Source organism: Physcomitrium patens, chromosome 2, assembly GCF_059467195.1.
Source record: "Physcomitrium patens ecotype Gransden chromosome 2, ASM5946719v1, whole genome shotgun sequence".
In the NCBI taxonomy this organism is placed as follows: domain Eukaryota; kingdom Viridiplantae; phylum Streptophyta; class Bryopsida; order Funariales; family Funariaceae; genus Physcomitrium; species Physcomitrium patens.
This window is the reverse complement of record NC_143411.1, coordinates 6,128,877-6,273,055: the sequence shown is the minus strand read 5'-3', so window position 1 is coordinate 6,273,055 and position 144,179 is coordinate 6,128,877. Positions and strand designations below refer to the sequence as shown.

Below are 144,179 nucleotides of genomic sequence, written 5' to 3'. Positions count from 1 at the left end.
AAGTGCCCTCTCCTCTCCTTGGCTTTCTGCACTTTTTGTTAGCAACAAATGATGTCCATCCTGCTTTAATGTTTTCATCCTATTTTTGTAACACTCTCTTTGTCATCGATGTTAGCTCTTTTGTACCATGTACACATTTCTTCATCACATCCTGACTCAACTTCGATCGCACATTGCTTTCTGCACTTCTCTTTACACACTATTCACATTTTAATGGAATGCTTAACTTGCTATGTTATCGCTGAGTAGTTGCTGGAATCCTTCTCCAGATGTTATTTTCCCCTTTTCACTGAACACGATCTTCACAACACAAAACTTTTTCTTGCTGTTTTGATTCTTCCTCTCCCCTCGCTAGATCGGTTCACTTTGCCATACATCATTGCTTGAATATTTGGCGTTGCAGTCGTCTTCCTACTCTGCCTTTGTTTTCACCATACACTTCTCCACTAAGTTCAATCGCCTCACCAACACTCCTTGGCCCGCTTACTCAGTGTGATACACTCGACAAAGTACACACCCACCAACAAAATTATCACATACACAGAACACTCATAATACATCAAGGCTAAAAATTCTCAAATACCGTCGAAGCAACAAATATATTTGTATTGGACTACCTGTGGTGCAGAGGCATAGACTCACGGCGTTGCACCTCTCTTTGTAAAGACATGATTGGAGCGATTAGTCGATCCTCATGAGGACCATTAGCAGCAGCTCCTTGCAAAAGTTCGATGGCAGAAGGGATTTGTTGCTGATTAATACGAACATCAACGATAGGTCCTTGCGGATGATCGACTGCAGGAGGGATGGGTTGCTGCCTCCGATGGCCGATGGCAGGGGGATCAGCGCCATAAAAGATCTTATTCACCCACGCCATCGAGCTGGAGATCAACCTTGTGAACGACGACCCCATCATCTACGTCGCCTGGGGCATAGCCTCGTACCTCGCATAGCCCCCTATTGAATAAGTTGAGTATCTGTGCTAGTGCATCCGATAAGGAAGCCAAATTTAGGACGAGAGAGAGCCTTGAGAGTATATTTGCTGGTTGTTCTTCTATGTATATATATATATATAGTTTGAGGAAAAAATGGTGGTGAACCACATTGCTTTGTGGTGCATGAAAGACAGGATTTTTATCTAGTACAATAATGCCTTGATTATTGCAATGTATATTGATTGGTAAAGAAGGGAGATTGGAGAGTATTTTAATGTTTGTATATTGAAGAGGAATAATCTTGTTAGGAGCTAAGTTGATTTTAAGAAATAAATGATAGTGCAATGAGAAAAGAGTAGGTATTCAGATTCAATAGATGATCTTGAAGTTGTTGGTTGGCATTGCTATTCTATATGATAGGATTTTCCTTTGAAAGCAAAGAAATAGCTATCCATGGAGCAAAGAAATAACTATCCACAAGTGGTTAGATAGGTAGTTCAATGCAATAATATAATTTTGGATCAATTGTAAGAGAAAAAGAATTAATTCCAAGACTAGTTCTTGTTGGAAGTAGAGTGAATGTTAGCTTCCATTTATCTATATAAAACTCAAATAAAATTACTTAACTATAGCTCTGCTAATGCATAGTAATACTAAGGGCATTGGTTTTAAATTCAATTCATACATAATGTTTAACAATTAATTGTTTAAGTATTATTAAATGACAACTTTTAGTATCGTCATTTTTAAAGTTTTGTTTTGGATGATGAAGAAATCATTAATGTGCATTAAAAATAAGATAATTGAATTCTATTTTGATAAAAATATAAATTTAGGTGTGATGAGCTCCTTATCAACCAAGTTTGTATGAAAGAGTGTCTAATATTTCATACCATGCTTTTGCAGATTATTTTAGTCCATAAATAGAATTTGAGAGAAGACATACTAGATCTTCTTTGTTGGAGATTATAAATTAAAGAAGCTACTTCATAAATATGTATTTAATCAATTTACTATTTAAAAAAATATTGACATCTACATGAGTTAGTTTCTATCTTTTAGTAGCAACAATGGCTATAATAGTCTATAAAATCAACTACTTGATTACTAAAGCAAATATTTCAAAGAAGTTGATTCTATGTTCTTAATAATCTTCTTGTGCAATTAAGTGTTTTTTTAGTCTAGTAAGAATTGAATTGAATTGAATTGATTGGTTTCCTTTTGAATATCCACTTATAAGATATTGCTTGTATACTTAGGAATAATGAGATTAAATCCTGGATTATTGATTTTTATTTATTTTTATGAATAGAATGTTGTTTTTTTTTTTTTTTTTTTTTTTTTTTTTATAGTAGTATGCCAATCAGGGTGAACTAAGCATTTGGCTAGTGATATATTATCACTCACAGATTCATTTATTTCTATTGTATAAGCATCATTTTTTTTTTTATTATTATTATTAATAAATAGATATGATAATCAAAAAGTTATATGCTAAGATATGGATTAAAAGAAGAAGTATATGAAGATTTCAATATATGGTGCAAATTGGCATGACCATGTACAATCCATTCTATAAGCTTAGAACATAGGTTTTATAGTTTTAGGTCATTTATATTTATAATATATACAAAAATTAGTCAAAACATAATATTTTGTAACCACAATATAAAAATATTCTTATATAAATTACATACTTTATTTTCTAGTATACAATTATTTAAACGTTGATTTATGTATATGTATATATATATGTATATATTTTATAATTTGAAAAGCCTTATGTCTCCTAAACAAAACACTTATTAAAATTTTAAATATATCACTAGAATCACAAGTATTAAAAATAGATGGAGGATTCAACTCAAAACTTAAAAAAGATAGTAAAAAAATATCAACAAAACAAATACAATGTTTCAGACCTTTTATTAAAAAATAAAAAATGAAAAATTATAGAAAATTCTAAATCCATCATTCAATTTATAGATTCTAAAAATAAGAAATAACTTAAATAAAAAATTACAAAGAAATAATTGTTTACAAAGGCAATTAAAAAACCAAAATAGTTAAACCCTCAATATCTATAAATCTAAAATTTAAAGGATTTTTTTATTTTATTTTTTTATTTTTTAATTTCAACTTTAATTTTTTTTAGCACTACCTAAGTTGTTATCTTTAAACCTAGTGACTTTAATTGAATAGTTAATTTACTTACTTAAATATTGTTTTTTGTATTTATTTTAAAATCAAGATTGGTCTTTATTCAAAATCACTTATATATGTCTTATATGTTAGTCATACCAATTGGATTTAATTTCTTTTTATTAAAAGTAAATTATTTATGGTGATATTTGAATTAGTTATTTTTAAATATTTAATAAAATTTTATTTTAGCACTTAAAATCCTTTATATTTGATGATAATTTTTTACATCATGTCTATGCTTATTGTTAAAAATTGTCTGGTTAACTTTGCAAGTTATACCAATCAAGCAAGTTGCATTAAAATTACAAATACTTAACCAAATTTGCATATAATATTATTTTTTTTGAATTAATTTAGAAATTTTATCTTTTTTTTTTTTTTTTTTATTACTTAGACTCTTCTTTGTTTTCTTTTTTTTTTAAAACAAATTCTTCCAACTCTAAAATGATAGAATCACAACAACATATTTTTATTTTTTTATTTACATATTTTTTTTGTAAAAAAATAGCATCCTCCTAATATTTTGTTATTACTTAATATTAGGAGGATGTTTTTGATATAATTATTTTTAGAAAGTTTATTTATTTTATTTTAAGTATTATCTATTATCATGTCTATTACTTAAACATCTAAATATTATATCTTCTTTTAATAATAAATTTAATTCTAAAGCTGGATTTATATTTTTTTTAATCTCTTAGTTTAGAAATTTCTTAAAATATTTCTTGTAGTTTTAGTTCTATCAATTAGATTGATTTAGGTCGCAACAATCATGCAGAATACCTTTTTTGTCTCAATGTAGTTGAAAATTATTCTTCACAAGCTTCATAAAGAACTTTTCTTTTGTTTTCAAAAAAAACAACTTAATATTTTTAGAAACTATAATAAAATATAAAAAAATTCAAGGACATTCATACAACAAGTTATAATTTGGTTAAATGAAGAAAATTAGTATCCTTTTCAATTTAATTTGGATAATATTTCAATAATTATTGATATTAATAATTATTATTTTTTTAATTATTCATTATGAAAAATTCATGTAAATTGAGTATACATTGAAGTTAATTGGTCAAACATGTCTAAAACAATTTCATAGTAAATGTTAAACATAGTTAAGATAATAAATCATCACTCATGTACAAAAATCATTTATAGAATTCTTCAATCTTTCTATTTAATTTTTTCTTTATTTTTCAATAGCAATATATATCTTCTTGTATGTCTTCTTTTCTAGCTTTTGGAAAGTGATATAAAGTACTACTTGAAATAAGAATTTTTATAATTCTTATTTTCTATTTTTTTAATGTAATCCAAAATATATTTATAATCTCTTCTTTATTAGTCTTTTTATTTAAAAAGTATTATTCATGAACATAATGATGAAAAATAAAATATGAAATCATAAACAAAATAAATAATCATTAAACATAAACTTGCACATTAAAAATCTTTTATTAGAATTTTTATAAAATTTCTTGAAAAAAGCTAAAATATGAAATATACTATGTTATAAAGAAACAACCTCTATTCTCTCTACCAAAAGATGGCTTTAAAGACTATCCTAAATTTCCATCTTTTCTCTTAGAACGTTTACAAGAGAAGAAAGAAGACAAAAGATGAAGTGTTCTAAATAGCAAGCAAGTCTCTTATGATGCATTTGTAATTAAGTAAAGATAATATAAGACATAACTATAAACTATGAAAAGAAATGTTTGGATTAGAATTCTCTTTAAATATCTCATAAGATATCACCTTTTCAAGTTTTTTTTATTTTTTTTTATTTTTTATTTTATTAAATTTATCCAAATTTAAATTGATAGGTAGTATGTTAAAACATGTGGAGCATACTTAGGTAAAAAACAAGGCATTGATAATCCATATTTTTTGGTTTAATAATATTAGATGTTTCACATTAGTGTTAAAAAAAACTTAGTATTGTGTGTAATTCATGTTTGGTATTAATGTCCATTTAGAGTACTTTGCAAAATCTTATCTTAGATGTTCTTCATCTGCCTTATTCTCAAGTCAACTATTTTTTAGATTTATCTTTTTCTAGTTTTTCTCTTCCACAAGTTTGTGATGTTTGGGATTTATTGATTAATGGATTTCAGGTATTTTCTATATTTATTAAGATTTTTATGTAAAACTTTTACCAAAGGTGCATTTGTTGTGCTGGATATATTGATTACAACTTTAAAGCATTTTTAAGTGTTTTCTTATTTGATCCGTTCAATACTGTAGGCTTTTCAAGACAATTCTTATTCAATCAAGTATGTCTTCTTTTGTGGTCTACATCTTTCACATCCATCAGTTTTATTTTGTGTTGCAATATACTCCTTGCAAGTCACTTAATTATATATGTTTACTTGTATTAACCTTTATAAGTACTATTCTTTTTAATTTTTTCACCTCTTCTTTTGACAAATTGAGAAGAATATTACTAAAAAAATATTTAGATCCACAATTTTCACATCAACTTTTCTATCTTGTTTTAATGTTTTAGATACAAAATGCATTCTAATATTTTAATTAAGTTACAAGCATATGCTTAGGACATTGCATGCATTGTCCTTAGAATTTATGTTTCATTATATTCACTAAATATTAATATGTAATTGCAAGCTCTTAGTATTAAACAACTGTTACAATTAGATCAAAGTTGATTTTGTGGTACCACACAACCTAATATAAACATGATTGTCAATTAGTCAACTAGTGAAGTCTACCTTCCTTCCTTCCTTCGTAGGATATTTTACCCAAATTAACATAGCTTGCATTTCTGTGACTATCCAAATTGTACTTATGCTACACAAAAGATCTTATTTTGCTTAAGAGAGATTTCTATTGAATGCATTTGGCTACGCGTTGTTCTGTGTCCTCAGTGGTACATGTTTTTACAGTCGAAGTCCTTGCTTGTGCAGTTCAGAAGCCTTCCAGATCAGAAAAACACAAATCTGTGTGCCGCTTACCGCTCACCACATAACGAATGGAGCAAAGTACTTCAAAATAGTTCTCAAATGTTGCTTACCATACTTTCCTAGCGTTTTTTCCAAGTCCCCTGCAAATGTGGTGCTAAAAGCAGGTACGTCACTCGTGTGCAGCATCACCTATCGTGATGACGGAACTGGCTGTTGAAGAAAACAGTTCATGGTATACATGCAAGAGCTGAAAGTGCGTAAAAATCTGTGTATCTATCAATCCCCCAAAAAATATCACTGGGTTGCTGCATCTTAATTAAAGCTCGTTTGAAACGAACTACTCTGTTTAAACTACTGCTTCACGTGTCACCACCGAACATGTCCTCCACGGCTCCTTTCCCTCCAAGCTCTTCCTCAGCAGCTCTTTTCATAACAAGTGCAGCTCTTACAACATTACCTCTGGTTAGAAGTCCGACCTGTGGCATCAATGCAACAAGCACTTCATCACTGATGTAAAACTAAGTGCTCTATACATTCTGCCAACTGGGTTGAACTGAACACATGAGGCAACGGTTTAGTGATCCTATTGAATTTGGATCAACTTATATTTACCAAGACTCCTGAAAATGAGAAAGTCAACCAGAGGTTCAAGAATCCTTAGTCCAGGACAAACCTGAAGAATCTCAAATACACCTATCTGCAAATGAATTGTAAGGTCCAATGCCAATTCCACCTTTTCTAGACATGTCACTCGGAAGTCATGAACTTTACATAGATTCAGAAATCGGGGACTCACCAATTTTCCATCATCACCAACAACTGGCAAGCGCCTAAACTTGGTATCAAGCAAAACCCTGCATTTCACATCGTAATAAAAATATGCTTTAGAAACCTCAGCACCCTCACACGGATTCCATGAAAGCCTACAATGTTATGTAGGCAAAGAAAGGAGCAATCATACCAGTGCCGCATCGCGCGAGAGCCAGCGAACGTACCTTGCTGCATCTTCAAGGTTGGTCTGCTCGCTAACAACAAGCGGTGATGGGGTCATCACATCTCCTACGGTCTTTCCATTAGTTTTAATCAACAGCTTCTGGATCTCCTTAAAAGCCTAAGGAAGCACAATCCTCATGTAAGTTGAATACATTGATCCGAGATCTTTCCTGGTACATTGTATACAATCGGTAAAGCCGTGGTAATATTTGTGAGGAGGTGAATGAAAAAAGGCTTTGCAGAACTAACCTTCCATGTCCTGCCAGCTTCTGGAAATAAGCTAGTTTCAGGTTGTCTTTGTCCTGCCAACCAAAGTATGTCCAGTCAATAAAGCGCTTACTAGAATCTGGGAGGATGCATCCCAGAACATCCATCTGAACAACCGAAGTATAATTTAAACAACAGTAATGTGACCAAAATGACTAGAACCACCCACTAGTTGATCACGTACAGATTTACCATGGCTAGATCGAATGTATCACATCAAACCAGTGTACTTCTGCGAAACTTTAACTGAGTCAGTCTGTTGGAAACCTGATATTGAGTCCAGCGCCAACAAGTCGTAATCGGAGACAACCCCCACCTACGAGCAACAAAATTGAAAAGGATTTAATCGGGACATATACAATTTAATAACAAGCCGTTAACTAAACATGCAAACCAAGATAGTACTACCCATGAAACTCCTTCCACGAATACAAAGACACGAAGACAATAAGCGGGAGTTGATAATTTAGCACCATACTGAAGTCACTCAACCGAACGTTGCAATTTGTACGCGCCAAATAATGCGCAGAAGCAACCTTAATTGATGTTGAGAACTATGCAGATTTAAGAACGAATCTAAAAGTTTGGGAAGCTCAAAAAAAGTGAAAGCTTAGTCACGCCGACGCAACAATCAGGTTGATGGTGTTTCACCGTACCAACGCTCCAAAATCATCAATCACGGGCATGCCAGTGATTCGCTTTTCAACAAGCACTTCCAATGCTGCCCAGAGCGCGTTATGAAAGTGTTAGAAAGGGTTCATACATACGACATCCAAAAGTAGGTAAGAGAACTCCTCACAAGCATAGCATCTTGCAACGTGTGAGATGTCGATTGTTATTTTCTCAATCTATTAAATCTTTGAACATAAGAAAGCATGAAGAACGCTCTGCAAAATAAAAGAGTGACGCTCCATACCTTCATCAATAGTAGTGTTCACTGTTGCACAATACAATTCTGAAACAGGAGTCATGTAATCTCCCACGGTGTATGTTTCTTGCTTTTGCTGCACAGCGTATCAGGTTCTTGGTAAGCAACGTTCTGAACTTTTGACCTGATCCACTCTGATCAAAATCGATAATGCAACAGCGTCACAAACAATAAATCTACCACAGGAAAATAACGTCAACCGCGCTGTATAGTAATCCCAAGGTTTCGAAGTAGCTACCCAACTTGGGATGACACTTAGACCCCAAAACGACCTGCTGCACCTAGAGATCGAGAACGTAACCCTACTTCGAAAGAAATCGTAAAATTTGTTTAGGTAAAAACTAAAGCTAAGTTCTAATGCAAATGCCAAAAACCTGAACAAATGCTTAAAATTATCCATAATTCAAGTAAAATTTTCCAGTGTACAGGGTAGCTCCGGTTAACGACAAAGAAGATAAACATGAGCCTCACTCTAATATGTCCTTGAGCCAAAAGTCGGATATAAGAAGTGTAACAATGTCCTGAGTTTAGACCCATTACTGCGAAATACAGTCTTCTTTCAAGAAAGTAATCAAAAAACGTATGGCAACCTCGTCGGATGGACCTCATTTCTTTGAGTACTAAAAATCATTTTCAACCACCAAAGCACCACCAGGTCCGACGCAAGATTCAGCAAAATTTCGCTCTAAGCATTCCGTGTATGCAGTGAGTTCACATCTAAGAATTTTAAAAAATATAATAATAATCTCGAAGATGGAAAAAAACGCTTTAAATTCCTATCATGTAAAATACCAAACACGAAATCTTGATTATCACCCCCAAACAAGCTGCCTTCGACGGTCAAATTCGTTGTGTCGAAATGAGCTGAAAACAAAAATTAAAATAAAAGAAAATAAGTGTTATCAAGCAACTTCCCAAGAGGGTATGATGTTGTCAACAACAACACACATTCTTGTCATTTGATATCCTACGAATGCAGAGTTCAGCATAAAAATCTTCCGCAAAAATCATGCAAACCGCGAGAGAGGGAGGAAAAAAAAAAAAAAAAAAAAAAGGAAAAAAAAAAAGGAAAAAAAAAAAAGCCACAACTACCTGAAGTACTGAGAGACAGCTTGACGGGAGGCTAGAAATTGACAAACTGACGCAATTACGTAAACCTAAATGCATCATGGCAAGAGAAACCAACGTACAGGAGTAGGGTTTTCCGTCATCGTACTCCGCGGCAACGGAAAGCTAGATCCCCTAGACCATACATGAACCGGCACGGGAACCACCGAAGTGCCTGCCACATTAGATGCGCTCTTCCGGTTCGACACAAGCACCAGCTGCGGTCTCGCGGTCGACGAGGTGCAAGAACCCGCGTCCTTTCGTCCCACAGTAGCTGCCAACCCCACTCCCGTACTCGAGGCCACCAACAAAGCCGCCATTTGTTCTCCTCCGAACAACAAATCCACGAACTCAAACTAACAATTCAGCCACACAACAATATATATATATATATGGTACGAAAAAAATATCAGCTTCTGCGTGCAACAATGAAATCTACAGCAGTGTTGATTGTGAAAAAATCATGTTCTCTCTATCTCTCGCGATAACCACTCGACTACATCGCGGAGCCTAACGACAGCCAACTTGCAAAGGAGCTCTGCTTCATGACAGCCAGTACTCTTGTTTATTTCACCAAGTGGATCGGCTTTTCCTCCTAGATATCTCCAATCCAGGGTATCACAACCTAGGTTTCGTGACGAGGTATCAGGACAAGCCGACTCCTTTCCAATTTGGCCGGGTATGGTATCCCGTCAGGTTCTCTTCCTCCGACTCGAATGGACGAGTTGTCAACCCTTCCTAGCTCTGATCCTTCCCGGTTATCAACCTAATCGTCATTATCGAAATCAAAGTAAAAGCTAAATTATGTCAAAAGCAAAAGGTTCATTCTTAAACTTAATACTGCTACTACTACTCCGTGTTAAACTTGCCTTCTCCACCCATCCTTTACTTTATGGCCATTGATGGATACACAATAGATTTTATACATATCTCAATTCTCTTAAACACAAAAATCCATTATTCATCATGAGTCTCCATTTAGAATTTTTGAAGTAGAAATATATAATCTAACTAATGTGAGAGTGTAGTTTCCAACTTATAGATAGCAATGTGATAGATGGATAGAAATTGGCTACTAAAAATTAATCTTTAGACTAAGCACAAGGAATTCTAAATTTTAAAAATTAATGTTCATTGTAATAGGAAGATCAAACTAGCTCAAAAAAATTCTAATTTGCCTACTTCATTTTGTAATCCATAAGTTAGGATTGATAAATATGATGTGAAGGAAGTTATCTAATATTAAGAATAATCCAAGATAAAATAGAGTATCTTGAATAAGTCAAAAAAAAATTTATTATTGGTCCAATCAAAATTAGAATTCTTTTAAGATGAAGAAAAATACACTCACAGTATTATAAAGATTTTTAAGGTTAAGTCCATATTTTAAAGAATAGAACTATTGGTGAAGAAGAAGAATTCTACTTCTTACTCTCATAATATTTGTTGTCTTGATAAAAGTCATAATAGAATCTTTGCCTCCATCAAATGATAATTTGCTAGGTAGTATTCAACTTTTGGCCAATTATAGGGCTAAGTTTGTAAATTCTAAGAGTAAAAAGCTTCATAGAGTAAATTCTATAATCTTTGAATGTTAAAAAGAGATTAAATTCACAATTAATATATGTCTAAGCTTGTTGACAAAATATTATAACAAGTGATATCAAGCTTTGTTAAGCAAAGACATAACAATGCTTGTCTCATCTTTTGAAATCACTTTCTTATTCTTGTACTTTTCTTTTCTTTAATTTTCATAAGATGAGAAAAAGATGCAGCTAATCTATTATATATCATAGCCAAGAATTATAGGATAAATTAGAATATATGATTAATAAGAATTCAATAAAAGAAGTAGTCTACATTGAATTGGTATGGACTAATCGATTTGCTTAGTTTAGTGAAGACTTCAAAGTGGAAGTAGAAATACATAAAGCTTATGATAGCATGTCTAGATGGTGATGGTAGTATCAAATTGTAACAATAAGAACTAAAGTATTATTTGTTTTTTTATTCCTAACTTTGTAATTATTAAATACTTAGATATTGAAAAGATGGATAGGTGGTCAATAGTCAATGTTGTATTGCTACCAAAGTTTTGGATGATTTGTTCAATTCATGTTTTTAGTGTATGTTATATAGATTTGAATGGTATTTTGACGTTGGAGCAAATTTAAAAGTTAGAAGAAGAAATGAGAGAATAGCAGTGGAACCATAAGGTTGTGTCTTTGAATGGTGGTGTAAAGATTGGAGTATAAAGAGATTAGAAATTTTAGAATTATATTGTTTAAGGATCTATAGAGGTCAAATTAGCATGTTTCTCTAAAGGATTTTAGAACTATCCTTGTTAAGATTATCTAACATTACAATCTTGCATTCAATACACTATTGGCTTACAAAAAATAATGTTACTTGTGTATATCTTTTTTTTCCAAAAAAGATATTGGATGCAAGTATAGTAGTTAAAATAGCCATTTATAACCAAATTCTATTTCTTTCATCTTAAAAACATAAAATTTGATCTTTGGTAAGTCAAGAATTATGAGTGTATATTTTCTTGAATCAAATATGGATATTAAATGAAATCTAATATCCCTTGCAAGTTCTACTTGTGGAGTATTCTTTGCCAAATAGAATAGAAGAAAAGAAGAAAAAAGAAGGCATAGAATTAGATAATAGTACAGTTCAACTAATAATTAATTATTGCAATCAATTGAAAACATTAATTTCACTAAAAAAATGATTGTTTGGTGGATTCAATTCAAGGTCCATCTTTTTTTATAGGAAGAAATTGTTTGACAAATGAAGGTGAGTGGATTTATTTATAATGTGTTGATTGACTTCTAAGATTTACACACTTTTGTTGTACTTTTGTATTATTGGACTTTTTGTATAGTTTGAGATACTTACTAAGAAGCATTGATTTTAAGTGACTTCATTAATAGGAACACTTTTATAGTATACAAATTTTTATATTTTTTATTATATTACAAAAAATAAATTTAAAGATGAACTAAATATAAATCATTGCAGATTCAATGCCCAACTATTTACAATGTAATAATTTGATTGTGAGGCCTAAGCCTTCAAGTATGGTTATTAGATTGAAAGAGATTCATGATAATTTTTTGTAAAAATTATTTGTTAAATTTTTTTTGACTTTATTTTTTTATCAATCAAAAGCACCTTAATTATTCCATGGCTATGGAAAATAGTACATCAATCTCTGAGAGCAATATTTTAAAGTTTAAACCATCAAATCTCTTATATCCTAAATTAAAAGGATGTCATGTATCAAAGATATGAATCAAAATAAGATGAACCTTAAAACACTCTTATATAACTCAAAAAGAATAAATACTCACTTCAAAAATAATATAATATTAAGACTAGAATGACTATTGCCAAAAACAAAAAAAAATATAGATTCTTGAAACTTTCTTTATTCTTGTCATTACCTTTCTTAATAAAATAAGAAAGGTAATGACAAGAATAAAGAAAGTTTCATTCTTGTCTCCATATATACTATCTAATCATGAATTATGTAACAATATTCTATAAAATCTCTCATATGTGTCCAATTATGAGATATATATATCTTAACTTACAAGGTTAATTTCCTATGTTTATGCTACATAATTAGCTTATTCTACAAGCTATCAATAGGTTGTTGTGATGTAAGATAACTAATAGGTAAAAGAGTGAAGAAAATTTTATATTTTAGAAGATCTTATTTCAAAATATTATAACAAATTATCTTAGAAATTTAGATAATAGTCAAAAGATAATAAATTAAAAGTATAAATATTACCTTTTTATAAGATAAACTTTTACTTATTTTATAGGACCATAATTAAGAAAAAATGAGGTAGATTAAAAAAGTAAAGAATACATGCATAAGTAAGAGAGAATTAAGAGTTGATTTTAGCAAAAAATAGCTTAAGAAGAAAAAAATTAATACCCGGAGAGGACTAATTGTCAACTTGGATCAAAATTAGACTCCAAGGCATAAAACTCCACACCTACAATGACTCCAAAGTTTTTTTTTCAAATCAAAGAGTGGAATTTGGAAGAAAACTTTATAATTTTTTTTATAGTATTGGTTTTAATTGATTTGAATTTTTAATGTCTTTATAAGAATTTTACTAAGTTGAAATAGTTATGGATGATTCTAGATTTTGTGAAATAAAATAGAGTTTATAATTTGAGAAATTTTGTGAGTTTTGAAAAAGATCTACATATGAAATTTTGTAGAATTGTGAATATAATTGTACTAAATTTATATTATGAGTTTAAGCATAATCAAAAAATTGAATTAGAGGCTATTAAAATTCAATTAGATTAGGATCTTTGAAATTGGATTTTTAGGTCTAATAAAGTCATCTAAGATTTGCAAATTTTTTTAAATTAGATTGAAGTTATTTTCATCAAAATTAATAGTTTATTTTACTTCTAATACTTATGCAAAATTTAAGAGAAAATTAATGGTTCAATTAAAAATTATTACTACTAAAAAATCAACATTAAGGTCAAAGATAGGGGCCGGAAAATACCCAAGTGGATTATGATGTTTTTTTCTTATTTTGTTAGTTCAATTTTCTTCAAATTTTTTGTGTTTGTTGTTAATTAAGAAATTGAGAAGTATGTAAAATTTTAAGCACGATCAATAGTTTAATCAGTAGATATTAAGGTTTTAAGACTACTTTAGGATTGATAGAAATTGATTAGGTTTTGATTAGGATTTAATTAGAAATTGATTAAGATTTAGAATTTGATTAAGATTTGGTTTAGGATAAAAGATCTAATTAGAGTTGGTTTAGGTTTTAGAATTATTTTAGGATTTTTTTAAGATTCTTGTGGATTTCTTTAGATTTTTTTAGTATTTTTTAAAGATTTTTTTTTTTTTTTCTTATGATTTCTTAAAAAGTTCTTTAGGATTTTTTTCTATATTCTTTTATAAATTATTTGAAAATTTAATTGAATTTTATCAATGTTTGATTATATTTTTAAAGTTTTAATTTTTATTTTTATATGATTCTATTAGAATTGTTAAGAGTTGTTGTTACAAATTTCTTTTACCTTCTAGAATCAAGTGTCCAGTATATTTTCAAGCGAGACTTCACATGATATAATATAAGTAGTGAATCCAACATGAAATTTTGGAGTAGAAGATGCTGGATTTTGTTCATTATTATTTAGATTTAATGGAAAAGAAAGGCAAGAAGGTAGAAGTTGGGATTTTGATTTGAGTTTCAAGTGGATCTACGAATAAAGCTTTTGATGGAACTTTAAGTAGATCTTCAAGGGGAGCTTTAGGTATATTTTCTATTGGAGGACAAGGTATGTACTTGAATCTAAATACAACAAATATATTTTGTACATTCTTATTATTTATGAAACAACAATAGAATAATGATCATAAAGAGGCTTTGGCAACCAAAGCATTACAAGCAGTAGTTAAGCAAAATTGACTAGTTTTATAAGAAGAATATTTCTAAATATTTGAAATGTTATGTAAAAAAAATCGAATTAAATTTTATTTTTGAAAAAGAGATGATTCAATTATTTGAGCTTCTTATAGTATCAAAGGCAAAAAAATATATAAGATCAATTATGGAACAATTTAAAAGTTTATGGGAGATTTTCTTACATGCATTAAAAGATGAATATTTCTTAAAAGATATTGATTGAATTACAAAGAAATAATTCTCAAAATGAATTGAACGGCCTAAGAAGAATTTGCAAGCTATAAAATTATTAAGAGAGTTTGAAAGGCAATATTTTTTATTATTAAAAGTAGAGAAGTTAAGATTCTTATAAAAGAAGATTGAATTATTTCTTTGAATAGCTGATAGAAAATTGCAAGAAAAGTTGGAAGTTCTTCTTGAAGATAAAGAAGAAGATGAAGAATTAACAATAAAATAGAAAGGAGTTGAAGATATTATAGGATTACTTGCAAAAAGGGAAAAGATAAAGAATAGGGTTGATATTCAAAGAATTGTACAAGTACCTAAAACTCAAGTGCCTACTTCAAAATCAACAATACCTATTGTCCAACCTCCAATGATTACATTAAAGAAAGAAGATATGAAACTTGAAAAAATTATACATAGGATGCAAAATTTTCAAATCAAACTTATAAAGCTTAAAGAGAAGATTTCTACAACTAATTTAAGGACTATTTTTAAAGAAGGATATATACAAAGATGTATTTGATCTGATGATATTTTTCATTCTAAAAACAATTGTGGTGAATTCAATGAACTAATGTAATAAGGTATTATTTTTTGAATAGATGGAAAAGTGGCATTAAAAGATATTGGTGATTTTTTTAAATCAAATTTAGTAAATAAGGTATAAAAGTATTAGTTAAAGATTATTTGGCTATATATAGAATTATAGCAATAGAATCTATAAGTAATAGTATTATGGTAGATGACGATAGCAAATAAGATTTTATTGGAAATATTAAACCAAGTAGACTTTGATCTTTTGTAATTTCTACAATGCAAAAGGAGAAGATATTATGGAAAGCATTACTAAAGATTGCTGCTATAATTTGTGGAGTTACAAAATAGAAGAATCTAATAGAAATTATTTAAATACATGTATACATTGATAAGAATCATTATAAGGCTTTGATAGAAGAAAAGAAGAAGCAAGATTTTGAAGATACAAGAAAAGAAAGTACTTCCAAGAGACAAACTCAAAGAAACAAGGCTTGTTACATGGCTTCAAAAGAATTATCAATGAAAGAAGTTTTGGCAATATTGAAGAAAAAATCATAAGTTATAGGAAGCAAAGATAAGTCATTAATATAAAAATTACTATCTAATATTGAAGTAGCAATAGATTTAAAGGACATACTTGAAGAACATGTACTCAATGCTAAGGTTGACTTCACATTGAAGGAGATTTTAGGAATTGCTAAGAAAGAATTTTATAATATTATTATTGAAAGTATTAAATAAAAGAATGAATTAATGGAAGAAGTTGGATTGAATCATGCTATTGATGCATGCATATATGAGGATAAAGAAGATGAATTTGATAATTATTACAAGAAATTCACAAGTAAGAAAAAGAATTATAATTAAAGAATTTGTTTTGATGATCAAAGTAATAAAAAAAATAATACATTATTATACTTGAAAGTATTAGGCTAAGGCAATTACAAAGGCATTGGTGAAGGTTGGAAATATAGACAAACTAGTTGTTGCTTTGATTGACCATGGTTCAAAAATAAATCTTATGTTTAAGAATCATTATAAAAAAAGGAGCTAAAAATTTATTTTAAGCATAGATAGATAATATGGGCAACTAATAATACACAAGGTGAATTGTATGATGCTTGTTTAGATGTAAAAATTTGAATTAGTGATATTGAAATAGAACAAAAAATTTTAATACAAGATGCAACATCTTATCCTCTTATTTTGGAACAACCATATATTATTACTGTATAGATAGAAATAAAGGTACTTAATAATGGTTCAACTTATATGCAAATTTGTAGTGCAGACAAAATAAGGGCAATACAATTTTTAACAATACCTCAAAATTATGAACAAAATTGATATAAATTGAAGGAGGATCTATTGCCACAAATTATTATAAAATTCAAGGATTTTGGGAGATTGAAGAATTGGGTTGTGAAGCTAGCTTTAAGCTTCTTTCACAATAGTAAAGCTTATTTTTATAGGCTTTGAGATAACTTTGTAATTATTGTACAAAGTCAAGATTTGTATTGGTGATTTTGGATTTATGCAATAAAATTAAACTAGTACTAGCAATTGATTGATGAGATGCATATGACATTGTCGGAATAGAAAGAATTTGCCTTAAAAAAATGTTGGACTTTTGGCTTTCATTAATTATTCAATCAAGCCTAAAGATTAAAATAAATTCCAAGTTTATATATAAAATTTTTCCTATAGGGACAATTACACCAATACATAAGCCTTAAGTACCAAAGATTACCAAAAATGTGATAAAAATATTATAAAATCTTATATATCTTTAAGGTGATTTTTTTCCAAACTTCAATAACTTATATTTCATGATTGGACCATCCAAACAAACCAAAAATTTATATGAAGTACTGATATACTTTTGATAACTACTACAACAAATTTTAACTATAAATTTGTTACAAATCTTGAAATATTTCCAAAATCCTAACAGTAGCTTCAAACCCTTGGTTACATACACCTATATACAAATTTCTTTATATCTCACAAATTAAATATTCAAATACTATAAAATTTTTATACATAATTTTTTAACCTAATAATACATATTTTTAGAAATTTTGAGCTAAAAATTCATTTGGAAACTCAAGATATGGCTCCAATCATTACTATCAACAAAATGACTCACTTATTCCCTTTGAATTACATGTATTGTCTTCAACGTTCTATAACTTCTTCATATAGGTTCTAAATATAAGAATTCTTTCATAAAAGATGTAGATCCTAAAATCATCTTTGTAATTATATCTTTTAATCTCTAAAATCTGTTATAAAATTCCTTATATATTCAAAAGAGCAATAATATGTCTTAAAAAGATACCATAACTTCAAATGGCTATAACTTCATCACCTTAATTCCAAATCCTCTAAAATTTATATACAAATTGTAGTGTAAATCCTAAAACTTATAATCCTTGCTTTTGATTCTCAAATGCTTCTTTTGAAGTTGCCAAAACCTTGTTATGGTCGAAGATAGCTTGTTGAATACCTATTGGGCATGGCCTTCAACCAATAAGAATGACAATCTTTACCTTTTGCCTTCATCCATCCATACCTTACTTTTATCCTTCCAAATAAATTTTTTAGAGGTTTGAATCTTTATTTTTGAGCGCCAATCTTCTTCTTAAATTTTTTACTAAATATCTAAATCTAATATAATTTAAATACTATAATTAATATAAATAAACCTCAAAATAAATTTTCTTACATCAACTTTCTTTAGATTAACCTATTAAAGATTCTAATATACATCAGCACTTATAAATATATTATATGTTTTAGTTAATTTTTACATACTATAAATAATTATAATATGACAATATTTATAGTTCAAATTTTGTCAATGTATAGTTGAATAGGTATACTAATTGTTTGTAAACTTTTGTTTTATTCTAATAATGAAATTGAAAGATATTTAGTTATTAGTGTAAAGAGATACCAAAAGTTGGTAATTTAAGGTCAAGTAGGATTTTGGCAATATCTAAAGATGTACTTATTGGAACAATAAAAAATTTGGCGTGATTTTAGAAGACTAACATATTAATTTATATACCAATTTGAAGTTGAAATTAATGGTTGGAGATGGACAAATTATTTCTCAAATTTCATCATCAATCTTCAAGTAAGCGACTAAAGAATATTAGCATGGTTCTTCTACATTTTTTTTCATAATTTGTGAATTGAATTAAATTAAAAAAAAATAGCATATAAAAAATAGATTACTTTATTAATATGAAAAAATTTGTACCAATTAGATAGTTAGATAAAAAATTACAACTAATTGAATTTTGGTGCATAGGATTAGAATTTAGAGAGAAAATTTGAAGTTTCAGAAAAAAAAAAAAAAAAAAAAAAAAAAAAAAAAAAAACAATTAGAATTTATACTTGCTTAAATTAATTTAAAAGAGTGTTTTTGAGTATTTTGTATTGACTTTAGGCCCTTTTGCATTGAAATTCAAATTACTTTCTGCTTAATGGTTGAAACCTATTAGGATTTCTTAGATAATTACAACATACAACTTCATCTTCTATAGTTAGGCGTTTAGTGTATTTTCAAATAAGAAGAAATATAATATAATAATATGTTATATATAGCTAACTGATTGATTAAGTTTCTAACCTATAAACAAGTATAAAATAAAGTTGCATTAATGGAGTTTTTAAGAAGCTTCTCTAAAAGATATTATAAAGTTAATCTACTTTTATAAACTTCTACATAATCATATAGGTAATTATTAGAATAAATATGTATATTTGTGACATTATTCCTCCTTCTAGGAATAAGTTCAACAAAGAGCAGTCATCATAGGTAGAAAAAATCTAACATGCAACAAACTATATTTGCCATATATTTTATTTTTTGTTCTATTTGAAGATGGTTGATAGATCTTCTTAGCCATTGATAATATCAAATACCAAGATAAGAAAGAACCCCTAAAATTTGATCATTTTTGAAGCTTTCATAACTCTCTTCAAATAAAATAATTAAAATTCTATTAAGAATCAATCCTACCTCTAATTAAATTGTTAAATATTGGAAGTCTCTTTCAAAGTTGTAATATCAAATACATTGCATCTTATTATCTATTCAAAGAAAAACATGTCGTTCTTGAAGATCTTCATCTAAATTATGTTATCTTGAAGGTCATGACAATCGTAATGTTCCATCTGATAAGTTAACAAATAATGACTCTTAAGTTGAATGTGCTAGTTGTTGGTTTTCTATCTCTTTAGAGATATAGATACATAAAAACTACAAATAAGAATAGAAGTTAGAATGATGTGTTCTTTAGATCTTATTTCTTTTATAGCAAAGATTTGTAATTTTTCATCTTTATTTAGATAGATATCATCAATAAAAAGCATCAATCTTCATTACTGTATTTGTAAGATTTTTTGCTAGCTCAATTGTACATTCACTAATATCATATTTCTGTATATATATATATATATATATATATATATATATATATATATATATATTCCAACATATTTTGGTACCACTTTAAATCTAAAATTTCTTTTATTTCATGTTTTTAATTATTTTTTATTTTTATAGAAAGAAGTGATATTTGTCTTCTCAAAATATTCATTGTCTCACATGGCTTAAGTAGAAATGTAAGAAATATGGAATGAAGCTTTATAGATTCTAGTAGATGTAATCAATAACCAATATAATGGATTTATTCATAAGTAGAAAATAGTCTAAGCCTATAGTAATCTAATTTAATATAAGAGCAACTAGTGTTGATATTGTGGCAAAGTAAACATACTTTATTACTAACATAGAATTAAGGTTGCTTCTTGGAATAGGCATTTGCATTAGTTATTTCTCATTTTTGAGCTTTTTTTAAATATACCTTCATTGTTGTATGTAATTCAATTAAATAATTTGCCAAATCTTCTATCATAGGATTATCAACTTTTGAGAAGTCAAAAATATTAAATTGTGTATGATAACTATTATTAATAAAAAAATGTTTTTTTTTGTATAGAAAAATGTATCATATTATTATAAAAAAACTTTGCAATAGCAAAAGAGTTGGCTAATAAGCTTGTAGTAGTTCATAGAACACTTTAAATATTGCTCTAAAACTTAGTTTATATACTTTGTTTGTCCATCATCTCAAGGATAAAAGATTGAAAATAGCTTTATATTCATCTTTAAAATCTTAAAAAATATTTTCAAAAATCTTGATATAAATTGAGTCCTTCTATTTGATATAATATCCTTGAACAATCCATGCTAGTAATAAATATTGTTAAAAACAATCTAAGTCGTTTCTTTATATATGATAGATTTTATACATGATGAAAAATATCTCATTTTAATAAAAAAAATCTATTATCATGAATATAGAATCATACAAATCTAAGATTAAAAGATTATGATAAAATCATTAGAAATAAAAGACAATATTTTTTTTGGAATAAGTAATGGCTAAAAAAATCTATAAGATTAATAATGACAAATTTTTGATCTTGAAAAAATATTATATGGTTGTACAAAATTTTTAACTGCCTTCCACAATTGATACCACCATAAATCATTAGATATTAGCTCTAAAGTCTTATTATATCCAAAATATTAAGCTATTGAAAAGTTTTGACTAACTTGAAGAGGATGTAATTATGATTCACCTCTTAGAATATTTAATTATTTATTAAATTATAATAGAGTATTCTTCAACTTGACTTTAGAAATATTATGAAACTTAGAAGTATTATTCCTAATATCATAAATAAGAAAATTAAAGGACATACTCGATTGAACTTTCTTAAAAAAATTTGAATCAGTAATTAATGTTGATTTTATTATTAAAAGATGGAAATACTCTAGCTTCAAGAAAATTATTCTTTATTAATCAAAAGCTAAATCTTCTTTTTTTGAATTAAGATAAAAATATCTAAAAAAAAATCTAATAAATCTTATTATTTTTTGAATCAATGAGTGATTTTGAAATCAAATCTTAATAAAGACATGCTCCAACATGCTTGGAAATGATTCAAAATACATATTGATATGAAGTATTTAAGATTCTTGTAATTCATATATATAATTACTAGACTATTAATATCTTCTAAATAATAACACCACTCTTAAAATGAATCTACAATTGTAAAAAGCTCTTTGTTATGGATCTCATAGTTAATCTTGGTTGTTAAAAATTTCTTAGAATGAAAAGTTATCAAGTAGAGCTTATCATCTATTCCCACTTGAGAAAAAAATTGCATCTATAAAAAAGTCTAATATATTTGTTTCCATAAAAAATACCTCATAGAAGTCGATGTAATATAAAATTAGTATATAAATAAATGTTGACTTCAAGGCTTCAAAAGTTGCTTTAGGTTCTTTGTTCTCATCAAGTTTTTCTTTATAGATCAAGTATGCAACATGAGCCACAACTTGAAAAAAACTTTTTGATGAAGATTTGATAATTATTTGCAAATCTCAAAAAATATTATAAATTTTTAATTATTTTTAGAATCTTTCCATCTATAATAATTTGAACCTCTTTGGAATCTATCATAAAATCTTCATTAGAAATAATATATATTGAAAAGTTAACTTAAATAATATAGAACATACACTTTTTTATTTTAGCATATAATCCTACATCTCTAAATTTTTGAAATACATAACAAATATGAAATTCATATTCTTTTCTATTCTTAAAATAAATTAAAATATTATTTAAATATCAAAAAAAAAATCATCAAGAAATTTATAAAAAAATATAATTTATAAGATGTTGAAAAGCAATTACTACATTTGTGAGTCCAAAAGATATGATATTATATTTAAAATATCCCTATCTAATTTAAAAAGAAAACTTTCATTCATTTCTTTCTTTAATATAGACCAAGTTATATGCTCGTCATAAATCTATTTTTGTATAAATCTTTATTTGATTGAGTTGGTCAAAAAAATCTAAAATCAAAGATAAAAAATACCAATTTTTTATGGTGATGTCACTGATATAGATAGGTATTCTAATAAATATCTATATGATTAGGTAGAACTAGGAAATAATAGATAAAAATAGATTAATTTCATAATAGCTTTTAAAAAAGCTTTCTAAAAGCTTCATAGATGTTGTTTTGACTTTATATAAGTTTATAATTGATTGATAGGTTAGAAACTTGGTCAATAAGTTAACCACATGTTGATAGCTTACGGAACAAGCTAATTATGTGATGAAAATATAGAAAACTTGCCTTATAAGTTAAGATACTTATCTTATAAAGTCAATATGTTTTGGAGGTCCTATAGGACATTGCCACGTAGCTCCTAGTTAAGAGTATATATGGAAGCAAGAATGAAGCCTTCTTCATTCTTGTCAATGACTTTCTAGTCCTTAGTCTTATTTCAAGACTTTCTAATCTTCTTTTTTTTGGCAATAGCCATTCTAATTCAATATTATATCATCTTTGAGTGACTTCCAAGTTCCTTTCAAATAATACAAGAGTGTATCAAGGATTTTCTTTTTTTGAGATTTCTATCCTTGAAAAGTGATCTTGTTGTAGAAGAAACTTATTTTTTGATACATTGTTTTTTTTGACAACCATGTTCCTCATTTTGTAATTTTGATACTTCTTTAGACAATATTGAGTAATGTGCTTAGCTTCTCCATAATATAAGTACAAACCTCCTTGATAATATCAAATCTTTTTCTATTCTATGAAGGATTTAAAATGTATTATATCAATTTGCATTAATTCAAGCCTTAATAAATAAGTTTTTAAAAACTTAAAAGTTATAGTTATTACTTCACTTATTTTTTTTTAGTCAAATATTTGTTCTTGAGCAATATAGACGAGTTAAGTATACTATTCAATATCAATTATCTTATGTAATGGCTTAAATAATAAATTATTTCAAAGAATCTACTTTTAACATTGTTAATAACAAATCTTTGATGTTATATTTCAATTCATACTAAAATTAATTAATAAGATCTTTATCATTTTAGTTTATGTCAGAACATATGATGGTTGGCCATGATCTTTATTGTAAAGATGAAAGTTTGATCTCTGTTATTCTTTTTAAATTACTTTTTTTAGATTTAGCTATAAATATTTTTTAAAAAAAGATTCAAATCATAAAAGAATCATGAATCTTTTTTATCAAATAATACAAACCAAAAGAAGGCACTTCTAAATAGAAGTGCATCTATGAATCCAACTTGAATAAATCCATTGATATATTGGAAAGGATAAAATCTTAAATAGATCTTAATTTATTGCAAAAATCCTTAAAATTTTGATCTTGTTCTATCAAAATTCTTAGGCATACTAATCTTTGTTTCTCTAGTACTTGTAGAAGCAAGACTTTTTGAATTTGATTAAGAGATTAATCTACTTACTTTTTTCAATTGCATAATTTTTTAATATAGAATTTGGATTTTTTTTAAATGTATAGGAATAGTGCTTCCATCATTGACATTGGTGATGTGTGAAATTTCCACTCTAACAATATTGACAAGTTTGTGAAGATTTGAAATATTTATAATTTTTTTCCTTTATCAAGTATAGCATCCATAATTTTTTCTTCTATTTCAAAAAACTTAATAAATCCACAAATAAAATTAGAGTAGAAAAATTTAGAACTTTTAATTTCAAATCAAAATTTCCACAAAAAAAGATGATCCACTTTTTTTTAAAAAAATATGTATTAAAAAATTAAAATATTTGTTTAAAGGTGGATAATTTGTAATGTTTAAAATATAATAATAGAAGTAGAGTAATCCACTCACTTCTAAAACAAGACGAGAATAATGAATTAAGACTCTTATTAAACTATCAAGGACAAGAATCAAAATAAGATAAACCTTAAAATACTCTTATGTAACTCAAGAAGAATAAATATTTACTTTAAAAATAATATAGTATTAAAATTAGAATAGCTATTATAAAATATATATATATATAGAATCTTGAAACTACATTAATTATAAAAAAAAGGTATTGATAAGAATAAAAAATACTTAATTCTTACCTCTATATATACTATTTAATGAAAAACTATATAATAACATTCTATGGGATCTTTCATACATCCTCAAATTGCAAGATACATGTCTTAACTTGCAAGGCAATTTTTCTATATATATGCTACATAGTTAGCTTGTTCTATAAGCTACTAATATGTTTGTGACATGTGGCTAATTTGTTGACCAAGTTCCTAATCTACAAATATGTATAAAGTCAAAGTTATGTCTATGAAGCTTTTGAGAAGCTTTTCTAGAAGATATTATGAAATCAATCTACTTTTACCTACTTCTACTTAATCATATAGGTAATTATTGGAATAAATATATATATTTATGATATCATATTACAAATTAGATTTTTTAAGTGATTTGATAATATTGTATTGGTATTAAATCATGCATATTGATTAAATCTAGGTATACAATAAAGTTAACCACAAGGCTCCATATTAGCTTTTCTATTCTTATTGTACCTTTAAAAGTTGCTTGAAGAGATTTCACATATTTTATTATAAGTATAAAATTAGATATGATAATAATTTTGGATTTTTTAATGCCAAAATCTCAAGAATCTTCTAAAATTATTTTTGGAGTCTTAAATAATCTGTTCATTAGTAGTTTATTTGACATCTCTAAAAAATCTCCAAATTTATGATATTTATCACTCAAAAGCTTACAAAGAATGACATGTGGTATATCTAATATTTCAAATATTTTAACAATAACAAGACCTTCCACTTACATGAATGATACAAAGAAGAAATTTTCTCTAACATGTCTTAAGTAATTCTAAATAAAAATAATCTACAAAAATTTAGCCAATGTATGAAAAGTAATTATATTGGATTTAATAAAATTGAATTATGTAGCACTTATATTTCTTCAATATCTATTCTATAACATAATTTAGTAATTTCCTCTAAACTTAGTTCCACAAAAGCCACCATTATTATATAGTAGAGACAATTCTTCTTTTGTCTTTCTATTTTAATTTGTAGTATTAGCAACAAGATGGTATATGGCAATTGATTTTTATTTTTAAAATATTATTTATTTAAAAAAAAAATCTAATAACTATGACTCAAGCATGGTATACTCTTCTAAATCTTCTTATACCAACTTTGATTCTTACATATATAAAAGCTTCTAGTCTATATTAGAAAAGAATAAGTTCATAAATATTTTTGATGATTAGGCCATAAATCTATCATTTCTTCTAAGATTTTACAAAAGAAAAATAGTTATGCAAATTAAAGTAGAAATAATTTATAAATAGCAAAAATATATTATGATCTTTAGTATTAAGTATTGAGATGGTGGCATTGTCATATTACATGTGTTCTTGCTTGAAAATGCATTGAGCACCTAGTTATAAAAGGTAAATAGGAATACAACAATAATCCTATGAAATCTAATAGAATCTTAAATAAACTTTAAATAAATCTTAATAATTCTAATCAAACTTTGATTAATTCAAAATAAATTCAAAAGAAGTCTCAAACTAATTTCAAAGAAAAATAACAAGAAATTTTAAAGAAACATAAAAATAAAATTTTAAAGAAATATAAATAATCTTAAAAAAATACTAAAAATAAAAAATTTAACGAAATAATAAGAATATTAAATAAATACTAAAAATAGAAATATTAATTGAATCTTAACAAAATTTTAGATCAAATCCTAATTAAAATCCTAATTGAATCTTAATCAAACTTTAAATCAAATCCCAATGAAACCCTAATAAAATCCTAAATCCTAGATAAATCCTAGATAAATCTTAATTAATCTCTAGTCAAGTTCTAAGCCAAATTCCAAGCAAATCCTAATCCTAATCAAACTTGAGACCAAATCCTAAGCCTTAATCAAACCATAGACAAATCCTAAACCAAATCCTATAGCAAAATAGAACGTCAATAATTAATGATCAAACCATTGATATTAATTCAAAATTTTTACACTTCTTAATATCTTAGTTAAAAATAAGAAAAAAAAGATGAAATCAATTGTACTTATCAATTGAAAGAATTGCACAATAATCCAATCAAGTGTTGGATGGCTTTCTACTCCAACCTAAATACTAAACTTTCAACATCAAAATGTCTTTCTTGAATTGTTGAATTTCTCTCAAATTTCACTTAAATATTAGAAATAAAGTCTAGTATTTATATAAAAAAATTCACTTCAATCCAATTGATAGATTGCTAAAGGTCTTAGAAATATTCACTAATCTTTAAACTCCAATTTTTAAAATCTCAATCTACAAAAACCTTCAAGCATTTTGATCTAATTATTTGATTGACCTCAAAATTTGCACACATATTTATAACTAGTTCATCAATGTATTGCTAAATATTCACTTGTATATACACCATAAAACTCAAGAAATCCTCAAATTTATAAACATATTTTTGTTTCTCAAAATCTAAATCAACCAAGAATATTACTAATTTTAAAAATCTCTCAAAAATTCAAAATTAATTCAATTGACATAAAATCAATGCCTAAAAATATTACTTTAAGTTTTCTTTCAAATTCCACTGTCTAATCTACTAAATAACCTCAAAGTAACTATATAGATATGGTTTTATACCTTAGAATTTGATTTTGATCCAAGTTATCAATCGACCCTCTTTGGATATTAATTTTTAATAATTTTATGTAAATTTTATTTTATCCTATTTTAAATTATTTTTTAAATGTATTTGTATTAATTTCTTATCTCATTTACTTTAATTTGGTTCATTTATGCATCTAAAAAATAAATAGAAGTTCCTTCTACAAAAAAATAACATTAAGTCTAAATCTTTTATTACCTTTCTAGTTTTTATTCTTATTTTTCTACTAGATTCTTCTATAATAACATCCATATTTTTATTTTTTTATTATATAATCGTATTATTACATGACAACGTACTTATAATAATAGGATCTTTATTTGAGCATTGGAAGTATATTGTATTCTTTAGACAACCTTTAGTAAGATTGATGAGGCCTTATATTAGAAAACCATCAAAATTATTGAAACATCTAATAAACTTCTTCAAAGTGAAGCAAACTATGAAGGTAGAGAAAGAGTGTCAAACCTATTAATTGATATTTAAGCATGTTGTGGTGAACAATTGTTTATTGTCATATAAAAAATTGACAATATTACTCAATTATCAAATCCATCTATTAATATTGAAACCAATAAAATTTTAGTATGATTGTCAAATTAGACTCTAAAAAATAATTATCTAATAAAAAAAATTATTAAGCAAAGAAGTACATGTTATATAGCACTTTTAGTCTATGTAATCCATGAAATTTGAAGATACTAATAATAATGAATAAATCTTAGAAATTAGAATTTTTTGCATATCTCTTATTAGTTAAAATTTAATCTTATGTACAAGTGGATCATCAATCAAACAAGATTATTATACCTTCTCTAAAAATGAATGGTAATTTTCAAAGAAACTAAGTTAGTTATTAAAAATATAATATTATAGGTACTAATAAGTATATTTGTTTAAAATATATATTATAAATACTAATAAAAATTATGTTTTAGATAAATACACTTATTTATAAATTAAGATTGAAGTATGTATGTCAAAATAAGTGTATAGATTTTTATATTTTAATTTGGCTTTTTTAACAATAAATAGTATAATAGTACTATTTTATTATTATTTATGATGTTTTGATCTTATCATTTGATATTGTATTAATCTATAAAGTTTCAATCCATTATTCTCAAGAGAATCTAGACAATAGTCATCTATGAGATCAAAACTTATGTTAACTAATAGAGAATTTTATATTTATAAATAGTACTAAATCTTACTTACAATGAATTTTGATATAATTTGTTAATATAAATTATATCTCTAATATTCATCTGTAGTTGGAACATAATTAAAGCTATTTAAAAGAAGCTTTTAAGAAAATTAAAGAGAATATATAGACTAAAGATAAAAATCTTTAAAAAAATATACTAAAAAATTAAAAAATAAAAATATTTAGTTATTTATTAAAAAATATTTGAAAAAATAAGATGCATGTTGAAATTCCACATTTTAGAAAATTCATGCATTGAATAATATTTATTTGTTTCTTTTTATTAATTAGATTTTTTAGATTTTTGTTGATTAAATTTTATATGCTAATTAATTTATCTTAATTATCAATTATTGAATCATCAAATGATAAAATTCATCAAATGAATATTATCAAATGATCAAATATTATCAAATATATCATTTGATTCAATATTTGATCATTTGATAATATTTAGTTTTTGATCCATAATATAGTATATTTTTTGCTTAAAAGATTCTTATGTAGAGTCTAAAACTTGAATTGGAACAGGACTAGACTATTTCAAAAATCCAAGATACTTCCTATCTACAAAAACATAAGGCCTCATTACAAAATAGGATAAAATAGACCAAAACAAAATTAAACAAAACTAAACAGAATAAGACATGAAAGACAAAACTGAGCAAATAGAAACAAAATAGAACAAATTTGAACTAAAAGATGTAGAACCAAATAGTCCTAAGAAAAAGGATTCAAAGCCATACTTGACCAAATGCTCCAAAAGACCCTGGCTAGTTTTTTTTATATCTTGTCCTACCACCTTAGACTTTCTAGAATGTTCTTAGATAATATGCCCTACCTAAATAATTGCCTTAATTTTTTTAGAATATTCTATGGTAGGCCCTACCTAAACAACTACTTCAAAATCCTTTCTAGAATATTCTACAATGGATCCTATCTGGTCCACTAATCTAATCTCAATTTTAGAAATTTCTATGGTTCTAATTATCTATATAATTATCTGATCTATATCTTATTACATGAATCTTCTATAATTCAATCTTTATAGTTGATACAATTTATTATTTATCTAAAATTTTTTCCTCAAGCTTTTATAAGATTGTTGTATTCATTCTTTTCATTGTTAATTCTATGTTCTACAAAGGTGAATAATAATAAGCATTAATACAATTATTTTCTAGATTTATTGAATTCTTTGAAGATCCACAAGTTTCTTCTACTTAGGCATAAGAGCTTTAGATAAGGCACACTCTTTAAACATGTATAATTTTGTTCTTTCATTAAAAATATTGTAGAAAATATTGTAATAGTCACTAGGATTTTTTCTTGGCAATTATTTTTACATAATCTTGTACTTTATTTTAAACCATCAAAAATATATTTTCTTATTTAATTTGTAAAATCTAATTTTTCAATAGATCACATCTTTATTTCTCTAAAATTATTAGATGCTTTTGCTAATAAGACATTTATATGCATATTATAGTTCAATTCACTAATACACACACATGTAGAAATTTTCAACAAAAGCCAAACTTTGCATTGTCTCTTAAGAAAAAGATATTTTTGTATTTGTTTCTTATTATTATTTAGGCAAAGATATCATATAATAATCTATTATTTCAAATATATCAAGGAGATATAAATCAATGGAATAAATCAAAGAGGCAAATTGGTCTTTTAATTGGTTGTCCTATTAAGCATATTCTAGGTAAGTTCCATGTATAATATATCAAAATAGTCACTACTAAAAGAAGGTCTTTTAATAAAGTATGCAATGATAAGGCTTTTTTTACTATCTTCTTTAATGATTATGGTGTTTACAATATATTTGTTAATTATGGTGTCTTTTGTGCTACAACTCTAGTCTTACTTATACTTGTAGTTTGAGTTCTCTATGGCTTTGTGACTTAAACTTTGTTAGTTTTTAGGCAAGTATTGATTTATGAGAAACTACCAATTCTATATGAATATTTATATAAAACACATGATTTTTGCTTTCTTATGGTTAAACTTTAGTAGTTCCTTGAACAAAATTAACTACTTTTTTGCTTAATTTCTTTTGCAAATGGCACAAGTTCAACTAGTAGATTTACAAAAGAGGACTGAACTAATTTCAAAAGTGTAATCCAAGCCAACATTTACAAGTATCTGGTCATATTACTCAAAAGGCTGAGAGAGTATTGTAGAAGAGGGCTATGGCCTTGTAAATGCTTCTGCATATAACCAACCGAGGGATTCGTCTATCAGTACAGCGAATGACAATCCTTCCTTGTCTCAGCCAGGTATGAGAAAGGTAGTCTTGGGATTATTAGTGAATTCTAGTGTAGTTCCGATTTTGGTTAATAAGCCATGCTAACGATGCGTGTTGTTTCGATACATGTCTAACTGTCCTTGTGGCTTTACTATTGATTGACCAGATATAGGAGGATTTCCTAGGGAAAATGATGACAAGCAGAAGCCTAGAATATGGTCCAATGGAGATAACTTACACAGGTTAGAGCCCAGTATGAAGCAGTTGAGTGATTGGTTCATGCAGTGTGTGGTCTGTTGAAATTCGGAGCCTATTGGTATCTCCTCTTCTACTCACATGCATGATCATATATCAAATATTGAGCTATTGTGGCGCAACACTGTAATTCAAGCTACGTTCCGTCGAAGATCAGAGCTTCCTTTCTTGCCCGATGCTGCAAGTTTCTTGCTGAACAGGGTATGCATGTTGGTTTAACCATTGGAAGCTGTAAAAGAGCATGTTGATGTACGCCCTTTGACATTAATTACCCATCGTTAGCACATTGAGAACAAGCTAAGTTTTGGATGCTTCGGTTGCAGATGGCGGAATTCTGCAGGAGTGATTACGAACCGTCAGAAATAAATATTCTGCGAACAGAAGGATTAAGCCAAGGTTCTGGCTTAGTTGAAATTGAGATCACCTTAGACGATGACACATGTTCATGGCGACACGTTAATATATGCAGTGGGCTTGATAGATAATGATAACCTTGAATTGTTGGCTTTGAGCTTAGTTTTACATTTACAATGATATGTTATGTTCTGTGTCTAGCAAGGATATCTATTGTTTTGCTTTACAGTAATATAGAATTGGGCTCTAATTTGATGTAGAGTTCCGCTGTTCCTTAGCTATCAACTTATTTTTGCTGCAGGTTCCATGACATACGAGTTGGAGGCGAAGGCATGTCTGACCGCCACAAGTGGTTGGATATGTTTGAGGACGTTCGTGCAGTAGTCTTTTGTGTTGCCTTGAGCGACTACGATTTATTATGGAGCGACAGATTCGGCAACCTTAGCAACGAAATGGTTCAAATACGGGACCTGTTTGAGAGCACACTCTGACGCCCAGGCTTTCAGGATACTCCTTTCGTTTTACTATTGAACAAATATGATGTCTTCGAGAGTAAAATCGAGCAAGGGGTGCCACTTCCAACTTGAACATGGTTCTGTGATTTCCGCCCAGTGGGGGCATCTCGACACTCCGCTCACAGTCAGGCACAGCGGGCATACCTGTACATTGCTCATAAATATTAAGAGCTAGTCAATAGCGTGAATTGTACAGGTCGAAAACTTTTCACATTTCAGCTGAATGCTCTTGATAAGACCACTGTTTCTGAAGCCTTCAATTATGTGAAAGAGATCCTGAAATGGGAAGAGCACAAACCTGCTGGCTGGTGCATAATTCCCGACGATACGTCGTCTTACACTTAAGACATCAGTTCATTCCAGGACACGTAAGTCTAATTCATTCTAAAAGTGAGCATCTGATCTGTTCTTGAGAGCTGTATGCACACCATTTTCAGATCTTCGTCATTGCAAATGTACTTTCCGCATATTCCATAGAGAATGGACTTTGCGTGCATCGACCAACTGATTACCTCCTTGAAAAGGAACTGAATACTGAGAACAACAAGCTGTCATCAGTGGAGGCCTTGATTTTGTTAGCTAACATGGTTTTGATCAAAAATTGTGTTGATGTGGCTTTACAGGCGTCCGCACTACTGATCATGAATTGCATTTAGTGGAGGTGTTCAGTTTGGGGTTAGAAAGCTCTAAAACATGTGTGATTGTAGTTATACAAGTGAACTTACCCCTATCTCGTGAACTAATGCACTCCATTGTAATTGCCTTGGTCATTAGAAATAAGATGACTTCTTCTAACCCACTTGTCCAAAGTTGATCTTTGTTGTAATCTCACCTGTCACCTCTTTATTAACAGGTAAAATTCAGGTAATGTAATTAAGCATATGTTGTCCAATTTTGTTGAATCGTAAGATTTTGGAAAAGGTGGCTTTTGCATTTGTCAATATGTGTACTTAATAAGCATTAATTCCAATTTCAATCTTCTTCCTTAGTTTCCTCAGATTTCCTAATTATAAAAACGATTTAGTCAAATTTGTGCGGATTTAAATATTGATGTCATATATTCATCTGTTACAACTATATAAGTTGACATACATAAATATTAATATGTCTATTGAGATACTATTAATTTTTTATTTTGATGGTAATTATAGAATAGGTAAATAAACTTTGTAGTAAGTTACTGGTTGGTTATTGACAACCTTGAGAATTAGACTGATGGTTAGCCAGTTTAGTTGGTAACAATAGGTTATTAGTGGAATAAATGGTTAAGAATTCAAAGGATCATAACCTTTGGAATCCGCTGGCCAACAAATCATCTTTTTGGTAGGATAAATAGGTTGAAGAAAGAGAGATCGAGAGCCAGGTTGTGAGAGTCGTAAGCCGAGGTAAGCTTGGTGCTACATCTTTATTTTCTTTGCTTTTATTATTTGCTTATGAAGAATTGTGATTGAGAGAAGTATTGTTGAATTGATAGTCGTAGAATAGATTATATGTTGAATCAAGACAGAAGTAGTAAGCCTTGATGTTTTGTAGTTTGATAATTGATTTTTGATAGCCAAAGTACAGTCAATTGTGACACTAATAGACCCAATTCATATAACCAGTCTTTCTCCATGTTCAAATCTACCTCTATTACTTCAATTGATTTGGTATATCGAAGCTTGAATGCAATGAGAAAAATATTTTGGTGGCGCTGCTGAAGAAATGATAATAATATGAAATGTTAGAAATTGAATGTATGTGAAGAATGAAAGATTACAAGTGATAATCATGATAGGAAGGATTATCAAAGAATTAATCGATAAACAAAAGAAAGACAGAAGCGATTACGCATAAGAAATATCCTACAGGAACGACAAAAAGGAATTATAGCTCTAAGTAAAACCAAAGGAAGAAAAATTCAAATTCAAATAGCAAAGAAATCAGTGATAACACCAATGGCTGCGGGAGTGCCAAAAGTACCAATTGCAGTACAAATAGGAGTAATAGAAGACCGAACTACAAGTATGGTACCATTACCTACTTTTAGTGGTTGGTCGGACTCTGATCTCGATCACCATATATCTCAATTCTTAATAGCTTACATGGCTAATAATAGTAGAACTGAAGTTATTTAGTTGAGATGGTTGCTAGCAACTTTAAAAGATACAACTTTTGAATGGTGTATTCGGCAACCATTGGGTAGATTTTCTAATTGGGAGGCCTTGAAAAATACCTTCCTAACCCATTTTAGACCAATTGGATTTGAGGATCGATTTCAAGAAAGTTTTATGAATAGCAGGATGTTTGCGAAGAAATCCGTAGAGTCCTATTATAGCCGGATCGCAGATATACTTCATAAATGGTCAAATAATCAAATGCCAGATGTATTTATATTGTCGATATTAATCAATGGTTTGCATCCACCAGAATTAAAAATGTTTATAAAAGAAGCTCGATCAACTACGATAGAGGCATGGTTGGCACGAGTAAAGGTGTTGTCACGGACACAAAATACAAACTTGAAATCTAACAAGAAGTTCAAGAAGAAGTGGCAGAACTAGATTAAACAGATGAGTACAAGAACAACACCAGAAAGGTGAGCTAGAACTCCAAGAGATGTGTTGTCGAGACTGAAGAACTCTTCAGCCTCGACTCCTATATATACTACTGAATAGGAAGCTTCTCGAGCTACTTCCGCTAACTAGGACGCTTCTCCAACAACTTCTACTAATTAGGAAACTTCTCGAGCAACTTCCTAGAATCTATCAAAATATTCTAGAACCTTCTAAGAGAATCTTTAGGGAATATTCTAAGAATCTTCTAGAACCTTCTAGAGGAATCTTTAGAGAATCTTTAGAGAATTTTCTAGAAGAATATTCGAAGAATCTTCCAATGTATGTCCATGACATCACCTCCTCTTTTAACTTCGAGGTCTTCGAGAAGTAATGTTGTTATCAGTCAATACCAACGCAAGAAAATGAAAATCTGTCGCATTACATCCGCTATGAATTTCAATTGTTGTTCGCGAGGCAAATGATTCATCTGCCCTTGGAGCCAACGGTAGTGACCAACACCTTCAACCTCTGACCAAGCGTGGACTTTTGTGTCTTCATTGTGAAACTGTCCTCCAAACACACCTTCTGGCTGACCGTCGTAGGCAAGCTCGACCTCAAATACAATTACTAGCGATCTGTTGCTCGGTATCCTCCGACGTCGTCGTGAAGCAGGCGGTTCTTCATCTCGCGATCGTCTTCGTGAGGTAGTCGCTTGAGATGACATAACAAGTGTAGTATCTTGACTATCCATGTCCAAAGGCTAAAATGATGAGAGCAAACTATAGTTGCTAACAAAGTTCTACACTATCGAACTATGGGTTTTGGAGGTGCCCTCCCCTCTTTTTATGCTACTTGATGAGCAAGCTTCAGCAAGAAGCTATCGTTGAATCGGCTTAGGTTTATGAGGATATCGTTGATGAAATTCTTGTACCTTTTTTGGTGCATTGGCAAGATTTTCGGCACGCTCCCACGTTCGTTCATTGATGTCGTATCTACTCCAATGCACTAAATACTCCAATTTTTTCCTATTACGCCGTGAATCTAGTATCTTTTCCACCTCGTATTCCTCATGGTTTTCAATTTCGATACTTGGTGGCGGACTTTGTACTCTTTGGAGAAAAGCTGACTCTCGATAAGGTTCCAACAAAGACACATGAAAGACTGGATGTACCTTCATAGTAGCTGGTAACTCCAGATGATATGCCACCGGATTGATCTGCTTCTCGATAACAAATGGCCCTAATCTCCGATAGTCCAATTTGTCACATGGCCGCTTGGTCTTGATATTCCGTCGAAGAAGCCATACTTTACTTCCAACTTTAAATGTAGGCGCCTCATTTCGATATTTATCTGCAAATGCCTTGTAACTCTCTTGGGCAGATTGCAATTGAAGCTTCAACGTCGCTTGAACCTCCGATAGTTGCTTCACAAATCCTTCAGCTGCTGGGTTGTTATTTGCTGAAGAACTCAATAAATCGAGCTTGGGGTGGTATCCGTAGTTGGAGAAGAATGGTGTTTGTTGAGTTGACGCATGAAGAGTGTTGTTGTATGCAAACTCAGCAAGCGGTAGATATGCAGTCCAATCATCTTGTTGATAGTTGATGCTGCATCGTAAATATTGCTCCAAAACTTGATTCACCCGCTCCGTTTGACCGTCAGTTTGAGGATGAAAAGCCGAAGAGAGCTTAATATCCACCTTCAATATCTCAAAGAGGGACCTCCAAAACTTGGATACAAACTGAGTACCTCGATCCGACACGATATCATCTGGTAGGCCATGATAACGATATATGTTATCAAGAAAGAGTCTTGCGGTGTCTTCACTTGTCGATATTTTCTTGCAATGCACGAAATGTGCCATCTTTGTAAATCGATCCACCACAACAAAGATGCTGTCAAATGAATTCGATGGCGGTAGGTCCGTAATGAAGTCCATAGAAACTGAAGACCATGGTCGGTGCGGAATAGGCAATGGCTGGAGAAGTCCATACGGACGATGTCGAGGGATCTTGGATCTTGAACAAACATCACAAGAAAGGACAAATTCCTTCACATCCTTCCACATTTGGGGCCACCAAAAATCTCGTGAAATGAGCTCCAAAGTCTTGTTGAATCCAAAATGTCCCGCAGTTGGAAAGTCGTGGCGAGATTGAAGTACTCGGAGTCGAGTTGGTCCTTTTGGGATATACAACCGCTCCTCAAAATACAAAAGATCTCCCTCCACCTTAAACTTGTCATTATCGACACGTTGTTTGATGTCAAGAGCTATAGAATCCTCAATGGTCGCAGTACGTACCTCGCTGAGGAAGCCGTCATCGATAATTGCAACAGTAGCAAAAATCCTGAATTTTTCTGGTTTCAACAATGTTGTACATTGTTGATCAAACGCTGCTTCTCCAGCCTTTGGCGCAAGATACGATCTCCTCGATAATGAGTCAGATAATCCTTGCTGTTTTCCAGGGCGGTAGGTGATAATAAAGTCAAATCGTGATAGAAACATATTCCATCGAGCTTGACGACGATTCAAAATTCGAGCTGTCATGAAGTACTCCAAATTCTTGTGGTCCGTATAAACAGTCACTGGATGTGCAGCTCCTTCGAGGAAGTGACGCCACTCTTGGAAGGCATCCACTATAGCAAGCAGCTCTTTGTCATGGATCTCGTAGTTGATCTCAGCAGCAGAGAACTTTCGTGAATAGAACGCAACTGGGTGAAGCTTCTTGTCTATGCCCATCTGTGAAAGCACAACTCCCAAAGCAAAATCTGAAGCATCGGTCTCTAAATAGAAAGCCTTTGCAAAGTCAGGGTGTACCAAGATTGGAGCCGTAGTGAATGCCGTCTTGAGATCTTGAAATGCTTTTGCTGCTTGTGATTCCCATTCGAGCTTGTCTTTGCTTGTTAGACGCGTGAGTGGTGCAGCAACTTGAGAATAATTCTTGATGAAGATCCGATAGAAGTTAGCAAATCCAAGAAAACACTGAACATCTCTAACCGTCTTCGGAACTTCCCAAGATATAATTGCTTCTACCTTTTTTGGATCCATCTTCAAGCCCTCTGTAGTCGCAATGAAGCCCAAAAATTCCATTTCATTCTGGTGAAATTGACACTTCTCCAACTTGGCGTAGAGTCCTCGTTCGCGTAGTTTTTCAAGAACCAAACAAACGTGCTTCTCATGTTCTTCTTCATTCTTGGAAAATATCAAAATATCATCCAGATAGATGACAACAAAGTCATCGAGGTACTCCCGAAAGATGTCGTTCATCATATGCTGAAAGACCGCTGGAGCATTGGTAAGACCAAAAGGCATGACATTGTACTCAAAATGGCCATACCTTGTACGAAAGGCTGTCTTCCATTCATCTCCTTCTTTGATTCGCACAAGGTTGTAGGCTCCTCTTAAATCAATCTTTGTAAAAATCCTTGCACGTCCAAGTTGATCTAAGAGGCCGGAGATCAAAGGTAAGGGATAGCGATTTTTCTTGGTCACCTTGTTGAGTCCTCGGTAGTCCATGCACATCCGCAGTGAGCCATCCTTTTTCTTCACGAATAGGATTGGTGCTCCAGCTGGCGACTTTGAATGTCGAATAAAATTCTTCGCTAGATTTTCATCGATGTACTTCCGCAATTCTGCCAACTCCGTCTGCGATAGGTTGTATATTGGACCAAAAGGTGGTTGCGCTCCTTCCTCTAAGTCTATGGCGCAATCATATGGTCGATGTTCCGGCAGTATATCGGCGTTCTTCTTCTGAAACACGTCTTCAAAATCCCTATATTGCTCTGGTATATTCGATGTTGAGATATTCTCGCCGCTAGTTGGAGCTGCATAAATGACAAATGGTGCGCCTTCCTTGGACGATCTTAAGAACGCTCTCGCTCCAATAAACATGGATTTCTTCATGTAGGTTCTACCAACAGGTTTATTATTATTTTTTTCAGGAAATGTTATCCTTCGTAGCCTCCCATCAATGGACGGATTATGATCTTCTAACCAAGAAAGACCAAGGATAACAGGGCTTGATGGGGTTCTAATAATATTAAAAATAACGTGACTACTATGGTCCTTAAACACCACTTCTATAGGTTCTGATTCGTGGGTAACGTTGCCTGACAATAAGAGTGTCACGGACACAAAATACAGACTTGAAATCTAACAAGAAGGTCAAGAAGAAGTGGCAGAACTAGATTAAACAGATGAGTACAAGAACAACACCAGAAAGGTGAGCTAGAACTCCAAGAGATGTGTTGTCGAGACTGAAGAACTCTTCAGCCTCGACTCCTATATATACTACTGAATAGGAAGCTTCTCGAGCTACTTCCGCTAACTAGGACGCTTCTCCAACAACTTTTACTAGTTAGGAAACTTCTCGAGCAACTTCCTAGAATCTATCAGAATATTCTAGAACCTTCTAAGAGAATCTTTAGAGAATATTCTAAGAATCTTCTAGAACCTTCTAGAGGAATCTTTAGAGAATCTTTAGAGAATTTTCTAGAAGAATATTCGAAGAATCTTCCAATGTATGTCCATGACATCACCTCCTCTTTTAACTTCGAGGTCTCCGAGAAGCAATGTTGTTATCAGTCAATACCAACGCAAGAAAATGAAAATCTGTCGCATCACATTCGCTATGAATTACAATTGTTGTTCGCGAGGCAAATGATTCATCGGCCCTTGGAGCCAATGGTAGTGACCAACACCTTCAACCTCTGACCAAGCGTGGACTTCTGTGTCTTCATTGTGAAACTGTCCTCCAAACACACCTTCTGGCTGACCGTCGTAGGCAAGCTCGACCTCAAATACAATTACTAGCGATCTGTTGATCGGTATCCTCCGACGTCGTTGTGGTGCAGGTGGTTCTTCATCTCGCGGTCGTCTTCGTGAGCTAGTCGCTTGAGATGACATAACAAGTGTAGTATCTTGACTATCCATGTCCAAAGGCTAAAATGATAAGAGCAAACTATAGTTGCTAACAAAGTTCTACACTATCGAACTATGGGTTTTGGAGGTGCCCTCCCCTCTTTTTATGCTACTTGATGAGCAAGCTTCAGCAAGAAGCTATCGTTGAATCGGCTTAGGTTTATGAGGATATCGTTGATGAAATTCTTGTACCTTTTTTGGTGCATTGGCAAGATTTTTGGCACGCTCCCACGTTCGTTCATTGATGTCGTATCTACTCCAATGCACTAAATACTCCAATTTTCTCCTATTACGCCGTGAATCTAGTATCTTTTCCACCTCGTATTCCTCATGGTTTTCAATTTCGATACTTGGTGGCGGACTTTGTACTCTTTGGAGAAAAGCTGACTCTCGATAAGGTTCCAACAAAGACACATGAAAGACTGGATGTACCTTCATAGTAGCTGGTAACTCCAGATGATATGCCACCGGATTGATCTGCTTCTCGATAACAAATGGCCCTAATCTCCGATAGTCCAATTTGTCACATGGCCGCTTGGTCTTGATATTCCGTCGAAGAAGCCATACTTTACTTCCAACTTTAAATGTAGGCGCCTCATTTCGATATTTATCTGCAAATGCCTTGTAACTCTCTTGGGCAGATTGCAATTGAAGCTTCAACGTCGCTTGAACCTCCGATAGTTGCTTCACAAATCCTTCAGCTGCTGGGTTGTTATTTGCTGAAGAACTCAATAAATCGAGCTTGGGGTGGTATCCGTAGTTGGAGAAGAATGGTATTTGTTGAGTTGACGCATGAAGAGTGTTGTTGTATGCGAACTCAGCAAGCGGTAGATATGCAGTCCAATCATCTTGTTGATAGTTGATGCTGCATCGTAAATATTGCTCCAAAACTTGATTCACCCGCTCCGTTTGACCGTCAGTTTGAGGATGAAAAGCCGAAGAGAGCTTAATATCCACCTTCAATATCTCAAAGAGGGACCTCCAAAACTTGGATACAAACTGAGTACCTCGATCCGACACGATATCATCTGGTAGGCCATGATAACGATATATGTTATCAAGAAAGAGTCTTGCGGTGTCTTCACTTGTCGATGTTTTCTTGCAAGGCACGAAATGTGCCATCTTTGTAAATCGATCCACCACAACAAAGATGCTGTCAAATGAATTCGATGGCGGTAGGTCCGTAATGAAGTCCATAGAAACTGAAGACCATGGTCGGTGCGGAATAGGCAATGGCTGGAGAAGTCCATACGGACGATGTCGAGGGATCTTGGATCTTGAACAAACATCACAAGAAAGGACAAATTCCTTCACATCCTTCCACATTTGGGGCCACCAAAAATCTCGTGAAATGAGCTCCAAAGTCTTGTTGAATCCAAAATGTCCCGCAGTTGGAAAGTCGTGGCGAGATTGAAGTACTCGGAGTCGAGTTGGTCCTTTTGGGATATACAACCGCTCCTCAAAATACAAAAGATCTCCCTCCACCTTAAACTTGTCATTATCGACACGTTGTTTGATGTCAAGAGCTATAGAATCCTCAATGGTCGCAGTACGTACCTCGCTGAGGAAGCCGTCATCGATAATTGCAACAGTAGCAAAAATCCTGAATTTTTCTGGTTTCAACAATGTTGTACATTGTTGATCAAACGCTGCTTCTCCAGCCTTTGGCGCAAGATACGATCTCCTCGATAATGAGTCAGATAATCCTTGCTGTTTTCCAGGGCGGTAGGTGATAATAAAGTCAAATCGTGATAGAAACATATTCCATCGAGCTTGACGACGATTCAAAATTCGAGCTGTCATGAAGTACTCCAAATTCTTGTGGTCCGTATAAACAGTCACTGGATGTGCAGCTCCTTCGAGGAAGTGACGCCACTCTTGGAAGGCATCCACTATAGCAAGCAGCTCTTTGTCATGGATCTCGTAGTTGATCTCAGCAGCAGAGAACTTTCGTGAATAGAACGCAACTGGGTGAAGCTTCTTGTCTATGCCCATCTGTGAAAGCACAACTCCCAAAGCAAAATCTGAAGCATCGGTCTCTAAATAGAAAGCCTTTGCAAAGTCAGGGTGTACCAAGATTGGAGCCGTAGTGAATGCCGTCTTGAGATCTTGAAATGCTTTTGCTGCTTGTGATTCCCATTCGAGCTTGTCTTTGCTTGTTAGACGCGTGAGTGGTGCAGCAACTTGAGAATAATTCTTGATGAAGATCCGATAGAAGTTAGCAAATCCAAGAAAACACTGAACATCTCTAACCGTCTTCGGAACTTCCCAAGATATAATTGCTTCTACCTTTTTTGGATCCATCTTCAAGCCCTCTGTAGTCGCAATGAAGCCCAAAAATTCCATTTCATTCTGGTGAAATTGACACTTCTCCAACTTGGCGTAGAGTCCTCGTTCGCGTAGTTTTTCAAGAACCAAACAAACGTGCTTCTCATGTTCTTCTTCATTCTTGGAAAATATCAAAATATCATCCAGATAGATGACAACAAAGTCATCGAGGTACTCCCGAAAGATGTCGTTCATCATATGCTGAAAGACCGCTGGAGCATTGGTAAGACCAAAAGGCATGACATTGTACTCAAAATGGCCATACCTTGTACGAAAGGCTGTCTTCCATTCATCTCCTTCTTTGATTCGCACAAGGTTGTAGGCTCCTCTTAAATCAATCTTTGTAAAAATCCTTGCACGTCCAAGTTGATCTAAGAGGCCGGAGATCAAAGGTAAGGGATAGCGATTTTTCTTGGTCACCTTGTTGAGTCCTCGGTAGTCCATGCACATCCGCAGTGAGCCATCCTTTTTCTTCACGAATAGGATTGGTGCTCCAGCTGGCGACTTTGAATGTCGAATAAAATTCTTCGCTAGATTTTCATCGATGTACTTCCGCAATTCTGCCAACTCCGTCTGCGATAGGTTGTATATTGGACCAAAAGGTGGTTGCGCTCCTTCCTCTAAGTCTATGGCGCAATCATATGGTCGATGTTCCGGCAGTATATCGGCGTTCTTCTTCTGAAACACGTCTTCAAAATCCCTATATTGCTCTGGTATATTCGATGTTGAGATATTCTCGCCGCTAGTTGGAGCTGCATAAATGACAAATGGTGCGCCTTCCTTGGACGATCTTAAGAACGCTCTCGCTCCAATAAACATGGATTTCTTCATGTAGGTTCTACCAACAGGTTTATTATTATTTTTTTCAGGAAATGTTATCCTTCGTAGCCTCCCATCAATGGACGGATTATGATCTTCTAACCAAGAAAGACCAAGGATAACAGGGCTTGATGGGGTTCTAATAATATTAAAAATAACGTGACTACTATGGTCCTTAAACACCACTTCTATAGGTTCTGATTCGTGGGTAACGTTGCCTGACAATAAGAGTGTCACGGACACAAAATACAGACTTGAAATCTAACAAGAAGGTCAAGAAGAAGTGGCAGAACTAGATTAAACAGATGAGTACAAGAACAACACCAGAAAGGTGAGCTAGAACTCCAAGAGATGTGTTGTCGAGACTGAAGAACTCTTCAGCCTCGACTCCTATATATACTACTGAATAGGAAGCTTCTCGAGCTACTTCCGCTAACTAGGACGCTTCTCCAACAACTTTTACTAGTTAGGAAACTTCTCGAGCAACTTCCTAGAATCTATCAGAATATTCTAGAACCTTCTAAGAGAATCTTTAGAGAATATTCTAAGAATCTTCTAGAACCTTCTAGAGGAATCTTTAGAGAATCTTTAGAGAATTTTCTAGAAGAATATTCGAAGAATCTTCCAATGTATGTCCATGACATCACCTCCTCTTTTAACTTCGAGGTCTCCGAGAAGCAATGTTGTTATCAGTCAATACCAACGCAAGAAAATGAAAATCTGTCGCATCACATTCGCTATGAATTACAATTGTTGTTCGCGAGGCAAATGATTCATCGGCCCTTGGAGCCAACGGTAGTGACCAACACCTTCAACCTCTGACCAAGCGTGGACTTCTGTGTCTTCATTGTGAAACTGTCCTCCAAACACACCTTCTGGCTGACCGTCGTAGGCAAGCTCGACCTCAAATACAATTACTAGCGATCTGTTGATCGGTATCCTCCGACGTCGTTGTGGTGCAGGTGGTTCTTCATCTCGCGGTCGTCTTCGTGAGCTAGTCGCTTGAGATGACATAACAAGTGTAGTATCTTGACTATCCATGTCCAAAGGCTAAAATGATAAGAGCAAACTATAGTTGCTAACAAAGTTCTACACTATCGAACTATGGGTTTTGGAGGTGCCCTCCCCTCTTTTTATGCTACTTGATGAGCAAGCTTCAGCAAGAAGCTATCGTTGAATCGGCTTAGGTTTATGAGGATATCGTTGATGAAATTCTTGTACCTTTTTTGGTGCATTGGCAAGATTTTCGGCACGCTCCCACGTTCGTTCATTGATGTCGTATCTACTCCAATGCACTAAATACTCCAATTTTTTCCTATTACGCCGTGAATCTAGTATCTTTTCCACCTCGTATTCCTCATGGTTTTCAATTTCGATACTTGGTGGCGGACTTTGTACTCTTTGGAGAAAAGCTGACTCTCGATAAGGTTCCAGCAAAGACACGTGAAAGACTGGATGTACCTTCATAGTAGCTGGTAACTCCAGACGATATGCCACCGGATTGATCTGCTTCTCGATAACAAATGGCCCTAATCTCCGATAGTCCAATTTGTCACATGGCCGCTTGGTCTTGATATTCCGTCGAAGAAGCCATACTTTACTTCCAACTTTAAATGTAGGCGCCTCATTTCTATATTTATCTGCAAATGCCTTGTAACTCTCTTGGGCAGATTGCAATTGAAGCTTCAACGTCGCTTGAACCTCCGATAGTTGCTTCACAAATCCTTCAGCTGCTGGGTTGTTATTTGCTGAAGAACTCAATAAATCGAGCTTGGGGTGGTATCCGTAGTTGGAGAAGAATGGTATTTGTTGAGTTGACGCATGAAGAGTGTTGTTGTATGCAAACTCAGCAAGCGGTAGATATGCAGTCCAATCATCTTGTTGATAGTTGATGCTGCATCGTAAATATTGCTCCAAAACTTGATTCACCCGCTCCGTTTGACCGTCAGTTTGAGGATGAAAAGCCGAAGAGAGCTTAATATCCACCTTCAATATCTCAAAGAGGGACCTCCAAAACTTGGATACAAACTGAGTACCTCGATCCGACACGATATCATCTGGTAGGCCATGATAACGATATATGTTATCAAGAAAGAGTCTTGCGGTGTCTTCACTTGTCGATGTTTTCTTGCAAGGCACGAAATGTGCCATCTTTGTAAATCGATCCACCACAACAAAGATGCTGTCAAATGAATTCGATGGCGGTAGGTCCGTAATGAAGTCCATAGAAACTGAAGACCATGGTCGGTGCGGAATAGGCAATGGCTGGAGAAGTCCATACGGACGATGTCGAGGGATCTTGGATCTTGAACAAACATCACAAGAAAGGACAAATTCCTTCACATCCTTCCACATTTGGGGCCACCAAAAATCTCGTGAAATGAGCTCCAAAGTCTTGTTGAATCCAAAATGTCCCGCAGCTGGAAAGTCGTGGCGAGATTGAAGTACTCGGAGTCGAGTTGGTCCTTTTGGGATATACAACCGCTCCTCAAAATACAAAAGATCTCCCTCCACCTTAAACTTATCATTATCGACACGTTGTTTGATGTCAAGAGCTATAGAATCCTCAATGGTCGCAGTACGTACCTCGCTGAGGAAGCCGTCATCGATAATTGCAACAGTAGCAAAAATCCTGAATTTTTCTGGTTTCAACAATGTTGTACATTGTTGATCAAACGCTGCTTCTCCAGCCTTTGGCGCAAGATACGATCTCCTCGATAATGAGTCAGATAATCCTTGCTGTTTTCCAGGGCGGTAGGTGATAATAAAGTCAAATCGTGATAGAAACATATTCCATCGAGCTTGACGACGATTCAAAATTCGAGCTGTCATGAAGTACTCCAAATTCTTGTGGTCCGTATAAACAGTCACTGGATGTGCAGCTCCTTCGAGGAAGTGACGCCACTCTTGGAAGGCATCCACTATAGCAAGCAGCTCTTTGTCATGGATCTCGTAGTTGATCTCAGCAGCAGAGAACTTTCGTGAATAGAACGCAACTGGGTGAAGCTTCTTGTCTATGCCCATCTGTGAAAGCACAACTCCCAAAGCAAAATCTGAAGCATCGGTCTCTAAATAGAAAGCCTTTGCAAAGTCAGGGTGTACCAAGATTGGAGCCGTAGTGAATGCCGTCTTGAGATCTTGAAATGCTTTTGCTGCTTGTGATTCCCATTCGAGCTTGTCTTTGCTTGTTAGACGCGTGAGTGGTGCAGCAACTTGAGAATAATTCTTGATGAAGATCCGATAGAAGTTAGCAAATCCAAGAAAACACTGAACATCTCTAACCGTCTTCGGAACTTCCCAAGATATAATTGCTTCTACCTTTTTTGGATCCATCTTCAAGCCCTCTGTAGTCGCAATGAAGCCCAAAAATTCCATTTCATTCTGGTAAAATTGACACTTCTCCAACTTGGCGTAGAGTCCTCGTTCGCGTAGTTTTTCAAGAACCAAACAAACGTGCTTCTCATGTTCTTCTTCATTCTTGGAAAATATCAAAATATCATCCAGATAGATGACAACAAAGTCATCGAGGTACTCCCGAAAGATGTCGTTCATCATATGCTGAAAGACCGCTGGAGCATTGGTAAGACCAAAAGGCATGACATTGTACTCAAAATGGCTATACCTTGTACGAAAGGCTGTCTTCCATTCATCTCCTTCTTTGATTTGCACAAGGTTGTAGGCTCCTCTTAAATCAATCTTTGTAAAAATCCTTGCACGTCCAAGTTGATCTAAGAGGCCGGAGATCAAAGGTAAGGGATAGCGATTTTTCTTGGTCACCTTGTTGAGTCCTCGGTAGTCCATGCACATCCGCAGTGAGCCATCCTTTTTCTTCACGAATAGGATTGGTGCTCCAGCTGGCGACTTTGAATGTCGAATAAAATTCTTCGCTAGATTTTCATCGATGTACTTCCGCAATTCTGCCAACTCCGTCTGCGATAGGTTGTATATTGGACCAAAAGGTGGTTGCGCTCCTTCCTCTAAGTCTATGGCGCAATCATATGGTCGATGTTCCGGCAGTATATCGGCGTTCTTCTTCTGAAACACGTCTTCAAAATCCCTATATTGCTCTGGTATATTCGATGTTGAGATATTCTCGCCGCTAGTTGGAGCTGCATAAATGACAAATGGTGCGCCTTCCTTGGACGATCTTAAGAACGCTCTCGCTCCAATAAACATGGATTTCTTCATGTAGGTTCTACCAACAGGTTTATTATTATTTTTTTCAGGAAATGTTATCCTTCGTAGCCTCCCATCAATGGACGGATTATGATCTTCTAACCAAGAAAGACCAAGGATAACAGGGCTTGATGGGGTTCTAATAATATTAAAAATAACGTGACTACTATGGTCCTTAAACACCACTTCTATAGGTTCTGATTCGTGGGTAACGTTGCCTGACAATAAGGGTCGTCCATCTATCACCTCTACGTGAACAGGTTTGGACTTCTGTACTAAACGGATCTTGTGGCGTTTAGCAAACTCTTCATCTAAAAAACAAGTAGATGCCCCCGAATCCAATAAAGCTAAAGTTTTTTATTTTTGAGGGCCTAAAAACAAAGGAATTATAAAACAACGGGCAGGTTGGACAGAGAAGGAGGAACCTGATTGTTGTCGTGATATTAGATTGTCCAGCCGCACGGTTCCTACTGTGGCAGGGCGTCGTCGTTTTTCCAGAATCATCGCACTTCTAGTCTTGACAGGGTGCCAATTTTGCTTCTTTGGGCAATTTCCAACCTTGTGACCTTCTTCTCCACAGTACAAACATAACCCTTCCTCCATACGCCGTTTCTTCTCTGTTGGAGTAAGAGATCGGACACGCGCCGTGTCGATTTGCATGTCTGTTGCCTCCGAATGTGAATTTAAGCTATTTGCAGACATAGTCACGCCGTAACGAGTCATTTGGTGTCTTGGACGTTGGTCTTAGGGACGCTGGAATAGGCGGTTGTCACACTTTACAGCTTGGCTAATAGCTTCATTGAGCGTTTGAGGATCAGGAAGAGATAACAACAAGTCCTTCACATCATCCTTCAAGGCCCAATAAAATTGACTCACCAACGCCTCTTCACTCCAATTAATATCACTTGCCAATTGTCTGAAATCCGAGGCATAGACTGATGCAGAGCGTGTTCCTTGTCGTAGCGATCGGATCTTTGTTGTAGCCCATCGAACTTTATCATGCTCGCCAAATGCTTCTGCAAACGCCTCCAAGAACGTTTCAAAGTTGTTCAAGATTGGCGATCGCTTCTCGAACAAGGGAGTAAACCAAGATAGAGCTTGTGCTGTAAGCAAGGTTCCAACAAGCCCAACACGCGCTTCCTCCGTCGGATAACGTTCGGGCTGTAAAATTGTTATCAACCTGATTTGGTTGAAAAAACCTCGAAACTTGGAACGAGTTCCATCAAACTTATCCGGAAGACTAACTCGAGGCTCCTTTCGTTGTAGGACTACTCGATCTTGTTGAAATGGAGGTAGAACTGCTTCTTCTGGCGTAGAAGTTTGAGGCTGATATGCTTTAGATGGCGCTATCCCAGATGCTCCATTGTTATGGAGTCCTACCATGACTCCTTCGATCTCTGTTGTCCTATGTGACAACGAGGCAAGAGCATTTATGATGGCGTCTAGTTTGGATTCCAAACTTTCAGCCATTTTAACGTCTTAACCTTTGGCTAACCTTCAGAAAGAAGAAAAAAGAGTTTTGACAAGAGGACAATATTGGTTCAGAGGAGAGTACTCCGCAACCTCTAAAACGCCTTAAGACTCCAAGATGAGGGGTAATCCACTCTCTCCAAAAAGAATAAGGCTCCAATATTGAGAAAGAAGAGATATCAGTTTAGAGGAGGGTAATCCGCAACCTCTAAAACACTAGCACACCTTCAAGAAGAGGGGTAATCCACTCTCTAACAAGAAGGAACTAGCTCTGATACCAATGAAAATGTAGTCTCGACAAACTGTCACGGACACAAAATACAGACTTGAAATCTAACAAGAAGTTCAAGAAGAAGTGGCAGAACTAGATTAAACAGATGAGTACAAGAACAACACCAAAAAGGTGAGCTAGAACTCCAAGAGATGTGTTGTCGAGACTGAAGAACCCTTCAGCCTCGACTCCTATATATACTACTGAATAGGAAGCTTCTCGAGCTACTTCCGCTAACTAGGACGCTTCTCCAACAACTTCTACTAATTAGGAAACTTCTCGAGCAACTTCCTAGAATCTATCAGAATATTCTAAAACCTTCTAAGAGAATCTTTAGGGAATATTCTAAGAATCTTCTAGAACCTTCTAAAGGAATCTTTAGAGAATCTTTAGAGAATATTCTAGAAGAATATTCAAAGAATCTTCCAATGTATGTCCATGACAGGTGTAGGAAGAATGTCATTATGACCAATTGTTAATAGTGGGAGCCACAATGATTCCAAGTTCAGAAAGCCAACAAATACAATCGAAAAATGTGTCGATGGGTAATTATCCACAAATGGCTGCCTCCAATGTGAAGAATGTTATGTTGCAACAACCAATTAATGCTACACCATTCCAAGCAATAGCGCCAATAACGATGATACCTTATTTTACATCGCCAACCTATCAACAACCGGAGTTGTTCACAAATGCGACTTTTAAAGATCAAAATGAAGCCTTGTCATTAAATCTATCAAAGAAGATGGAAGAATTGGCTGTGAATTTCGCTAAAGATAAGGAGAAATGACATGAGCCTTCTAATACGAGACCTAATGTATGGGGTAATAATTATAAGGGACAAGGTCATTTTGATATGGAATGTCTATCACTGAGACAAATGAGTGTTCAATGTACATTTTGCAGAGAAAAGTACCCTACCCAAAACTGTTGGCATTTATAAAAGCAACAACAATTCAATAATCACACCATGATCCCACTAACTCAGTGGAAAGTCAATCAAATTCAAACGAAAAATACGTATGGATGGAATGGAAATCGATCTAATCGATAAAATCGAACATTCAATAATTTTCAAAGTTCCAATTTTAATCAGGGATCTACATCAAACTCCCAGAACTATGGGAAGGAGCAGCAGAGGTATCAGCAATATGCTCCACTAGCGTCATTGAACGAAGTATCCTTCATACCACCGAGACAACCAAAATCATTTTCTAACTTTACATGGAACAAGCCTAGTAGGTATATATCAATGGAGATACCTAATATGCCAGATGGAGGTGCAAGAAGACCACTTTGTTGTTTCCGTTGTAGACAGATTGGTTATTATGCCAGTGAATGTTTCAATCCCAGAGCTAGTGATGATTATGTGCCAATGTGTACAAATTGCATGCAGTGGGAACATACTTATCAGCAATATAATGCTCCATTCAATTTCAATAATTAAGATCAGCATATCCAAAACCAAGGAAAAATGGAGGAGATAAATCAAGGTCCTCAAGATTCACGAGTTCATTGGATAGAAGTAGTCCAAGTTATCCATACAAGAAGTCAACAAAAGGAGAAATGACCAATTCAATATTTGGGTGATCCTGAAGCGAAGGGCCAATTGGACCCAATTACGGGGACATCCAATCCAGGTCGTGACATGGATCCCTTACTCAGTATAAGACCTAAATTAGTTGTGCACCCTAATGAGGTACCGATTATGGAGGCTTTGGTTCCATATCAAGTTGTTCCATTCTCTACATAGTTTCAAGAAACATCCTTTCCGTTGAAAGATCCCCTAAGAGGCGTGAATTCTAAGGAACCAATATCATCCCAATTGAGAGAATAATCTTATTCGTTGAAAGAACCAATTTTATAGGCTCCGTCAAATTCAGTTCCAATAGCTCTACCAATTTCCAATATAGAGAAAACTAATTTACCTATGTCGGTGTTTAGGATTGGGAAGAAGAAACGGACATTGGAAATTATCACTAATACAAAACCATATGATATTCTAAAAGATTTGGGCACCATATAGCCCACGATCTCTATGAAGCAACTATTGGCAGTATCACTTAAGTGTCGAACTATCTTGAATTCTTCATTAATTTGTCGCAGATCTCGAAATAAAGAAATCCGAGAAATAAGTTTGAATGCCAATCCGGATGCACCTACGATTGATGTCTCAATTGATGGAGTATTATTATCGAGAGTGCAAGTAGACAAAGGATCTAGTGTAAATCTTATGAATGTCGCTACAATAGACGAGCTGGGTTTGTATCACTTATTACCTATTACAGTGGTTTTGAGAATGGCTAATTCGAGTTGAATTAAACCTATGGGTATTTTACGAAGTATTGATACAATAATTGCGAGGATTACCTATAAAATTGATTATATTATTTTTCGATTGCAAAGCTCTATATTGTCATACCTAATTTTATTGAGGTGACCGTGGTTGTATCAAGCTAAAGCTCGAAATGATTGGGACCGTGGTATATTGACAATTGGAGAAGGTAATGATAAAATTGTGCTTCAAATGTACCTTATCCAATATCACGGAAAAACTCAAGTTGCCAGTTCAAAATTCACGTCGGATTGTGAAGATGAGTCTACCAAAGAAGAAATTGATGCACTTGACCTAATTTATGCTGATACAAGGCAAGTTGTCGAGCACACTAGAATGACCTACCAGTGTAGGGGACTCGGAGAGTACTTAGTTCCTCTAGATGTTATTGACAATTCTGATCATATGATTGCATATTGGATGAATAGATGGGATATTAATCACATTAGTACTATAGAACTGGAGTTAAAAAGTTCTAATGTGTCAAATTTTATGAAAGATTCTAAAATTGAGTAAAAAATATCTGGGGACTCTTGAAATTCCACGATATCAATTAATTAATTTAGGTATAAGGGAGGCTCCCCAAATCATTCAAATTTACGATGATATAAAAGGCAAGGAGAAAGAAATTTGGGTGGATTACTTTTTAATGCATAAAATTGCTTTTGCATGGTCGTATGCAGATTTGAAAGGAATTCCAGCTGAAGTTTGTCAGCATCAAATTATATTAGAGGAGAACGCTATACTAGTATGCCAAAGACAACATCGACTTAATCCAAAATACTCACTTATAATAAAAGAAAAATTGGATAAACTCTTGGAGGTTGGATTAATCTATCTAGTTCCTTTCAGTGAATGGGTTTCATCGATTGTTATGGTACCGAAAAAGAATGGAAAAGTTTGCATCTGTCAAGATTTTTGAAAATTAAATATGGCTACCAAGAAGGATTATTTTGCTTTACCATTCACAGATAGTATATTAGATGCCGTTGCTGGACATGAATGTTATTTATTTCTTGATGGATTCTTTGGTTATAATCAAGTTAAAATTGTAAAAGAAGACCAGTTAAAAACTAATTTTACTATGGATTGGGGAACCTTTGCCTATAAGGTTATGCCGTTTGGGTTTTGTAATGCACCAGCTATATTTCAAAGGATAATGACGTAAGCGTTCCAAGATTATCTATGAATTTCAATGGAAATATTTTTAGATGATTTTTGTAAATTTAGTACGAGAGCTAGGTATTTAGAATGTCTCGATCAATGTTTGAATCAATGTGCAAAATATGAAATTTCTTTAAATTTAGAAAAGTACCAATTTGGGATACCTTCTAGTAAGTTGTTGAGTCATATAGTTTCGATAGCATGCATTGCTACAGATCCGGATAAAATAAAGATTATAGAAAAATTAAAGCAACCAGACACTGTTACAGGTGTTCGAACATTTGTCAGCCATGTCAATTATTATCAGTGATTTATCTATCTATTTATAGTTAGATACCTTCTCTTGACAAATCTCTTGAAGAAACCACCAACCGATGGGACCAATCTATTTTAGACAAAGGAATATACAATTGCATTTGAAATATTGAAAATCACATTCCAATGTAGACCATTTATCTCGGTTATCCAATATATTAGATAATGAATCCATTAACGATGCACTACCCAATGCAAAACTATTTGCAGTAGATATAATTACTCCGGAGTATAGTAAAATAATTCAATACTTGACATTTCAAAACTTCCCATCCAATTTCAATGAAAAGCTTAAATAATGCTTAATATTAAAATGTGCCTATTATACGATGATTGGTGAAGCTTTATATAAACAAGGCAAAGATGGAGTTTTGCGACACTATATTTATCAAATTGAAGTATATACTATATTGGAATGTTGCCACTTTGACAGTTATGGTGGACATTTTTTGAGGGACAGCACAGCTTGTAAAGCTTTATAGGCTGGTTATTTGTGACCAACACTGTTTGCAGATGCCTACCAATTCGTCCGTTATTGTGACCCATGTCAGAGAACGGATCGACCTATTGGAACTTTAGCAATGCCATTGGTACCAATTCTGGCTCAAGCGCCTTTTGAAAAATGGAGAATTGATTTTATAGGGCTAATTGCACTAGCCTCGAGAAATGGATAAAAATGATATATGCTGATACCAATGGATTACGTAACAAAATGGGTTGAAGCAGTAGCTACAAAAACCAATAGTACAAGTATAGTAGCAATATTTTTGTATGAAAATATTATTACACAGTTTGGTTGTCCACGAGAATTGGTTAGTGATCAAGAAACTCATTTTATAAATAGTACAATCGAAGCACTCACGGCTACATATGAGATAAAACATCATAAGACTACACCGTATCACCCTAGAGCCAATAGACAAATAGAAAAGATTAATGGAATTTTATGTAAAATCTTAACAAAAATAATTTCAAGAGCAGGAACAGATTGGGACACTAAGTTGTTCGCAACTGTATGGGCATATCGTATTGCATATAAAGTTACTACCAATGCTACCCCTTTCTAATTGGTTTATGGCCAGGAAGCAATCTTACCTATTGAATTGGAAGTCCAAAGTTTACGAATTGCTATAGATACTAGATTGGAAGATCAGGATTCATTACGGCACTGTTTAGAAGAATTGGAAAAATTGGATGAAATTAGAGCCAATGCATTAATGATAATGAAAACTACACAAAAACAAAGGAAGACTTATTATGATAGTAAGCTTAAACCAAAGGCTTTTATACCAAATGATTTGATACTTTTTTATGATAGTCGATTTAAAAATTTTCTACAAAAATTTCAAGGTTGATGGCATAGGCCATATCGAGTTATTGACAGATTTCCAAATGGTTCAGTACAATTGGAAGATTTTATGGATACTAAATTTATAACATGGATCAATGGTAATCAGCTTAAACTTTACTATCCATAAACCGGGACGGATTTTCTGTTACAAAAGGGAGAGTCGATCCAATTGATTGGACCATAGTAAGAAGTAGGAGGGGGGCTCTTAACAAGCATCGTGTTTTCTTTTGTAGTTAAGGAGAAGATGACGAACATGGTGTCTGAGAAAGCAAGGATGGAGACCAATTGGAAGGAACAGCAAGAGCGGCTGCAGGTAGAGGTTGCGGTGTTGCAGACTAAACTAGCCGCATTAGCAAAGGAGGCCAATAATTTAGTGCAGACCAATACACCAGTTTCAACGACAACACCTTCAAAGATATATTTGAAACCGATAGAAGAATGGCAAAAGATGTTGGAGGAATGTGACAACCAAATTGTCCGACTTGAGTCTCAGGGATGGAAATTGGGTTTGTTGAATGAAGATCTGACGACGCGTTTGGATGGACAACCATCGAACACCAAGGCAGACGACGAAGATGTAAAGAAGAGAAGGTCACCAATTCAAAGGGTGATAAGCCAATGCCATTGACTGAAAAAGCCAACACTACTATATCTTTATAAGTTGAGGCTAAATAATGTTTGCGAGGACGTTGCACAATTAGGAGTGGGACTATGTAGAATAGGTAAATAAACTTTGTAGTAAGTTATTGGTTGGTTATTGGCAACCTTGAGAATTAGATTGATGGTTAGGCAGTTTAGTTGGTAATTGTAGGTTGTTAGTAGAATAAATGGTTAAGAATTCAAAGGGTCATAACCTTTGGAATCCGTTGGTTGACAGATCATCTTTTTGGTAGGATAAATAGGTTGAGGAAAGAGAGATGGAGAGCTAGACTATGAGAGTCGTAAGTTGGGGTAAGCTTGGTGCTACCTCTTTGTTTTCTTTGCTTTTATTATTTGCTTATGAAGAATTGTGATTGAAAGAAGTATTATTGAATTGATAGTCATAGAATGGATTATGTGTTGAATCAAGACGATAGTAGTAAGCCTTGGTGTTTTGTAGTTTAATAATTGATTTCTGATAGCCAGAGTATAATCAATTGTGACACTAACAGATCCAATTCATATAACTAGTCTTTCTCCGTGTTCGAATCCACCTCTATTAGTTCAATTGCTTTGGTATATCGAAGCTTGAACGTAACGAGAACAACAGTAACAATCTCACCCTTTAAAAGTATTTTTTGAATTTTAAATACTATACTTCTTGTTGCAATGTTCTTATTTATACTTTTAGCACAAGTTATACAAGGTTTAACAATCGACAAAAATGAACAAAACACATTCTTGCAAATTAAGTTTTACTTGTGTACATTATGGAATATGAAAAATTATGAATTTCTCTTCTATTTTACATTGTGGATTTTGTATTGTATTACAATTGAGAATTTACAAATTACCAATTCAAATGAATGTGAATTTTTACATAAAAAATTATAGAAGTCAAAATATGATTTTGTATAATTATATTACTTATATATACTTTTATATTTAAGAATTAAGTTGAAATTTTATACCAAATATTACACAATAAAAATGTCAAAAAAAATTCATATTATATAAGTTATTAAATATTTACATACATCAAATAGTATAAGGCTTTAGAATTTTTGGTATTTGGAAATTGGTAGAAAGATTATTTTTTTGGTAAAAATCAATAATTTTTGTAATTAGTAAAAATAATTATTAATTATATTTATTATTTTATCAACACTGGATTTAATAACTAACTCTTAAGAATTTATGCTCTATACTATAAATAGACCATTACTTTTAAAAATATCAAAAAAAAAATTAAATCTAATAAGTTTATGTTGGAAATATGCTACTTAAAATTTTATAAGTTCTTTATTAATAAGCTATTAGCAAATGAAGACGAAATTTCTGCACTGTAATTAGAATCAATATACAAAAATAATATTTTAAATAAATACTTAGATTTCAAATTCTAACAATTTTTATTTGTAAGATTTAAATATCCAGATTTAATCACACATAAATATAAGAATATATGTATATATATTGGGAGAGAGGTTTTTTTTAATACTGTTTAGATCTGATTAATTTTGTAATTTTTTAAACATTTTGTATGAAAAACCATGCACCATTATATACTTTGTATGTATATATGTATGTATACACATACATATTAATATGTATTAACAAAAATTATGATTGGAGTTCAATTGAATGTGTATGTTGAACATGATGTTGGAATCTCATAATTTCAGAGTGTTTGTCATAATGAATTTAGTCTTTTCTAAATTTTAGAGTATGAATGTGATATACATACATACTTACATACAAGATTTTACCAAATTTGTATAATTAGAGAAGATGTTATTATATTTTACCTTCACAATGTTATTTAATGTTCTAAATTAATTTATTTTACAAAAATCGATAGTTTTGTATGAAGAATGTTATGTTTAAAAATGTGCAATAAAACTAAATAAATAAATAAACAACAAACACTTGATAAGAACAAATCCATGTTTAATCCATACTGTTCAAACCATCAACTCTGATTTGAATAACATACATTTTAGGAATGTTGATTTCATTACATACTGAAATTTTGAATATAACACGATTGAGGTGATGTTTTCAAACATGGGTGATTTGAAGAACGATGTAATAATTGAACACAGCACATAAAGATGGGTTACCAAAACTTTCTGTCATTCAATAAATCGATTACATCATAAAGTTTTACATTGACAAAATTAATATATACACAAACATAAAAAAACTGGAAAGTCAATTACGCAAAAAGGAAAAGGTATTAATTGGTCAAAAAAAGGAACTCTGACGCGGAATTTCCGTGAACCACGTAGATACCATCATCCGTAGGAATTTTCATTCATCCAATACCACGTTCATTAATGCATGGCTTCTGTCGAAAGTGGCTGGAGCAGGTCCGTGGACCCATTACAAGGCTTGATGACATGGCATCTTGCTGACATGGCAGGGAGTTCGATGCCACGTAAGGTTTTGGAAAAAAGGTGTGGAAGTGTGGAAGCGAGGCCTTCCTTTTTGAACCGAAACGGCGGGCGGGGGCTAATAATCCCGGTGCACAGGCCCATTTGAACGCCCATTCAGTTCCTCGCCCCGCCCAAGCCCCCGCCCCCGTCCGTCTCCGACGTCCTCTCGCCGCTCCGGCGGGCAACCCAACGAGAAACGTAACGGGACAAGACGTAACGGCACGCTCCGTCCTCCCGCTCCGTCGTCTCCTTGCTCTTCCCCATCCCACTCTGTTTTTTTTTGGCCTCTGTTCCAATTTTAATCTGCTCAGGTTTACACCTCCAACGCCCAGAGCGGACACTCCGCCACTCATTGCATTCGCACACAATCCCTGCACTTCTCAGATGGACGGTGTCCATCTTCACCGGTCGTCGCTTATTGATGTGCCAAGTAGGAAAGCCAGTCTTGTCGTAGTTTCGTTTTGGTATTTTGTTGTTGTTGTTCAAGCAATGTAGGAATGATGGGCGACGGCCCTAAAGTGGAGATCCGCAGGAAGCGTCAGGAGCTTTCTGTTGTCGCCACATTGTTGCTGAACATGTTTCTTAAGAAAAGTCGTGCCGGAAATGATCTGCCGCATTAGATAAAGGAGAGTTGTCCTGTTGGGGTCACATTGCAACGTAGAGAAATTTGTGGTGTCGTCGGGAAGGAGTGGAGTCGTAGCTGTTAGAAAGGTTCGACAGGGTGGACTTGTCGCATTTGTGCAGCCAGGTGGCGGATTGTGGTGAGTGCGATCGTAGTGTTCGTCATGTGGCGAGTGGCTTGTCCGCATTGCACGAATCGTAGACTGCGAAGAAGGTGAGACAGGAGAAAAGCAGCGAGAATTAAGTCTAGCTCAGGACTTTTGGGTGAGTGAGACATCGACCATCGCTGCCGTCATTACCGATACATCAAATGCGGGTCCTGGGTAGCTCGTGACAGCGTTCATGGTGCCAGCTTCCACCAGCACGAGGTTAGATGCAAGGCCTAAAACTAGTTCAGTCCACAACCTATATATCAATCATTCTCGGCAATTTGAAGTACACTGGTAGTATTATTTTCAACAGATCGAGTGCCTTGTGAAGGGTTGAACAATTTCCTTGAATACAATAATTCCAATCCGAGACGCTTACCTCAGACCAATTTCTTTGCCACATTTAACGATAATACCGTAACCGTTTTGTGCACCAACGTTCTGCTTTCAAATGTTGTGATACACTGCAGTGGTAGCTCCAAAAGCATCCAGCACATTTGATGTGCAATTCATAGAGTCCTGTAGTGCTCGTTTAGGGGCTGCAAGGAAGCGGCTGGCGAAATTCGTCATGCGTGGTTCACCGTAGTCTGCCGCTGCGTGAGGCTGTCCGGGGCCCGACATTGCGCGAGTTGAGGATGACAGGTGGACTGGATAGTGCAAGACTGTTGCGCCCGCGTCCTCCTGGTTCTGGCTCGGGGACGGCCTCGGATGAGGCGAGGCGAACGAGAGCAGCAGCCAAACGCTCGGCCACGGAAGACAGCTGCTCGAGACCTGGGAGTAGTGTCGGCAACTGTAAGAAACCCGTCGGTGCGCAGCCGGTTAGGAAGCGTGCCGCTCTTTCGGACATCTCGAACCAGTCGAATGTTGGTGGAAGTGGGAGGCCCATCGGTGGGGCGGGTGACGGAAAGGGCGTGGATTTGGAAGCTGCGCAGAGCGGGCAAGGAAATGAGAATGTGTGTCCCGGAAAGGTGCCCCAGGTGTCCAGTAAGGGAAAGGAACAGGAGGTGGTGTTGGTGTGTGGGACTGATGGTGCTCCGAGGGGCGAGTCGGAAGCGATAGCGTCTTTGGAGAGGCGAACTTTGCAGAACCTGCGCTTATCCCAAGAGGCGAAGGATCGGACGAAGCAAGGTACTGGCGACAGAGGAGTGTGGAGTGTGACGACGTGAGATTGTGGGATTGTGAGATTGAATGGGGGATGTCGGTGGTGGGGTGAGATTGTGGTGGTGATTGGCGGTGCGTGGTGTGTGGGAATTGAGAATGTGGGATCCTGTGGTGAAGCAGGGGACCTGTTCGGCGGGAAGAGACGCACGGAATCGCGAGAGCGGTCGAGCGGGGGATCGAGGTATGAGGACATCGACAACGATCACTCGGACCCTCAGATGTGTACGACGTACGCGACGGACATTTACGCCCACCTGCGAATGGCGGAGGTGAGAGCCTAAACCCTGGACCCCGCGGGCAGTGGTTGGAGAGCAGGGTGTGGGCGGAGGGCTCAGAGGGCATGGTAGTGGGTGAGCAGAATGACGGAACGGAGAGTGCGGTGGTTGCGCAGATGAAAAGGCGGCCATCGGCGAACTTCATGGAGTCGATGCAACAGGACATCAACCCGAGCATGCGAGGAATTCTGGTGGATTGGCTGGTTGAGGTGAGGATGTTGGGGGTGCATTGGTGCGGAGTGGGTTTTGATGATCGGCGAGCGGCGCATTGCGAATTGTGTGGTGTGTGTGTGCGTGGTGGTGGATTGTGATGCTGAGGCGGGGTATTGGTGCACAGGTTGCGGAGGAATACAAGCTTGTGCCCGACACTTTGTACCTGACGGTGTCGTGCATCGATCGATACCTTTCTGCACATGTGGTGACCCGACAACGGCTTCAGCTGCTGGGTGTGGCTTGCATGCTGATCGCTGCGTGAGTGACGCAAAACTGTTTGTGGATTGCGCGGTTGCGGTAGGAAGTGGGTGATTGGAGGAGAGTGTGAGGCGAGGGGATGGTTGCGTTGTTTGTTGATTGGTGTGCTGAGAGGTGTTGGTGAGTGGTGCTCAGAAAGTACGAGGAGATATGCGCCCCCCAAGTAGAGGAGTTCTGCTACATCACGGACAACACGTACGGGCGCGAAGAGGTGGGGGTTGTGAGTGATTGGTGATCGATGATTGGTGGGATGAGGTGCGGCGCGGGTGATGTGGGGGTAGATGATGAGTGGTGTGATGTGGAGGTGTGCAGGTGTTGGAGATGGAGAGGGGAGTTCTCCGGGTGTTGAAGTTCGAGCTCACGACTCCGACGATCAAGAGCTTCCTGAGACGGTTCATCAGAGCGGCCCAAGCAGGTTGCGAAGCTCCGGCGCTGGTGCTGGAGTTTCTGGGGAACTATCTGGCGGAGCTGACGCTTGTGGAGTACGGGTTCTTGCCATTCCTGCCGTCTATGATAGCCGCGTCTTGCGCGTATTTGGCGAGAGTGACGCTGGACTCGTCGAGACGTCCGTGGGACGCCACATTGCAGCACTACACGGGGTACAGGCCATCAGAACTGGAGCAGTGTGTGAGGGCCATGCACGAGTTGCAGTGCAATACGAGGGGGTGCACACTTCCTGCGGTTCGAGAGAAGTACAGGCACCACAAGGTGGGTTAGCGGCGTAGGAGGTTGGCGTTTGTGCGTCGGGTGGGTGTTTGCATGGCGGCGGAGTGGTCGGAGTGAGGCGAGAGGAATGTCGGGGACAGACGGTCTAACGTGAGCATGTGTGGGGTTTGCAGTTCAAGTGCGTGGCAGCCCTGGTTCCACCAGCCTTGCTTCCAGAGGAGTACTTCCGGGAGCTGGAATGAGAAGCGGGGACGAGTAGGGTGGCGGTGGAGGTGCGGCGAAGAATAAGAGCATAGATCCACCAAGGGGGAACGGTAAGACTAGGATTGTGCATATGCGTGGATGTTGTGAGAGCGCCGAAGATGGCGGCATTGTTCACGAGCGCGATCGGGTTGTGGAGCGTGCGCCCTGGAAAGAAGCACGTCGCAAGCTCCAGGGTCGGAGGGTGGGGCAGCGGGGTGAAAGAAAGGGAAGCGGTTGGAGGGCGGGTCGTGGTGAGTGACGATGGAAGTTGTGGGCATCGGAGGGGAGCGGTTGTAGATGTCACGCCCGCGGCACATGGGAGCCTGAGGTGTGGCATGCAGCCATGCAGGCCAGTCAACGGCGGACGAGAGGACGCAGCGTTGGCTTGTGCATTTGGCTGGTAGTGGTGCTCCAGTTGGGAGGTTGGTGGCAGGCAGCAGAATGTAGCACCACAGCGGGGCAAAAGGCCAGAGTGTAATAATATGTAAACTCCAGGGAGAGCATTTGAGAAACATTTTTTTTTATAAAATTGATAGTGAAAAGCAGGAATAGATTTTGAAATGAAGGTCACTCGAGTATTTGGGGCAGGGCGAGTGCAGGCTGGGTGTGTTCGGATTTGGAGGTGAGCGTTTGGAGAGATGAATGATGCGGTGGCTTGAAATGGGGAGGGTATGTGTGTCTGGTGCTTGAAGCAGAGTTGGCAGTCGATTTGGTAATGAATGGTGCGGCTTGCACACGTTGTCGGGCATGGGGTATGCTGTTACTGGGATTTCATAATTTTCTGATCGTTGGACAAGCTGCCCTCAAGATACAGTGGGGTCTGAGCCTGTGCATGCATGAGGTGAACTGGTGCTGGTGTATGATGAGTCCCGTTTTGGGGAACAGTTTGTTTTATAGGAGTGAATAATAGTCTGTATGTTTTACGTATTTTGAAAATGACTGCCATAGTAACTTGTAGCTACATTAGCTGCAAAAGGTGGAGATTGTGTGAGCATGGAATATCTGTCTGTTCAGAACTTATCTGTGCAAGATTGCGCGTTCATCATGGATAATTTTTGGGTAGCTATAATGGTTATGTTTTTAGTGTAAATTTGTGCATGTTGGTGATATATAAGGTGCACCCAAATTCACTACGTATGTGTGATATAGGTACATATTAATATGTAATGTTTGTGATTTTTACATATTGTATACATGCAGTGTTTATTTTATGTCTTTGCTATTTGGACTAACTGGAGATAATTTTGCAAGCTTATACACTTAGAAATACAAAATGTTGTGAGTGAACAATCAAAGCAATTCTTCAAATAGGAAAATATAACATTTCATTTAAATCTTTGTATTGTTTTACTAAAGCTTGTATTTTACTTTATTCATTTGTTGTGTAGTTATATTTGTTGATCTTAATAGTAACTAAGCTTTGTGCATGTTAAATAGAATTGGTACTCACAAGTTTCATGTTCTACTGACATTGATTCTGACAAATTTTACCATTGAGGAAAAAAATAGATCTAGTACACATATAATTTTTTAAAAATATAAAAAAAATAAGTGTGTATTTTTAGAATACAAATTATTTGGAATGATTGTTGTAAAATATGTTGATACTAGGCAAACATTAACTAACACAAGTACACAAAAAAAACATTGACAAGATTGAGAATAGACTTAGATATATTTTATTATAGAATAATTAATAAGAAGTGAATGTAAGTTTTTTTAAAGCTCATATAGCTTGTGTACTAACTATTCAAAGTTTAGATTGTTTTTATATTAGCTTCTTAAGAATAGGATACTTTTTAGAGAGATTCTATAACCATGTAGTATATCTATGAAGATCTATAGATTTCTTTTAAGTTTAAAATGTATTCTTATATTTTTTTTCATTTGAATTAATTTACATAGAATATTTATTTAGAAATAGGTTCTTAATGAAAAGTTAAGTTGTTTTGTAAGTTAATAAAATTTAAGATTTATTAAATGGTATCAATCACAAACTTTAATCTATACTCATCACAAAGATGGTTGAATGATTCTTAAGCCATTAATAATTTTGTACACCTAGGTTAGAAGGATATCTATTAATATTATGAATATTAAAATCTATTTTGATATAATTAGAAAATATATTTATTTTTTTATTAGATTTAATATCCTTCTCAAATTGTAATACTACACACAAGGACTTTTTTTTTTAATTATGGTATTTAGCTCATCACAAAAAAAAATATATATATATATATCAATAGCTCATCTAAAAAAAGTCATATAATTAACTTATATAACTATTTATAATTTTTATTTAATATAGACATGTTTTATAATTTTTTAAGAAAAATTAGTGTAGAAAGTTAGTATAAGAAATTTATTTTAAAATAGTTATATAAATTATTTATATTAAAAAATTACCAATAAAAAGTACAAATAGTTTTTGACACATTTAGAAGAATTTTAAATAACTCCAATTTATACTTACTAATATAATATCTATTCCAATATACATATTATTCTAATTTATTTAGATATTATATATACCACATTTTTAAATTTTAGATTCTAAATTATCATACATATTAAGAATACATGGTTGTACTTGTTTCTTTTTATAAAGTCTAATGGTATCACAATGTTTGATTAAAAACATATAGAAAACATAATGATTCTGTTTTGATTTTAATACTTATAATTAATTTACATGATTATAATTAATTATAAATTGATATTTTATTAAAAATAATAATAATATAAGACTTTAATAAACCAATCAAGAAGTGAGAAACAAATAAGAAAAAAATAGGTACAAGAAAATAGAAACTCAAATGTCTATTACTTATTACAAAGAAAATAAAGAATCTTGAATCTAGACTTGAATACAAGAAAGGCATTGATACAATTAAAGATGATTCTTTTCTTGTCTTTATATATTAGGTATCAAAAGAAGGTTTTGTAGAAGCTTCCAAAAGACCCCAAAGGCTTATGAAGTAAAAGGCTTATGAACTAAATGTAAAGTTGTAAGTTGCTTCTAACACAGTTTCTCAAAAGTAGATATGAAATAAGTTCTAATACTTAAATATATATAAGTAAATACAAATAATTAGAAATATTTTAGGTAAATAATATATTTTTTATAATACTTACAAATATTTTAGTGGTTACATATTAGATCTATAGTTCTTAATAGATGTTTCGTGTTACTATTAAAATTTATAATACATATTTTTTAATTTTAAATAGTTATATTATAAGCAATCTACAACTTTATTTGTAGGCTATAAGTTTTCTAGTCTTTAGAAAGCGTCTAAAGAACCTTCTTAGTAATTAATATATTTAGAAGCAAGAGTGTTATTATTTTCAACTTTGTCAATTTGTTTCTTCTTTTGTGATGTTCTTAATGTAAGACTATATAGTTTCTTTATAATTGATAATAGTCATTTTAGTTTTTCTTTTTTATGATTTTTTTTAAACTCATAAATTTGATAATCTGATAAGACTACTATTTTTATGATTTTTAATTAATTAATTATAAAATTTAGCAGATTATTTCATTATTAATAAGATTTTATTGTATTTAAATGCCTAAAAACTAATTATCTTTAAAATAATATTTATTTATTATCTATATTAAAAAACTATCTTTCTTGTAAAACTTATGATTTATTTTTAGAGGTTGTATTTCACCTTTCTTGAATCTAACTTGTATAATTGTTAATACTATATATTTAAATAATAAATTATCTATAATTGGAAGAAAATAAACAATAGAAGCTACACTTAGAAGAAGTTACAATACATATGCAATTGTTCTAAATCTCCAAAAAAAATTAATTTTTTTTAGCAAATATATAACTTATTAGAAATCTCCACTCTAAAAACATTCTTATTATGTCTATAGAAGAAATAAATAATAAAGTTTAATTTTACTTTAAATTTGTATTTGAATAAAATAAATAAATACAAGCGGATTAATCCTACAAATAAATGAGCCAAGTTCAATATGTTACAAAAGTTTGATGGAAGAAGATTGAAATTTTAACCTCAATTACAACATATCATGCTCTATTTATACTTATATTTTTCTCAATATCCGAATGTAATACTAAAGTATGATTTATAAAAACATTTATATCTATAAATATAATTTTTTATTTAATTTCTATAGAAATAAATTTATAAATTTTTATTTAAAATTATTTTTAGAATTATTAGTCTATAAATTTAGAAAAAATAATAAAAAGAAATATATATATATATATATATATATATATATATATAAAAAAACTACGTTTAATTGTATTTTTTGATAATTTACTTGTAATATAAATTGAGAGAACATTAATATTTAAATGTCTTTAAAAATAAATAAAACCAAAAATATCAATAGAAAATTTATTAGAGCAATTAATTATTCTAACAACTCCATGCAATAATTGATTCTTTGAAGGTGTGAACCACAAGGATATGGCTGTAGAAGGACAAACCAAACATTGACAACAAATTTTTAAACTATAATATTTTTTTTACCAAGACTCAAACCTAATAAAATTGATATATCGTAATTTAAGAAATTAATTCTAAAAAAATAATTTTTATAAATTATATATTTTTATTGTAAAAAATAAAGTTATAATATACAAGATTAATCCATCAAATCAAATATATTTAAGATCCAAAGCACATACTTCAATACAAAAAATTAAATAATATGAATTCTTGATTAAAATAAAAATCTTGCAATTAAACAATTCTAAAAAACTATTGTTCAATATAATTTTTATTCTACTATCAAATTCTACATCTTAATTTAATTTTCTTATAAATATTTAAATTTCAAATTTTATAGTTTTAGCTTAAATTCTTTAAAATACTACAATCTTAACATGTTTATTGAACAAGGACTTTTTTCTACAACACAAATTAGTACTTATAAAGAAGAGTTGATCAACTATATTAAAAATTAATAATAGACAAATGATTGCATCTAGAGATGTTTTTGGAGTAATGTAATTATTAAAGGTGATATTAGAAGAAGATAGATCCTTAAAAATATGTGTAAATAACTAAAGAATTAAATTATTATGATTTATCTTTAATATTAGAGCTTCTTCATTAATGAAGGCTAATATTTATATTAAGAGAGATATACAAAGATCATATTATGTAGAATGTATCAAAGAATATGGATATTTTAAATATAAGGTTAGATCTTTTTGACATACAATTGCTTCAATTTTTTTCTAGCATTTGATAAAATATCCAATTTGTGGATTTCTAAACAACTTTGTTCTATGTCATTTGAGAACATTTCTATCTATTTCATGAATGAAAGAATATGAATGACATGTTTGTTTTATTTTACAAAAACTTGGAGCTGCAAAATTAGTTGCTAAGATAGAAAAATATATGCTTTATTATATATAAAAAGAAGATTTAGTCTATTTTATTTCAAATGTTGATATACAAATGGATTATAAGAAAGAAAACAAATTTAGTTATCAAAAAACTTTAAAATATTTATACAATGTTTAGTATTTTTTAGAATTTATAAAATTTAATCAAATATTTATTAAGAATTTCTACCAAGTTGCTACTTCACTTATATTTTAAACTTAAAAAATCAAATTGGATTAGAATAAATATACAAAAAAAAAAAAAAAAAAAAAAAAAAAAAAAAAAAAAACTTTATTTTCATCCCATATTTTATGCCATTAAAATATCTTCAAGGCATTTTAATAGAAAAAAAATACTAGTCTTTGTATTAAATATTTTTATTACAAGATATATGTATATATTAGACTTCATCTCATAATTTTTATTTAAATAAATTATAACTAATCTCAATTAATTATAAAATTATAATAAAGAAATTTTTACTATTATGAGTTCATTTAAAGAATACTATTACAATTTAGAGAGTAATTTTAATCAAATCATGGATTGCATTAATTATAAGAATCTTAAATATTTTATGTCAATAAATGCTTAAAATAATTTCCAAGCTTATTGGAATATTTTTTTATCTTAATTTATAGTTAAAGTTAGATATTTTTATATATAAATATACTTTTTAAATGCCTTTTGAAAATATTTTTATCTTGCATCAATACAAAAAGATGTTGCAAATGATCAATACTTGACGATTCTTTTAAAGTGAAATTATTTGCATCTTTGAGCTATTGAATTCATAATTTTAATTGAATTTTTTTTAAATGAATATTATTTAATTATATTAATTTAAATATATTTTTAAAATAATATTTATGATGATTTTATTTTTTTCTTAAATTTTTTTTATTTTTCATGAAAGACTTTGGCATAATCTTAAAGGTAAAATAAAATTACTTATACTTCAAGTACAACATGAACTTTCAACAACTAGACATGAATTTCTAATAACTATATGTTAAAAAATATAACAAAACTATAGAACTTATTTTTAAAAAAAATTGGCAGCCTCAATTGTAAAAATTTATCAAAATATTTATACAGTCTTGTGATTCTTGTTTTCGAAAAAAAGACTCCATATCACCAATTCTATAGATTTCTTTGACCTTAACCTATTTCAAAACAACCTTAATTTATTTTGTTTTATAAAATTTATTAATAATCGTCTAACATCAATTATTTTTAATTCCGCTTTTATAATGGTGGATTGTCTAATGAAAATGAATATTTTGTACCTTGTATAAGAATTATTATTTATATAGATTTTTTTTTTTGAATACAGATATTTATATCATAGACTTTGGATTGATATTTTATCATATCTAATCTAAGTTTTTAATTTGTATCAATACTTTAAATGATATTTTTTAACATTAATAACAAATTTTCTTTAGTTTTATTATCATCAAATTGATGAAGAAATAAAACATGTGAATCAAGTATTAGAGTATTATTTACAATGTACTATCATAGTAAATAGTTAAAATAATATCTTATCAATAAAAAATAATAATTTAATAATTTAGTATATTCTTTTATTTAAAAAATATATATATCTTAATTATGTTTTTTTCCTATAATACTAATATTTTCACATTTTTAATGTCAAAAATTTGAAAACAAAAGATTTTGCAAGTAGAATAGTAGAACTTCACACAACAATGAAGATACAAAGTAAAAGAGGCTTAAGCAACAAAAAAACTAATGAAAATGTTTTTACAAAAGAGAACCCTTCATTCAAAGTTAATAATGATTTATAATTATTTTACTATAATATCAAGACAAATTGACTTGGTCACAAATTGGATTATTAAAATCTTAGCTTGCTTATAATTCATCTATAAATTAATCTCATTTCCTATTTATTGAAATATTTATAATTGATAAAGATTTATTATGTGTTTTATTTCTTTCTTATCATATCTAATAATACAAGTAATATTCCAAGAAAATATTAATCTATCAACTTTTATTAAAAAAGTTAAAAACCAAAAATTTGAAATAAAAGAAGTCATAGATTTGAGCTCATATCAAAATAAATTAGAAACTTTTATACATTGGCACATATATGATGTTAATAAATGTATATGGAAACCATGTAAAATGTTGCAAATCCATAATTTTTTATTTTTTTATTTTTTTCTATCAAAATTATATATCATATGAAAAATCAATTATTCTTATTAAAATGGTATAAAATAAGAATAATTAAGTTAAATGAATAAATATTAATATTTCTCTATAATATTTTAAATTATAATTGATAGAATTATCTTAAGATTTTTTATTTTCAAAATTCCAAATAAAATACTTAGATTGTCTTAATCTTTACAATGTTCAAATTAAGATGATAATTTTTAAGTGAAGTATGTCTTACTTGAATAGATGGCAAGATATAATATGTATAATATCTTAATCTAAGAAGAAACTTTTAATTCCTAGTAATACAATTAGACAAAAATATTACATTTGATTGTATTTAGGATATATTATTTAAAGGTGGTTATAAAGATCTCAACAATAATCAAATAATTAGGTAGTCTTCTTACCTTAGTATGATACATTATTGGTTTTTGTAAGAAATCCATCAACTACTCTTGAGCAAAATATATATATCATAGTTTATTGCTAATACTATTTGTTGGATCTTAGATGACATGCATTTAAAAAATAAGTTGATTAGTGAGTATGGAATTTCTTTGACAATAAGGAAGTAATATAGTAAATAACTGGAAATACATAAAAAAATAGAAATAAATAGAAATAAATAGAAGTAAGTAGAAACATGTTAGATAGATAATATCTTGTTTATTAAGATCAAAGAATTTTCTTATACAAAAATTACATCTCTAGACTTTTGCAAATAAGTCACATGGCTATAGTAACTTCTCTTGTATGTTTTATATTTTTAAGAAGTCAAGTTGGAAGTAACTTACAACTTTACATTTAGTTCACAAGCCTTGAGATCTTTTGCAAGCTTCTACAAAAACCTTCTTTTGATACCTAATATTTAAAGATAAGAAAGAAATCATCTTTAATCATGTCAATGCATTTCTTGTATTTAAGTCTAGATTCAAGATTCTCTACTCTCTTTAAAATTAGCAAGAGCTATTTGAGTTTCTATTTTATTGTATCTATTTCTTTTTTATTTGTTTCTCACTTCTTATTATTTCTATCATTTTTTTTTCAACTTTTTCTTTTTTTTCCAAAATCATGACCTTGCCAAGAAATAGCTTTGTGATGTCTAAGTACCATAAACTATAAGTTGTAATAAAAAGTAGTTTTAAAACTTAAAATGTTGTTTTTACAAATATATTTGATTCAAATTTGATTTTTCAAGTACATAATACAAGTAGAATGACAACTTAATAGAAAAAACTTAATGATTATTTTATAAAAGTAAAAAAATTCTTAAATAAATTAAATATCACATAATGTTTTTTTTTTAATTCTTAATTTATAAGAATTTATATCTTTTGAAATTAATCTATTTATACATTGGTGTTAAATACAATATATTCTAAAAAAATATTTTGAATTATATAAATGTTATACCTATTAATCTTAGAGTATAATCTTATATTACTTAAATTTTTCAAGAGAAAGCAAATAAATAATTTTTGTTATTTTATGATATTAGTCATTTGCAGCTTATATAAATACATTATCTCCAAAGAATGTAATGATGACATTTTAAAATATCTAACATCATTTTGATTGATTTAATTTCTCAGATAAATAAATAATTTAAATATTTAGAATACTAAATTTATTTTGAAAATTATTTAAACATTAATAAAATTGGTTATAAAATATTTAATATTTATCATCATAATATCAATATGATTTTTTACAACTAATTATGTTAGTAGGATTTTATAGCGATTTTATTTAAATAAAATATTAATAATAAATAAAATAATTATGTCCTTAAAAATAAGTAAATATTAAAGATAATATAGAAGACTGCCATAAGATGATGTCGTATAAGAATCCAAATATATAATATCTTTTATATAAAAATAAAAAATAATTATTTAGAACTATATTCTTTACTTACTATTTCTTGATTTATTTTTAAATATGTTGAATAGAATCTTTTCAATACAAGCATAATATTTTTCTTAACAATTTTTCTTTTGTAATAATAACTTTAAATTTGTAGAATATATTTCGCATCTTTAAATTTTTGTTTTATTATTTTATAAGTAGGAATTTTTTTTGTAGAATTAAATAATTTTTAAATTCATTACACAAGTTTCTAATTAGAACTCAAAAAGTTGATTGTTGCATTTGACAATACAATTTGTAGTTTGACTCTAAATTTTAAAATTAACCAATTTTAAAAATAAATTATTTGATCATCTTGTAACATATTAAAATATTGAATAATAAGTAAAATATCATCACACTTCATACTGATTGCTACTTATTCAAATTTAAATACATAAAAAATAAAAAAAATAAAAAAATAACAAAAATTATTTGTTTTATAAAATATTAGAATGATTATATATATATATACATAAATCATGCTTTTTCATGTATTGAAAATTTTCTAGAAATACATATAAGTTGTGGAATACTAGATCTTATTCTTTAAAAAAATATGAACCAAAATATATACATGTATAAATATATATCTATAGAATAAACTTTTTATAAATATGATTGCACTTATTTGGGTTGTTGAACTAAGAGGTTGGAGATTAATCACAAGTTATCTTTGGTTGATGAATTTTTAAAACTTGAAACAGTTCTCATTAAAATATTCTAAAAAACTAATTTTTATTTTTTGATAGGTAAGATTATATTTCTATAAGCCACTCATGCATAGCAAGCATAAATTGTCTTGTATATTATTCTATGTATTGTACACCTATTTTCTTGTATATTATTATATTCTTTATTTTTGTTGTCCTTTGAGAATTATAATAACTTGGGAGTTTTAATGCAAATTTTTTAAAAATATATATATTTTTAAATATTTAAAACATAATAATTGATGTAATATGTAAAAAAATAAAGTATTTTTTTTTTGATTAATCAATAGTAATCTTAATCTTTTATAATACTTAAATCATAGTTTTAGATAAAAATAATTTAATAACAGTATAATTAATTAATGTTTAAAAATTATAATTTAAGAAAAGAAGATACATAATTAAGTTATAAAAGCACTTATTAAAATATCTATTATGGAAAACATAAAAACTGTAATAATTTTGTATTAAGAAAAAAAAATTGAATAAGGCATTGAGAAGACTAAGAATAATCTTAAGCATACCTTTATGTATACTAGCTAAGAAGAATAATATTTTGAAATTTTAGTAGACTATGGAGCTTGTAGGCCAAATATCTACAAAATAGGTTGTTACTGTAGCAACTTTTTAATGACACAAAAGTGTTGGAAGGAATAAACATAATCACAAGATATATCTTAATTAATCTATAGATCTATTGTACATCCAAGGAACTTCTATAATATTTCTTAATAAGAATATTATCTATCTAGCATGTTTTTATCTATTTTTACTTATACATAATAATTTTCAATTAATTACATTTTCTTAAGAAATATGGCATTATTTTTATAAGATAAATTTGAAAAATTATTTGATAATAAAATCATATCTCAGAAGCTTAAATATAGATTTTAAAAATTCAGTATAGTATGTTTAAAAACTTATATGGTAACTTTTTTAAATTTTATTACTGAAATTCAGTATTTATTTAATTTTAAGATGAAGTACTTAATACTTATAGATAATAATTCCATTTTTAAATATTTCTCCTATTTATCTAACTACTAATATGCAATGTATGGATATATGTACATGTATGTATGTATGTATGTATATATATAATATAAGATAAGATATTTTATTTTTAAAATATTTTTAAACAAAAATTATTTATACATGCATATAAGAAGTTATGCTAAGAAAAGTTTAAATTGTTTGAAAATTTTCTTGTGATCTTCATTTTAAATAATAATAATATCAATTAGGATTTTCAATGGATTAAGTACATTTGTAGCTTGAAAATGTGGCCAAATTTTGATGGTAGAACTTTAAAAATAAAAATAAAAGATAGTCATTTTTATTTGTATATATAATTCTATGTTATTAAAATATTTTACAAAGAAATCATTATTTATTTATATTTAGTTTGAAAGTTCTTTAGAGTAACAATAATAGATCTTTTTTTAAAAAAACCAAAAATCATTTAAATATTTAATCATTTCATAAAAAAATTGATTTTTTTAAAAAAAAATAATGTTCACTATTGAAGTGAAATTTAATTATCTATTATCTATTGTCTATAAAATACATAACTCAGTTTGTTTAGATAAAATTAGATAAAAACATCTATTATCTAAAAAATTAGATGAAATTAGTGATAGTCTGTTCAGATTTAAGATTAGAGAGTTGCAACATTTTTTTAAATCCAAAATCTGTGTACTTAAATTTCTTGTTTTGGATATCAATTTCTAGTTGATATTATTTATTTTTATATCAAACCAATTTTAATTTTATCTTGAATTTTTCTTTAAAATGTAAGAATATAATTACCATTATTGATTAATTATGAGATCATTTATCATAAAATTTGTTTTCCTACTTTATTATAATATTTTTGTAGAGTTTAAGAGAATTCAATGTATTTTGGAAAAAAATATACAGCTAAATTGTAAATAAAATAGAATTTTTCATTTTTATTTGCATGTAGCTATTTTGTATATTACATTATCACCATTAATTGAAGGTTTTTATTTGCTAACATTTCTTTAATTATTTAATTGGGTCCCTATTGGTATCTAGCATAAACAGGAACTCTCTTTTTTTGAGTAATATTTTATAGAAAAATTGATACACAATCTAAAATTCCTCACATAAATTTGTAATGTGATGTTCTTACCTAATTAATATTTTCTTTAATTTAAATTTTTAATTTTGATAGCAAGTCTAGAATTTGAGTTTATGACCTTGATATTGATAATCCCAATAAGTGATGGTCTTTGAATACTCTATAAATTTGTTTAATATATTTTCATAAAATTTAGTATACTACTTACCATATAAAAATTAAGCATTAAAAAATAAATCCAACTTTGAAGCTAATGTAGCTATTGATGTTGTAAGTTGAATTGGTATATGATTAATCACACATTAAAATTAACTATGTTTTTCCAACAAGTATTTGATTGATACTATGACACCTTGGATGCATTTTCTTGACTCACAAGCAAAAAAAACATATGAGGATTTTTAAAATGGAGTATGATAGTAACAGCTTGTTTCAAGTTATTATCATGGTACATACAAGTAATATGCCATTTTACATTTAAACGTGCATAATAATATACAATATGAAGCAATATATATTTTTAAAAATTAAATTAAAAGAAACCAAAATCTTATTTACTATCTTGAGTTTTTATCTGATTTGCATTCAAAGAGTGCTTGTGAATGAGTAAAATCTGATTTCTCTTGTTTCTTTTATGTCCCAAATTTCATGTTTGTTGTGAGCCCCCAAATTTCATTCTGTAAATAAATAAAGAAAGAAATAATACAACCAGTAATTACTCTCTATTGTATCTATGTAATGCAAAACATTTAAAAAACTAAATTCAAAATAACATAAAGACTTAGACCTTATTTTCATTGTTTTTTATTATTTCGCAATTCAATAAAACAACCAAAATCAATCGTAACACTTTTTACCTTTATCATGCTTTTCTTGCTTAAAATCTGATAAATTTCCATATTTTAACTTTATCTCTAAATCAGATACTTGCCCTTTTAAAAATTACTTTCATATTGATAAACAACAATAAACCCAATTACATTGGGCTTCATATTGAACTTAAAATTTTAAAAATCAACTCAAATTTTGCAATTTAAGTTTTCTGACCCACTGATCATTTATTTTTATTATCTTTATACTTGAGTATACTTTCATAGAAACTCTTATATCTATAAAATAAAAACACAAATACAACTCACTTTAAATCCAAGTGGTTATATATATATATATATATATATATACAAACACATACATGTAAATACTATCATAAAGAAAATTGTGCTCTAAGTTAATGTTTCATTTATGATATATTATAAAACAGGGTTTAGGGTCTTCAACAAGTCTACCCTTGCAAACTGACAATGTGAACTCCCGTTGATCTTAACTCAATCTTTAAAGCAGACTTGGTGGACGACCCTCCCTCCTCAGGTTTTCATTATTCATCCAACGGAGCTATTCGTACATCCATACATGGATGATATACAGTTGACGATGACTTTGACGAGCGGTGACTGACAATAAAGCTGCTTAAGTCACCCAATTTGGGCATCGATGGCAATTTCATATTCATCTCAACCTTGATGTTATATTCGTTTTGGGTCATGATTGTGACATTTTCATTTTTTTTTTGAAATTAAAGGAAATGGAACACCAAAAAATTAATTAACAAAGCCAAAATTGTATGTATATACACACACGTGTGTGTGTGCGATTTTCTTCTTTTTTCTATTTGACAATAAAAATAGAGTTTATCTGATGCATTGACAAAGTGAAATATTGTAGGAAACAACTTAATTTGAAATATCTATTTGCAAAGTGAAAAGAAAACTATGTAAAGTATTTGCTATTATTCTCAATACATTTACATTTTTGTGGGAAATAGCACCATATTGTGGTATTCTAAAATAATGTTTAATTACCTCGTGTAATTTAACACTGATTTGGTGTTTTTTCATCCATGTTTCGACTCAACTTTTGAGAATAATTCATCTCGTGATTGGAGAGTTTTTTAATTTCTTTGTAATGGCTCTTTGACGAATTTGCATAGATTTTTCTAGGCAATAGTTCTTGTATGGAGGCCACTCGATACTTCCTTTTCAAAGAATAAATATATATATATATATATATATATATATATATATTGTTTTGTTAAATTCATATAATCCACAAGCAAAGTTATCTTAATAATAACTATGTCTTGTTGAGACAGTTAAATCAATTATTAATGTTTAATATGTATTGTGCTCACCCCAAAATATAGCATCTTGAACTTGATAAATTATAAATTTTATCAAAAATATTACCCAAAAGAGAGCTACCACATGTGCATGGAAATAGTTCAACTTTTTTTTATTCATTCCAATATCTTGCTAACCTAACTCATTTTTCTATGTCTTTTTTCTCTCATCCAGTGCAAATTCAGACTTAGTTTTTTTTTTTTTTTTTTTGTATGTTTAATTTTAAAAATTTTGAGCAGTGGTGGGAGATTTTCATCCTCACTAACTTCCACTGAGCCTGAAAAAACTTGATGAACATGGCAGGGATGAAAATAGCAGCCACATGCACTGGGAAGTTCAAATGATCTTGGACATAAGCATATTAATATGATCATCATAGCTCCATTTTTTTTTATTATTATTATTATCATTTCATATTAATTTGTATATAGATTTGTATGTAAGAGCCCCCTTGAATGCAAGCAGGGAGAGCCTGGCTAACACTGTAACTCCCACTCTCCCACTCTCCCACAAAGATCCACATCTCCATATTCATCACCTTCCTTTGTCCATTGCCCTTCAACCCCCCTAAGTATACTTTATTATTGTTATTGTTGTATAATTGGTGAATGGATGAACGAATGGATGCACAAATAGATGAATGAATCTCGATGAAAGGAGGTTCACCAGTCAGTTCTAATTCCAAAACTTCCCCGTTGCAGTCCATGTCCCCTTTGTACTTACTGAATATTGAGTGGGCAAAGGGGCTGGATTTTATCCCTTTCCACACAAGCAATTTCTTCCCTTCCGTTGTTGGCTTCACTTACCTTAGCCCCTCATAAATTTAGAATGAGTTGGAGTCCAGGTGTGAACGCAATGTCCACGTGGTCGTGTGGCAAGTGCCAGACTGTTAAGATTTCCAGATATGTCCTGTTTTCTTTTGCATTTTGCGTTTTGCGTTTTGTTTCCCTAATTTTTTTTTATTAATATCGAGATCCTTTTGGTCGCAGTTTGCCCACTTCCTAATACTGCATGCACCTCTAAATTTCTCAGGTGGTTTGCTTATAAACACTCATACATAGTTCGAAAACAGAAATAACAAACAATTAATGTTAAATGGAGTTTTAATGTATTTTTTTCAAAAAAGGAATGAAGATTGCATTTTAACTTTATCTGGAACAAATTTAACTTAAGGGGAAAAAATAATATATATAAAAAAATAATAGAGAAGGAAAACTTTCTTCTCCATGATTGTTACTCATTGTATTAATATCTACATAGAAAAATTATATTTATCCATATAATATTCGTTGCACTTATTTTACATTCATTTTTATTTTATTTTATTTATTTTTTTGTTGTTGTAGACATTTTGAAAACATATATCGTGATGAATTTCAAAAGATGAAATCATTTAAATTTAGCTTATATGTAATATCAATATATATGTGGATTGTTACTCGTGGTTTGTGTACCAAAAAAAAAGAAAGAAAAAGAGGGGGTAAATGTATCAAACAATTGAGAAAAAATATTAGAATATCATAGGCGTACATAACAGTAACATGAGATAAATATAATTTTTCCTTGTAATACAGAATCTTGAGTAATTTAATATATGAAGGGAAAACATGTCTTACTTTTTATTTTTAATAATCTTTGCTTCAAGAGACTTTCTTTAGAGTAATATTAAGTGGAAATAAATAATTAATTAAAATAGCCCCATCACACTGAAAACTTCTACACCAATCCCAACATTGTAAACCACTTGGAGCACTTGATTGCAGTTCAAAGAATTAATACTCAACACTATGGTGCACACAAGCAGCCACTTTGATTAGTCAATTCAATGCCCCACTATTGTCACTCCTCCTTCCACCCCCTCATATGGTATAGCCTCTTCATTAGAACAAAATCAGATTTTAGCCAGACAGCTCATTGCTCTCAAGGCAGCTCCCATTGCCTCCCAACTTGATGAACATTGAAGGTGGCCACATCAACATTGAGCTCACCCTGTAGTCTCTTACATTAAGACACCACTAATTGTGTACTTAAGCATCAAACCACAATTTTGTAACTTGAAATCTTTAGAAGCTTAGAAACAGTGCTGGAGTTGAGCCATTATGGCATCTAAACCCTAAGTTAGCATATGACAGAAACTTGATTGCCAAACTCTTGTATGAAATTCTTGGATTTGGGTTTGAAATTATCTTGTTTGAGGTTTTTTATCTGCTCAATTGTGACAACAGTATAGAAAAGTTAAGCTTATGGAATTACCCCAATCATATGATACTACTTGTGTAGTGAGAGAACATGTGGAGTTGGTTTAGGATTTTGTATGTAACTGTTGTTTAATTTGACCACTGCTATACAACGATGTCTATGTGTTAAGTCAATACTATGAATTTGGTACAAACTAGGTGTTCTAATAAAAGTTTCATTGAAATGGTATAATATGGAGATCAAATCATGTTGTTAGTTTTTGGATCTTCATATGATAGCCAATTTAAAACACATCATTCAAATGGAAATAATACTAGATATGATCTGGAATTTAATATGTAATTGATCTCAAGTAAATCCCTTGTTTTGCATCAATGTTTTTTCATGAGAAAGCTGTGGCTTTTAGGAATTAATAGGATTGTTGTTTATTGCATATCTCCAACTCATGTGATTGAAATTGGCTCATCTTATAACTGAGTGGGGAATATATATATATATACGTATATACATATCTCCAATCTCAATTGGAAAAGAACTACCAGGTTTTGTTGAAATGCATAGTAATGTTATGGATTATATAAGGAACCCACATTATTCTAAAATTTGTTTTGGCAGAACATTGCAGACAAAAAAATATGTATATATATATATATATATATATATGTGATAAAAATCCAGAAATTCAGAACAAAAGAGGAAAAAAAAAAAAAAAAAAAAAAAAAAAAACATAGAAGGATAAGATTTCTTTTCCAACAAATTTGGATAAAACATTGGGACCCCAGTATGAAAGGGTAGGTTATTCCAAAGCATTTTCATTAAACTTGTTCATACATACAAAAGCTAATCATTTGTAATATTTGTATCATAATGTCAAATACTTTTACAAAATGCACAATGCTATGGATCACCCTGTAGGATAGATATTAGTTTGTTCTGAATCCATTGCCAGATTACTCTTATCAGATTGGCTGACTTTGAAATTCAAATGAATATATTTTGAATCTGCACAATCAGGCAAAAGTCAAATTAGCATTGTGTATCACTCATTTGGAGAATGGACTGTTTTTTGTTTTTTTAGCTTGTTGTTATTATTATCATACCCTTCTTACCCCCATTGAGTTTCAGTTGAGTAGCACACAGGGACCATTTAATTTCATGTCATGCCATGATTCCAACTCAAATGTGACTTGGAAACCTAAACAGCTTTTCACCCCATATGAATGATTCCACCACAACCCACCTACATATGGTTGCTGTGTGTGATTGCAAGGATTGGCAATATCATCATCCCTGCATCACACATTCTTATCTGACCCCAATTAAAACCCCAAAGCAAATGTGGGGTGCCTTGAAATCAAGAAGAGCAATGAATGAGCTCCAGGTGTCATGTTCCCACACTTGCCAACTGGCATATACCATATCTAAACTCCACATATATATATATATATATATACATAAACTAAACTCCACATTTATATATATATATACATAAACTAAACTAAACCTCAGAAATGACTTAAACCCACCTCTCACCCCTGCTCTCTACTTGCCTTTCCAGGGTGAATTTAGTTTGGTTGAGCCTGGCCTTGGCAGCAAAGCCAAGCCCACTTAGTTAACCCATGTGATTGAGGATGGGAGGGGAAGAAGAAGAAGAAGAAGGCTGGCAATAACCAAACCCTAAACCCGGTCAACAGCCCAAATTCCTATGGATTCTTACAGAGGGCCTCATCATGTGTGGATACAGAACACAGCAGAACCCACTTGTGAGAAAGACCTATCTCTCTTTCTCTCTCTCTTATAGCCTTGTCCAGCTCTCTCTCCATTTGTTCAAACTCTTTCACTCCAATACAAGATGCCCTTACATATATGTTTGTATAATAAACAGTTTTTACTGCCCATATGTTTATACAATCTTTACCACACAACTTCTGAGCTTGGATTTGGCCTGACAAGGTATATGAGACTGTGCAGTGAGTTTGCCCTGTAAGCAATGCTCTACTGAATACATTACTACCATAATATATACATAATGGCATTCAGTGTGTACATGTGTGTGTGAGATTTGAATGACAATACTCTGAGCAGGCATGCTGGAAAAGGTGTGGAAAACTTGGGGGTTCCATGAAGCAGGAAGAGGAATGAAGTCAGCTATCTTAAAAGCTATAAGAGGTTTGAATGCCTGCAGCTCTATATGCATTGTCACTGTGCAACACTGTGATCCTTTTTTCTTTAACTAATTTTGAAAGTAACATATTTTCCCTCCCTTTTGTTGCCACATGTAATAATGCACATACTTCCAATTTAGTCTGGATTGGTCCTCTTTTGTGACCATATCTCTGGTATTGATCTCAATCTTCATACAATTTAATGTGTTGCTATTGTATAACCATGGATAATGACACACATCACAAGACCTAAGTAAATATTAAATCAATTGTTCATATGTCTTTTAGTGGATTTAGGACAAAAGTTTGATATAAAATCAATATGTTTGTTTGCTGTAGGATAGAGCAAAATATGCACTTCTGCAATCACCTGCATGATATATTTTAGTTTGGAGTTGTGTGCATTATTAAAAATATTTCTGTATTTAATCCCTAATCTCTACCAGAAGATAGCATTTTGGACCTTTTACTTCCAAACAGTTGTGGTAGCAATACTTTGATGTATTCCTATGCAGAAGTTTACTGTAACTCTATTGTTTTATTATAATGTTATATAGATGATTGTGTTGCATCATATTGTAGATGTTGTACAGGACTTTTACTGCATTGAGTATTAAATTCTGCCACATTGATTTAAATGCTATACATGTACTCTTAAATGCCCTGCATGGTGTGTATGGGACTTCTTATTTTACATTATATATAAGAGTAATTTCAAGAGTATACCATGGAAATAGGACTAAGTATAATTTTTTCTTTTTTTTTAATGATTATACAAAATTACAGTGCTCAATGTCACTTCACAAAATTACTTTACAACAACCATAAATATTTTTCGATGTGCACATGCACTTAGTAAATCAACTTACTCATATCAAATGTTAAAAGTTTCATTGAATCCTATTTCATACATTCCAAACCGAAATTGGTGAAAAATAACATTTCAAAATTTGCGTAGTTTGAAAGTTTAAAAAATTCCCTGTCTATATGTTACAGTTACCTGTTTCCACACTTGTCCATCTCAAACATTTTGCACTATAATTCCAATTTGATGTAATACGTTTTAAATTTGGTTGCATGAAATGTACAATAGTTCAATGACATTTCTTAAAATCATTTATAATTTAATGATCAACATTAAAGCTTTCCGAAGTACTTAATACCACACAGCAGCTTCAGCATATGATAGATGCCGTGATTATTATTACTAGCCTGAAGTAAAATGAAACACATGGCTGTTAATTCTCTTTAAAAAAAAAAACAAAAAAACAAACATACATACAAAGAAGAATATAGAAAACAAACGAATGTATGGATAAACTAAATCCATACCAATCTACAGAGAGCAGCATACAGATGAAATCTGCTTAGTACCTCTATCGAAAGATGATTAGGGTGTGGCATTGAAATGCAGCCCAATGATAAAAGACATGGACGAGCATATATATATATATATATATATATATACACACACACACACACAAACACACACACTCTCACACGCAAACTCACACAGATATCTATTTTCAAGGAGTGTTGGAATGAATGGATGGGATAGGAAAGCATGTGGTAGAGTCTACTCTATCACAAGCCAACAACGGGGGACGAGAATAGGCTGCTGCTGCACGAAGCAAAAAATGTGGACGTTGAAGGAGCTGATGAGGATTGTTAAATGACACCTCAACGGCACCGAGCGGCAGTTAACGGCAACTCCAGGCTGCCCTGGGCCGCAATTCTTGCCGGAAGCGGCTAAATTTAACCCACGCGTAGCTCTTCACCGTAGATCATCGCCATCTGGCAGCCAATGGGAGCGAGGGGGGCAGCGGGTTGGTCAGAGGGTTTTCAAAAAGAGCAGCGGGAGGGCGTTTCCCTCCACCAAGCCCCCGCCCGGAGAGCGCGCCCAAACGGGCCTCGGCACAGAATCACCCCACCCCTACCACCCCCACCCTCGTCCCCCCCACTGCGTTTCCCAAGATGAATTATCCATCGTCGCTCTCTCTTTATTGTGACTGCCGCTACAGCCACAAAATCCAGACGCGAGAACAGAATAATTAAAAAAACAATAAAAATAGAAAGTAATTCTTCTCAAAACTACGGTGCCAGTCAATCCCTTCATCAGGGAAGGTCGTCGTCGTCGTCAGAGTTGCGTTCGTCGTTTCCTTGGATTGGAAGTGCGGGATGTGGAGTTTTCATCTCTGTCCGTGCGTTGCTTCCAGGTTTGGTTTGGGGCAAGAGGAGGAGAAGGAGGAGGATGTCGATGACTACGTTTACGATGATAACGACGACGACGACGAAGGCGAGGATGTGAAATCCTGAACTGTTTGTGTTCCCCGCCCGCTGGTGTCATCACAGCGAGGGAAGCGGGAAAACTAGGGGGTGTCCCGTTCCCGCCCGGCTGTATGGTGCAGCGGGCATTTTGAGTTTGGGGCACTGAGGGTATATGATTCCCGCTTCGCCCCTCAGTTCAGTGTGTGAATTTCTGTTGAGTTTAGCCTGACGTGAGGTCTCTGGGGACGAGAGAGCGAGTTCTCAGCAAGCCTTGATTCAGGTGGAAGAGGTTAAGTTGTCGAAAGGAATTGGAGTAGAGATTTGGGAATCGTTCGAGGGTGTGGAATTGTGGATCTGGTGGGAGAGTTAGGAGTGACTGCCGGGAGGTGTTGTTGTGTCGCTGGTTCTGCGGAATAGGGTGTAAGTGAGGGATTTTGTTGTTGGTCAGGAGCTTCGAGCTTTTGCGGATGATGTGATGACAGCATTGCTCTGCTGCGGCATGGCCAGGGAGGATTGCAAGTGAAGGACGCTGGCGCAGCAGAGCTTGATTGGGAAGTCTTGTGTATATTTCTGGGGGCCAAAGCTGGAAAAGTAGGCCGGTAGCAGCTCATGTGTAGAATTTTGGGCTCTCAGCCCTCACTAGAGGAGGTGTCGTCTTGAAGGGAGACAGGTTCCCGTCATGTGCGTTGACTTGTGAGGGTGACGTAGAGCTTCAAGAGAGTAGAAAACCACACTGAACACATCTCACCTATGGCGGAGGAGGGGTCGAGGCGTTTGCGTCCGCGCTCGGCGGCTTCTACTACCGCAGGACCTGCACAGCTGGATCATGTGAGACTCACGAGGGCAGCGACTAAGCGATCGGCAGTGGATGATGCAAAGAGTACTGTCCTGCATCCCAGGAAGCGGGTTGTGCAGGCGAACGGAAAACGTGCTCCTCTTAGTGATATATCTAAGCAGGTCAATGCCGCCGCATCTGGATGCACGATTGTTGATCTGCCCGAGTCCAAGCGTCAAGATTTGAAACTGAAGCAAAATGTCGAAGAAAATGAAAATGTTATTCCGGAAGTTGACGAACAGTTAGGTGCCGGGAAGAGCGAATCATGCCTCGAGAAAATTGAACTTCTAGAGGACTTCCTGAATTTTCAACCACTGGATCCCCAAGCTGATCGGGACTCTCTCTCCGGGACTAATCCGTCAGGGCTTGTATCTGTAGAGCAACGAAGTGCGCAAGACCTCGTTTCTTCAAACGAATCTAAGGGTGCTGTGAATCATGTTGACCTAATCCATAATGAAAGCTCTTCGGGAAAGTCATCATGGTCGAACGGACTTACATTCGAAGACTTAGACACGGGCCATTCTGACCCTCAGATGTGTAGCGCGTACGCTGCAGATATTTATATGCATCTCCGAATGGCCGAGGTGAGTGAATCTCGTCGTTACATCATGGTTTGGCCAGAATTCAATATTCAGTAGCAAAGGTTCCCTCCAATGGTTGTCGTAACTCACGGCTGCTCTTTTGACTCTAGGTCAAACGTAGGCCGACCACAGACTTCATGGAAGCTATGCAGAAAGACATTAATCCAAGTATGAGGGGAATTCTCATCGATTGGCTTGTTGAAGTTGCGGAGGAGTATAAATTGGTTCCAGACACTCTTTACTTGACGGTGGCATACATCGACCGATTCCTTTCTTGCAACACAGTCACGAGGCAACGGCTGCAACTGCTGGGTGTATCGTGCATGCTCATTGCCGCTAAATATGAGGAGATATGTGCACCTCGAGTTGAGGAATTTTGTTACATTACGGATAATACCTACCAACGCGAAGAGGTATTGAGATTCCCACTGTCTTGGTCTGAGTGAATTGTTTTTAACTATTGTTCGCAACCCACTGCTCGTTCTCCGAATCTTATGTTTTGTTAATTCTGGTTTGATCAGGTTCTAGAGATGGAGAGGAAAGTTCTGAGTCAGCTGAAGTTCGAGCTGACGACGCCTACAACGAAAAGCTTTCTAAGGCGGTTCATCCGAGCTGCTCAAGCTAGTTGCAAGGCCTCAACCCTAGTTCTAGAGTTCCTCGGGAATTACCTTGCGGAGCTCACCCTCACGGAGTACAGCATGCTAGGGTTTCTTCCATCTATGGTAGCCGCATCTGCAGTGTACATGGCTAGGCTTACTCTCGATCCGTCATCGTGCCCATGGGATGCAACTCTGCAACACTACACTGGATACAAGGCTTCTGCATTAGAAAAGTGCGTGAGAGATATTCATGATTTGCAGCGGAATTCAAAGAACTGCACACTTCCTGCAATTCGAGAGAAATACCGACTGCACAAGGTATTCTTACCTCGTTCACATGCAACTGTACTCTATCAGTCATTCTCATCTGTCGAATTATTTAATTTTAATGCCTAAATCTGCGATTATGTGACTTACCTGTGCCTTTTTGTGATGCAGTTTAAGTGTGTGGCAACATTGACTCCTCCATCAGTACTGCCCCCGGAATTTTTCAAGGACCTTCAACATTGCTGACCATTTGTGGCTTCTCGTATCTGCAAATCAGTTCAATCACTAATGTTCCTGCCTGCTAGAGGTAAGTACATTGTCCACTCTCCGCTCACAAGCCACTTTACTACATTCCTGGAGGTCGTTGAGGCTAAACTGACATTTTCTCCTTGTCATACAGTTAAAGCGTGTGTAATCACTGGCGCCAACGACTGCTCTGACTCTGGAGTAACCAAGGACCGTGAACAAAGATGGTTTTGAGGTTGTGTCGACAGTTAGAGAGAAATGGTCCATCATTGTGCAGAGGCACTGGGACTTGATTGAAGCGCTTTAGAGATATTCCTCACAGGTCTTCTTCAAGGGCCTGTCGCGTACAAACTCCGTAAGGGATTGTCATGTGCTGTTCCTGGCGCAAGTCTTCCTCAGGAGTAGGTGTAAATTCAGAGACACTTCTCTTTATAATTTATTTTGTTATTATACATGTTGGGGGAAAAGAAAATTTGCAATTGCACGATCGATAAAACGATATTGCGCATGTTAAAAAAAACCTTTTCAGGCTCTGATGTTTCTGTTCCTTGTGAACTTAGATTCTCAGCTGTTGAGCATCTGTTGCCGTACATCAAATACTGAAGGTCTTGAGTCGAAGAATGATCTCCTTGCCATCGCTTTGGTAGAAACGACTCAGCTAACGTGACCAGATCATTTTGTTCCCCAAACCATGACTGTGGCACGGCCTCTACCAAAATCAGCTAGGATGCTTCCACAGAGACGCTACGTAGGTGTTGTTAAGAAAGCGGATATAACAGATAAACTTTAAAGAAAAGCGGCTATCTTCTGTGCTTGCACATGTTTACTAACAATCAATACAAGTCGAGCAAACACATAACGATTACTTCAAGATAGTCGTGGAACCAATCTATAAACTTCATTGACCTTGGACCATGTCACTGTTTCCTTTCACTCTACTTACTGTCAAGATGAAATAAAATACATCCACTTAGGCGGAAGTAAAACGCCCTTTTATTAGATAAATGTACTGGAACAGTTGCATCGCGTCTACAGTCCATGTCAGACCCCGATGTCTGCTGAACTGCATCTGTTTTAACTACCCAGATACTTGTCTTGCGTGATTACTTGACAGGCTTCTGCTGCTTCAAAACGATGAATGAGAATTGAAGCCTGGCAGAACGCTTTCTGTCTCCACCGCCATTAGGAAACTCCAATCGATGGCACAGGCTACCCAACCACCCGCCCCCCCCTAATAACCCTATTGCTCTCATGATCTGTGACCCTGAGAATAAGTTAGAACTGTGCATGTTGTGGACTCCTCGTGCCTCTACTCTTACACACATCATGTCCCGGGGTGCACACCATGTGCTCTCTCAGGCTTGTGGTGTGTCACAGGGGTGCCTCCTGGTCCACAACTGCTGTGCCGGTGCTCCAACAGCCCTAGCAAGCCCCTGCAAGAGGCTGCATGTTAATGCCAAAATGCAACCCTCAGCTGACCAAGACCCATCTCAACTCTGTGACTCCAGGTCTGTTCATTCCCTTGAATGCTGGGTTATCAGCCTTTGCCCTGTTCCTGCCAGAAAGAAGCTTAATGCTCATGATTTGTAGCAGGAAGTCGTGTCCAATTGTAACTGGTTAGTGGGGTATTAAAGTGTTTGACAAGGCGGTCCATGTGCTAAGAAAATTGGGGCTTTTTAGTTGGAGTTCAGTTAAAGATTCTTAAAGAGCAATTAGGGCATGGCTTTGTGGAGTTTTATGAGGAAAAAACCTCTGGTTCATAATGATTGGGAGTGTCAGATGCTGTATCTTCATTTATGTTTTTACTACTGTTGAGATGTCTTTTGACCAATTGTGCTGGGAGTGCAAGGTACACTGGTAGGACTTCAAGAGACCCAATTTTGGATTTACACACATTGGGTTCCATGGTTGTGAGCCTTCTACTGGTCATGCCACTGTTTGTCAAATCATCTTTTAGAAGGAAACCTCTTGCTTTCTAATCTAATCTGGTGACAAGTTGGCAGGGTTGGGATTTATACTTGTGTGTGTGTATATATATATATATATATATATCTAGAGAGAGACAGGGATGATGAGAGATTGCCTTGTATTGCATGCTTGAATCTAATGGATGGTGCCTCAGCTGCCTACTAAAAGGCCACCGTCTGGAAATAGAAAGTGCATTCTATCTGTCTCCTGAGTTATCTCCTTTTTCTACTGCAAACGAATCAGACATTCGTGAAGATTTGACATTATGCTGTAAAAGTGAATTGTTTGTAGAGAGTGTGATGCTAAATGAGGTATTCAGTTATAGGTGTGTATGTATGTACTGTGGCAGTTTTCAACATAGCTGGGTGACTGTCTCTCCATTTGATTGTGAGTGCCGGGTTATATTTGTTTATTTTGTCTCATCCAACAGGCTGAATCATGAAATCTTCTTCCATCACTGCTTTCCATCCTGCAGAGAAGACAATTCAAATTCAACTGGATTTTGCTTGCAGCTGACAGAGGAAGGGGGAAGAAAAGGGCGAAGGGGCAAAGGGACAGCAGAGAGAGGACAGTGAAAGTGCTGTGGTTCCAAAGTGGTCAAAGGGATATCCTGAAGACAAATACTCTGCAATTGTACTGCAATGGCACCTGGAAGGTACTGGTATACAACCTGGCCATCATTCTACATTCCCTTTTTTGTACTGAGAGTATCTCATGAAGCCATTCTATGGAGATATCGAAAAGGGGGAGGGAGGGAGAGAAAACAAGAAGGAACAAACAGAAACTATGAGACTGATCATGAAATTGCAGTTTGATTAAACAATTTGGGCTCCAGCTATATTCAGTGCCCCCACAATTATCATCTTCGAAGAACAGGAGGCATGGCATGTAATGTGGGAAGAGGATTAATCATTCTCTGATCTGCAAAACCTTGGTTGTGTTAATGAAGTCCAGCACAAGAAAGTTGATAAAGTGCTGGTTAAGAGATGAAGTTTTCCTTTAATTTATTTTTCATCATTAGCTTCTTTATATTAGATCTTTGCATATCTATCAATCGTTTTTCTTGACATGCCTCTTGTCATCACAATATCACTGTTTGGTAAAAGATTTTTTTATTTTTTATTTTTTATTATTCTTGACACAAATGAGGAAGATCTATAGAAAATACAAGCAAATACATGGTTTGGCAGTCTCAAAATCCTATTTCTAGGGCATAAAATAGCACAATTTCAGAATAAAATTATACCAAAACAAATATTCAATGTGCCACTTGATAGTAGAATGTAATCTATCAAAATTAAATTCAATGTGCCTACTTATATTTGTGGTTCAAAAAAAGATACAACATTCAAAAACAAGATAATGTGGTTAGATAATTTAACATAAAATAACCAAAGCTAAATATTATTTAGGTTTAAATTTGATACCCCTTTAATAATGTGAACCATTTGTGCTACATAGAAGAGTCTTTGATACATATTTATTATCTAAAATGTAAAAAACATTATTTAAGAGAGGATTTCTTCTGTTCTAGATGATAATCGATTGGTCAATATTTATTTGCAAGGTCAAATTTAAAAATAGTTTTGCAAAGTACTAAAAAGATGGATATATTGTAAATTGTCTCATAACCATAAGAAATTATAGTCTTTCATCTAGTCTGACTACTTTTGTTTATTTATTATTTTCTATGCTACCATAGACCATCTAAAATTTATTCTATTGCTTAAAGAAATTGGATTGAATTTGATTATTTTTTTGGATTTTTTAATGTATATTCCTACATAATTTTTCTTTATTCTATGCATATATATTCATCATTTTAAGAAATTGGAAGATAAACACTCTCCTTTTATTATGTAGATATCCATACACTTCCATATACATATAGTAAAACTCTTATTTATACTAAAATTTTTTAAAGCACATTTATATTAAAAGAAATTTTTACATAAAGTTAATATATTTTTTAAAAAGCATAAAAAAATAATGTGTTAAAAAAAGTAATTTTTTTCAAAGTAATAAAATAAAATATAATAAGAATGTCATAAGCCATTCGAAATAAATATTTTACCATAATTTTTTTCTAAATATTTTTAATGTAAATAAGAATTTTATTGTATTTATGCAAGAGTATATGGTATGAAGGGGGAGGTTTGTCTATATAGTAAAAGGACGAATGGCATATCTTGGTTATATCATATTATTGCTAAAGATGCATGTACATTATTTTGATTCTATATTTACTATTAATTAGAAACTCCAAATAGAGACCAATTTTTTATGAATCTATAGTATTTTAAATTTATATTTAAAAAATATTTTTAAGTAATAATATTTTTATTGACATATAAAACCTTCACTATTATGATATCTTTACTTTTTTATAAAGTCAAAAGCTTGATTCTTATTTTTTATCTTTTATTTTTTAATTTTAGGGAATTTTTTATTGATGTTATTAGATCTACTACCTTTGATATATCATTTTTTTTGTTCTTGGTAAAATTGCACTATTTATCAATAATATAAACTAAAAAAATATCTTAAAATATAATATAATGATATATCATTAAAAAGAAATAAAGATAAGAAACTTATATCTATCTATCTATCTACATATATATATATATATATAAAAACTTAAATTATTATTACTAATTATAAATAAATTAAAGAATCTTGAATCAAGACCAAAATATAAAAATAATATTAACAAGATTGAAGATGTAATTTATTTTGCCTTTGTATATATACCAACTATTAAGAACTTATTTTTAGAAGCTTCTTAAGAACCATGAAGCTAATACCACAAGCATCTAAGTTGTGGATTGCTTCTAAAGCAACTTTAAAAAAATATTAAAACTTATACGACATGTTACTATGGACACATGACATATGTAGAAGAATCTAAAGATGCATTTTGAATCAATAAATATTTTTTAATATTTCTTAAGAATGATGTTATCTACTTGACATGTTTCAACTTAATTCTACATGATTATTCATATCAAAAAAATAATAGCATCTATCATAATACTATAAGTAAAATTTCAAATAGTACTTTTAAAACTTTATACATGTATATTGAGAAATTATTTTGGTTTATAACACACAAAAGTACAACTATAGACAAATACACACATGCACACATACACACATATACTTTTATATATCCATATATCTACGTTTTGAGTTGATAAAGTTGCACAATATATATAATTTTGTGATTTTTAAAAAATTAATCAAATTTTTTAATATTTTTAAAAAATAAATTTAATCATAAATAAATAATTTATATTAATATAATAAATAAATAAAATATTAATTGACCAGTTTAAAAATATTAAAATAATTCTTTATAAATTATATTATGTGTCTTTTTTATTTGCAACATAAAGTTCTTTGTTCATCATATTAATAAGTGCTTTTTGCTATAAAACCCTATTTGTCTCATTCCATACTTTGATTTTGTTGTTGATTTTTATTACTTCATAAAAATGTCAAATAAAAGTAAGGTTTTTTAATGAAGCAATTTTATATTTTTTTAATTTCATATTAAAAATATATTTTATAAATATCAAATTATTATAGATTTTTATTTTTTTAAAATTTTGAATTAAAATAAATTTATTTTATTTACTTTAAAATTATTATGATGTTATTTTTTTATTAAAGATTTCAGTCTTATTTAATAATCACTAAAATTTATCTCAAAAAATATTATATTAAAAATTATTTGATATAAGTAATAATATATTTCTAAATTAGTACATATAATTATTTTTTTATAAATATTAAAAAAATTTATCTTCAATTTTTATTCTAGTGTAACTAAAATAAATAAAAAAATATATTTTTAATACATAAATATTTTGTAAAAAAACGTTATGTATGTGTCATGAATATATATAATTATCAAAATAAGAAGTGTGAGGTAGAAGAAAAATGTAAGTAGATTTAATAATATCTTATGGAGAAACTTTTTAAATAATTTTTAAATGCAAATTTGACTTTATACACATTTGTAGTTGATTGATAGATTGGAAATTTGACCAATAAATTAGCCATGTATTGCATATGTTGACAACTTGTGCTACAAGTTGGCCATATGGTTTACATGCAAAAAACTTATCTTGTAAATTAGACATGTGTTGGAGGTTCTATGAAACATTTTTATGTAGCTCATAATTATATAATATATATGGAGGCAAAAATAAAGCCTTTTTTACTCTTGTCAATTTTTTTTTATCTTAATCTTATTTCAAAAGTTTTTAGTTTTTTATCTTTAATAATAGCTATTTCAATTTAATATTATACAATCTTTGAGTGATTATATATTCTTTTTTAGTAACCCAAGAATATATTAATGAATTTTTTGTTTGTCATTCATGTCCTTGATAGTTTGATAAGAATGCTAATTCATTATTTTTCTTTTATTTTAAAAATAAATAGATTATCTTACTTCTTTTGTTGCACTTTAAAAGTTATAAATAATCCACTTTTAACTAATATTTTTTGTTTTCTAATATTTATTTTTTTTCTTAAAGAAAATAGACTATCTTTCTTTGTGAAATTTTTTATTTAATATTTGAGGTTCAAAATTGGCCTCTTATATTTGTCTTTTAGATTTGTTAAAGTTCTATATTTTAAAGATAGAAAAAAAATTATAGATGCTATCCTTAACAAATAAATTTATAATGATTGTAGAACTTTACAAGCTTTTCAACACTTTTAGGATGAAAATCTCATATATTATCAACATCAACCATAGAGATATTATTTCTACACCTATAGAGTAAATTAATAATAAAGTTTAAAGTCTATATTAAAAAATTGTGCAATTGAAAGAAACAAATAGATCAATTTTATAATTCAATCCAAAAAGCTTTGCAACTATAAGTATGAAGGATACAAAATAAGTATGATAGAGAAGTTTGATGGAATTAGATTAAATTTTTGAATTTTTTTACATTAAGCCAAATTCTATCTAAGATTTTATCTTTTTAATATCCTAATGGATTTACTTAAGTTTATTTCATAGCTGCATTTCTATCTAGAAATTCTCTTTTTTGGTTTGTATTTTAATAAAAATGGATTTAAAACTCTTTTATAATCTGAATTCATTCTTAAAAGTATTTAACGCCACATTTGGAGAAAATGATCCAAAAATATTTTTAAAGACCAAATTCCTATCTTTACGATAAGAATTATGTTCAACTACTATATGTGCTGCTAAATTCTAAAATCTTACTTATAACACAGATTAAATGACAAATTTCTTGTCAATAAATTTTAATATATATTGAAAATAATATCAAGGATTTATTAATAGTAATACCAAAATTAAACTCTAAAATTTTAAAAATAAATAATTTATTATTTAAGCCATTGCATACAGCAATTAAATTTTTGAAAATTGTTAGGAACAAAGATTTGGTTGAAGAGGTACAAATTAAGTCATTGAAACAACTTCTAAATTATTTTAAAAATATTTCTTCAAGACCGAAAGTTATACAAATTGATACAATAAGTTTTAAATCTCTTATTGAACAAAAAAAGATTCAACATTTTCAAGAAGAATAGTTCTTATATTGTAGAGAATCTAAGCATACTATTTAATATTATCTAAAAAAACAACATAATCATGAAATGAAGATTATAATTGCCAAAGAAGACAATGTATTGGAAACCAAGTTTGTTTAGCTACAATAAAGATTGTGCAGTTGAAATCTTTTATAACACCTAATAAAGGTCCTATTCTCTCTTTAGATCCTTTATTTTGCTTTATAATAGATATTTATTTAGAATAAAAATAACAAAGTTTTTATCTCAGCTTGTTTGATAGATAAAGACTTTATTAAAAAATAAGAATTATTCTTAATTAAAAAAACTAAACTTGTGCATATACAAGTCATAAATAGTCAATTGTTGTATTTGGAAGATGTTACTTATAATATTTTTTTTATATATAGCAACTAATAGTCATAAAAATTTAGTAATATTTAATGCTATCAAATCTTTATGTAATAAAATTATTTTAGGTTAATTGTGGCTAAAGAAGTATAATTCATGAATAGATTGGATTTTTTATAACCTTAATATTTTTATAATATAAATTAGAGTTCTATGGAAAGTGGTAAGTCTAAAATATCCAAACTCTTATTGATAGGTCAAGAACATGTATACATGCTACAAAAGAAGGATCACTTTTTGTTAATTATGCCACATCAATTTTTGATGGTAGAAAGATTTTATTCTTATGATTTTTCAATTAATCTTTAAGAAAGAATTCAATTGCTATTTATACCAAACCATAGCTTATAAAAAATTAATTGATTGCAATCAAAGAATATATCAATAAGAATCTAAATAAGAATTTTATACGCTATTCTAAATCTCTAATAGGAGTTTTTTATTTTATTTTTTATTTTATTTTATTTTAATTTAATTTAATTTATTTTTAAAGAAAATAAAATATATCATTGTAGATGTGTAAATTATTAAAGTCTCAATAAGTTTATTATTAAGAATAGGTATTTTCTACCTTTAATTTTAGGACTTTTTAATTAATTAAATCAAGCAAAGATCTATACAAAAATAGATCTAAGAAGAACATAGAACTTGATACATATTAAAAAAGGTATCACAAATATATATATATATTTATTCTAAAATTTATCTATATAATTAAGTAGAAATAAGTAAAAATAGATTAATTTCATAATATTTTTTAAAAAATCTTTATAGATGCTACTTTGATTTTATATGTATTTTTACTTGATTGATATGTTGGAAACTTAATTAATAAGTTAACAACACGTTGATAACTATAAGGCATATATAAAAAAAACTTGTCTTATAAGTTAAGATATGTATCTTATAAAGTCAACACATTTTAGAGGTGCTATAGGATGTTGCTATGTAGCTCCTAGTTAAGAGTATATATGGAGGTAAGAATGAAGCCTTCTTTGTTGTGTAGTTGAAAGAAGCAAGTAAATTGATCTTACAACCAAATCTAAGTAGTTTTGTTTCTATAAGTACTACAAGGACAAGGATTAGTATGCCTAAGAAGTTTAATGGAACAAGATCAAAATTTCAAGGATTTTTGCAACAAATTAAGTTCTATATAAGATTGCATTCTTTCCAATATATTGATGGATTTACTCAAGTTGGATTCATAGGCACACTTTTATTTGAAAGTACTCTCTCTTGGTTTGTATCTTTGATGGAAAAGAATCCACAACTCCTTTATGATTTGAATTCATTCTTAGAAGTGTTTATGGCTATACTTAAAGAAAGTGATCAAGAAAGAGTAGCAGATATTAAGCTCTTATCTTTATAATAAAGACCACAATCAACTACCATACATGCTGCTAAATTCCAAAACCTCGCTTGAAATGTGGACTAGAATGATAAAATCCTTATTAATCAATTTTGATATGGATTGAAAGATAATGTCAAAGATTTGTTATTGACAATGTCAAAAGTAGAATCTTTAGAATAATTTATTGCTCAAGCCATTACATATGACAATTGATGATTTGAAAGATATTAAGAATAAAAACTTGGCTAGAGAGGAATAAATTAAGTAATGACCGCAATTCCCAAGTTTTCACAAACTTATTCATCAAGGCTAGAACTAATGTAAATTGATATGGTATATTTTAAATTCCTTATAAAGCAAGAAAAGATTCAATATTATCAAAAAAGCTTGTGCTTATATTTTAGAGAAACTAAACAAATTTCTCAATATTTTCCAAAGAAACAATGTAATTACAAAATGAAGAATATAGTTGCCAAAAAAGACAACGTGTTAAAAAACGATCTTTTTTTAAAAAATTATAATAGGAATTGTGCTATTTGAATCTTGTATAAATCTCAATAAAGGTCTTATTCTCTCCTTAGATTTCTTATCTTGTTTTATAATAGAAGTTAATTTTGGACCATGAAATTATAAAATCTTATCCTTGTTAGATTTAAGAGCCTCAGTCTATTTTATAGACATAGGCTTTGTCAAAAAATAAAAAATATTATTAATAAAAAAATTAAATTCATACATATAAAAGTCATAAATGGTTGTTTTTTATTTTTTGGAGATGTTATTCATAAGATTATTTCTTTAGATATAGAAATTAAAGATTATAATAGCATAATAATATTTAATATAATAAGATCTTTATCTAATTTGGTTATTTTAGGAGTATCTTGATTGAAAAAGTATAATTCTTAAATAGATTGGATTTCTTGTATCTTTAATTGTACTTGTAATTTGATTCAAATTTTTGTTAGTTAAGTAGAAATATATAAACTTAGTACATTCAAATCCTTACTAATAGGTACCAAAGCTTTCATTACTATGGCAAAAAAAGGATCATCTTTTGCTATATTTTCTATGCCCATTTTTAATGGTAGAAAGACATCAAGTGTTATTCTTAATTAGTATTAAGATTTTTAGGATGTTTTAGAAAAGAAAAATGTAGATATTCTTCTAAACTATTGATCCTATGATTGTTAAATTGATTTATAAGAAAGAATTCAACTACCATTTGGATCAATCTATAGCTTATTATAAAATGAATTAGCTGCACTAAAAGAGTATATTTAAGAGAATTTGGCTAAAAACTTCATATGCCATTTCAAATCTCTAGCAGGAGGTCCTATCTTATTTATAAAGAAAAAAGATGGATCTTTGTGGATGTTCATAGATTATCAGGGAGTTAACAAGATCACCATGAAGAATAGATATCTCCTACCTTTGATTTTAAGACTTCTTGACCAACTCAATCAAAGAAATATCTATACAAAAATAGATCTATGAGGAGTATATAACTTGATTTGCATCAAAGAAAGAGATAAATAGAAGAATATTTTTCAAACTAGGTATGGACATTTTGAATATGATATTATGCCTTTTAGACTCACAAATATACTAGCTACATTTCAACATTTCATAAATAATTTTTTTTGTGAATTTTTTAATGATTTTATTTTTTGTTATTTAAATAAAATTCTAATCTAGTCTAAGAACACAAAAGAGCAGAAATTTAATGTTTGTTGTGTATTATAAAAACTTAGAGATATAGAATTGTATGCTAAGGTAGAAAAATATATATTCTATATTAATAAAATTGACTTCTTAAGATACATTATTTCTAACAAAAGACTTATGATGGATCAAAAGAAAGTCCATACTATCATAAATTGAAAGATTCACTTTGACTATTGATTCAACTATTATCAAGCAAATTCAATCAATGATGTCTTTTGATCTTTTTATTTATGATATCAAGAATAATTCTTTTAAGTTTCATAATACTTCTAAGTTTGAGTTCAAAAATAATCTATTATTTTTAAAAGGAATTTTATATATTTTTGAAAGAAAAATATGATTACGTATTTTTCAAGCTCGTCATGACTTTCTAATAGCTAGATATTTTGGATACAACAAGATTTTGGAGCTAATATCTAGAGATTTTTGATAGCTTCAAATGTTTAAGATAATAAAAAACTTTGTACAATCATGTGATATTTATTTAAGATCCAAAATTCATTGTCATCAATCTTATATACTTCTTCAACTATTACTTATTTTAGAACAACTTTGGTCTTTTGTTTCTATGGATTTTATCATAATTATTTTTACCTCATATTTATAAAATTCTATATTTATAGTAATAGACTATTTTACCAAAATGATATATTTTATATTATGTATAAAATGAATCACAGGTGAAGAAATAGCTAAGATTTTTCTTGATAATATCTATTACTATTATGGATTGTCCAAAGATATTATATTAAATAAAAGAACTTTATTTGTATCTAGATTTTAGAGAACCTTTTTCAAGATTTTAAAAGTAGATATAAAGTTCTCTTTGGCTTTTTATTCTCAAAATAATAGACAAAAAAAAAAAAAACAAATGAATCAAATTTTAGAGCAGTATTTGATGTGTACCATCAATTATTATCAAGATGATTGGATAAATCTTTTACCATTGGCTAAACTTATATATAATAATTTGATACATTATTCTATTCAACAAATACTTTTCTTTGCTAATTATGGTTATCATCTATAGCTTGACACTTTTGTCTTTTTAAAAGTTGATAATCCTACGAAAAAAGATTTGGCAAATTACTTATTAGAGCTATATATAATGATAAAGGTATAATTAAAGAAAGTTCAAGAATAACAAAAGATCAATATAGATGCCTATTGTAAGGAATAACTACAATTTAATATGGATGAGAAGGTATAGTTATTTTATCACAATATCAAGATTACTCGTCTTTGTGATAAGTTGGACTATTGTAGGCTTGGACCGTTTTGTAGTTGTAAAAAAATTGATCCTATTGCTTATTAATTACATCTACTACAATCTATGAAGATCCATTCTATATTCTATGTGTCTCTTCTTGAACCATATAAGATAGTGAATATCTCAAAAAAAAGACAAATGTCACTTAGATTTAAGGTGGCACTAAAATAGATTAAAATATGTTATTCATTGGCATAAATATGATATTAGTCAATGCACATGGAAACCAAAAAAGAATTTTGAAAATGCAATAAAGAAGTTTGAGACTTTTCATTGATAACATCCATTAAAACTAAAATGACAAATAGCAAATCTTTTCTACAAAAGAAAAAAGATCTAGAGAAGATAACATTCTACCATTTATTCTTGTTTATAACTTTTGTATATTTACAAAGCTAAGAAGATAGAAAATCAACAACTAGTAAATTTAATTCAAGAACTTTCATTTGCTGATTTATTAGACAAGATATTCCAATTGTTACAACCTTTAATATAATATAATTGAAATGAAGGTATTGAAGAATGACATGTTATTCTTTAAATAAATGATAAGATACAATGTATTTAGTATCACAACTTTGGAAGAGATTCTCAATGTTTGGTGATTTTATTAGAGGTAGGAACAACTCTTGATGATGTTTAAAATGTTTAATTTGAAGGAGGTTACAAGAACCTTAATAATGATCAAATAATATAGTGGTCTTCTTGTTCTAGTATAAAACACTATCAATGGCTGAGAGGACCTATCAACCATCTTCAAAAAGAACAAAGATCAAAGAATGTGGAAAATAGAATTTGCCACGTCTTGAATTTTCTCAACATATGATGACTACTCTTAATGGAACTTATCCTTAGAAGAGGAGATAATGCCACATATATATATATATATATATATATATATATTCTAATATTTATTTTAATAATTAAATAGAAATTAATAAAAATAAATTTATTTTATAATATTTTTTAGAGATGCTTTCTAGAATCTTTATAGATATTACTTTGACTTTATATATATTTATAATTTATTGGTAGATTAGAAGTTTGATCAACAAGTCAACCACATATTAGTAGCTTGTAAAATAAGCTAACTATATGGCATACATATAAAAAACTTGCCTTGTAAATTAAGATATATTGCTTGCAAAGTCAACACGTTTTAGAAGTCTTATAGGACATTGCCACATAACTCCTAATTGAGAGTATATATGGAGGCAAGAATGAAGCCTTCTTCACTCTTGTCAACGCCTTTGTAGTTTTTAGTCTTATTTTCAAGACTTTTTAGTATTCTTATCTTTATCAATAGCCATTTTAGTTAAATATTATATCATCTTTGAATATTTTTTTAGTCTTTTTGAATACACCAAGAGTATTTTGATCTTTAAGTTCTTCAAGATTCATATCCTTGATAGAAGGTGATGAATAAAAATTTGTATTTTGAATAAAATATGAATATTTTGAATATAATATCATGTAGATTTATAAATTCATAAGCTACATTTTAACATCTTATGAATGATAGTTTTTGAAAATTTTTAGATGATTTTATTGTTTATTTTTTAAACAACATATTAATCTATTTTAAATACACTAAAGAAGATACACTTCATGTTTATTAAAAATTAAAGATGTAAGATTATTCACCAAAATAAAATAGTTCATATTTTATACAACTCAAGTTGATTTCTTAGAATACATAATTTTAAATCATGGTCTTATGATGGATCTTAAAAAATTCAAATAATTATAAATTAGAAGATTCTAAATATAATAAATAATATCTAATATTTTTAATTTTTTTTAAATTATTATCAAGTCTTTATCTAGAATTTTTTTGAAGTTGCAACTCCACTAATATATTTGATTTGTAAAAACAAACTTAAGTGATATATAGAAGCAAAAATATTGTTTAAATTTTTAAAGTTTATTTTATTATTTTATTATTTTATTATTTTATTACTTTTTATCAATTTTATATTGCATCAAATTTTCTAATATATTTTTTTTATAAAAAAATACATCAAAATTTGGTTTAAATTGGATACTATCACAAATAGAAGTAGATGACAAATTTTACCTAATTTCTCTCATTTAATTTTTTTTTTAGTAACCAACATCATTTACAAGATTCAAAATAAAGAACTTTTTGAAATTTTTGTTTTATTTTAAGAATGGTGCAATTATCTAGAAGGCACTTTTAATCCAATTATTATACATATAGATCATAAGAAACTTGAATATTTGATATCAATACATATTTTGAATTGTTTCTAAGCTTGGTAGAGCATGTCTTTATCAAGCTTTGAATTCAAAATTACTTATCAATCAAAGTAATAATAGATTTTGTTAGATGCCATTTCTAAATATTCTTATCTTACATAGAAAGAAAGAGATGGAGCTTTGATTATCAACAAATAATTCTTTTGAAGCCAAAGAAATTTCATCTTTGAACTTTAAAATCAACATTGATTGATGATTTAACTTCTTTTAAGAAAATTCAATCAAGTTTATCCTCAAATCTTCTTATTCATGATATTAAGAATAATCCCTCTAGAATTCATAATATATTTAAGTTTGGATTCAAAAACAATCTACTCTATTTTAAAGAACACTTATATATTTCAATAAATAAGACACAATTATATGCCATTCAATCTTGTCATAATTTTTTAACTACATGATATTTTGGATATAATAAGAGATTGGAGCTAATATGTAGAAATTTTTGATAGCTTTAAATTCAAAATACAATAATTTTTTTTATACAATCATATGATGTTTGTTTAAGATAAATAATTCTTCATCATTGACCTTATGGATTTTTTCAATATTATCTATATCTAAATAAATATTATTTTATATTTTTATAGATTTTATTACAGATCTTTCAATCTCAAGTTATTATGACTTTATATTTGTGATATTAGATTTTTCACCAATATGATATATTTTGTACCATATATTAAACTTATTACAATTAAAGAAATAATTAAACTTTTCCTTGAAAATATTTTTTGTTATCAATGATTGCCAAAAGGATATTATATAAGATAAAAGATCTCAATTTGTATCAAGGTTTTAGAATTTTTTTTTAAGATATTAAAGATAGACATAAAACTATCTTTGACTTTTCACCATCAAACTAATAGATAAAAAAATAGATAAATGAAATTTTGGAGCAATATTTGAAATATACTATCAATTATCATTAAGATGATTATTATTATTATTTTTTTTATCATTGACACATTTTTCTTATAATAATACCATATATTCTTTTATTAAATAAATATCTTTATTTATTAATTATGATTATCATTAAAAACTTGATACTTTTGATTTTTCAAAAGTTATTAATCATGCAATAAAAGATTTGAAAAATTGTTCATTAAAGCTACATGAAACATTCAAGGTATAAATAAAGAAGGCTTAAGAACAACAAAAGATCAACGTAGATTCTTGTTGCAAAAAACAACCTCAATTCCATGTTGGCAATAAGATATGATTGCTTTGTAATAATATCAAGAACATTTGCTTTTGTGACAAGTTAGATTATTGTTGACTTGGACTCTTTTTTATTTATAAATAAATCAATTCAATTATTTATCAATTACAACTTCCAAAGTTTATGGCAATCCATCTTATATTTAATGTTTTTGTTTTAGCTATACAAAAGAATGGATATATCAAAAAGAAGATAAATGCTACCTCTTCTTATAGAAGTCAATAGTAGTGAAGAGTATGAAGTTGAAAAAGTCTTAGACTTAAGGCAATTCTAAAATAAGTTAAAATAGCTTATATATTAGGATAGATATGATATTAGTGAATACACATAAGAGCCATTCAAACATCTTACAAATACACCAAAAAAAAAAATTGATGATTTTTATCAACAACATCTATCAAAAATAAAAATCAAGATATGATAATTATTTCTTATAGAATTTATTCTTAAAAGGAAAGAATAGTATTACCGATATACATAATTATTAAAATAAAAATATTTGATAAAATATAAATGTAGATAGATTTGATAATATCTTGTAGAGAAGCTTTTTATAAGCTATGTAGATGCGGATTTTATTTTATAAGTATTTGTAGTTGATTGATAGGTTGAAAACTTAGCCAACAAGTTAGCCATGTGTTGCATATGTTGGCAATTTGTGGTATAAGTTGGCCATGTGGTGCACATATAGGAAACTTATTTTGTAAGTTAAATATAGTATCGTATTACATGTATTCTTATTTGAGAATGCATTGGGCACCAAGTTGTAGAAAACAAGTAGAAATGCAACAACAATCTTATTAATTCTAATGGAATCTTAAATAAACTTTAAATAATCCTTAATAATCCTAATCAAACTTTAATCAATCCAAAATAAGTTTAAAGGAAGTTAAAAAATAAACACAAAGAAGTCCTAAATTAATCTAAAAAAATAAAAAAATAATCTTAAAGAAATATAAAATAAAAATTTAAAAAAACATTAGAAATATTAAATTTTAAAAAAATAATAAAAAATATTTAAAAAATGTTAAAAATAAAAATCTTATATAAATTTTATATAAATTCTAACTTAATCCTAATTTAATCATAATTAAAAATTTAATAAAATTTAATTAAATATTAAGTTAAATTCTAATAGAAATGTTAATTAAAACCTCAATGAACCTTAATCAAATCTTAAGAAAAATCCTAATAAAATCCTAATGAAATCTTAAATCCTAGATTAAACTTAATGAATCTTAATGAAATCCTAAATAAATCTTAGACAAATCCTACATAAATCCTAATCAAATCTTAGTCAAATTCTAATAAAATCTTTGTCAAATTCTAATCAAATCTAAAAAAAATCCTAAATTCTAACCAAATTCTAAAAAAACCTTAAATCTTAATTCAATCCTAATTAAATCCTAATAAAATCATAAATTCTAAACCAATTCTAATCAATCTTTAATTTATTCCTAAATCTTAAATAAAACTTAATAATCTCATGGTAGATTAAAAATTCAATAATTAATGATTGAATTATTGATTTTGACTCAAAATTTGCATACCTCGTAACAACTAAGTAAGCAACAAGTACAATCTTTTTTAAGATTGCATATACCAATAGCAAGCAAAGTTGTCAAAACCTCTTAGTTATTGGCCGCCTTTCTTTTCCAACTTGAATGTTGATCTTTTAATATAGATTTCTCCTTGTTGAACCATTCAATTGTTCTATAATTTGGATTTTTTATAAATATTCTAGTCTAAATTACTCTCACTAATTTTTGCTTCAATTGAATTAGCAAATATTTTTATATCACAAAATCCTTAACTAATCTTAAATTTTAATCATTTGAAACCATAATCCATAAAATCCTGTATATTTTTCAATTTAATCCTTCAATTGATCTAAAATTTTTTATATACATTATAATAAATATAATAACAAACTATCTAATTTTTTCTTATAAATATGCTATGAAACTTATAAAATCTTAAAATTTATGAACTTATTTTTATTTGTCAAAACCTAAATCTATCAAATACATCATTAAATTTAAAAATCCCTCAAAATCTTAATATTAATTTAAATGACATAAAACTAATATTTAAAAATCTCTCTTCAAGTTTTCTTTCAAATCCTATTCTTTGATTTACATAAAAACCTCAAAGTTGCTCTAGATACACAGTTTTGTGCCTTAGGATCTAATTTCGACCTAGATTGATAATTACTCTTTTGTGAAAATCAATTTTCAATAATTTGAAGTAGTTTTTTTTTTTAAATTATTTTTAACTCTCTTCTAAACATGTATATATTTATTTCTTATCTTATTTATTTTGATGTGGTTTACTTATATGTCTACAAAATAAATAGAAGTTACTTCTATAAAAAGTAATATTAAGATTTTTTTTACTATCTTTCTATAATTTATCATTATTTTTTATTACATCTTTCTACTAGCCTCTTCTATAATAACATCCATATTTGTATTTTTTACCATATAGTTGTCTTACTATACAAAATTCACCACCTTTGAACCTATACATGCTATATATTTTTGCTATCCAAGTCAAAATTATCTTTTTATCTTGAAAGATTTATGTCTTCAATAAGGTCTTTTATATTTATTTCTATTTTTCTTTATTTAAATATCTTTACTTACTTCTTTGTAATTAGTATTTTTAACCTTGTTCCATTTAGCTCCCATAATGAATAAGTTGCATTATTATGAATAATTTTTATTACATATAGTCTAAACTATTGTTGTCATATTATATGTTGTCTTGTTTGAAAATGCACCAAGTACTTGGCTATAGAAGGTAAAGTTGTATTTTACAAGTATCTAATAAACCTTAATAGGTTTCACCTATATAAGAAGAAAGAAATTTGAATTTTAATTCAAAAGTGCTTAAAGCTAATACAAAGTTCTTAAAAATACTCTTTTTAATAACCTCAACTATATACAAATTCCAATTGCCTTATTACTTTTATAATTAGATAATTTTGGTTTTTCTTTGTAAATCCTAATTATAGTCAATGAGCTTCAATAAGTTATAACTCCTAATTTGATTGTCTACTTGGTAAATTTTTTTGCATAAAAATACTTCTATAAGTCTTCTATATGCTCAAAAAATTTCAACTCAATCCAACTTATTGATTGTGAAAAAACATTCTAAAACCACATTGATGTCACTTGGCTACCAATTCAAAAGTTGATATAGATGTTCCGATAGAAATTTTTTCTTCTTTAATTGTTAACTTCAGCTCAAAATTGGTGTGTAGATTGATCTTTAAGTCTTTTAACAACTTGCCAAATTTCACTTTGTTTTGACGAATAGATCTTTAAATATCATAGAAATCCTATCCAATCCCGAACTACCAACTTCTAATATCCTCTTATACCAAAAATTATATATCTCTCAACTACATTGTTACATTAATACAAAATTTTACATACACTTAGTATATCTAATCAATCAAATATTTCTAAGTTTTAAATCATAGATGTAACAATAATTGTATGAACTAATTGAGAGTGCTAATCCTATATGTAATACAAAAAAACCAAAGTCATCAATATAAACCTTAAATTTAAATAACAATTGCAAATTCATTTTAAATCTTATAAAAAGAAGCCTTATATCTTTGAAATAAGCTTAAAACTAGCTATCTAATCTTAATTTTTGATCTCCAAATGCCTCCATAATTTGCCTTAGGCTACTATTTTAGTATTTAGAGGTTTGATTTTGATCCTATCCCACAAAAAATCGACCCTCGATATCAATCCAACCTATCCTAGGAATTCTTTAGCCCAACTCCTTCTCTCAACTTAATTCTAGTATCAACCATAGTAATTATTTATTTCTTTTATCTTATTTTTTTTAATCAATTTATAGTATTTTTAAGGCAATAAAAGAATTTTTATAATCTAGAAAGTAAAATTACTAACCAACCTTTAATCTATTAGCTATTAAATTAAATAAATAAATTAAGAGGCTTTTATAAAAGTAATGTTTAAATATCTTGAATTATTATTAAATTAAGATAATTAGATATTAATTAAAATTTTATTTTGAAGATATTTTTATCATATAGTCGTATTATAATACAAAATTATTTAAAAAACTTCCTTAAAGTACTATATTGATTGTTCAAGCTACTATCATAGATCAAAATTCAATCACCTTCTTCAATTAATTTAGGTCTCAATTGATGTTGCTTATTAAAACATGCCTTATTTTGTAATCTTTCTCTTTTAAAACTTTCTAATACTATTAGTATATCTTCTAGTTTTTACTCAAGTTGTTAAATTCTAATAGTTTAAAGTTCTTTTCTTGTCAATTCATTTTTCTATGGTAGTATACTCCAAGTAAGTATTTTTTTTTTTTTTTTCAATTGGAATAATGGATTTTTGCCTTGTCATAAGCTCAATAGGCATATATCTTATTACTAAACTATGAATTGTTTGATTAGCCTATAATGTAAATGATAAAAATTAAGGCCATTCTCTAAACTTCTTATTATGAGCTTTAATTAATACTTTTATAATTAGTAAATGATTACATTTATTTTTTGTATTTCTTTCACTATTATAAGTAGTAGTCAATAATAACTTAATTTCATATCTTTCTAAGAAATTACGAGCTTCTTATGCATTTAATTCTCTATAATTTGTAATAATTTTTTTATACATCTATAGCAATAAATAATATTTTAAAGTAAAAATCTACAAATTTCTTTTATAGATTTTTTTTTCAATATTCTACCTTCTACTTTGTTTGATAAACTTTCATAATTTAAGATTAAATATCTTATTTTCTATAATCCAATTGGCATAATAATAAAATTAATAATTTATTTAAAATAAATAGCTAAAGAATATGTTAGATGTAGACCATCTTGATATTGTATATTGAAATATGCTTGATAAGTTTTACATAATTTTAAAAATAAAAATATTTTTTTATATATTTTTCTACTAATATTATTCTTTAAGTATAGCAAAAATAGCCCAAATTTCCTTATATTATGTCTCTAAGCTATTATGAAATCCTTTTAGTAGTTTTTGTTGCTCATTCTTATTTTCTATCACTCATTATGACATTCCAATTCCTTTCTTTGGTATCTTCTATAAAAACCTTTTTTGAAACAAAAATCTATATGTTTTTTTTCTTATTTGTTTAAATTTTTCTATAGACTAATTTTCTTGTTTAATCAAGGTACTCAAATAATAACCAAAATCTAATAATTCTCCTTTATAAAGCTTTTAAAAAAACAACTTCTCTTTCTTGCTGAGATTTGATACTAAATAGAATTTTGATCTTATATTATCAATGTCTTCAACTATCTTGACTTCTCTTTTATATTATTTTCAAGATAACACGTCTACCACCAAATTATCTTTTTTAGCAATATGCCTAAATTTTAGATTTTATGATTTAATTTAAGAAATCTATCTTAGTATTATAATATCTATTGTTAAAAAATTAGTAATCATTCTAAGCAATGGCAATCAATCTATTTCAATTACTATCTTTACACTAATCAAATAATATTTTCATCTTTTATAGCCAAAATAACACTCTATAGTTTTCTTTTGACTTACAAATATGTACATTGACGAATACCTAAAACTTTAGCTCCAAATTGAACTACAAATTTGTTTTTACTTAAATCATCTTGATCCACAATTCCATCCAATAGTAATAGAGCTAATATCTATAATCACTATTATTTATTTATTACATTTATAATCAATTCTTCTTAAAATTAGATGTATGAATAATAACACATTTAGCTTTTGTATTGTTTCAATATGTTTTTTTTTAAAAAATATAAATCAATAATCCTTACATTGTCATGATATAATATGGTTAATGAATAAAAAAAAAAAAAAAAAAATGTTATAGAAGATCTTATTTTAAAATATTATAGCAAATATCTTAAAAAATAGATATTAGTCAAAAAGATAGTAAAACTAAAGGGTACTATGACTATTTTTTTACAAAATAGGCTTCTATTTATTTTATAAGACTATAAATAAAGCAAAACAATGTAGATTAGGAAATAAAATGATATAAGCATGTATAAGAAGGAATTAAGAGTAGATTTTAACTAAAATTACCTCAAGAAGCTAAGAATTGAAATCCAAAGAGAATTGGTTGTTAATTGGGGTCGAAATCAAATCTTAAGGTACAAAATCACGTACCTATGGTGACTTTGGAGTTCTTTTGCAGATCAAAGAGTAGAATTTGAGAGAAAAATTGATAGGGTTTTTTTGGGAATTGATTTTGAGTGATTTGAGTGTGTAATGATTTTGTAAGAGCTTTACAAAGTCATGGTTGTTTTGGGTGACTTTGAAATTTGTGAAATATAAAGGATATTACGTTTTAAAAAATTAAATAAGTTTGGTAATAGATCTATAATTCAAATTTCGAGGACTTATAAAAATAGTTGTTTAGAGTGTATGCTATAAGTTTGAATTTGATCGTATATTTGAATTGAAGGTTATTAAATTTAAAATAGATTGAAGTTTCAAAAATTAGATTTTGAAAGGTAATTAGATTTTTTAAGATCTTTAGCAATTTATTAGTTGGATTAGAGCAAAATTTATGTATAAAGATAAAAGACTTGATTTGCTATATATATGTGAAATTTGAAAAAAATTGAATGATGTACAAAGGAGATATTGGTACTAGTAGACTAGCATTAAGATTGAAGAAGGAGGCTGGCTGATATCCAAGTAGATTTTGATATTTTTCTTCTATTTGATAACTTCAATTTTCTTCAAATTTCATATTCTTGTTGAAAATTTAGTTTTTGAAAAGTATATAAAATTTTAAGTAAGATCAATGGTTTAATGAATAGATATTGAGGTTCTAAACTATGCTAGAATTAGGTTGAATTGGTTAGATTTTAGTTAGGATTTGATTAAGGATTTAGAGTTTAGGATTTGATTAAGATTTAGGATTTGGCCTAAGATTTTATTGGAGTCTATTAGGATTTCAACTAGAATTAAATTAGGACTTGGTTGAAATTTATTTAAGATATATTTGTAATTATTTTAATATTTCTTTAGAATTTCTTAAGAATTCTTTTAAGATTTATTGAAAATTTCTTTTAGACTCTTTTAAGATTTTTTTATTATTTCTTTTATAATTTTTTAAAGGTTTCTTTTGAATTTTATTAAATCTTATTTAGTATTATTAAGATTTAATTAGAATTATTTAAAATTCTATTAGAGTTAGGATTTTGTTGTTGTAATTACCATTCTATTTTTCACAGCCAGGTGCCAAATGCATTTTCAAGCAAGACTTTATATAATACAATATATTTGATGAATCTGACATAAAAGACTTGAAGTAGAAGATATTTGGTATTATTAGATTATTTGAGTTATGGAAAAGAAAAGGTAAGAGAATTGAAGGAGAAAATATAGGTGGTTCTTAAATTAGAGCTACAAGTAGTAGTACTAGTTGAAGACAACTTATATATTTTGATCTCAACTATGTAAGCATATTTGAGATTTTTGCCTTATTTACGCAACAACAACATATTAAAGATTGCAAAGAAGGTATGACAAATAAAGCATTATAGGTGGTTGTGGACAAGATTGATCAATTTGAAGGAAACGATATTACAAAATATTTAAGGTATTATAAAAAAAAATGGAGTTGAAACATGTTTCAGAAAGAAAGATGATTCAATTATTTGAATTAGCCTTTGTACCAAAGATAAGAAATTAAGTAAAGTCCTTTATAGTACATTTTTGAGGTTCATAGGAGAAATTTTCTTTAACATTGAAGGATGAGTTTTTTTTTGAAGATAGTGACAAGATTACAAAGAAGTCATTTTTTGAATGGATTAAAAGTCTAAAGAAGGATCTTCTAGCAATAAAATTATTAAGAGAGTTTAAAAAGGAATATTTTTATTTATCAAAGATAAAGAGGTAATTATTGGATTTAAGTAAAGTAGAGCTTTTTCTTCAAGTAGCTAATAGAGAGTTATAAGAAAAATTGGAAGTCTTATTGCACAATAAAAAAAAAGATGAAAGATTGACAATAAATTAGAAGGAAGTAGAAGAAGCAATAGGATTACTTGCAAAAAGTAAAAGGAGAAAGAATAGAATAGATATTTAAAGACTATTGCAAGCATCTAAGATAAAAATGCCTATTATCTATTTTATATCTATGATTCAATCTTAAATAATTACATCAAAGAAAGAAGAAATGGACATTGATGTAATTATATGAGGGATGAAAGATTTGTAAATAAAATTTGTAAAACTTGAAGAAAAGGATTAATTATCAGGAATATTAACAAGAAAAGTTTTTAGGAATAATAGGAGATATAGTGCATAGGTGCATGTGGTATGATAGTATAAATCATTGAAGAAGGGAATGTGAGGATTTTACAAAGGCCCTATGTAAAAGGGTTTTTTTTTTTTTCAAAGATAGTATGATACACTCAAAGAAGAGTGAAAAAAAACTAGAGACAAATTTTTGTAAAGAAAGAGTGAAGGTGTTTGTGGAAGATGCTTTTAAATTGCAAACAATCTCAAGTAATGAAGTATCAACATATTGGGTGGAATCAAATCCAAGCAAATGTTTTGGTATAAATCTAGAATTTCAAAGAAAATCTAATTCTTTGTGGTTGAATAAAATTAATTATATTAAAAAAAATAATTATTAGAGATGATTTAAAGCATGTTAGAAATAACACTTGAAAAATTATTGAATGAGATGATCAAGTGGATGGATTATTAAAGCATGCTCATATTGCAAGGAATCAATATGAAACATTAATAGAAGAAAAACAAATGAGAGATGAAAATAATAAAGGGCCATAAAAAAAACTACTTAAGGAGAAAAAGTATGATAATAAAGGAATCTTATGCATGAAGAGATAATAGAGAAAATTTCTACAAAAAAAAAAAAAATTATAAAAAAAGAGCTTTCTGCTTATTAATTATAATCAAATATTGAAGCTACTACAAATTTGAAGAAGATATTGGAAGAATAGATTTTAAGTAGAAAGGTTGAATTTACGATTGATGAAATTTTAGGAATTACAAAGCAAGAATTTCATGAAGTTATTATTGATACAATAAAGAAAAAGCAGCAATCTATAGGAGATACTATGATATCAAATGCATGAAGAATAAGAACAATAGAAAGCAATGAAGATGAAGAAGATAGAATACAAAATTTTGGAGATGTTTTGCAAGTAAGATTTACAAAAAAGAAAAATGTGACTCAAGAATCTAGTCATTATTCTAGAAATCATTGAGTAAGAACTATTACAAAAACTTTAGTAAAATTAGAAGATTTAGAAGAACTAATTGTAGCATTGATTGATCATAGTTCAGAGATCAATTTGATGTCATAAGAGTTGTATGAAAGGAGAAAGTGGCCTATTGACATTAAACATGGATGGATGATTTTAGCAGCAAGCAATTCACGAGGAAAATTATATCGGACATGTCCAAATGTAAAGGTTATAATAAGAGATGTTAGTGATGAAAAAAACTTCTTTGTGCAAGATATTTTTATTTATCCTATCATTCTAGAACAACCTTATAGTATGGCTATTCACATAGAAACAAAGTTTATAGATAATGAATTAGAATACGCTCAGATTAGGAATTAAGATGGAATAAGAGTAATGTAATTTTTAATAATATATGCTAATTATAAGAAAAATTATGGAAGTTTGAAAGAGCAACCTTTGCCAAAGGTTATTAGGAAATTTAGAAATAAACATATGAGGGATTTTCACTACATGCCATTGTAAAGTAGAGTTGTAATGGTAGAAGGAATGATGGCTTTCCACTTCTTAGAAGAAATGAGGCCATTGTTGGATTATCACGAGATAATTTTTTTTTATTTGAAAATATATATATTTTTAAAAAAATAGAGAAAAAAAACAGCAAAAATATGGAATATGAGTTGAAGAAATGTGGAGTGCTTGTTGAAGATAAATACATATTGGAAGTATTTGAAGAAAGTGACTTTGGTGATACTATGGATGAATTGTAAGTATTATTGGATTTGGATTTTGAAAGTGATGATAATGTAATAAATGTGCAATCTAAGGAATTTTATAATGAGATGAAAGAATAAATTGATAGATATGATGTGAAGGTAGAAAGTAAGTACAAGACTATTACTAAGAAGGTTAAATCAATGGCATTGTCACTACTATTGGATTGTCAGAAAAGGATTGAAAGAGCTTCTATGCAATGTAATATGAGAGATCCAAGAAAAATAGGGCGTAAATTTAAAAATAATTTGACATTAGATGGATTGAAGATTGGCTATAAGGACTTTTTGACAGAAGATGAGGAAAGATGTTTCAAAGAGATGTTTTTTTTGATATGGCAAGGTATTTTTATTTGAACCAAATGAAACAAGATAAGTGGATCCAAATATGGTGGCACCTATGGTTATTTTTATAATTCCACATGCACCATAGAATTTAAGATCAATTTTAGTTCCAAAAGCCCATTTGCCTAAGCTTATTGAAATATTCAATAAGAAGATTAAGATGGAAATTTTAGAACCATCTATTACACTATATTTTAATCATTTGTTTATGATATCTACGAAAAATGGAAAATTGAGGTTTATTCAAGATATGTAATTGGTAAATAAAGTGACTTTTAGAATCATGAATTCTAATCCAATAGTAGATAAATTTGTAGAAGCATTTGTAAAAAAAATAATTTTTTCTATGTATAATTTTTATTTGAGATATGATCAATTTCAATTGGCAATATAAAGCAGAGATTTGACAACTATGAAGATGCCATTGAAATTGGTTAGAATGTGTACATTACCACAAAAGGCTACAAATACAGTGGGACATATGATAAATGAAATGCATAAGATATTAAGAGATTTTATTCCAAAGAAAATAATATCTTTTTTAGATGATGTGCCAATTAAGGAATGTAAAGAAGAAGAAATGGATGGAACATTGGATTCAAAGGGATGTAGAAATTTTATGGTAGATCATATTAATGATTGTAAAAAGATTTTGGTAAGATTAAAAGAGGTTCATTTAATCTTATCGAGAGTAAAATTAATATTTAGAATAAAAAAAAGTTTTGGTGGTAGGACATATGTGTGGATTATACAAACATAAATCATTAATAGATAAAATAAATGTAATTCAAAGGATGAAAGAATATTCAAATACATCAAAGGTTTGAAGGTTTTTGGAATAATTTATTTTTTTACTACATTTGGATTTTATATTTTGTACATATAGCAGAACCATTATATTATTTATTAAAGAAGGGATTTAAATTTCAATGGAAAATTGAGCAAAATAAGGCAATAAAAAAGTTGAAGAAACTTCTTTCTTTACCACCAACTTCGAGAAAGATCAATTATGATTTAGGGAGGCCAGTGATATTGATGGTTGATGCTAATCCAACAGGTATTGAGTGGACAATTAGACAAGATGATGAAGAGAGAAATAGATATGTAGTTAGATTTAGAGCAAAGATTTTAAATCATTGTCAAAGGACTTATGCACAAATCAAGAGAGAATTATGGAACATAGTAACTGCAATGAAAAATGAAAAAAGAATATGTAATTGATACAACTGAGATTGTTGAATGGAAAAAAAATATTGGTGGAAGGACATGTCTACTACTATTAGGTAGGATTGCTAATTGTTTAACATTGGATATTGCAATGTTAAGGTAGATAGCATATATAAAGTCTATAAATTCAGAATTTAAGCATATTTTGAGAAAAAATAATGTGATTGCAGATATGTTGTCATGAGCACAATATGATGATAAAGAAGATATGATTGATGATAAAGAAAATATTAGCACTAACTTTTATTCAACTTCATGTACAAAAAGAAAATAGTTGTATTTAACTACACCCTTTGAAGTATTTTTGGAGGAGTTATATGATGGTGAATGATTGTACATTACAAAGTATTTAAGTACATTAAAGTGGCAAGAAGATTGGACAAATTATGAATTTAAAAGAATTGGAAGGAAGGCTTATGGATATAAGGCTTATGGATATTTTTTTTAAGATGGATTTTTATGGAAGTATTCAAAGTAAAGGAATAGAATGCTACAATCGATTATATGTGACTATGGCATTCAATAAAATATCATTAAAGAATTTCATGGAAGTTGGTAGGCTGGATATTGAGGCATTTGGATAATATTTGCAAAGGTAAAAAAAAATATTGGTGGAAGGGCATGTATAAGGATGTAGAGGATTTTGTAGGATCTTGAGAGACTTGTCAAATATATTCAAACATATATCATTGAGATGGATTACATCCAACATATCCATTAATAATTTATTATAAATAAGTGGTTGATTCAATTGCAATGCCAATGGAATTTTGACAAAAGAAATATTTGGTATTTGCTTAAGAAGATTTCACAAATCAAGTGAAGAGAAGAGCACTTTGAATAAAGAGTATGGAAGGAATATATCAATTTATATTGAAAGAAATTATTTTTTGGTCTAGTTGTATTAAAAAAATCATTGTAAATAGAGGGGAATTAAATACAAATGAAGTACAAGAATTCTTTGGAAGGATGGACATTAGACTTGCATTAACAATCACAAATAATCCAGAAGGAAATGATAAGAGTAACGTAGGGACTTTCTAATTGTTAAAGCATTGATTAAAGCATGCAAAGGCAAGATAAGTGATTGGCCTAAGTTATTACCATTTGTATTATAGGCAGATTGTACAACTTATAGTATAATTATAAGATATATGCCAGTAGAATTGATGTATGGACAAAAATTGGTGATGCCAATAGAGAAGGTTGTATCAACATGGAATGTATTACCTTTGAAAGATGATTTAATAAGAGAAGAATTATTAGTATTACAAATTTAACAACTTAAAAGAAGATCCAAGGACATTGAAATAGCTATAAAGAAGTTAAAAGAGACAAGGAAAAAAAATAAAGAGAGGTTTGACAAAAAACATCAATTGCATCCAAAACTAATTCAAAATGGCAATTGGATGTTGGTTTATAATAGTAGTTTGAACAACCAACATAATATGGCAAAGAAATTTGCAAGGAGATGGTTTGGGCCTTATGTTGTCAAATAAGTATATAACAATGGAACATATTTGTTACAAGAACTTGATAGTACAGAACTAAAGATACCTAGAGCAGATAAGAGAATTAAGTTATTTAAATAAAGAGATAAAAACAAAAGTTTTAATGAAAAAAAATCCATTACAAGACATTGAGATGGGAGAAGAAGAGCAAATTGAAGATCAAAAATTTGACCAAGACAAAGAATACTCTATATTAATATAATGAGGAAAACTTGGTACATGCCAAAGGATGTACAAGTTTAGATGAGGTAGAATGTTGTGATGCAACATAGCTAACAAATAAAAGAAAGAAAAAAAATATTATATTATAGAAGATCTTATTTTAAAATTTTATAAATAATATCTTAAAAAATAGATAATAGTCAAAAAGATAATAAAACTAAAAGGTAATATTATTGCCTTTTTATGAAATAGGCTTTTATTTACTTTGTAGGATCATAAATAAAGCAAAACTAAGTAGATTGGAAAATAAAATATTATAGACATGTACAAGAAGGAATTAAAAATAGAATTTAGTAAAAATTACCTCAAAAAGCCAAGAATTGATACTTAAAGAGGATTGGTTGTCAATTTAGGTCAAAATCAGACCTTGAGGTACAAAACCATGCACCTATGGTGACTTTGGAGTTCTTTTATAGATCGAAGAGTGGAATTTGAGAGAAAACTTGATAGGATTTTTTTAGGCATTGATTTTGAGTGATTTAAGTGTGTAATGACTTTATAAGAGCTTTGCAAAGTCATGGTTGTTTTGGATGACTCTAGAATTTATGAAATAAAAGGAATACTATATTTTAGAAAATTTCATAAATTTAGTAGTAGATCTGTATTTTAAATTTTAAAGACTTATAAAAATAATTATTTGGAGTGTATGCTATAAGTTTGAGCTTGATCATACGATTGAATTGAAGGTTATTGAATTTCAAGTAGATTGAGGTCTCAGAAATTGGACTTTGAAGAGTAATTAGATTTTCTAAGATCTTCAGCAATTTACTTATTGGATTAGAGTGAAATTTATGTATGAAGGTAAAAGATTTGATTTGCTATATATGTGTAAAATTTGAGAATAATTGAATAGTGTGAAAATGAGATATTGGCTGTAGAAAACTAGCATCAAGGTTGAAGAAGTAGGTCATTTGATACTTAAGTAGATTTTGATGTTTTTATTCTATTTGGTAACTTCAATTCTTTTTTTCTTGAAAAGATTGCTTTTCAACCTTCTAATTTCATCAACTTGGCTTGAATTCAATTTTTTTTAATAAAATCTATATAAATATCTAATAATAATAACTTCTTGTACTCCAAATGTAGATTTTACTTTCAAAAGTATAAGATGAACTTCTTCAAGTTGAGATAAAATATTTTCACAATCTTGTATATGATCAATAATATACTTGCAATAACTTTTTTTTAATCTAAAGTTTCATTTTTTTCTTCTTTTTTATATCTTTAATAGAAATATTATTTAAAAAAATTATAATTTTTTTAGTAATAAAATCTCTTAATATCTTGTTCATTTGATACATATGTGCAATTGAATTTGTAGCACTTTATGGAAGAATATATATTTTAAGCAATCCAAGTGGCATTCTCATCATTATTAGATTTTTATTTTTATATAGAAGTTAAAATTGATTATAGCCTAAATATAAATAATTTATTTAATAAATTACCATTCTTGTAAATGCTTCAACAAACTCATCTACTAAATATCTTATACCTGTATTTTTAATAGTTACTACATTTATTAGCTATATATCTTGAATAAAATATAATGATCTATTTTTCTTAGGCATCGTAAACCAATGAGTAGAATATGGAGTAAAATAAGGCTTCAAAATCTTTATTTATATCTTTTTTTCAATAATTCTATTAATTTAGGCAAGTATGCTTTTGGCATAAGAATTGGTCTTAAGTTCTAAAGCATATGTGATATTGTGAAGATAACAATAGGAGCAAAAATATTAGGATTCACACATCATATTTTATGAGCTCCAAAAACAAACGATTTATCTTATTTTGCAAGAATTTTTTGAAAATATTCAATTTTTGCTAGTAAAACAAACCATTGCATCCAATATTCAATTTTTTAAAAGTTTCTTTTATACAATGATGTTCAATATTCTTTAGATCTCTTAAATATTTTTTAATGCTTCTTCTATTTGTTATATAGAATATTCTTATAAATATCAAACAACAAGTTTATTCTTCTTATCGATTATTATATATTTTATCTCTACAATACCTTTTGGTTCTTGAAAAGTTTTAAGTATAGAATAAACCTTTTTTGGATAAATTTCTACAATCTTATTATTGTGTGCTAATTCAATAGATGCAATTAACCTCAAAGAATATAATACTTCTATTTTAAAAAATACTAATAAAATTTGTATCAAAGGCACATACATCTTGTAAGAATACTTACTCTTTTGTATCTCCATAATCCTATTTTATAGTGGTACTTCTTCAAAATCCATAAATTCTTTAATAACTTTTGGTAATGGTTTTTCTTTCAACCTATCTCAATTTTATTCATAATTATAAGGCATAGTATCACGGATATATATATTTATTCTAATAATTATCTATATGATTAAATAGAAGTTAATAAAAATAGATTTATTATGTAATATTTTTTAGAGATATTTTTTAGAAGCTTTATAGATGCTATTTTGACTTTACATTTATTTTTAGTTGATTGATAGATTAGAAATTTAGTCAACAAGTTAACCACACGTTGGTAGCTTGTAAAACAAGCTAATTATGTGGTGCAAAAAGAAAACTTGTCTTGTAAATTAAGATATGTATTTTGTTAAGTCAATACATTTTTGAGGGCTTGTAAGACATTGCCATGTAGCTCTTAATTAAGAGTATGTATGGAGGCAAGAGTGAAACCTTCTTCACTATTATCAATGTCTTTTTAGTCTTTGGTCTTATTTCAAGACTTTCTAGTCTTTTTGTCTTTTGCAATAGCCATTCTAATTTAATATTATATCACCTTTGAGTAATTTTTAAGTCTTTTTGAGTGACACAAGAATATATTGGTATTATTGTTCTTTGAGGTTCATATCTTTGACATTTTGACAAGAATATTAACTTATTATTCTTATCTTGTTTTAAAAGTGAGTGGATTATTTCACTTATATTGTTGTATTTTGAAGGTTACAAATTATCTACTTTTAAATATATTTTTTAATTATTTAATATTAATTTATTTTCTTAAAGAAGAAAAAATATTCTTTTTTGTAAAATTTTTTATTTGATATTAGAGGTTGCATATTATTTTCTTCTAATTTAACTTATGAATTTGTTAAGTTGTTTGAAATAGAAGAAATAATCATTAATGATACACTTAATAGAAGTGAGAATAGATTTGCAACTATTGTAGATCTTCATAAACTTTTCAATACTTTTAGAATGGAAATTTCATGCATCATGAGTGTCAACCACAAAAATACTAATCCTACTCCTATGGAGGAAGTTCAAAATCTACAATAAGAAGATGTGTAATTGAACAAAGCAAGGAGATCAATCTCACAACCAAATCCAGAAAGTTTTACTTTTACAAGTACGATGGGGAGAAGGATTAGTATGCTCAATAAATTTGATAGAAGAAGATCAAAATTTCAATGATTTTTGCAATAAGTCAAGCTCTATATAAGATTTCATCTCTTCCAATATCTTGATGGATTTACTAAAGTTGGATTCATAGGTGCTTTTCTATTTAGAAGTACTCTCTTTTAATTTATATTATTAATAGAAAAAGATTCATGAATCTTTTATAATTTGAATTAATTTTTAGAAGTATTTACAGCTACATTTAGACATAGTGAATAAAAAAGAGTAGCAAAGACTAAGTACTTATCTTTACAACAAAGATCAAAATTACTTACCATATATGCTAAATTCCAAAACCTTACTTGTGACATAGACAAGAATGACAAAGCCCTTATCAATCAATTTTAATATGGATTAAAGAATAATGTCAAAGATTTATTATTGATAATATCAAAAGTAAAATCTTTAAAATAATTTATTATTCAAGCTATTATATGTGACAATTGATTATTTAAAAAACATAAAAAGAGACTTGATTGGAGAAAAATAAATCAATTAATAATGGCAATTCTTAAGTTTTTAAAATTTTATTTATCAAGATTAGAATCTATATAAATTGATACAATATGTTTTAAATCTTTTACTAAGTAAAAAAAGACTTAACGTCATAAAAAAGGTTTATCTTTAAATTATAGAAAAGCTAAATACATTCTTTAATATTCTCCAAAGAAGCAATGTAATTACAAAATAAGAAGTACAATTGCCAAATAAGACAATATGTCAAAAAACAAGTTTTTCTAGCTACAGTAAAAACCATGCGGCTCGAATCATATACAATATCTACTAAAGGTTCTATTCTCTTTTCAAATCTTTCATCTCGTTTTACAATAGATATATGTTTAAGACCTAAAAATCACAAAGTCTTTGCATTATTAGATATAGAAGCCTCAACTTGTTTTATAGATGAAGACTTTATCAAGAAATAAGAAATATCTTTAGTCAAGAAAACTATATTTGTATATGTAAAAAATCATAGATTTTTATTTTTTTCTTTTGAAGATTTTATTTATGGAATTATTTTTTTATATGTAGCAATTAAAGATCATAATAATATAATAATATTTAATATAATAAGATCTTCATCCAATCTAATTATTTTAAGATTATTGTAGTTAAAAAAATATAATCTTCATATAAATTGGATTTCTTGTAACTTTAAGTTTTTTTATAGTTTAATCCAAAATTTCAATAAAGAAGTAAAAATAGATAAGACTAGTACATCCAAACTCTTATTAGTAGATTGAAGAGCTTTTATATATGAAAAAGAAAGGTCATCTTTTATTATATATACCATACTCATTTTTGATGGTAGAAAGATATCAAGTGATATTCTTAGCCAATATCAAGATTTCTAAGACGTTTTTTAAAAAAAGAATCCAAATATTCTTTTAAAACATCAATCCTATGATTATTCAATTGAATATTATAGTTGAACTCTTTCTTATTCAATTGTTGGAAATGGTGTATCTACAAGTAGGAGCTCAACTACTATTTGGACCAATCTATAACTTATTGAAAAATAAGTTGACTATACTAAAAGAGTATATTGATAAGAATTTAATTAAAAACTTCATATACTATTTGAAATCTTTAGCTAGAGATCTTATCTTATTTGCGAAGAAAAAAGATGGATCTTTGCAGATATGTATAGATTATTGAGGACACAATAAGATCACTATTAAGAATAAGTACCATCTATCTTTGATTTTAGGACTTTCTCACTAACTCAATCAAGCAAAGATCTATATAAAATAGATTTACAAAGAGCATACAATCTGGTCCATATCAAAGAACAAGATGAATAGAAGATTTCTTTCCAAATTAGATATGAATATTTTGAATATAATATCATATTTTTTGGACTTAAAAAAATATATCAATTGCTTTTCAATATCTCATGAATGATATCTTGATGATTTTTTTGTTTGTTATTTAAATGATATTTTAATCTATTCTAAGAATATAAAAAAAATATAAATTTTATATTTATTTTGTATTAAGAAAAATTACATATGCAAAGATAAAAAAGTATATATTTGACACTATTCAAGTTGAATTCTTAAGATATATTATTTCCAATAAAGGATTAATGATGGATCTTAAGAAGTTCCAAACTATCATGAATTGAAAGGTTCCAAAAATAATAAAAAATATACAATATTTTTTGAGATTTGAAAATTATTATTAAATCTTCATCAAGAATTTTTCTTAAGTTGCAGCTCTTCTTATATATTTGACATATAAAGACAAACTTGAGTAGAGCAAAAAAGTTGAAATATCTTTTGAAGCCTTGAAGATAATACTTTTTTCTATACCAATTTTGTATTACATTGATTTTTTCAAGGCATTCTTCATAGAAATAGATGCATTAGACTTTGCTATAGGTGATATTTTATCACAAATGGAGGCAAATGATAAGCTCCATGTGATAGCTTTTTATTCTAATTTTTTTTTAGTTATTGAAATTAACTATAAGATCCACAAAAAAGAGCTTCTTGTAATTGTGGATTTATTTCAAGAATGGTATCATTATTTAGAAGGTGCTTCTAGTCTAATTAATGTGTATATAAATTATAAAAACTACTAATACTTCATATTGATACGTATTTTGAATCATCGCAAAGTCCATTAGAGTATATCTTTATCAAGATTTTATTTCAAGTTCACCTATAGATCCAAAAAATAATAAGGTTTATTAGATGTCATTTTTAAATATTCTTATCTTGTACCAAAAGAAAGAAATATAGCTTTTGATCAATAAAGAATAATTTTCTTGAAGCGAGAGCATTTTCATCTTTGAGCAATAAAATCAATATTGAATATTAATTAAATCTTTTTCAAGCAAATTCAATTAAGTATATCTTTTGATCTTCTTATTTATGATATCAAAAATAATTATTTTAAGTCTCATAATATTTTAAATTTTGAGTTCAAGAATAATCTATTCTACTTTGAAGAACAATTACATATTCCAAAAGAAAAAGTACAATTATATATTCTTCAAGCTCATCATGACTTTTCAATAGCCACATATTTTGAATACAAGAAGAGTTTAGACCTAATATCTAGATATTTTTGGTCACTTCAAATGTAGAAGACAGTGAAAGACTTTATACAATCATGTGATATTTGTTCGAGATTCAAAGTTCATTATCATTGATCTTATGGACTTCTTTAGCTATTATCTATTTTAAAATAATTATGGTCTTTTATTTCTATAGATTTTATTATGAATCTTCTAATCTCAAATTTATATGTTTTTATATTCATGATAGTAGTTTTTTTTTATTAAGATGGCACATTCTATATAATATAAAAAATCTATCACATATGAAGAAATAGCTAAGTTTTTTTTTTGATAATATCTATTATTATCATAAATTATCTAAATATATTATATCAAACAGGAAGACTCAATTTATATCAAGATTTTGGAGAATCCTTTTTAAGATTTTGAAGGTGAATATAAAGCTCTCTTTGGCTTTTTATCTTCAAAATGATGGGCAAACAAAATGGGTGAATCAAGTTCTAGAGTAGCATTTGAGGTATACTATCAATTATCATCAAAATAATTGGACAACTCTTTTGTTATTGGCGAAGTTTGAATATAATAATTTAATATATTTTTCTATTCAATAAACACTTTTTTTTTTATCAATTATAGTTATCATCTATAATTTGATACTTTTGACTTTTAAAAAGTTGATAATTCTATAATATAAGATTTTACAAATCATTTATTAGAGCTACATACAATAATATAGAGACAACTAAACAAAGCTCAAGAATGACAAAAGATCAATGCGGATGCTTATTGTAAGGAACAACCATAATTCAATGTGGGTGACAAAATATGGCTACTTTATTACAATATCAAGACTACTTGTCTTTGTGACAAGTTAGACTATTGTAAGCTTAGTTCTTTTTTTATTAATGAACAAGTCAATCCTGTTGCTTATGGATTATATCTATCAAAGTCTATAAAGATTCATCCTATATTTCATATATCTTTCTTTGAATCATATAAGATAATAAATATCTTGGAAAAAAAATAAATGCCACTTCTTCCTATAAAAGTGGATAATAATCAAGAGTTCAAGATAGGAGAAGTCTTAGATTCAAGGTGGTGCTAAAATAGATTAGAATATCTTGTTCATTGATGCGGATATGATATTAATAAATATACATGAAAACCAACAAAGAATCTTATAAATACAATAAAGAAGATTGAGATTTTCTATCAATAATATCTATGAAAATTAAGATAAAGAATAGTAAATCTTTTCTATAAAAGAAACAAGATCCAGGAAAGATAGCATTCTATCTTCTACTCTTATTTATAACTTTTGTATATTTGTGACACTAAAAAGATGAAGAACCAATAACTAGTAGATTCAATTCATGAGCTTCTACATGCTGATTTACTGAATAAGACATTGCAATTGTTATAAATTTTAAGATGACATAATTTAGATGAAGATACTAAAAAACATGTTTTTTTTTGAATAGATGGTAAGATACAACATGTTTGGTATCATGACATTGGAAGAGACTTTCAATATTTTTTGATTTTATTAGAGGTAGGAACAACTCTTGATAATATTTCAAATGTTTTATTTGAAGGGAGTTATAAAGGCTTAAACAACAATCAAATAATAAGGTGGTCTTCATGCCCTAGTATAGGACACTATCAATGTCTGAAAGGACCTATCAACCATCTTCAAAAAAAATAAAGATCAAATTATGTGATAAATATAATTTTCCATATCTTTGATTTTTTTAACATATGATGATTGCTCTTTATGGAAATCGTCCTTAAAAAGGAGAGAATGTCATAGATATAAATATTTATTCTAATATATATCTTTATGATTAAATAGAAATAAATAAAAATAAATTTATCTTATAATAGTTTTTAGAGATGCTTCTTAGAAGCTTCATAGATGATGCTTTGACTTTACATATGTTTGTAGTTGATTGGTAGGTTAGAAACTTGATCAATAAGTTAACGACGTGTTGATAGCTTACAAAAAAAGTTAACTATATGGAGTATATATAAAAAACTTGTCTTGTAAGTTAAGATATGTTTCTTGCAAAGTCAACACATTTTAGAGGTCTTATAAGACATTGCTACATAGCTCTTAATTAAGAATATATATAGAGGTAAGAATAAAGCCTTTTTCATGCTTGTCAATGCCTTTTTAGTCTTTAGTCTTGTTTCAAGACTTTTAGTCTTTTTGTCTTTAGCAATAGCCATTCTAGTTTGATATTATATCATCCTTGATTGATTTTCTAGTCTTTTTGAATGATATAAGAGTGTATTGAAATTTTAGTTCTTTGAGATTCATATCTTTGATACATAATTAAAAATTATACCACTTTCTTTTTATTTTTATTATGTATCTATCCAAAGGCTAAACCATCATAAAACAAATTTGTTTCCATTTGTATTGCCATAATATATGGTTGTTCTAAAATCATTTGATAAAATGTTGTATCTTGAACAAAAAAATGTTGTTTTGTTGCAACATGTCCAATTAAGATTTTAAAATTTAGGCAAGCTTTATATAATTTATCTTTTGTATTATTAGTTGCTTGTATTGCCCATCCATACTCCATATCAATTGGCTACCTCAGCTTTTTATAAAAATCCTTAGATATAAGATTTATTCTGGAACTATGGTCAATTAAAGCAACAATTGATTCTTTTATATCTTCCACCTTCATCAATATTTTTCTAGTTGCCCTTATTCAATGTTTTTGAGTATAATAGCTTATAGTTTTTATTTTTTTTATCACTATAATATTCAAAATATACTTGTTGATTATAACCATTCCTTTCACTTGGTAATTTTTTATTATCATTATCAATCTCTTCTTTGTCTTTATATATCCTTGTATCAATAGCATAACTCATTTCAATTTTATCTATTAATTATTTTTTTTTCAATATTATCAATAATAACATTATAAAACTTTTTCATTGTAATTTCTAAAATCTCTTTAAATATGAACTCTATCTTAGCATTTAGTACACATTCTTTCAACACTTCTTTTAAATGTGTTGTTGCTTTAATATCAAAGAGTAGTTTATAAGCTATTGATTTATTTTTATCTTTTTTCTCTTTTGCTTTTTCATCCAATGTCATTAAAGTATTCTTTATAGGCAATTCTTATGAAGTTGCTTCATAAGCCTTATTTCTTCAAGTTTGCTTCTTAGAAGAATTTCTTTTTTTTGTATCATCAATTTTTTTTCTTTTATTATCTTCCATCAAAGCTTCATATTGGCTCTTAGTAATATATGTATGAATTAAAATAGCCTATACAAGATCTTTTTAACCTATTATACTACATATTATAGCTACAATTTTCACTAATACTTTTTGAGTTTTTTTTTTTTTTTTTTTTTTTTTTTTTTTTTTTTACATTATAAAAATAATAGAAGTCTAAAATCTACTTATCACTATATTTCCATCAAAGTTATCATCTACCCTAGCTCCATAATTTTTACTTTCTTGTGTTGCTACTCCATGTGTTATTAAATAAGCTTGAATCAATACTTTCATAACTCCCTTGCAAAAATTGGTTTGAAAGAGGTCACTTGTATCCTTTAATGCCATCTTTCTATTTTTTTAAAAAATAATTCCTTGTTGTATCATATTATTAAATTCATTACAATCCTTCCTAGTATGAGAAGCATTGTCGCATCACATCCATCTTTGTACATACTCTTGTTTAGAAGTAGCTTCAAATTATTTCTAGAAGTCTTTTCTTTAAGTCTTGTTAATTTGATTTAAAGATCTTGCATTCCACATATAATCTCTTCAAATTCTATATCTTTTTTTTTTTTATGTAGATATTGGAAATTAAATAATAGGCATTGTTAACTATATTATATGCACTTGAATTTTAGGTGCTTGTACTACTTTAGAAATATTAATCCTTTCCTTCTTCTTTTGTTGTTTTACAAGTAAATCCTGTACATCTTCAATATTTCTCTACTTTGTTGTCAATCCTTCATTTTCTTCTTTGTTTTCAAGAAGCAATTCTAACTTTTCTTATAATTATTCATTGGCAGCTTAAAGAAATAATTCAACCTTCTTTGGCTTTATAAGCCAAACTTTATGACTCACAATGTAATTAGAATAAATATTAGAATAAATCAATGGGATTAAGAAGAAAAAAGTTTGGATATAATTAACTAAGATAATTATTAAAATAAAGTATTATTTAGGTATTAAGAGTTGACTACAATCATAATGGTAGATGAAATGATTGTGGTTTAAAATTAGATTAAGTAGGATTAATGGTGTTATGTTAATATGTATTAAATAATAAAAAATACATTATTTGGACCTTTAGAAATAGAAAAATATAGTAAAAATAGTAAAAAAAAATTAACATAATATTTTTTAGTAAGAATAGAATAAAAAAGAATTCTAAAAGAGTCCTTAAAAATCTTTCATAAGCATGTGTCCAGGTCTTTAAAAAAAAAAAAAAAAAAAAAAAACCACAAATCAGTGATTTACTTTGCTGGACCAGTCTGGATTGCATATGTTATAATCTAGGCAATTTCAGACTAGGCAGATTATGTCAATAATATTGGGCAAACAAGATATGGAATACCATAATATAAACGCAATAGAATTAATGAGGGCAACGAGGTAAGGCAAGGTGGCAGAAGGTGTGATATGCCATAGACAAGGAAGTAGAGCAGTGGTAGATCTGGTCGGAGATATGTATGCTGCTCAGAGAGTTTTTTGCTCATGAGAAAAGAGGAGATTGTAGAAGAAGGTAGCGATTTGTTTCAAAGTTACATAAAAGACCAAATTGTGATTTAATTAGAGAAGTGATTGAAAGAATCTAAGAAGAAGAAGATGAAGATTATTGTGAAAAGAAGTTATTGATTATGAACATACAAGTAGATTTAGATCAATAGAGGATGTTGCCAATTGGAAAAAAGAAGGGGTGCCAATTTTAGAAGAGCTCAAGTTGAGTAGAAGAAAAACAATGGTGGTACTGCATTGGATTGGTATTGATGGATCTAAGTTGCACGGCTGTTTTAGAAGAGGCAGTGAGGTGAAGGCGTTCCTATTGTAGGAAATTAGAGCAATGGTGTTGTGAGAACATGGAGACAATTTGGTAGTGACAAGGGCAGAACATGACTTGAGAGTTGATGATTATAGTAGATCAGCCATGATTTGCCGTGTTGTTGCAAGGTGATAGTTGATTTTTAGTAGTGGTTAGGCAACAAAGTTAAACGGATTCTTGTACATATTTTTGGATGTAATAATAAGCAATAGTAGTGTTGTAATCAATATTTTAATATGGTTATTCTTTTGCTGAAGAAAGTGATGCATGTAAAAATTCTTACAAGATGTTTGCTAAGAAGCTTAAATAAATAATTAATTAAGTAAAATAATATATATAATAATAATAATAATAATAAAATAATTAATTAATTATAAAATTATATAAATAAAAAATAAAAAAAATAAAAAAATATATAAAAGTTTGATAAAATAAAACCATAGATAAATAATGGTTAAGAAATAGAAGACAACTATCTTATGTAAGTGAAGTTACTCCATCAGACTACAAAACACAATTAAAGTAGGTTGATTTTGTTGACAAGCTTTAATGTTAACTTTTTCTATCTTTAATAATTAAAAATATTATCTTTTAAATTATTTTAATATCTCTATTGCTTATAAATTCTTATTAGGCTGTTTAATCTATTCTATAAATAACTTCTTAGTAACATAATGAAAGACCTTCAAAAAATATTCATCTTTTAATATATATGAAAACATTTCTCATGAACTTCCATAATGCTTTATAATCAGTATAACATAGTTCTTTTTCTTCAATACCAAGGTAAGCTCAAGTAGCTCAATCATCTTTTTTTCAAAAAACTTGATTTAATTCCATTTTTTGCATATAACACCTTAAATATTTTAAAATATCTCTTCCATTGAATTGGTCAACTTTGTTAATCACTACTTATAATGCTTTGGTTGCCAAGGTTCTTTGTCATCATAGCTTTGCTATTGTTATATAAATAATGTAAAAGCTTAAAACATACTTGTAATACTTGGATCCATGTATATACTTTGTCTTTTAGTAGAAACTCTACTAAAAGCTCTATTTGAAGCTCTACTTAAAACTCCTCCCATAAGTCCTTCAAAATTATTGCTCTTATTTTCTATTAAATCAAAATAAAAACAAATAAACTTCAAGACCTTCTACCTCAAGCTTTCACGTTGGATTCACCACTTATGTCATATTAGGTATGTTCTTGCTTAAATATGTATTAGGCACTTAGCTACAAAAGATAAGTAAAAATGCAACAATCCTATCAAGTCTAATAGAATCTTAAATAAACTTTAAGTAATCTTTAATAAATCCAAATCAAACTTTAATCAATCTAAAATAAAATTTTAAAAAATTATAAAAAAATTACAAAAAAAATCCGAAATTAATCTAAAAAAATAAAAAAAAATATTAAAGAAATATAAAAATAAATATTTAAATAAAAAATTAAAATTAAAATAAAAAAATTAAAATACTAAAAATAGAAATTCTAAATAAATCTTAAATAAATTATAATTAAATTATAATTTAATCATAATTAAAATCTTAATGAATCTTAATCAAATATTAAATAAAACCCTAATAAAATCCTAAATCAATCCTAAAGAATCCTAGTAAAATCCTAAGAAAATCCTAAATAAAACTTAGGCAAATTCTAATCAAATCTTAATCAAATCCAAACAAAATCCTAACTAAATCCTAGACAAATCTTAAATCCTAATTAAATCCTAGAGTCGAAATCAATCTTAATCAATTATTAATCAATTTCTAAATCTTAAATAAATCTTAAAAATCCTAGAGTAGATTAAAAATTTAATGTTTGATGATTAAACTATTGATTTTGATTCAAAATTTGCACATCTGACAACAACTAAGTTAGAAACTAGCACAATATTTTTGAAGAAGATTGTACATACTAATAGCAAGAAAAGCTTCCAAAATCTCTTAGTTATTAGCCACTCTCTTTCTTCAACTTAAACATTGATCTTACAATATAGATTTCTCCTTCTTGAATTAATTGATTGCTTTATAATTTGGATTGTATATAGATATCCTAATCTAAATTACTTTCACCAATTTTTGCTTCAATTAAACTAGAAAATATTGCCAAATTGTAAAATCCTTCACTAATTCTAAATCTCAATTATCTAAGACCATAATCCACAAAATTCCTCATATTCTTCAATCTAATTCTTCAATTGACCTTAAATTTTTCACATGTATTACAACAAGCATAATAAAAAATTGACTAATTTTCACTTGTAAACATGCTATGAAACTTACAAAATCTTAAAATTTATAAACTTGTTTTTATTTATTAAAATCTAAATCTACCAAATATATCATTAAATTTGAAAATTCTTCAAAATTTCAATATTAATCCAAATAATATAAAGTTAATATTGAAAAATCTTTCCTTAAGTTTTCTTTCAAATTTCATTCTCCGATTAGCAAAAGAATGCTAGATCCGCCATAGGTGTATAGTTTTGTGCCTCATGATCTAATTTTGATCCAAATTGACTATTAGTCCTCTCTAGGTATCAATTTTTAATAATTTGAGATAAATTTTACTTTAATCTATTTTTTTACTCTCTTCTAAACATACTTATATTAATTTCTCATCTTATTTACTTTGATTTGGCTCATTTATATCTCTACAAAATAAATAGAAGTCACTTCTACAAAAGCCAATATTAAGACTAAATTTTTTATTATCTTTCTATAATTTATTATTATATCTTACTACATATTTCTATTAGGTTCTTTTATAATAACATCCATATTTATATTTTTCACCATATAGCTGTGTTACCACACAACAATATTTTGAAGGTTCTATAAAATGTCACCATGTAGCTCCTAGTTAGATAGTATATATTAAAGCAAGAGTGAAACCTTCTTTATTCTTATTAATGTCTTTCTTGTCCTTAGTTTTATTTCAAGAGTTTTTAATTTTTTTGTCTTTGGCAATAGTCATTCTAATTTAATACCATACTATCTTTGAATGATTATGTATTCTTCTTTAGTATCTCAAGAGTATATTGGTAAATTTATTGTATAGAATTCATTTCTTTAATAATATATATTTTAATTATTAATCAATTATTAATTTATCATTTTATACTAAGCTTATTAAAACAACTAATAAGTATAATAGGAATTATCATAGAATTTCTTTAATTAGATTTTTATTTATGTTTATTTTAATAATTTTATTTTAAATTTTTTATTAAAATTAAAAATCATATTTATTATTTTCAAAACTTTATTATTTCAAATTTTTTATTAAAATTAAAAATCATATTTATTATTTTCAAAACTTTATTATTTTAAATTTTTTATTATACGTTTAATAATTAATAAATGATAATTTAAATAAGCAAATTCTAAAATCTTTATAAAAAAATTTTAAAAATAAAAATATTAATCTTTTTCAACTTCCTTTAGTGTATTTGAATTGTATAGAATCTATTTCTTTTGATAATTGCTATGTTTTCTATTAGTTTTTAAGTAATTAATATAAAGAAAAATTACTATTAAATTTTTTTTTATCATTTTAAAATATTTTATTTATTTATTTATATACATTACTTATTATAAGCATATTCTATAGATATTTTTAGTTATAAATTAATCATTTACAAACCTTTAATAATAACAATAGTAAAATATAATTTTTTTATATTTTAATAATTATATATTTTTAGAAAAAATATACTTATTCTATTTTTAGTTTTTTATATATATATATATATATTTGATGATAATGATTTAAAAAGAAAAATAAAAACTTTTCAAGATATTTAAAAAATACTTCTTTAATTCAAACTCTTAAAAAATTAAGAACTAAAAAAATATACATAATTTTTAAAAATGAAAAGTTAAATTTGATTAAAAGATTATATATTATATGAATTTCTTTATAAACATTTAAACTATTTTAAACATAAAATAAAACGACATATAATATTTTTATAATTATATATTAATGAATATTTTTTTATAAAAATAAAAATTAAATATAAAATTTAAATATAATTTGTTTTGTATGCCAAAATATTAAATAATAGATTTCTTAATTATATTTATATTATATGTATACTAGCTGAACTTGTGCTGCTATCACAAAAATTTTGACTCAAAAGAAGCATTTTTTTGAAGACATGTTTGTGAGCCAAGACATATTTTTTACAATTTTTTCAAAAAATAAAGAAATAAAATTTACAAAAAAAAAAAATTATCTATAAAGTGGGCTAACTGAACTTGTATTGTTGTTATGAATAATATAAAAAAGTTAGTTAATTTTGCTCAAAGAACTACTTATTAAGGCATAACCATAAAAATAAATAAATAAATAAATAAATAAATTATATTTAGACATTTAAGGATGTATTAAAGTCAAATTTTGAAATTAAACATAAATAAATAAATAAAATAAAAATAAATAAATAAATAAAATAAAAATATAGAAAAAATATTAATAACTAATTTATAAAAAAATAATTAGAAATAATATTTGATGTGGAATTTGAATTTTTGTTTAGATAAAGATGAATCTTAATAAAATGCATAGAAGGGCATTGAGAATATATTATATTAAGTTAATTATAAGAAAAATATTTTTTTTAGATCAAAATTAATGTACTTTATTACTATTCTTGGTACAAAAAGTTAATATAGAAGAGATTAATGATAAACATGGCCAAAACCTTTTATGAAAATCTCTGCTAAAGACTATTGTAACTCTTCTAAATAGCAACTAATATCATAAATATTTTTAAAAGAATAATCAACTACCTCAACATAATGACAATATTACATCAGAAGTTCATCTCAAATAATAATAAAAAAATGCAAATAAATCCAAAATGGTCAAAATTCTTAATAATTGAAGAAAAAGAGCCTTGTTATAATCTAGTAAAATCTTAAATATAGAATAGGCGGTCCTATCTCCATTGAGTAGCAATATGGCAATTCATGATGATGTAATATATATAACAATCTCCTACATTAATCAAATTTTAGTTACAAAAGTATTATTAATAAACATCTTAGCAATTCTTCTATATCTTAAAAAAAAGAAGATGTCTAATATTGCTCAAGAAAAATAGAAGAGAAGACTTAAAAACAAAAAAAGAAAAAAAATGCTAAGAACAATATTAGTTTAAAAGAGGGTAATCCGCAGTTCCTAATACACTTAAGTTTTATCTAGAAAAAGGGATAATCCATTCTTAATAATAAAAAAAAAAAGACAAAGCTCTAATATTATAAGTGTACTCTTGTCAATCTATCAAAGATAAGAACTTGATGAAAGCAAATAAAGAAGTGAGACTCTTTCAAAGAAATAGAAATAAAAAAGTATATATATTAAAAAAAAAACTGAAATGAGTATTGCCAAAAGACAAGGAAACTAAAGATTCTTGAAACTAGAGTAAAAACGAAAAAGGAATTGACAAGAGTGAAGAAGTCTCTATTCTTACTTCTATATATACTTTCTACTTAGGATCTATGTAGTGACATTCTATAGGACCTCCAAAAATGTATTGATTTTGTATGACACGTATCTTAACTTACAAGGTAAGTTTTTTATATGGATGCTACATAGTTAGCTTGTTTTACAAGTTACCAATATATATGATACATGGTTAGCTTCTTGACCAAGTTCTTAACCTATCAATCAACTACAAATACATGTAAAGTCAAAACAATATTTATGAAGCTGTCATGGATAAATATTTATTATAATTATTACCTAGGTGATATGAATAGGTAGAAGTAGGTAAAAGTAGATTAATTTCATAATATCTTCTAGAAAAGCTTCCTAGAAGTTTTATAGACACTGCTTTGATTTTATATGTATTTATACTTAATTAATAGGTTAGAAACTTAGTCAATAAGTTAACCACGTGCCACATATATTGGTAGCTTGCGGAACAAGCTAATTATGTGGTGCCCACATAGAAAACTTACCTTACAAGTTAAGATACGTGTTGTGCAAAGTCAACACGTTTTTGGAGGTTCTATAAAACATCACCACATAGCTCTTAAGTAGATAGTATATATAGAGGCAAGAATGAAGCCTTTTCACTCTTGTCAACTCTTTTCTTGCTTCTAGTCTAGTTTCAAGGGTCTCTAGTTTTCTTGTCTTTTGGCAATAGCCATTCTAGTTTCTTTCTTAATATACATATTTAGTTATTTCTATTTTGTCATCTTTCTTTGAAAAAAGTCTCACTTATTTATTTATTTTTATGAAGTTCTTATCCTTGAGAGATTGATAAGAATGCACTTATAATATCAATGCTTTGTCTAATCTTGATTAAGAATAGATTACCCATTTTTCTTGATAAGACATAAGCATATTAGAAGTTACAGATTATCTTCTTCTAAATTGATATTATTCTTAGTATTTTTTTTTTTTTTCAAGTCTTCTCTTGTATTTGTCTTGAGTGATATTAGACATCTTCTCTTTTTTAAGTAATATTATGGCAGAACTTACTGAAATGAAAAGTACAATGGTACAAATACAAGAACAATTGAGAGAATTAATGCTTGTGATGTATCAACTCAATTTTTCACCACAAAAAGCAACAAGATTGGTTGGAAGTGAAGATAGAAATGATTGGAGTTGCTTCAACATCTGCATCAAATCATGTCCATTTTCCTATGGTGGAACATCCTTCCAGTGTTCAAGCACTAAGAATTGTCCTATCTGAAAAGTTTGATGGCACTAGATCAAAGTTTAGAGGATTTATCAATCAAGTACAACTTGAGATTGAACTTCAACTCCAAAGCTATCCAATTCCAAGATCGCAAGTTAGATTCATTGGTATGCTTCTTTTAGATTTAGCATTATCATGGTTTTCATCTTTTCTTGAACGACAAGAACTAATATTGAATAATCTCGAGGCTTTTTTTGGTGGAGTTTCGATCCATGTATGGAGAACATGATGGAATTCATGTTGCAACCAACAAGATCTATATTTTGTGATAAGACAATCAATCAATAACGTTTTATGCTTCATAGTTTTGACAACTTGTAACTGATATCAAGTGGGATGATGTTGCACTTGTTAGTCATGTAGATGATATGTAAATTGATGCGGTACATTTCAAACTTCTTACTGAGCAAGAAAAGACTCATCGTCATCAAAAAGGATTATGCTTATATTATACAAAATCTAAGCACACTCCTTAATATTGTCCAAAGAAGCAACACAATCATAAAATAAAGAGTATGGCTATCAAAGAAGATAGTATGTGAGAAAACAAATTTATCTAGCTACAATAGGCACTGTGCAGCTGGAACCTTGTACAACACCTAGTGAAGGTCATATTCTCTCCTTAGAACCCTCTCCTTGTTTTACAATAAATATTATTTTAGAACATAAATATCACACATCCTCTGCCTTGTTAGATTCAGGAGCCTCAACATGTTTCTTAGATGAAGAATTTTCTAAAAGGCATAACATATGTTTAGTGAAGAAAACTAAACTTGTTCATGTAGAAGTCATAGATGGACATCTATTGTCTTCAGGAGATATTACTCATGAAATCTTTCCTATAGAAATAGCAATTAATGGTCATAGTAGCTTTGTAATATTTAATATCATTAGATCTCACTTCAATCCAATCATTTTAGGTTTATCATGGCTAAAAAAATATAACCCTAAAATAGATTGGACTTCTTATAGTCTTGACTTTTTTGAAAGTATAACTAAGAGCATAGTTAATGAAGTAGAAAGTCATAAGTTTAGTACAATTAAACTTGTATTTGTAGATGCAAGAGGTTTCTTGGATGCTGCAAAAGAAGGATCACCTTGTATCATTTATGCTACACCTATTTCTACTAGTAGAAAGACTTCAAGTGGCATTCCAAGCCAACATCAAGATTTTCAAGATGTATTTGAGAAGAAAAATGCAGATATTTTTTCAGAACATCGTTCCTATGATTGCTCAATTGACCTTCAAGAAGGAGTACAACTACCAGTTGGACCAATCTACAATTTGTCACAAAATGAGTTGATTAAATTCAAGAAGTATATTGAAGAGAATTTGGTCGAGAATTTCATATGCCATTTCAAATTTCTAGCAGGAGCTCTAATTTTATTTATGAAGAAAAAACATGGATCATTGTGGATGTGTGTCAATTATCAAGGACTCAACAAAATCACCATCAAGAATAAGTACCCGCTACCTTTGATATCTAGACTCTTTAATCAATTAAATCAAGCTAAGATCTATACAAAAATAGATCTATGAGGAGCATACAATCTGGTATGCATTAAAGAAGGAGATGAATGGAAGACTACGTTTTGAACAAGGTATGGACATTTCGAATACAACATCATGATTTTTGGACTTACAAATGTACCAACAACATTCCAATATCTAATAAATGATGTCTTTTGGGAGTTTTTAGATGATTTTATTGTCTATTACTTAGATGATATCTTAATCTATTCTAAGAATATAAAAGAACATGAACTTCATATTCGTCATGTGTTACAAAAACTAAGAGATACGGGATTCTATGCCAAAATAAAAAAGTATATATTTCACACTATTTAAGTCGACTTCTTAGCATACATCATTTCAAATGATGGACTTATGATAGATCCTAAGAAAGTTCAAGTTATTATCGATTGTAAGATCCCAAAAACGGTAAGAAATGTCCAATGTTTTTTAGGATTTATCAACTACTATCGAATCTTCATCAAAGACTTCTTTCAAGTTGCAGCTCTACTTACACATTTGACTTGTAAAGACAAACTTCAATAGAATCAAGAAGTGAAAGTAACATTTAAAATTTTAAAGACAATCTTTGTTTCTGCACCAATCTTGTATTGCGTTGATTTTTCTAAGCCATTTTTTATGGAAATAGACACATCAGACTTTGCTTTTGGTGTCGTATTCTCACAAATGGGAACAGATGATAAACTTCAACTAGTAGCTTTTTATTCCAGAAAATTTTCAGCAACCGAGATCAATTATGAGATCCATGACAAAGAACTTCTTGCAATCATGGATTTGTTTCAAGAATGGTGCTATTATCTAGAAGGTGCTTCTAACCCAATTATTGTGTATACGAATCAAAAAAACCTTGAATATTTTATGTCAACATGTATTTTGAATTGTCGCCAAGCCCGTTGGAGTATGTCTTTCTCAAGATTCGAATTCAAGATGACTTTTCGACTAGAAAAACAACAAGGTTTGTCAGATGCACTCTTTAAACAATCTTACCTTATACCAAAGGAAGGAGATGCTGCTTTTGATCAGTAACGGACAATTTTTTTGAAGCCAGAGCATCTTCATCTTCAAGCAATGAAATCAACACTAATTGTTGATTCAAATTTTATTAAGCAAGTTCAATCAAGTATGTCTTCTGATCTTCTTATTCATGATATTAAGAAAAATCCTTAAAAGTCTCATGATACTTCCAAGTTTGAATTCAAAAAGAATCTACTATATTTTGAAGGATACCTATATGTTCCAGAAGGTGAAGCTCGATTACGTGTTCTTCAAACTTGTCATAACTTTCCAGCAGCACGATATTTTAGATACAATAAAACTTTGGAATTAATATTTAGGGAATTTTGGTGGCCGCAAATATGGAAGGCAGTCAAAGATTTTGTATAATCTTGTGGTATTTGCTCAAGATCAAAAACTCCTTGTCATCAACCTTATAGAGTTCTTTAGCCATTATCCATTCCAAAACAACTAGAATCTTTTATATTTTTAGATTTCATCACGGATCTTCCAATCTCAAGTTCTTATGACTCTATATTCGTGATAGTAGATCATTTTATCAAGTTGGCACATTTTGTATCATGTATAAAATCTATCACAGGTGAAGAAATAGCTAAGCTCTTTCTTGACAATATCTATTGCTATCATAGATTCTCAAGGATATTATATCGAATAAGAAAACTCAATTTCTATCAAGATTTTGACAAACTCTTTTTAAGATTCTAAAAGTGAATATAAAACTATCTTCAGCATTCCATCCTCAAATTGATGGACAAACAAAGCATATCAATCAAGTTTTGGAGCAATATTTAAGATGTACCATCAACTACCAACAAGATGCTTGGACAATTCTTTTGCCATTGACAAAGTTTACTTATAATAACACTATATATTCTTCTATAAAAAAAACACCTTTCTTTGCCAATTATGGTTATCATCTATGACTTGATACTTTTGACTTTTCAAAAGCTAATAATCTTATGGCAAAAGATTTGAAAAATGATTTGTCAGAGCTACATGCAACAATGAAGGCGTAATTAAAAGAAGCTCAAGAAGAATAAAAGATCAATGTGGATGTCTATTGAAAGGAACAACCACCATTTGACATGAGTGATAAGATATGATTACTTTGTCGTAATATCAAAACCACTCGTCTTTGTGATAAGTTGGACTATTGAAGGCATGGACCATTTTCTATTTCTCCACAAATCAATCCAGTTGCATATCGTTTACACCTATCGGAGTCAATGAAAATCCATCCAATATTCTACATATCTCTTCTTGAACCATACAAGAGAGTAGACATTCTAAGAAGAAGACAAGCTCCACCTCTTCCTATAGAAGTGGACAATAATGAAGAGTTCAAAGTAGAAGAAATCCTAGATTCAAGGCAGCACCAAAATAAATTAGAATATCTTGTCCATTGGCATGAATATGATATTAGTGAATATACATGGAAGCCAGTAAAGAATCTTGTAAATATAACAAAGGCAGTGGAGGCTTTTCATCGACGACATCTATTAAAATCAAGATAAAAATCTTCTTTATAAAAGAAACAAGATCTAGGCAAGATAACATTCTACTTTCAATCTTTCTTTGTAGCTTCTTTGTAGTTTTGATGCTCGGGAGATAGAGAACCAACAACCAATAGATTCAACTTAAGAGCCTTCGTTTGTTGACCTACCGGATGAGACATTATGATTGTCACAACCTTTAAGACGACACAATCGAGCTGAAGATCCTCAAAAATGACATGTTCTTCCTTAAATAGATGATGAGATACAATACGTTTGGTATCACAACCTTAGAAGGGACTCCTGATGTTTGATGATTTTACTAAAGGTAGGAACAATTCCTGATGGTGTTTCAAATATTTTATTGGAAGGAAGTTATGAAAGCCTCAACAATGATCAAATAACTGGATGGTCTTTTCGCCCTGATATAGGACACTATCAATAGTTGAAAGGCCCTATCAATCATCTTCAAAGAGAACAAAGATCAAAATATGTGGCAAATACAATAAGTAAAAGTAAATTGTATTTGCCACATATTTTGATCTTCAAAGAGAACAAAGATCAAAATATGTGGCAAATTTATTTTTACTTATTTCTACCTATTCATATTATCTAGATAATAATTACAATAGATATATATCTATAACGTTCTTATAGATGTACTTTAAGATATATTTAGTTATACAATTGGATGTATACACCTTTACATTTATATGAAAATTATAATTTTAAAATAATTTTATATAAAAAAATATCCTTATTGTAAACAACCATTTCTTGAACTTCAAATATATTTCTATCATTTTTTTTGGTCAATATTAGAGATATTTAGTTACCTCCATTATTGCTTCTTCTACAAACATCTTTAGGTACTTCTTTATACAACAACCATGTATAATATAAGATGCTTGAAGTTTCTTTATTTTATATGAACCATATATTATGCATCATAGTATAATTATAAATAACTTATAATTATTATTTTTATCTAAAGTATTTACAAAAATCATACAACTAGTATCTAAAGTGCATCTAATCTTACTTTATCTAATAAAAAATCAAGATGTACATATGAGGTAGACCTCTCTTTTGAAAATTAATTATATATATAAGAAACAACATGACTAAAGACATCTTCCTTCTTCATACCTTTTATAATAGCATGTCTTTTCAACTCAAATATGGAAGCAGCCAAATCTGACCACTGACTTGCTTATTGATTCAAAAGGAGCTTGCTCTAGATTTTGGACTATCTTAGATTGGTTATTATTATCATAAAAATATTAGAATGCTGATAAAAACTTATAATTTCCATAGAATCCTAAAATATTTCTATCATATGTCTTACACTTTTAATATATCATGATGGAAGTAAGATTATGCATCTTACATTATTTAATTCATATCCTCCTTCTTTAAATTCAATACTATGATGAGTTATAACATCTACCAATTTTTAATACAAATTGATATATAGATTTCTTTGATTATGATATAGATATTACAAACATGACTGCTTAGTTGTTGCATATCCATCAACCATGAATTCCTACAATAGCTTTTCTTTATGCAAAATTGTAGAATATTTTGTAGGTCTTAAAAAGAATTGATAGGCAAAATAATCCACTTGTATCAACCTATTGCCTCTTCAATCTTTTCATTCAACACCTTTTTATTCTTAAATAATATCCATCAATATATTTTGCATTATTTAGCGAGGATGTCATTGAAGAATTCTATGTGAAGAAGAGAATGTAATGAAGGAACAAATAAGTACAATGAGCCTTATGAATCCTTTTCAATAGTCCACTAATAATAATAATATTACATAGACAACTAATAATATCACAAATTATATTAAGTTATGATCCATCTCCAATCAATATAATAATAATTTTTTTAAAAATAGTATAAAGATTATATTTTTATTTTTAAATCTACTTCATAAAGTATAAAAAAACTATAAGATTTACTTCTAATACTCCTTCATTATATGCCAAAGATAGTATTTCATATGTATGTTTATATAATTCAATAAAAAAGTATTCTTCCTCAAAACTTCTCTAATTTTTTATATAATTTGGTCTAATAAATCATGATTATATCTTAACCTTCTATCTTGTGTAAATGTTACATTTTAAATATAGAGCTATACATAAGTTGGATCAATACCTTCTTCTAGCAATAAAGCTCCTATCTAATGCCATAATTTTCTATTTATTCTAAATTTATATAGAATATTTTTTTAATACACATATTAATCAATATTTTTATATAAAGATGTAAATACATGTGGAGCATTCTACTAATAGATGTTTTTTTGAAACTCTTTTGCTTTTGTATCTTGGTTCTCAAATAAATATTTCAAAAGTAAATATAAAAAAAGTAGAGATAGTAGAGAATTTTTTGTTGGTGACAATATTATCAAAATAACGGTGACTCTGTAGATGATTGAACTAAACATTTGATAGATCGATTCAATGTATTACAATGAGGATTCAAAATATTCATCATGCTTAGATTATGCATGATTTCAATCCTTGTTTATTTAAGTTCTTCACAACATTTTTTTTTTTATTACAACTATATTTTTTTGTAATTTTAATAAATTAATATCATCTTGCTCTTCTTCATCTCTTTTACAATCTTTCCAATGTTATTGACCAATTTCTCTCCAATTAAGATTAACATTTTCATCTACAATGGTTACACCCTCATTTTGAACTCTCTTCCAATTTCTTTGACTTTGTTGGATGAGTGCTTTGCAATAAAACTTTTGCCTTTGCTTATAACTATTTTAGCTTTTCTTTGTGTTATCTCATGTTTCCTATATTGTTATTGAGTAATTGCTTTTTGATTAATTCTAAACATTATTAAAGCTAGACCATTAATAAATTTGTAAGTGTCAAAATTTTACATTGATAAAATTTTAATAAAACCACTTTACATAATATTTGAACAAGTTAACATAATATCTATAAAATAAAAATAAATGCATAAAACTTAATTAATAAAATTATGATACCATAGTGAATTGAAAAAAAGAAAGATCTTACATCTATGTATTATAATTGATCATGTTTAAATATAAATTTATGATGACTTCTACAACAAAAAGCTTAGTTTTTTAAAAGATTATATTTTATAAATAAAAATAAACTAATAAACTAAAAAAATATTAATTTCTTTATTTATTAAAGAATATATATTTAAAAATATTTAATAAAAATATTTGTTATTTTACACATACAAATAGATATATGTACTTATTTATACATATAAAACAAGACATAGAAAACTTTACATAAAATTAGGAAATAAAATTCTTACAATTAGGTTTTTTTAAAATAATTGTTTTAGTTGTGGAATATTTTTATAATTTCAATAAAACCATGTTGCTTAAGAATATTATTTTATTATTATGCTTAAAACCATGTTACTTAAGAATAAAAGTTAATTGCATATTTACAATAAATAAAGATGATGTCTATAAAAGATTTTTAGTAATAAAAATTACTTTATAGCAAGCAAAAAATCATGGATGTTTTATTTATTCATTTATTTGTTTTGATGATATAATTCAAAAAATTAGAATATCATTGTATGAGTAAAATAAATAAAAGGCACATAAGCTTGTTTTTTCTAAATGTATATTTTATAGAAATATAAGAATTCTTACTTTTTTTTATGAATAAAATCTCTTTGCTAATAAGTTTTTAAATTATTGATAAATTAAATATTTTTGGTAATATCATATTTTTAATAGAAAAATAATATTTTTTTATTTTTTTATTTTTCATAATTTCGACTTAATAAATCATTTTTATGTTTATTTTGTATTATACATGAATTGAAAAAGACATAAAGAATCATCTTTTTTTTTTCTTTTAATCCAACCATTCAATTACACACACATGTGTTCTTAATATGCTTGTTCAGAATTAAGTTCATTTTATAAAAAAGAAAACTGTCAAATTTTTAATTTGGAAGAAATGTGTGAGTGTGTGTAGTATAACATTTTTTTTCTGGTTATACTAGAAAAAATTGTTATAATACACTGTTCACACTATAACATTTTTTCTAGTATAACTACTATGTTAATAAATGACATTTTCAATGTGTGGATAGAATGTTAGTTGATAAATAGCAAACTTGGCAAGGTAACTTCTTTCTTAGGCTTAAGATTGTATTGATGATCTTCTAGTCTATATATATAAGAATATTTATACAAAAAATTAAACATAATATTTAATAAAAATTCAAAATATATTTTAAAATATAATATTTAAAAAAATTGAATAATAATAATAAAAAAAAGCCATGTTTTTACTTATAAATATTGCATTATATTTAGGATGCTCAACTATAGACAACTAATATGTTGATTTTATTTTAGATTTGAGAGTCTTGTAAGTAGAACATTCATTTATATTTTATCAAAGATGGTTGATTAATCATGCACAATGTAAATGAGTGAGTGCAATTTGAAAAAATCTTTGGTCTAAGAAGAAATTAAAATTTTTAATGAAGAAAATTTCCTTCAAAAGCTGTTTAATATTTATTCAACTACAATAAAAATGTGCTTATAGCAATTGTGGCAATTGATAAGAGGTAGGCCTACTAAATTAAAAAATTAAAGTTATATTTGCTTATTGTTATAGTATATATAAAGCTTCTTTTAACCTTTCTTTTGAATAAAAAGAATAAAAAATTTGATATGTGATATGATTTATCAACTATAATATACATTTTAAAACATCAAAAAAAAAAAAAAAAAAAAAAAAAAAAGTACAAAATCTCTTCACATTCTTTCCTCAATTTTACTTACAAAAAATGAAATAATAAATTAATTAGAGATCTAAACGCCAATTTAAAATATTTTCAAATTTAACTCCTTGATAATAATAATATTTAAAAAAATAAATAAATAAAAATAAAGAATACAATCCTCATATTATGAATATAAGTAATTCAACGATACAAAAGAGGGAAAGAAGAAAAAATAAAAAAATATATGTCAAGCAATATTGCACGTGAACTTATACTAATATAATTTCAAAATCAAATACAAATTTAATGCCATATACTATAAAGTAGAATAAACTACATTTTTTTTTAAATAAATAATACAAATCATAAAGTTTTTTTCTTGGAAATTTATTTCATTATACTTGTATTCCAATGATCTAGAATGAAATCAAGATAGATGTAGAAAAAAGTATACTTTATTCCAATATTGTAGCTCAAGATTTCAACAAATGCATAGAAACAATTTCATTATACTTGTATTCCAATGATCTAGAATGAAATCAAGATAGATGTAGAAAAAAGTATACTTTATTCCAATATTGTAGCTCAAGATTTCAACAAATGCATAGAAACAAATGAAATACTTATCAAGGACAAGATATCAAAGAAGATTGATAAACAAGTGAGAAATGAATCAAAGAGAGATGACAAACTAAAAATAAGAAAATAAATATATCAATAAGAAATTAGAATTGCTATTGCCAAACGCTAAAAAATTAGAGATTCTTGAAACTAAACTAAAAATAAGAAAAGAATTGACGAGACTGAAGAAGGCTTCACTTTTACCTTTACATATACTATCTATTCAAAAGCTAGATGGCAATAGTATTTTATAGTAACACAGCCATTAAGGGAAAGAAAAAAATAAATATTTTATTAAAGAAGAATCTAATTAAAAAGATATAGTAAAAAAGATATAAATAAAAGATACATAAGTAATAAAATCTTATAGTATTAAAACTCTCTTTTATGAAAATAGATTCTACCTACTTTGTATGGCCATAAATAAGATCAAAAAGATAGATTAAAAAAATAAAAGATATAAGGATAGGTAAAAAAGAGTTAAGAATTGATTTTAGCAAAAATTACCTCAAAAAAAATGGTATCTAAAGAGGACTAATTACCAACTTGAATTGAAAGTAGATTCTAAGGTATAAAATTAGGCATCTATGCTATTTTTGAGATTTTTTTATTGATTAAATAGTGGAATTTGAAAATAAATTAAAAAAAGATTTTTGATATTTAATTTCATATCATTTGAATTCATATTGGGATTTTGAAGGATTTTTAAATTTAATAATGTATTTAGTTGGTTTAGATTTTGAGAAATAAAAATATATTTATAAATTTGAAGATTTTATTAAGTTTTGTAGCATATATAAAAATAAAAATTTGATAATTTATTTTTGTGCTTATTATAAATTTTTGTGAGAAATTTGAGATTAATCAAGAAAATAGATTAAAGAGTACAAGAGTTTTTATGGATTATGTTCTCAGGTAATTGAGATTTAAAATCAATGAGGATTTTTTTTAATCTAGAAATATCTTATAGTTTGATTGAAGTAAAAATTTATCAAAGAAATTTAGACTTGAATATCTATATACAATCCAAATTTTGGAGCAATTGAATAATTCAATAAGTAGAAAACTTTGTTAAAAGATCAATGTTCAAATTAGAGAAAAAGAGTAGCCAATAATTATGAGGTTTTATAATTGTATGTGCAATATTTTTCAAATATTTTTTGCTTGTAGTTAACTTAGTTGTTACAAAGTTTGAAAAATTTGAATCAAAATCAATAATTCATGAATTAGTTATTGAATTTTTAATCTACTATAAGATTTATTAAGAATTTATTTAAGATTTAGGATTCAACTAAAGATTAATTAGGATTGGTTTAGAATCTAGGATTTTATTAGAATTTGATTTTAATTTTGATCAAACATTAAAATTTATGATTTGATTAGGATTAAAGATTTTATTAGGATTTGATTAGGATTGGTCTAGGATTTAAAGTTTGATTAGGATTTAGGATTTTTCTATGGTCTCATTGGGATTGATCTAGGATTTAGGATTTGATTAGGATTTAAAATTTTATTAATATTTTATTAGGATTTAATTAAGATTTGCCTAAGATTTGATTTAGGATTTTACTAAGATTTAAGATTTGTCTAGGATTTGAATATGATTTTTTAAGAATTTTTTAGGATTTAATTAAATTTTAATTAGGATTTAAATAGAATTTTATTAGAATTTGGTTTAAAAATTGATTAGAATTAATTTAAGATTTTATCAAGATTTATTAAAGATTATATCAAGATTTGATTAAAATTCAATTAGGATTTCTATTTTTATATTTTTTTAAGGTTTTTGTATTAAATATATTTTATTGAATTTAATTTAATATTTTTTATATTTCTTTTATAAATTCTTGAGACTTCGTTTAAATTTAATTATAGATTGATTAAAATTTTTATAATTTAATTAGAATTTATTTAGGATTCTATAAAAAAATTTAGGATCACCTTGTTGTAAGTTCCATTTTTCCTTCTACAGCCAAGTATTCAATGCATTTTTAAGTAGACTTCATGTAATATAATATAATATGGTGAACCTGCCTCACAGTTTGATTTTGATCCAAGTTGATAACGAATTCTCTTTGGATATCAATTTTGAACTTCTTAAGATAAATTTTGCTAAAATCTACTCTTAACTCTTTTCTACACATGCCTATATCATTTAATCATCCAATCTACTTTGTTTTGCCTTATTTATGGCCCTACAAAGTAAGTAGAAGCCTATTTTTGAAAAAAACAGCATTAGCACTTTTTGTTTTACTATCTTTTTAACTATTATCTATATTTCTAAGATAATTTTTCATAATATTTTAAATAAGATCTATAATATAATATTTTCTTCTCTCTTTTATTCATTAGTTGTATTACATTATAATACCAAAGGATGCACAAATTCAAGGGAAGTGGATGTCATGTAGTAACACGACCATTAAGTGAAAGAAGAAAGAAAGTTTTTTATCATAGAAGAATCTAATTAAAAAGATATAGTAAAAAAACATACATAAAAGATAAGTAGTTAGTAAAAACTTATAGTATTAAAACTCTTTTTTATGAAATAGATTCTATTTACTTTGTATAGCCATAAATAAGGTAAAATAAGATAGATTAGAAAAATAAAGAATGTAAGTATATATGAGAAATAGATAGAATTTTATTTTAGCAAAAATTATCTCAAAAAAATAAGAATTGATGACCAAAGAAGATTGATTGCCAATTAGGGTCGAAATTAGACCCTGAGATACAAAATCAAGCACCTACACTGTTTTTGGGATTCTTTTATCAATTAAAGAATGGGATTTAAGAAAAAAATTAGAGAAGAGATTTTTAATAGTTAGTTTTATATCATTTGAATTAATATTGATATTTTGAAGGATTTTCAAATTTAATGATGTGCTTAGTGGATTTCGATTTTAAAAAATAAAAATACATTTATAAATTTGAAGATTTTATTAAGTTTTGTAGTATATATACAAATGAAAATTTGGTAGTTTTTTTTTATACTTATTATAAATTCATGTGAGAAATTTGAAATCAATCAAAAAAATAGATTGAAGAGTGTAAGAGTTTTTGTAGGTTATGGTCTTGGATAATTGAGATTTAGAATCAACGAGGGATTTTACAATCTAACAATATCTACAAATTTGATTGAAGAAAAAATTTATCAAATAAATTTAGACTTAAATATCTATACACAATCCATATTTTGGAGCAATTGAACAGTTCAACAAGTAGAAAACTTTGTTGAAAGATCAATATTCAAGTCAAGAAAGAAGAGCAGCCAATAATTGTAAGGTTTTAAAAACTTTTCTTGCAATTGGTATGTGCAATCTTTTTCAAATGTTTTGTGCTTGTTGCTAACTTAGTTGTTTTAAATTTTAGAAAATTTGAGCCAAAATCAAAGATTTAAGAATTAATCATTGAATTTTTAATTTACTATAGGATTTGTTAAGAATCTATTTAAGATTTAAGATTTAATTAAAGATTAATTAAGATTGGTTTAGGATCTAGGGTTTGGTTAGAATTTTCTTAGGATATGATTTAAAATTTGGTTAAGAATTAAGATTTATGATTTTATTAAGTTTTAATATTTAATTAGAATTTGATTAGGATTTAATTAGGATTGATTTAAGATTTA

At 29.3% G+C, this 144,179-nt stretch overlaps 4 protein-coding genes and 2 long non-coding RNA genes across 8 annotated transcripts; 4 read left to right on the top strand and 2 right to left on the bottom strand.

The window, feature by feature from the left end:
• Nucleotides 1-6,130: 6,130 nt before the first annotated feature.
• On the bottom strand, nt 6,131-9,885 carry LOC112279009 (CBS domain-containing protein CBSX2, chloroplastic). 2 transcript variants are annotated; one of them, XM_024513038.3, is made up of 8 exons: nt 9,440-9,885; nt 8,238-8,325; nt 7,978-8,042; nt 7,589-7,637; nt 7,304-7,356; nt 7,057-7,172; nt 6,858-6,915; nt 6,131-6,537 (listed from the first exon to the last, which is right to left on the bottom strand). In XM_024513038.3, exons 1-8 carry the CDS (start codon nt 9,674-9,676, stop codon nt 6,421-6,423), a joined length of 783 nt encoding a protein of 260 aa, XP_024368806.1. In that variant the 5' UTR covers nt 9,677-9,885; the 3' UTR covers nt 6,131-6,420. The 2 variants fall into 2 exon arrangements, with proteins under 2 accessions (XP_024368806.1, XP_024368807.1); XM_024513039.3 differs by having other exon boundaries at nt 9,466-9,885.
• A 20,985-nt stretch (nt 9,886-30,870) lies between these two features.
• On the top strand, nt 30,871-32,580 carry LOC112276469 (extra-large guanine nucleotide-binding protein 3-like). Its single transcript, XM_090248449.1, has 3 exons — nt 30,871-31,132; nt 31,255-31,327; nt 31,587-32,580. The coding sequence occupies exons 1-3, from the start codon at nt 31,013-31,015 to the stop codon at nt 31,667-31,669; spliced, it is 276 nt and encodes a 91-aa protein (XP_090104575.1). The 5' UTR covers nt 30,871-31,012; the 3' UTR covers nt 31,670-32,580.
• A 24,298-nt stretch (nt 32,581-56,878) lies between these two features.
• LOC112295731 (cyclin-A1-4) lies at nt 56,879-60,709 on the top strand. Of its 2 annotated transcripts, none has more exons than XM_024547628.3 (8): nt 56,879-57,547; nt 57,799-58,456; nt 58,610-58,758; nt 58,881-58,973; nt 59,102-59,235; nt 59,371-59,446; nt 59,548-59,943; nt 60,075-60,709. In XM_024547628.3, exons 2-8 carry the CDS (start codon nt 57,964-57,966, stop codon nt 60,141-60,143), a joined length of 1,410 nt encoding a protein of 469 aa, XP_024403396.1. In that variant the 5' UTR covers nt 56,879-57,547; nt 57,799-57,963; the 3' UTR covers nt 60,144-60,709. The 2 variants fall into 2 exon arrangements, with proteins under 2 accessions (XP_024403396.1, XP_090100680.1); XM_090244554.1 differs by having other exon boundaries at nt 58,607-58,758.
• A 4,532-nt stretch (nt 60,710-65,241) lies between these two features.
• On the bottom strand, nt 65,242-141,282 carry LOC149989703 (uncharacterized). The gene is made up of 2 exons (XR_016501877.1): nt 139,918-141,282; nt 65,242-65,821 (listed from the first exon to the last, which is right to left on the bottom strand). It is a non-coding gene; the product is annotated as an uncharacterized LOC149989703 (long non-coding RNA).
• LOC112292571 (cyclin-A1-4) lies at nt 81,404-84,245 on the top strand. Its single transcript, XM_024541178.3, has 5 exons — nt 81,404-82,684; nt 82,792-83,094; nt 83,203-83,598; nt 83,719-83,854; nt 83,948-84,245. The coding sequence occupies exons 1-4, from the start codon at nt 82,016-82,018 to the stop codon at nt 83,791-83,793; spliced, it is 1,443 nt and encodes a 480-aa protein (XP_024396946.1). The 5' UTR covers nt 81,404-82,015; the 3' UTR covers nt 83,794-83,854; nt 83,948-84,245.
• LOC149989704 (uncharacterized) lies at nt 85,068-86,746 on the top strand. The gene is made up of 2 exons (XR_016498429.1): nt 85,068-85,301; nt 86,274-86,746. It is a non-coding gene; the product is annotated as an uncharacterized LOC149989704 (long non-coding RNA).
• Nucleotides 141,283-144,179: the final 2,897 nt, after the last annotated feature.

Coding starts and splice junctions, on each gene's coding strand:
- LOC112279009 (XM_024513038.3), bottom strand. CDS start 9,676: ATGGCGGCTTTGTTGGTGGCCTCGAGTACGGGAGTGGGGTTGGCAGCT. Junction 7,173..7,303: donor AAGCTGGCAGGACATGGAAG/GTTAGTTCTGCA, acceptor GTGCTTCCTTAG/GCTTTTAAGGAGATCCAGAA. Junction 6,538..6,857: donor TTGGTGATGATGGAAAATTG/GTGAGTCCCCGA, acceptor TTGATGCCACAG/GTCGGACTTCTAACCAGAGG.
- LOC112276469 (XM_090248449.1), top strand. CDS start 31,013: ATGCATGATCATATATCAAATATTGAGCTATTGTGGCGCAACACTGTA. Junction 31,133..31,254: donor CAAGTTTCTTGCTGAACAGG/GTATGCATGTTG, acceptor CTTCGGTTGCAG/ATGGCGGAATTCTGCAGGAG. Junction 31,328..31,586: donor AACAGAAGGATTAAGCCAAG/GTTCTGGCTTAG, acceptor TTTTTGCTGCAG/GTTCCATGACATACGAGTTG.
- LOC112295731 (XM_090244554.1), top strand. CDS start 57,964: ATGACAGGTGGACTGGATAGTGCAAGACTGTTGCGCCCGCGTCCTCCT. Junction 58,457..58,606: donor GAAGGATCGGACGAAGCAAG/GTACTGGCGACA, acceptor CCTGTGGTGAAG/CAGGGGACCTGTTCGGCGGG. Junction 59,944..60,074: donor AGAAGTACAGGCACCACAAG/GTGGGTTAGCGG, acceptor TGGGGTTTGCAG/TTCAAGTGCGTGGCAGCCCT.
- LOC112292571 (XM_024541178.3), top strand. CDS start 82,016: ATGGCGGAGGAGGGGTCGAGGCGTTTGCGTCCGCGCTCGGCGGCTTCT. Junction 83,095..83,202: donor ATACCTACCAACGCGAAGAG/GTATTGAGATTC, acceptor TGGTTTGATCAG/GTTCTAGAGATGGAGAGGAA. Junction 83,599..83,718: donor AGAAATACCGACTGCACAAG/GTATTCTTACCT, acceptor TTTGTGATGCAG/TTTAAGTGTGTGGCAACATT.